This window comes from Takifugu rubripes, chromosome 20 (genome assembly GCF_901000725.2).
Source record: "Takifugu rubripes chromosome 20, fTakRub1.2, whole genome shotgun sequence".
Taxonomy (NCBI): domain Eukaryota; kingdom Metazoa; phylum Chordata; class Actinopteri; order Tetraodontiformes; family Tetraodontidae; genus Takifugu; species Takifugu rubripes.
Genome location: NC_042304.1, coordinates 16,017,379 through 16,161,557, shown reverse-complemented (window position 1 = coordinate 16,161,557; position 144,179 = coordinate 16,017,379). Strand labels below are relative to the sequence as shown.

The 144,179-nt window shown below is 46.9% G+C and overlaps 2 protein-coding genes and 2 long non-coding RNA genes across 4 annotated transcripts in view; 1 reads left to right on the top strand and 3 right to left on the bottom strand.

The window, feature by feature from the left end:
• LOC101075628 (regulator of G-protein signaling 21-like) overlaps nucleotides 1–15,008 on the bottom strand; it is a 151,990-nt gene extending 136,982 nt beyond the window's left edge. Inside the window, exon 1 of the mRNA XM_029828262.1 lies at nucleotides 14,586–15,008. The gene's annotated coding sequence lies outside the window, so the exon portion shown is untranslated. The remainder of the gene's footprint in view (nucleotides 1–14,585) is intronic.
• Nucleotides 15,009–31,925: 16,917 nt separating this feature from the next.
• Nucleotides 31,926–127,906, bottom strand: LOC115247302 (uncharacterized). The gene is made up of 3 exons (XR_003886354.1): nucleotides 127,598–127,906; nucleotides 37,847–38,032; nucleotides 31,926–32,190 (listed from the first exon to the last, which is right to left on the bottom strand). It is a non-coding gene; the product is annotated as an uncharacterized lncRNA (long non-coding RNA).
• LOC101079095 (BMP/retinoic acid-inducible neural-specific protein 3-like) lies at nucleotides 91,457–121,127 on the top strand. Its single transcript, XM_029828586.1, has 8 exons — nucleotides 91,457–92,037; nucleotides 92,241–92,548; nucleotides 103,067–103,257; nucleotides 103,857–104,041; nucleotides 112,252–112,357; nucleotides 112,713–112,949; nucleotides 116,081–116,303; nucleotides 119,331–121,127. Exons 2-8 carry the CDS (start codon nucleotides 92,295–92,297, stop codon nucleotides 120,445–120,447), a joined length of 2,313 nt encoding a protein of 770 aa, XP_029684446.1. The 5' UTR covers nucleotides 91,457–92,037; nucleotides 92,241–92,294; the 3' UTR covers nucleotides 120,448–121,127.
• Nucleotides 127,907–129,670: 1,764 nt separating the features above from the next.
• On the bottom strand, nucleotides 129,671–132,685 carry LOC115247293 (uncharacterized). Its single transcript, XR_003886346.1, has 3 exons — nucleotides 132,558–132,685; nucleotides 129,890–130,064; nucleotides 129,671–129,788 (listed from the first exon to the last, which is right to left on the bottom strand). It is a non-coding gene; the product is annotated as an uncharacterized lncRNA (long non-coding RNA).
• Nucleotides 132,686–144,179: the final 11,494 nt, after the last annotated feature.

Sequence of the window (144,179 nt, the reverse complement as noted above, 5' to 3'; positions counted from 1 at the left end):
TCAAGGGAAGAATTATCGTGTTGGCTGAATATTCACAGAGGTGCTTTTCATCGTGTTCATCCACGTTTCATTTCAGGTCGAACTCAGAATTATCTACAGGAGCATAGAAACAGAGAGAAGCAGGAACGAGGACGGCGTTGACCTCCTGCAGCTGTCATTTGCATCGCGTCTGTGACCAGAGTTGGATTTTTCAAAAGAAAACCAGCGATGAAATAAAACATTTCAGTAAAGTCTAGAAATGACTGTTGTGCCCCTCCCAGGACCGAGACAGCACAGAAGACGACCCACTGGTGTCCCAACCCACTTATAAAAGGTCTTTCCAGCAGGTGGGACGCTAAACTCAGCATTACAGAGGATGGCTTCATTCCCCACGATCACTAATGAGCAATCATAGCAGCAGCAGACGGTTGCTAACGAGCCAGAGGGAGCTGCACCACTCAGCTGCAGGCCCAAATCTACGCATCTGACTGTATACAGCGCGTCTGCTTTAAAGGACACGCGCTAGCTTCATTTCTTCACAGTCCATCAATGGAATTTAGCATGCTAGCCTTCGAAACCGTCGACCTTCACCTCTCCACGTCACTTGGCCCCGCGCGGAAGCAGAAGCTGCTTTTAATATAAGTCGCCTTTCACCTCGTGGTGCCGCTCATTGGAAGATCTTTACCTTTAAAACAGAGCTGAACGTCGATGCTGCAGATGACTGAGTCAAATACAACAACTGGCTGTGGAGGAAATGGAAAGAACCCGAGTGTGTGACGTTTAATGAACAATTCTAGCTGGAGCGAGGTGGATTTTCACTGTTCCTGTGTGTGTGTGTGTGTGTGTGTGTGTGTGTGTGTGTGTGTGTGTGTGTGTGTGTGTGTGTGTGTGTGTGTGTGTGTGTGTGTGTGTGTGTGTGAGCGCACTCGTGTCTGGAGAGAAGCAGGGCCGTGTATCTATTAAGTTACATCCAGTTTCTGTTTCGCCAGATTAAATGAATAAATTGAGGCGATGTAGCCGTTTGACCTTCGACAGCGGAGCTGGAGCAGCGACAGTCCGGCCCATGTTGGGGGACCACGGATACGGAGCCCGCTGAAGGGTAATTACCATCCGCGCTCAGACGGGCTGCGCACCACTAACCACAGAAAGATCTAGAAATGATCCTTTTCGTAAAAAGACGGACTTTTTTTAAGATCTGGAGGATGTGACAGTCCGCTGATGTGACGCACATTTATTCTGTTGTCAAACGAATATTTGATAAAAGGTCAAAGTGGTGTTTTCAATATGCCTCAAGCCACAAACGGCACGCCGTGAATTCATGTCAGAAAGATTTATGAGCTACATTAAAAACAAGAAGAAATGCGAGAGAGATTTCTATATTGGGAAGGGAGATGAAAGAGCTTTATATAAAGAACAAACATGATGAAATAAAAGTGAATCTGATAACGTTTCAACTCGAATGGGAGCAGGTCGCAGCCCTGGAGGACCTGTGGAATGAGTGACGCGAGTTTGAAACCCTGCGTGAGCGTGGCCGCAGCAGATGAGATCACAGACCTTCGCTGCTCTAAAGGTCGCTGAGGAGCGTGACCGGAGTCGGTGATGAACGAATTCTGACATTAACACCAGCACGACAGGGCTCAGATGCCAACACGCCGTCTTTATGCCTTAACGCATAGAAAGCTTTATATCTAGAATATCAAGGCCTCCCCAGATGGGAGGGAGCCTCATTTTTGCTGCCTTCGCACATTTAAAGGACAATCAAGACGTCCAGAAGATCGAAACAGGGTTTTTTTATTGGCGTTGCACAGAAGGGGGCGGCTGTGGTCCAGATGCGTGTTGGCAGAACTGTCAACATGAGTGTGTTAAGAGCTTTTTAAAGTTTAGCTTCCATCACATGCCAACACGCTTCAGAACAGGTTGGAGTCACAAACCGCTCAGTCCAAACGGGGCAGGTTAGCTTTCAACAAGCCATTTCCTGGTTTAGAAGTATCCTCAGACGCACATCAGAAGGATTTAACTACTTTTTAGAGAATGAATGTGAGTTTGAAAGGAAGGTGGCCATGGAACTGGCTGACAGAAGAGGCGCCGTGAGGGGGGGGTGTAGAGAGAGAGAGGGGGGGGGGGATGTAGAGAGAGAGGGAGGAAGGGGGGGAGGGAGATGTAGAAAGAGAGAGAGGGAGGAAGAGAGGGAGGGAGGGAGATGTAGAGAGAGAGAGAGGGAGGAAGGGAGGGAGGGAGAGAGATGTAGAGAGAGAGAGAGAGGGAGGGAGGGAGAGAGATGTGTAGAGAGAGAGAGAGAGAGAGAGAGAGAGAGAGAGAGAGAGAGGGAGGGAGGTGTAGAGAGAGAGAGAGGCGGAGGAAGAGAGGGAGGGAGGGGGAGAGAGAGAGGGAGGGAGATGTAGAGAGAGAGGGAGGAAGAGAGGGAGGAAGGGGGGGAGGGAGATGTAGAGAGAGAGAGGGAGGAAGAGAGGGAGGGAGATGTAGAGAGAGAGGGAGGAAGAGAGGGAGGGAGGCAGGGAGATGTAGAGAGAGAGAGAGAGGGAGGGAGGGAGAGGGAGGGAGGAAGGGAGATCTAGAGAGAGAGAGAGAAAGAGGGAGGGAGGGAGGGAGATGTAGAGAGAGAGAAAGGGAGGGAGGGAGGGAGGGAGGGAGGGAGATGTTGAGAGAGAGAGAGAGAGGGAGAAAGAGAGGGAGGGAGGGAGGGAGATGTAGAGAGAGGGGGAGGAAGAGAGGGAGATGTAGAGAGAGCTGGTGTCGGGTGAAGATCTGACAGGAAGCACAAAAATCAAACACCTCACAGGCAAAACTGAACATTGAATGAAATAATCTCAACTCCAGAATTAGAAACATAAAAATGGTCTAAAATGATAGTTTAGTATTAGTCAGTCGGCTGCAGATGGGTCAGGTTGAAACTATGGCTGGAAGAACTACAGGGGACTGGTTGGTGGACTGGTTAGTGAACTACAGGAGACTGGTTGGTGAACTACAGGGGACTGGTTAGTGAACTACAGGGGACTGGTTGGTGGACTGGTTAGTGAACTACAGGGGACTGGTTTGTGAACTACAGGGGACTGGTTGTTGGACTGGTTGGTGGACTGGTTAGTGAACTACAGGGGACTGGTTGGTGGACTGGTTGGCGGACTGGTTAGTGAACTGGTTGGTGGACTGGTTGGTACCAGCACAGTCCCCAGCAGCCAGGCAGCGAAGCGTCCTGCTCAGCTCGCTCACGTTGGCTATTGCCGTTAGCTTGCAGGCTATCGGACGTGTTTGGAGGGATACCGTGACGATAATGAGGTCAGACAACCGCACAGACTGCTGGACCCAACCTTGTTGGGCGTTTTGCCAACCTGGGTCTGTGTTTGAACATCGAATGGGAGATTCTGCTCACTGGTAGTGTAACCAGGTTACACACTTGGCCCGTTAGCCTCCCAAATCCGCCTGCCTTCACGCGCAGATTTCATTCCGCTCCTTCAGCTCTCCGTGTTTGTGTTCTCCTAAAGGTTGGCTTGCAGACTGAGTAGGGTTTAAATTAGTTTTTGTGCTTTCGCGCTCAAATCCCTGTTGTTCTGAATACATTTCCATGCTGGTTTAAACAAGATTCACAGTTGTGAGTGTTATCAAAGCAAGCGGAGCCTCGGCTGGCCTGTGCTTGCTCAGTTAATTCGGGTTGGGGGACCGTTTTGGTGTACTTGGCGTTCCTTCTCTCTCAGCCGCGATGATTTCTTGTTTGTTGAAGTGTAGAACTGTGCGGTCGCATCCAGACTTCTCATCAGGGAGGTCTGGCCACACTCTCTGACTCGTTTCACTCCCAAAACAGGTGAAACAAGCGGTTTAAAATTCAGCAATTGAACGTTTGCTTCCCAAGAAATCTTGATTTTAAATGATAAGCGAGTTTTTGTGGTATCCCTCCATTAGACGCTTCATTAGAACTCATTTTTTAATGAACGCCAACACCCACAGCGGTCTTAAAATCGACCCTTTGCTAGCGCACTTGCATCCGCTACATTGTGGGGAAAATACAGAATTGGGGCTGGAATCCAAACTGTCCTATTTCTTGTTTTTTCCACTTGAGTACAGTCATCAGCTGTGATTCATGACCTCTTGCAGACGATGCAGAGCTTTAATTTATCAAGTGTGATCAGGCTGCTCCCTGCTGCCCGGAGTGGATGGGACGGAACATTTCTGCTCAGCAAGGCGTGTCCGGCTGAGGAACCGAGCCGATCAGTCAGCATTAACAACCCCGTCGCACATGAACACTGAAGAGATCATCAAATCTCCCAATTACAGATATAACACAAAGGGCGGGAGAGCTCGGTTCTAATTAATTCTGATATGATTTGGAGGATTCCCTTTCCAGCCAGAGAAGGCTACGACAGGGACTGAGCTCTTTCATCTCCTGTGTTCATTAATCCAGATTATCCTCACTCTGAAACAGAAAGTTTTGAACTTTTTTGTTGGTTTTCTTCCTCAGATCGACTCGTCAAGCCTTACCAACAGCTCACTAACGGGATTAAACGCTAAATGCTAACGGATAAGGCTGCAGACATAAATCTCGCCCTCATTTGTGTATCCCGTAGCAACGCTGACAACATGAGCAGCACCAGCATCCACTTTGTGCCGTTATCGTTTGAAACCGGGGTCATTTTTAAAATCGATGTAATTAGCAGGAAAAAAGCCATGCGGCGAATTTGCCACTTCGACATCGGCTCATTTAGAATCCAGCAGTTACATCTGGAAGAGAGCAGCGTTCTTCCTCTCCTGAGGCTGAATCATACCAGAAGTCGGATATAAATGTAACGGGGACCACCGAAGTCATTTTTTGTTCTTTCAAACGTTAATAGAAGCTTTGACTGAGCGGCATTTAAAAGAAATAAGGGTCTAAAGAGGAGCTCTACTATTGGAGACACGCATGGAGAACAGAAAATTGCTGGTCTTATTGGCAACCAGGCTTTTAATAACGAGCAGAGCGGCAGGGACAAAGCCGGGACGTGGCAGACATGTCTCAAGGAAAGCGGGACATCAATGCCGCCAAGTTCCGCTCAAATATGAGTCGCGCTCCATTCCAATGACTGATTTGTGTATTTGCTGCAGCCTCTTTCACAGGGAAAATGGAGATTGCTCCAACCTTCCACAGGTGATCCTCTCCATAAATCACAGGGACGGAGCTCATCTGCATACACTTAGCTGATGACTCGCAGCCATTCGTCAGAATTCTGTCATTATTAGTTGTGGATGTCGGAAACCTCCGCCTGTCACGTCCTCTTCAGAGGAAGTGGGCGTGTCCCACCAGACAGGTGCTGCTCAACCTGGCAGCTGCTCTTTGTTGATGAAACCAAGGTAGAGACATTAAAGAGCTGACTAATAATTACAAGGAGTTCAACTTCATAAACACCTGGCACCGTCTGGAACCCGGAACCCACCCGTCTGCCTTTTTATCGAGCCTCTCCAGCGAAATCACGACATGACCTTGATGACAACGTCCCCTGCCGGCACTGACTGTGACGGGAGACATTCAGGAGTAGCGGCCCGGTTTAGTGTCCGGTACGTGTACGGTCATGGGTCTTTGTCTCGTTCTGAGGTTCAATCTTCAGTCTTTGAGTTTGAAGGGCTTTGATTCACACAGCGGGCTGCAGCAGAGTGATGCAGGAACATGACGAGGAACATGACGAGGAACACGATGAGGGACAAGATGAGGGACACGACGAGGAACACGATGAGGAACATGATGAGGGACACGACGAGGAACACGACGAGGAACACGACGAGGAACACGACGAGGAACACGATGAGGGACACGATGAGGGACACGACGAGGAACACGACGAGGAACACGACGAGGAACACGACGAGGAACACGACGAGGGACACGTCGAGGGACACGCCGAGGGACACGATGAGGGACACCATGAGGGACACCATGAGGAACACGATGAGGAACACGACGAGGAACACAACGAGGGACACGACGAGGAACACGACGAGGAACACGACGAGGGAAACAATGAGGAACACGATGAGGAACACGATGAGGGACAGGATGAGGAACACGATGAGGGACACGAGGAACACGATGAGAAACACGATGAGGGACACGAGGAACACGATGAGAAACACGATGAGGGACACGAGGAACACGATGAGGAACACGATGAGGGACACGAGGAACACGATGAGGGACACGATGAGGGACACGATGAGGGACACAATTAGGAACACGATGAGGAACACGATGAGGAACACGATGAGGAACACGACGAGGGACACGACGAGGGACACGACGAGGAACACGACGAGGGACACGACGAGGGACACGATGAGGGACACGACGAGGAACACGACGAGGGACACGACGAGGGACAGGATGAGGAACACGATGAGGAACACGATGAGGGACACGAGGAACACGATGAGGGACATGATGAGGAACACGATGAGGGACACGATGAGGGACACGATGAGGGACATGATGAGGAACACGATGAGGGACATCACGTCACCTCACACCTCAAACAAACACTGTTAGTTCTACATTAAAGTGACGGCGGTGATATTCTGGGGGGCGGCGCTGCTTTTACAACCACGTCAAGACTCCTGGATAAAACTAAGATTTTAATAGAAACACTAACAACATCATACAATGACCAAAGCTCTCATGAAAGCATGACTTTAAAGATTTATCTTCTAACAGCAAGCAGAGTAATTATGAAGACCATTTGGTGCCGGAGTCACTTTGACATCCAACGTAGCACCTAGCTAGTAGTTAGCCTTACCTTGGTATCTTAAGCCTTGGTGGGGTTTTTAATGGCTCCAGAAATGTTCAAAAAAGCCGGTTGGAGCAGGAATCAGCAGAAGATGCTGAAACCTTTTCGTAATTACTGACTGGATGATGCTGTGATGCTGAGACAACACAGGGAAGAGACGTGCAGATGGTGTAGATTGTTAACAGCAGCTGGACCTCCTCCCCTGAGAGGGTATTAAGATAACAATGACAATAACAGTGTTTTGATTTTCCTTCTATCTAGTTCATGTACCTCTTATACTGGGCCGCGGCCCAGGCGGGAGGGGAACTCTGGTGCTCGTGTCTGGACCGACTACAGACAACTTCCTGAGTGCTCTGAGGAATCGTGACCATCAGACAGATTGTCTAGTTCCTGCCCATCAAGAGGTGGAGGAGACCCACAAAGAGAAAGAGTGACTTTCTCCCTGCTGTGAGCCTCTTCTGGACCGGGAAGGACTGACGTGCTCATGGACACAGTTCCTCATCCTCCCTCTCATGGACACTTTAAAATAAAAAGAGGGAAGGGCTCAATATTTGAAGGTTCCACCTATAAGATCAGACGATTAGAAGCTACGCAAACGCTGAACATCCCATCCAGATGCATCCTTGGTGCTGAAGTCGGAGCACGTAATTAGTTCTGATGGTGGTGAAGTGATAAACAGACCTTTGCCCTGGCAGCAGATATTCAACATTAACGTATGGAACTTGGGTAGAAAATGATGTTTTAAAGTACAGATGGGTTTCTCTGTGGGATCATGTTTGATTTAAATCAGTCTTGACTGGAAAATGTGTGAGTAAATGAGGCTCTCGGGGGCAGAAACGTCTCCGGCTGGCAGCTGACTTCATCCTAAAAGGTCCTTAATTATCCTGCATTCAGTTTTAGTTGCAGATGGTTTACAACCTGGGATGGTGCTCTGTCATCATGCAAATAAGAGTTGTTAAATCGAGTGAACCCAAATCTAATGCTCCGCTTGGTGCTGCACTCAGCTGAGCGTCCTGTTTATACGTTCCATAAACGTATATTTACACGAGACAGAGCTGTGGTAGTGCTGCTCCGCCTGATTTAGCTGTTTGTGCAATGAAATATTAATTAGTTTGTTTTGATATGCAACTGGAACCGTTGTGGTGCTGCTGGGCCGGGTCGGGTGCTGCCTGGGTGACGGGTTGGCTGGGTTGGCCCAGACCTCGGTCTCCACACCTACAATCAAGCTCCTGCTTAAACTCTCAGTTCTGCAGGATCGGCCCAGTTTTATGCTCCGGGTGTCAGTTTCTCCAGTCAAGGTTCCTCGTGAGAACGTTGGGTCCCTCAGCCCCTCCTCCAATCAAGCCCACGGGCTTTAACTGCAGGTCTACAGGCAACTTTCAGGTGTTGGACTGGCTGAGGTTTGGTTCCCCCTGAACATTCACACCTTCTGCAGCCTGCGACCATTCCAGATGTTGCCTGTGAATATGGGATTCACGGCCTCACAGGAAGAACTGGGACAGCATTTAAGGCAGAAGGTTCCGGTTTCTGGAACGACTCAGAGGAACAATGTTCGGTGTGTTTCAAACATGCAGTTTCTTACATACTTCTTGTGTTATAAGCCTGAAATAAGACTTTTCTTGTGTAAATGGCTGCTGACTGACTTAAAGCTCATATTTGCTGTAAGCCCAGCAGGATCAAATGAAATGAATCCCAGCTGGATTCAGAGGAGATTTGCAGCACAGTCAATTTTTCCAGCAGAACTATTTCGGGCCAGAGAATGGAGGGCACGAGACTTGTCGTGATTTATGGCAAAGTAACGGCCTTGTTAGAGTTCTCCCAGATACATTTCCACCCTGCCTGGTCTGGCCCAGCACGCACAAGGCTGCTGGAGACACATGTGGGTCGCAGACGCCTCCGATGACCACGCCGTCGCTCGATGGTTGGAGCAGAAAAGTCTCCTCGGAACCTCATTTCGATTGTCTTTTTCCCTGGAAAATCACCTGATGTCGACATCTGGTTTCTCCTCTTGCCTTCAGTTTTGAAAGAAAGCTGGAAACCTCCAGCCCATCAGCCTTGGCACCTGCCTAAAGACCTGATCCGAACACGAGCAATACTCACCGCTCTCCTGCAGGGTCACTTTGTGCGGTGCTTAAAAAGAGCAAACATTTATCCAAGTCTTCCATGAATGCCTCATCCCTAAAAATGAATAATGATGAGGTTTCTTTGTAACGGCGCCCGCTCCAGAGCACAAACGCAAAGGTTTGCATGTTAAAAGCCGAGGATGGTGAAGCGAGGCACCTGCCACGGTCATCTCCCCACAGCGGTACAGGAAGCAGCCTTGGAACGCCGTCATTATGCACAGCACCTTTACTAAGTATCTCACTTCCTGTGGATGAATAGAAAAGTTCCAACACCCTTGAATGTTCTTTATTGTTTAAAGTAACGGAACCTTGTGAAGGTGAGAGCAGAATCATGTCTGCCCAGTTTTAATGACTGTTTATGATCCGACATCACAACAGTCTAAACTTTTACATCCCTCTCCGTCTTTTTACCATTTTTAACTGCCTTTGACGAGTGAAATACAATAATTAGATGCTAAAATAAAGCTTAATTCCTGAGCAACAGGCATAATGAGGTAGGCTACCAGAAACTTCATATTTATATTATCTTTCTTTGCCTTAATTACTGCAATTAAACACCAGCCAGCGCTCAAGATGATAACAAAGTACAAGGTGGTTCACTTTGGTACCAAAGTCTATTTACCTTGCAGACTCTCTTGGGCAGAGCGGCATCTATCTTACCCAGTGGATGTAGGTATATGGCACATTTGGCAACTTCCATCAGGGGCAGCACTTATCGAGATAAAGAGTTCTGTTCCCTCACACTCAGCGGGAGATGTACATCAAGCAGCTCGACATTTAGAAACCCTTTTTCTAAAAATAGGCTCCTTTGCAGAGATCCGTCGGACATGCCTTAGCCATCGCTCACGTTAAACGCTTGTCTCACGCGGCGGACGACAGCCTTTATTGCTAAGGGCTTATTCCGTGGCTCATCTTTTCAATTCTCGTGCGCTAACCCAGTCCTTGTGCTCTCCTTATAAACATCCCGCTGAATGATGTGACACTCTTTATCAGTTCTAACGGGAGGAGATCAAATGCACTTCCACAGAGGAAACATGACACCCTGCAGTCAGCCAGAGGCTTTGAGGGGAGGAGTTGTGCTGCTCTGAAATCTAGCACACAGATATATGAGGGCAATTCATAAATGTGTGATACGAACGATGCCGCTGTGTGTGAACGACATCGGAACGAAGCGTTGGGACCTTTCAGAAATGCAGGTTTATGCTCGAAACCTTCATTACGTCGTTCCCTCCTCGCGACCCGATTCACCTGGGCCGAACATCACTTTTCCATATTTAATATCCATCTTTGCATATGTCACAGAGCAGACTCATCTGGGCTTCACAGGAAGTCCAACTTAAAGAGGAGGAATGAGAGCATCGGACATGGTGGGTATGTGAAAATGAAACACCTCTCAGAAGGCTCCTCTCTGTAGTAGGTGTTCCACATCGCCTGATGCGGGTGCAAATGCAGTGTTCCCTCACTCGGTGCCTTGATAAGCATGATGATATTAATACTTCAAGTTTGCCTAATGTGTCAAGATGCTGTCAGGGAGATGATGACAGCTGAACAGCCCAACGGGGAGGTGCAAAATGTGCCACCTCAGTCAGCAGCGAGGAGATCTGTCAAATCACAAGTTACTTTCTCAACCCGATGAACCCATTTCCCAATGATACTCGGTAAATAAGAATTAGCTGTTCACTCGTGGCAACTTGGCACGAGAAGAAGACAGCAGCGCATTCACATCCAGCCGATATCACGCTGCAGATGGAGCGAGTCCGTCTCCTGGAGCGACTCGCACGCGGTGGTCGCGGTGGTGAAGCGGCGGACAGTCGGAGACATATTTCATATCATCCTGCATGCGCTGCCTTCAGACTGGAGTCAAACCCAGACCCCAAACGCAGGGCAAATGTTGGCACTGTTGAAATAATGAGCTCTTTTTCAGTAAAGTAACAGAGAACTCGCAGTATTGTTCAGCAGAAATGCCAACGTTCACAATTAGAAACGTCCCGTGAAATCCTGGAGGGGTTGTACACCCCCCCAAATTTGGTGTCAACTGTGGCGTAAATGCCCTTTATCTGGCCTTCTTTCACTTCCTGTCTCGACGGTAGCTGGCAGATCATTTTGGGCTTCTTCTCTGCAGGCAGCTTTCAGGCCTGCCTGCAGCCTTCACATCCATTTGCTGGACGTTCCCCTGTGTGACAGTTACCGTGGCACCGACTGTGCCGCCCGTTACGCTGCCGACGACTCAGAACTCTCTAAATCAATGCTGCTCTTTCTTGTTCGCAACCAAAGAAAGATTCCCCACCTTTCTGCGATGCACAAGGCATTCATGTTGTCATCTGTCACTTGTGGAACTGCAGCCTCTGGGGGGACAGTTTCTCTACCCGCTGAGTCCTACTTGTGATGCTGGATGGGGACAGCAACACCCGTCTGTCCAAAGGCCTCCCGGTGCTGAACAAAGCCCAGAGATGATGTCAGTGGAATTTTCTTTTTAACCTTTTGGCTTTATCATCATTAGGGGTTGAGTAACTTCTTTTAATTATGCTCTCCAGGAACATGTGAGATGCTGTTTATGCACCTCGCAGGTACATTAGCCTGGCAAATTGCAATGAATTTGCTGTGACCAGGATTAATGACTATCTTTATTCTCTATGAACTGAGGCAATTTGTAATTAACATCTGACCCATGCGCTCCTTAGCTCTCTGCATATCATCTAATTTGTGTGAGGTTGTCCCACGTAACCTTATTAGATCACCGAGGTCTGTATTTGTGTGCGTGTAGGATCCGAAGAGCTCGAGGTTTACAGCCAGTCTCCCAGCTTCATACGATAAATGGAGCCAAGGCCACAGCAACTAATGGGATGTCTGGGTCCGTGCTTTGAAGCAGACTGTGGTGAATACTTAATTGAGATCTATGCTCACAGCGCAGATGCAAATGTGCACGTCTTCATATTCCTGCTGTTTGTGGGCTCACCGGCTCGACTTATGTGAAGGACCGCAGACCACCACCACTGTCAGAATCTGGAAGGTTGTAAAGATGGAGACAGATTCTGCAAATAAACCGTGTTACAGAGACAATGAATCTCTTCAATGTGGTGGACTTTTCAGTGGGCCTGTAACTCCTGCGCAGGCTGAGATGAATAAATTAATGTTTAAAAGAACAGTAATAACGATATAATCCGAGAGTGTGCAACGGTTAGCTTGACCTTCTGAAAGCTGTTGGGCAGATGCCCAACATCAGGGGATTATGTTGCCCTTGGCTTTCATTTTAGCCTCGCTCGTCGTGCACTTCACAGTGTTTGACACAGAAACGTCAATAATACTGATCCCTCCTGGTCGATGCTTCTCTTCACGCTGAGCTACTTTGTTCCTTCATCTTGCTGTTCACCATCAAGCTGTTCGTGGGGTCACCAGCAGATGTGAGAGAACAAAAAAGACCCCAAATGAATAAGTGGCAGCAGCGTGTTGCTCGACTCGGCTCTCTCCGAGACGCCTCAGACGACTTCCATCCACAATAAATCACAGGCTTTTTTTCCATCTTCTTGCAAAAATGATGGTGATTTATGTTCAGGTGATTCACAAGGTTGTTGATCAATACCAGTGAGTAAAGAATGACTGAATCTGCTGCTGAGATTTACGGCGTTCCTGCTCACCCTCGTGTGTCCCCATGCTAACAGGGGACCAAAACGTGCCTCACGTATTGACGAGGGTTTCTGCCCCACCAGTGACGTCAGTTAAATGTTTCCTCAAACAGAAACAGTAAAAATATATCACGAGCTGCTTCCTGCTCAAGCGCCATTTTCAGTTAGCTGAATAAATTGGATATTACAGCCATCAAAATGTGCCAAGCGGGCTAAATGAGTGAGTTAGCATTCACGGCCGCTCACGCGCTGATTTTTAAAGGGGGGTTTTCTCCGCACTTTTATTTCCCCTCAAACCCCTGATCCATGCAGACAGTTTCCTGCAGAGCTGCTGAGGGTTAAAGGTGGCGTGTGGCCGCAGCTCCACGTGGATCCTGATCAGCCAGAGGCTGCGCCTCCCCAAGTTCAGGACCAACAGACTGGGGAACTCATTCATCCCCCGAGTCATCAGGCTGTTCAACTCATCACTGGGGGGGAGGAGGGCCAACAGGAGAACCGGAACATTTTTATAGTTTTATATTTATATTGTTATATTCATATTCTATTTTTAATTTATTCTATTTTATTTTATTTCTTATTTTCTTATATTCTATTATCTTTAATAGGTTTGATGGGGGGAATGGTGGTGGGAAATTTTGTAGATGCTGTAGATCTTTGGAGATGCTAATTTCCCTGGTGGACACCCCCTAAAGGGATCAATAAAGTTATCTTGAATCTTGAATCTTGAATCTTGGATCCGCTGAAATAATGTGGCAGCATCGTTTCAAACATGCACCTTGGCTGGACGTGCAATTAAAAGCGTACATGGAAATTCAGCATGTTGCAGCTTTAGACCTTGCAGACCCGACTAAACTCATCCTACTGAGAACACGCACGCGGTGTTTCACACCACCTCCTGTACTTTAATAAGCACGTTCACATATTGAACTTTAATTTCCACAGACTGTTGATAAAGCAGCTTCCCTTAGCTCATCGTGCTTTTCCCCACTCTGGTTTTAATCTAAGTTTCCCATCAACGGCGTTTCCTGATACCGCAATTAAATTTGTGATACTGCACAAACAACAGTGGGAACCAGGCGTCCCCTGGGCAACAAGGATGTCTTTAATAGCATAGCATCATTAGCGATGAGAATGAAACTTTAAGACAGTAACCATCTGGAAAGAATAACAGCACAATTGAAATTGTGGCCTTTTTGTTTTCTGCACCACACGAGTCCAGAACGTTCTGGGTTTCAAAGCTGTCAACGACGTCTTTTGATTCCCGTCAGCGTCTCACTTCAAAATCGCATCTGTTGTTCATCAAAACCAGCATAAATGAAGTTTAAAGCGAAAAAACCTCATCCCCATTCCATCTGATGCTGCTCCCAGCTGCAGCATTCCGTCAGAACGGACCGCACCCCAGCCCGGCCCGGCCCCCCTCCAGCAGATGGAGGACGAGGTCGCTAATGGACTCGGGGACGTTTCTCTCCGACAACACGAAGAGCCACCATGAGTTGAGAGTGGCCGATGTGTAACAAAAACACGCTTGTCTCGCTTCAGCCGGAAGGATGCGGAGCATCGGGAATGTGGGGGCCGCCGGGCCAACGGGAGTGATTCTGTGGACACAACGGCTCCAACTTTATGGACGAGAGTGAGAGTGTGTCACAGACTGCACATCTGTGCTGTCACATCTGGACAGGAAGCAGCGCCACATGGAACGGATGGTAGAAGACACGGAAACCAACACAGAAACCAGGCGATTCTGCATTTGCTACAGCATATTTCAGGTAAAACAGCACATTGACCAACGCACAAATCTGACTATGGTTGGGTTTTTGCGGAGGTTGATATTGTTTCGGATAATTCCAGCAAAATTAGAGATGTGTTACAGGCAAATTCACACCACATAACCATCATAGCACCAATGTGCAATAAAATTATAATAAGAGCAAATGGCAGTAAAAGCATTCACAGCAGCATTCAAATAAAAAATCAAAAATATCAGCAAGATGGAGCAACCAATTATCCAACCCGAGACCAGACTAGTAGAGGCATTAACAATTTAGCATTTTTCCGTTTAATTGAAACCAGCAGCATAAATGGAGGAGACGCCTTCTCACCTGATGGGAGGTTTGAGTGACGTTGATGGATCCGTGGCGTTTAAACCTGCGGTGCGTTCACGGTCTCAGGGAAAGACCAATGACGCTCCAATGGTGAGCAGGTGGGACATCCAATAGTTGACTGTGTCCAAGTTTGGTTCTTAGGTCCCTGGTGGTGCAGGAAGGTGAAGTTGGCCCAAACTGGGAGCCTCGACACTGTCCTAGTCCAGATGAGTCCACATTAAAGCGCACGATGCGCGTGGAAGTCGTGTCGGCCGCTTTTGCTGATAATTGCGTGCTCTTTGAAGGAGGCACGTGAACATCCCGCCAGGTGCAGCGCGCACCTGTGGGCTTGTCTGCGTTTTCAACCCATCATTTAGCAACAGCCGCGTTGCTTCAGCAGAATCTCGTTAGAACAAAAGTCGCAGAGTTTTGGACGACGTGACGTTCAAGTGCAACTTCCAAAAGTAGGACAAATACACTTCCGGTTAGAGGCTAAATCCGGAAGTGCAGAGAGGTGACGTCACCGATGATTCAGGACGATGAAAACTCTGGCATAGTTGTTATTTATTTTATTTTTTTATCGTGTCATAGCGTCAGCACTGGGCCCCGCCCCCCATGGGTAGCCCCTCCCTCCAATTGGCGCGGCGCTCATACATCAAGGCAGACAGTGTTTATATTAGCATTGATTCATTATTCATCACAGTTATCTACCACTCAAAATGAATCACTTCAGTAATATCATTTGAAATTTGGGCTGCGACTCAGCCAACCCACATCTGAGGTATTCCAGCGGAATTCCCGACGAATAACATCATCATATGTGGAGGAATTAGCCGGACGAAGCAAAAGAAAAGCTGTTTATTCTGTCCAGAAATCATCCAGATGATCGTTGTAATAAAAGCAGCCTCATTGGTCGCCCGCTCTCGACCACGTGGACGTTCTGGCGGTGCCTCCCCAGCGTGTCTGTTTGGTGTATTAACTTGTTGGGGTCGCGGCCCCCCCACGGCTGGTGCAGACCGAACCGTAGCGGCCCAGAATCTCGGCCACGTCTTCCTGCTCCCACGTGTTGGGAACTCCGAAGGACTCGAGGAAACCGGCCCCACACAGCAACATCAGCTGACCGTGTCCACGCCATCGCCACCGCGCCCGGCCGCCGTCAGCGTTAGGGGGCGCGGTTTACCTGCAGAACCAGAGGATCTTTGCTCCGGACCGCCTTGTGTCCATCAGAACTCTTGGGTTGGAGCTGTGGTTGGTTAACTGGTTCCCACTTTCTGCTCATTTCCACCAGAACTCTTCGTCTTTTTGGGTTTGTTGTTTGCATGGGTTCAGTTCAACTCCCATCATTAATTGGAGTCGTTAGAAAAACACCTTGTTTTGGATTAAGGCTCCTGTATAATTACATTTAATGAGCAGTAATCAACCAATGTTTTCTTTAATGTTAAAAACCTTCTGATTTGGTCTGTTCATCATACGCAGCATTTATCCCCGATACATTAATGCTTCCTTTAAACCATCAAAGTAAAACTGTAGGTGAGCCAAGATCAAAGAAAAATGGAGCAGCTGTGAAACAACCCCCCCACACACACTCTCTCACACACACACTCTCACACACACACTCACACACACTCACGTTTACACTGTGTCTCTGAGTGTGTAGAGGTTGTCATGGTCCCCAGTTTCGCCTCAGTGGACACGTATGACGACTCACACACTCTTAATAGCTTCTGTTTACAATAACTGACCTTTCTTTGTGCTTTCCTGCTGTTCTATACATCATCTATAATCAATCAATCAATCAATCAATCAATCAATCAATCAATCAATCTTTATCTATATAGCGTCTGTTAAAAGCAACAATCATTTAGCCGTTATCAGAAGTTTTTGAGTTATTTTGTTGATGCACCCCAGCTGTCACATGACCTCCTGGGTGGAGGTAACTAACGAAGGGACTGGGGGGGCTCTGGGGGGGCTCTGGGGGGGCGGGGGGGGTCAGTGTCGTCTCTCCATCTGTGGCCTCTGCTCAGGTCTTTCTATGAGACGGTGGCCTGTGCTGCTCCGTTCATTAGCAGCAGAAGTCCAGAACCAGCTGCTTTACCAGAACCAGGCTGAGCCGCATAAACGGAGGGAGGAGAAAGAAATCCTCCCGATTCCATCTGATGCTGCTGACAGCTGCAGCACAGAGCAGCCCCCCCACCTCCAGCAGGTGGAAGGACGCCGCCGCTAATGGACTCGGGGACGTTTGTCTCCACCGACAAACACAACCATCACCTTTGTCAGCCGAGCGAAGCCAGAGGGGAGCAAAGCTCCAGCCGTGCTCACCAGCAGAACCTTGAATCCTCTCCTCTTATTCAAACCACAACCCAGAGCTGCTTGGTGGCTGTTCACCAAACCTGCCCACAGTCACGTGCACTCTGTGTTTGGACGTGCCGCTGTTGTTCCTGTTCAGGTGTTGTTGATTTCTCCTCCAGGCTCCCTCTCTGCTCGTGCACGCCGCTGCAGTGCACGCTGCTGCAGCGCCCCTCTCTGGTGTAACACGGTACTGACTTCAAGACGACAACACGCTTCATATCTGTTGGCCTCTGTCAACGAGGGAACGCACCAAACCGCCAATATTCTATTCCGAGCCTGTCGGGGCTGCAGGAAGGCTGCAGATGACACCAATTTGAAGCCGGCATCTATTTTTAATGAGTTCTGTTTCCCGTAATTCTCAGGCAACAACGTCCTCTTTGTCCCGCTGCTCCTCTGTGTGACTACATGATGCTAAATCAGGTTTTCCTCATTTGTTATTTATTTCCTGGGTGCTCGTCGGAGAAACATCTGGCCACATCGCTGCTTATAATTCATCCGGACGCTTATTAGGCCGCGCGCTAGCTAGCGTCAGCAGGCTAATCGCAGCGAGTGCAAACTGCCTGACAAATTGAAGGTGTGCTCAACAATTAATTAAGAGAATAAACAGGTGTTTGCTGGCAAAAATAGACATGACACCTGTCCACAAGTGCGCACAGGACAGGCTCATTCTGCACGCACAGCACATCCACGTGGCCTCGCGCATGCGCGTGCACGCACAGTCACACACGTTCACAGCGTCACACACCTCCGCAATTAAAAAGACATTTTAGCGAGGCGCTAACGCTAGCACTACTCCTACGAGTCACGGTTGCCTTGTTGTGATCACGCCAGGATGAAAACTAACAACCAGACCGACGGATCAGCAAACTCCAACTCGAATTCCTGCAGCTGCGGCTCCTCTGAAACGGTTGTTAGCATTTTTCGACTGTTGCAACCGTCAGAAGGCGCTAAAACAAAGTGATGCGGTGAAAAAACGGGAGCGGCTGAGCCTTGACTGAGGGTCTCCATTCATCTAACGTGGACTCCATGTTGATCCGCCCTTGAACAGAAGGTGTAATAACCACCATGGTTATTATTATCTTTGATATGCAATGTAATTAATGGACGAGTGCAGCGTGACCTTGGAGGGCTACACGGGGTCCAAGATGTGAAGGTTTTACCGGGAGATTAAACCCATTCTGATGTCGCGGCTGCTAATGAGGGCAGCTCTGACTGGCTGGCCCCAGCCCTTTCATGGGGGGCCAGCGGACGATCTGTTCTTCCCCCTAAAATAACCATTGATCTCCTGAGATCCTCCGTTCATCGCAAATCAATTTACACACGTGGACTTTCCAAAAGGCACATTAGTGCCTTCATTTGTGACTGTGTGGATCAGACCAGCCAAAGATGAGCTCCACACACACACACACACACACACACACACACACACACACACACACACACACACACACACATACACACATACACACCTTTACATGGGTTCCATGGAGAGTGTGAAGTTATATTTGAGAGTGTGATTGAGTGAAGCTGACATTATGGAGTGATGAGGGTGTGTGTGTGTGTAATGAAAACAGACAACAAAGAGCAGAAACACGAGTCTTCTCACCCTCACCCCCAAACATCTGCACCAAACATCTGCACCAAATCTCAATGCTTTTACACACTTCTAAAACGCAGCCAACTGTTACTTATACTGTCAATTCTAATCCTTTATTGTTTTTATTCTTCAGGATGAGACACGCAATAAATTGATGCAGCGCTCTGTGTGTTATTTCCACCTGGCCTGATGGTGGCGCTGTTGGTTCATTATATTCGGCGCTGGAAACCAGGCGCTGCATCGGTGAGAGACGTCAGTGACGTGGCCCATTTCTAAGGTGCTAATTCTCTCAATGTTATAATATCTAACGCCGGCGGTACCGGGTCAGAATTCGGCGCTTTCTCCGTCTTAAATCGATTCCATCAGCGGGATGTGGAGGCAGAGAGAGTGAATGCTGAAGCACTGCAGCAGGCTCGCAGCAGGGGGCAAAGCAGTGCTGTTCCCCGGGTCCATATGGGCAAGCAGAGCTCCGGGGCCGCGCACATACATACACATACATTGAAGAGTGACTGGGGACGATATGGGGCATTAAAAGCTGCCCCACTATCAACCAATCAGCATTAACATGCTGGTTATGGTCAATATTTGATAGTCAGACCCCACGGAGGCTTCAGACATAACAGCTGCCCCACAATCCCACATTTCACCCCCCCCTTATGGGAGACTTTTGGAACTATTTTTCTCTCTGGCAGTTAAGATTTCTTTTAAAAGACCGAATTAATTAAAAAGATATCATCTCCCTCCGTGTCGCACCAGGAACGGGAGCGATTCCAAAACCTTTGAGTGACGAGCTGCAGCTCTCACAACAAAAACGTGAAGGTGGGGACTGACGGGAAGGAGCTGAGCTGCATCGGTCCCCCGATTCCATCCCAGAAGGTTTCCATCTGCTTATTCATTCGTTTATTTCCCGCAGAAGCTGCAACGTTTGACAGACGATTCCAAAGGGCTTGAACAGAGCACCTGTAATGAGTCCAAAGTTGGTGGATGAACAATGTTTTCCCTCTTTATCTCCTCCGGTCGCTCCTGCTAATCACCCCTCAGCTCGGAGGCGCTGCTCAGCTCTCCTCCCTGTCAACTCCCAGGGCTCCCAGCTTCTCCCGTTCCCTCTTTGATGTGTTCTGTAGAAACCTGCAGCTACCTTGGGAACAGGAGCGCGGTGACAGACTTCCCTGCTCCTTTTTTTCCCTTTTCGCCGTCTCCTCTGTGATAAATCCACGGGTCCAAAACAGCAACTTCCTCTGACACTAATTTCCTGTGAAACATGACATCTCAGTCGTTGGCAGGGCAGGGAAGTCAAAGGATGCCTGAATGCTGAATCCTTTCCTGTAATAAATCATTTGCCATTAGAGACCTGTGACTTAAACAAATGAGCGTGTCTGCTTAAATAAGACCCTCCATTACCTGAACGGCTTCTTTTTAAGGGCAGGAGCACTATAAGAAGCCCAGCAGAGAGGGATCAACCCCCACAATCTCCAAATAATATCCAGGGTTCCAGAAGGTTACAGCCATGTTCCGCCAGCTTTCACATCACCCGGGTTCCCGTTGTTGTTGCTGGTTGGGGGCAAACGCCACCAGAAACATGTGCTCCACCCACACGCCACCTAAACCTTCTTAGTTTGATTAACAAACGTTCCTAATTTGTTCTAAAAACCAGATCAGTTAAGACGTAGATGTCAGCAAACACTAGCCTGCTAAGCTAAGCTAACCGTTGTTGACCATTGAAATAACATCTACGGCGTCTCTTGGCTTCCATTTGTGAAAAATATAGATAAATGAATCATAAATACTAAATAGAATCTGAATACTCTCTTGGAGCGATTTCTGTCTGCTTGCTTTTAGTTTGGAATTCACGGAGGTTGCGGGTGTGTAGTAAAGAGCAGAGCTGCTTCCACGGTGGGGGGAGATCACGCGCTGCAGCGTAATGGAATGAAATATTTAAGAATATCTGTTGCTACAATAAGGATGCACCACAAAATAAGGAGTGGGATAAACTACCTCACACTATTCCTCCAAATTTAATGAGCTGCTGCTTTTACTGCAGCAGATAACTAAACCTTGAGGAATTATCCACCCCGTGGGAGCGATAACGTCTGCCACATTTTTACAAATAAGCAAGCATATATTCATGCTAGCATTGTGGGAACTCATTAAAGCAACTGTACTCTGGCACTCAGGCTGCCAAATCACGCACTAAGTGATAATTAAGGGACTTGACACTCAGAACCTTTTGTTTAAAATAAAAAATAAATACGCTGAGGGTGGATGGAGGCAGAATGTTGTGGAACTAAACATCCAAATATGAAGAGCGTGGCCTCCATGGTTCCTCCTGCAGAGTCTCTGCACTGGAACTGGTTGTAGAACGACAGGAAGACGAGCACGTGTGCGGAACGGCTGCTCGCGGAGCCACGGATGTCAGAATCCCGCCGTGAGAGGCGATGGACACATGACAGCAGGGCTGCTGATGATGCGGCAAAAACCGGTTCGGCTTTTTCTTCCTCCAAACCTGCTTGAGGGCAAAACATGAGCCAAGCATGAAGATACCGGAGATGGTGTGACAAGATGCTAAATGCCCTGTAGCAAGGAATCCATCATCGGCAGAGGGAAACACTTCATTTACCAGAAGGACATGGGTTCTGTCCCTGTTGCTGTGGAGAGTCGTCCCCTCCATGTAAAGCCCATAATAGTTCCACTGAGTCTCAGATAACTCACATCCTCTGCAGCTGTTTGGCTCCAGTGTGTCTTAATCTGGTGGAACCACAAACGTGCAGGACTGATCACTATCAGACATAATTAAAGAGATAATCATGATTACACCAAACATCAGGGGCTCTAATTATAAGATAAAAACACTGGACCGTCGTACAGTCGCCTTCATTGAAATATGAGCCCCCCCCCATCCCCCTTGTTTTGGATGTTAGTGAGAAATAAAATGTAAATGAAAGCTGCTGCTAATTTGAAGATTCTTTGCATGAAAAGTAAGAAAAAAGAATCTAATCGGGCTCGACAGCCAAACATTTGGCTCTTCGTAACGACTTTATGCTACGAATGCTGCAAATGTAGCACAGGTTAGATTCATTATTTGATATGAAATATGATGATTAATTCATTTCTAGGGAAAAAAAAAAGCAAAGTCGTCTCACAAACGGGCCCTCGTGTACGATCCCGACTCACACTTAGCTCGTTATTCCCTCCAGCCCGGCCTGAACTCGCCATTCAAAACTGATGAGAGAGAGCTTTAATTGTGTGTTTTGTGTTACCCTGTAACAAATCCAGGGGATTTATGACCTTTCTGTCGCTGAGGTGATCAGATTAGATTTCCAGTTTAGCCGTTAGCTCGTTAGCTTGGTCCAAATGTGGCCGAGCCCCTTAAACAGTTCTCAAGTGTTCTCTTCTGATCGCTGGGTCAACGTCCCCTCCTGTCGCTAATGTCTCTCAGCACATTTAAAATATTTGTTGTGTGTCTGCAAAACTTGTCAGCCACATCCAAACTAGACTGAAGGCGGCAACTTTTGATGAAAGCGAGAATAAAAAAAGGGAAAGGAGACAGTTCCTTCCTCCAAGCATGAAGGTTCTCTTCAGTATAAACCACCGTGAGGAGGAAAACTCTCTCATAAATGAAAATCTGTCAAAGAAGCCCCTCAAACCAGCTCTTGCTGGGGAAATACCAGCTCTGACATGATGTATGGCACTGTGAGGGGGGGGGGAGTGAGAGGTGAGAATCAAACAGGTACACATAGGCAGACAGTTGGATGGGAAATAAAGCCTCAGTGCTGCTGCACAAAGCTGGCAGCAGCAACGGAGAGCAGCCGGAGCGACAGCCGTAATTGACTGCAAACACACAGAGAGAGCCGTAACCTTCGTTATGCTCGGAAAGAAACTCCAAAATAACTTTTTGAAGCCGAGTGTGCAATCGGCACAAGACAAATCGTCAAGGTTACAAAAAAAAAAACAAACCCCAACCAAGCGAGGATCAGGCTCTCTGTCTCGACCTGGATGAGGAGATGAAACCTGGACTGCATTTAAAATTCAAATGGGCTCCAAACCCGACAGACCTGGCTTAACACCAGATTCCTGAAATATGTCAGCAGAGCTGATGCAGCCAAACAATCGCCCGGAGGCCCTGGAATGACCTCTCTCCTTCTCCCTTTTCCACTCCAGCGCTAACACGTCTGAGCAGAGATTGGGAGACGTGTGGCTGTTCCTGAGAGAATGAGTCCTTTGACCCTGGAGGAAGGGTGAACGCTCAGCCTCAATTCATCCGCAACACTTTTCAGGCTTATTACACTGGAATCTCCACAACTCTCTCCCTGCTGGGAACGGCCACGCGGGCGCCCCGGCAGAGGAGAAGAGGACGTTAGACGCTGTGATTTCCGACTCCGCTGCCCGACACCCGAACGCATCTCAGCTCGGCTATTGTGTTGCTTTCCCTGTGTTGTGTCCACTTTGTGGGGCTTCATTTGGGCTGGTAATCTTTACCCATTTGAAGTCACAGCAGCCGTTTGTGCACGTGTGAGAGCGCGTGTTGGTACAAGGGAGGGAGAGCGAGAGCGTGTACTCAACATGGCTGCCTTCCAAATGCGGAACGCACAGCAGGACAATTGTTTTCTGTCAAAGGGACAAACAGGGAAAAATGTGTCTTGAATATCTGATTCTCTCCATCACAGCGGTGCGAGAAAAGGAAAAGAAAGAACTCTCTCATGAATGTTAATTTGACACCGTTTCATGGTGGCACACCTTCACAAATGGAGCAGTTCAAAATGGTGTGTTGATGGTAAATTAGCAGGGATGTGGGATGGTGGCAGGTGCCACCGCTGTCACGGTGTTTATCTGTCAGCAGCTGAACTCCCGATGATTAAGGAGCATTTATTTAGCGCTGTGCTGCAGAAATCCTCTGGGATTCAGAAATACCTTTCCACTATTCCCCCACTATTATTCTGTCGCTGCTCTTTGAAATGAAGAGTTACTCTCTTATCATTTGCTTTTTCTTCCTTCCTCCTACTTGACTTTGGTGTTTACGTAGCTTTGGTTAATTTGTTCCGTCTTCATTTAAAGCAGACAAGGACTAACGACAGATGGAAGATCGGGCGTGTTCTGCTTAGCGCTCGCTCCTAGCAAGGTTTCTTTTAGGAGCGAGGTGTCGTTGCGTGTGCTGTTAGCTCAGCAAACACTTCCTAATGGAAACGAAGCTGACTGGCTGTAAGTAGAAAGAATGAACGCTGCCCCCGTTTGCTTGTTTGGATCTAAAAACGGAGGCAGGTCCGCCAAAAATGTGGCGCCCTCGACCATTTAGGAGGGAAGTTGCCTCACGAACCAGGTGACAGTCTGCTGGAGCATAAATGATGAAGTCCATCTGCGCCGCGGCCGCGTTCAGAGCGGCTGCGCAGCACCATCGCGGGTCCTTGAGGATGTAGCTGAGGCTTCATTGTACTCGTCACTGGAACAACATTATCGCAGACATGAGTGGAATTATTCATCCATCCACACCGACAGTTTGCATATTTCAGTGGGTGTGCACGAGCTAATACATCATGTACAATATGTGACTTCTGCAACATAGCATCAGATTGTAGCGCCACGGATGCTAAGCAACCGACCGCCTATTCAGACGTCTTCACCAAAGAGGAGAAACAACAGCTGGAGCCGAAAACTGTCTGCAGGCAGCCAAATCTTCCCATTCGGATGAGGTACCTGATACCAAAGGTGGGCAGAGGAAGTTTTCATGTTAGCCAATATAAAAGTTTTGAAGCAGCAATGCAAAGAAAAACAGCATCTTTTGATAAGATCCCGCAGGCTGCGAGAGATAGCTGACAACCACGGATGAGAGCGCATCATTAAATCACATCAAAACAAGACGGAGGAAAGTGCACTTCCAGTCAGGAAGAGTCGGGACAAAGCAGCCAGACAGATCTGTCTCTGTCTGAAGCTTCCCTCCTGAAACCAGCACAGCGGATGCATCACAGGCGGATCGTGACGAATCCGTCGGAGCTTCGGCTGCGGGGACACGGGAGCCATCAGAGAGCCGGCCGGCCGTGAGCCACCTGATGAAACTTCTGACCGTGATGAACAGTGGAGACTCCAGTGACGGAGGACTGAGGATCTCTGCAACCCACACCAGAAGGTTGTGTGATTGTGTGACATCATCTCCTTTAGGGGAGCTGGACGGGAACAGGGTGGCGGTGGTGGTCACACACTCCGCTTTCAATTCCTAATGCCGACGTGTTTAAAGTTAAACGTTAAACCTGCCGCCAAAGGGAAGGAATGAAAGAAGGAAAACGCGGAGCTTCCTGTTTGGTCGCCACGCTAAAGGCGCCTCCTCTCCCAGGTTAGCGCCGCGTCCTGCTCCACTGTCTGCCACGGGGGGCGATGACTGTTTATGAAGCTCCCACAGCAGGATTTCAGCGGCGCGCGGAGCCGTTCCCTCACGTTTTGACTCTGTTCCCAGACACCGTGTACTGCTGGAGCATGCATGGCTGATAAAGACCCTTTAGCAGCTAAATGGATTATTGCACCAAGGACATTGTAACCTCAGCGAAGGAGCAGGAGGAAACTGTCACTGTTTTCTGTGTTAATTCAGGATTACTGCACCAACCAGCACTGGTACGTTGGTGTCGGCCTTTCTTGAGATCCTTGATCCGGAGCGTTTAATCCTAACGCTAACTTTAACCCCCTCAGGAGGACTGCAGTCACGAACATTGTATCTTTGTTTAATCTCGCCATCGTGCTAAAATATCCCTTTTGTGACCCGCTGGCCCTCCTGCCGTGAGCCAAGCCTTCAGAGAACCACGTCGGGCCACAGTGAAAAAGGCGTGTTATTATGCAGCGAAACGCCGTTTGCTTGCTAATGTTGTCTGTCGGGCCTAATTACAGTGATTAAACAATAAGCTGCCATAATCGTGCGTGCAGTGGACGATGTCCGTCAGCAACAAGTCGCTGCACTCGGGGTTATTTAGAGAGCGACACATTAATGAAACGCGACGAGATTTGTCTGTTATTTTGGGAGGGGCACACAGCACGTCCCCAAACCATTGCCGCTTACCTTCACGCCACGATACATATCCCTTGTGTCACATGCATGGCTCCAGGTATGGCGGCGAATTCATCGGGGCCTATTACCGTCGCCCACCACTGACAATGCCGTGTCGTATGCATGCTATTCACAAGGGTCACCTTTCCGGGCCCTTGGAGTTATTGCCTGGGGTCATATAGCACGCACGGCTGCCTTAAAGCATGTCAACCAAGAGGGCAAATTATTAAATTTATGTGCTGGGGTTAGGAAAATGCTTTTAAAAAAACATGGTTTTGCTTTTAGTGTAATGTCTGGGGCCAGGAAGTGTGGAGCCAGAATCCCGGGAACAAATCAGAGAGAAGGAGTGGAGTCCTCCGCCACATGGCGTTAGCTCTAACGCTTAAAAATGCCGTCTGAGAGGGAACCGCTTCATCCCATCAGGACTCAGGGACACGAAGGTGTCTTTCAGTGAGGAAAGAAATTAAATGTGGAAATCACTTTTCCTAATTCCTCCCACTCGCTGAAAAGAAATGACTTCAACCTGCCGCTCCGAAGGAAGTCTCAGCTGTAATTACAAACCGGTCCGCCAGAGACGGAGCTTCAGATGAGATTTGTCCGGGACGGACGGACGACCGAGGACGGCGGTGCTAAGACGATGACGCAACATCCCAGATGCTCCCAACCCTCCCTCCCTCCCCGCGAACAACGCGCATTTATATGATCCATTATCTATAATTAGGCGTTCAAAGGGATGTAAAACAATCACAGCTCAGTTCCAGAGCCGTCGCGACAGTTACGACACCTTCAAGTGGAGCCGGCGCTCCTCATTCCGCCGCACTGGCGCAGATAAAGGATCAACTCTGCATCGACTCCCGGCTCTTCCTCCTCTCCAAACGTTGGGCATCACGCTGCGGGTGAGGCGCGTTCTGCCGGATTACTCATGTCCCTCCATTAGCACGCAGGCAATTTGTAAGTGAGTGCAATACAGCAGAGTAGCACTGGGCAGAATGAGCAGATTATGGCACCAAACATCAGTCAGCTCCCACATTCCCTAATTCCTCTTGGTTACATGGAAACTGAGCACGAAGGAGTCCCGGGTCGAGTGTCATCAACAACACAAAGCCGTCCATTAAGAGTAGAGGGATCCATAACAGAAACCAGTAGGCCTCTCTATCTTTATGAAGGCTCTTCAATCAGCATATAAAATAAAACAACTACAGTTTTGACTTGTGGTTGTTTGTTTTGTTTTCAAGTTATTTTGGGGATAAAATCCTTCCGGGATTAGAAGATGAAACTGCTTGGAAAAACACAAGTAAACAACTGTGTGTGTGTTTCTATTATGAATAATCACCATTGTTCATATTTACCCTGTGAACTTGACAAGACATTTGTTCCATAAAGCTGGGTTTATCTCTGCGCGTCAGCCGCGTGCACGTAGCACGAGCCTCAGGAGGAACGCTCCCTCGCCGGCCTCCTTTCAGAACATCGGGAGCACATTGTTTCCTGGAAAAGAGCTAACATCATGTTTGTGGTTGTTGCTTCCCCCTCACATCAGAGATAAAGTGTATCAGGCAGTGTTTTGACATTAACCGGGGGCGGCGCGTCATTATCGGGTCCTTCTCACAATTCCCAGGCGGAATTTCATCAGAAATCCATACTTCGATTTTCCTCCATGAGACTGTTGCATCTAAATTGGGATCTCCTTCCAGAACCTGTGCAGCTCGCGCTCTGGAGGACCTTTTGCTCGCCGGTAACAGATAATAGTCTTTGAGGCTTTGAAGGTGACTCGTTTAACTCCTAGTCGGAGCTAATCTGCCTGGATTTTGTTAGACCTGCGAACAGCCTGTATCCCAAGATAAGGTCTAGTCAGAGCAGGAAGTGACTCCGGCACGCTGCTTTCAGAGGATTTGGGGATGAGCCGCTGTGGTTCAGAGACGAGTTTCACACACAGCGACCAGGCGAAATACAGTCCAAATCACAGCTCCATCTGGTGCCTCCCAATACCGGCGCAGAGCTGGAAATGCAGCTTTTTTCGGGCTTTTTTTAAGGGCTTCCATTGTGCTCTTGTCTTCTGGAGGACCACTGACTTTTATTCCGCTGTAATTGCACTTTCGAGTTTCAAGTTGTGTCTTTTAGGCGGGAGAACTCGTGTTCTGCTGTTATCAGAAAATTAGAAGCCAAGAAGCGTGTGGGAGTCACAGATAAATCCACAAAGCAATGCTTTTGCCCAGCATAATGCTAATGCTAGATGAATGCAAAACCACCCTGCATCAACAGATTAGAGTTCCTAAAGTTGATATAAACTAGAAGGAAAGAATTCAATTCAATCGCCAGGGGACATAACAGAAGCTTCTCAAATATGGAGGAGCTATTCCGTCCAGACAGGAGTTCTGGTTCTGCTGGTTCTGGTACGTGTGTGTAACGAGGAACGCTGTAATGCTGTCCTCGGCCCTTCACAACCAGTTCTCGTTACGTTTGTCTAGCAGAAGATGGTTTGTTCATCTCCCATCTGAATATGTTCTCTAGTTCCACAAAGTAATTGTGGAGTTCCCCCCCCCCCCCCCCGCCGGAGTCACATGACGTGTGTCTGCTGTAATTGCCCACATTAGGGTCACACCTTAACGCTGGTCCATCTTAATCCTTTACTGTCGTGTGAAGAACCTGTTGAGGGAGCTCATCGGTGCTCCTCCTCCATCGCTACCATGTTCAGATGTAAAAATGCCCCAGGAGGGCGGATCAGGTTTACCATGCAGAGCTTTTCCCCGAATGCACCAGCCTCTGCAGACAGAGGCAACCCCCCCCCCCCCCCCCCCTCCTACTTTCAATTGAGTGTGTAATGAAAAAAGTGGAAATTGGGGGGGGGGGATAAAGAGGGTAAAACCAGAATGTGCTAATGCGCGCTGCCACGATGTCACTATGCATCATCAATTTGACATCAAAAATAAAAGTGAAGGCTGAAAGGTTGGAAGGGAGGCCAAAGTGCACTAAAAGAGACTTTTAACACCATAAATTGAGATTTACACTCCATGTTTTATTGAAGCTGAGCAATCAAAAGGCCTCCAGGGGTTCACGGGGGCCGGTGGGTTTTCTTATGTGTCGTGTTTTCAACATTGAATTATTTAACTTTGACAGCAATCTTTCTGGAATCTTAATGATTCCCTCTCTCCTGACAAACACACCGTTGAAATATTAAAGAGAAGAAAGTGTGCACGGAATTCATAACCCCCCCCCGATAAATCTAATTCAGATTCCTGAAAACTCTCAGATTCCAAATATGACCAGGAGACTGTTTATGTGTATGTGTTCACCTTTTATAAGGAACGATCAGCTAAATGTGATCATGACACCTTCAGGTGGAATCAAACGTCACCTGAATCCAGATGTGAGATGAGGAATTTCAGTTCTTTTGGTTTCTTCAGTTGTGGCTTGAAAAGAGGGAAACAGAAGCGTGATGGTCTGGCTTCACCCCTCATTAATACAGCCCATAATAAATCATAAATCAGCATAAATCCCTCCATCATCTTTAGGATCAGTTCCGGGTCTTTAAGCCCTCCCCGGGATGTCCGCGCACACCTAACGGCTGCTGCGTGGTTGGGTCATCATGCTGCTCGACAGAAAGAGACGCGTTTTAAATCTAAAGCGACGTCGTTCTGTCACTGACGGATTGAAACGTGCACACGTTGCCGCCGCTGACGCCGAGCTTCAGGCCCGGTTATCTCTGCTGCGGCGGCCCACTTTCCCTCAGACACAAGGGAGCTTCGCTTTGTTCCCGACTTGAAGAGGGAAGGGGGAGACTGGAGGAACTCTAATGACTCCCTACCTGCTGCGGATGCATCCGCCTCCCCTCGCCGCATAGTTCCAGACAGATAAGGTGTTTGACAAAAAGGGAGGGAGACATGTTTCCATTTGTCTTGGTCAAGTTGGTCCCGCGCGAGCGGTAAGTGTTGCTGCCGTCTGCTGACAGCCGCCCTTTAATCACCGCCGCTCGTGCCAGACAGACGCCGCCACGGCTGCATGGCGTGAAGAGGAAGCCGAGACTGTTGTTGCTCCCCGGTGGACAGTGTCGCGAGGGCTTCTGTTAAAGTTGGAGTTAAGATGGCAACCGCTGATTTAAGGGAAGCAAATGTAAGAAAAGCATTTAAAGTAATCATAAAAGAGGTAATCGTGTTAATTAAGGAACCTTTAGAATAATCGTCAGTCGATTTCAAGTATCAACCCGTAAATAATTGATGTTGGCATGTCCGTAGCCCCGCCCCCCATCGATCTAGCCAATCACCAAGTCAGGGCCATTTTGGCGTCCATGTTGCCACTCAACCCGGAGCTGCAGCTACGAACGTTTGCGATCACAAATGTCCGACGTCAATAAACGTAAAAGGTCTCGTTATGATTCCAAAGATCAGCGTGAAGTCAGGAACAAAACGAGGATCCGAGCAGAGGATTACTGATTTTCGCTGATATTAATTCTACTGAACGTAGGCATTGAGTTAAGTATCACGAGATGATTAAATACTAAATAGCATTCGTCCTTCACTCACTGGGCTCCAGTCTTAAAGGCAAACCACTTATTAACTTATTAACTCTTGCGTCAGCTTTACTGGTTTCGAGTCGAAGGATCCACCGTGACGAACGTCAGAGACTGCGAGAGAAAGAAAAATCACCTTCAAGTTTGAAATATGCAGCAGGAAACAGAGAGAAAAGTGCCGCCCTTTGTTTTCCGGGAGTCATTACCCCTGTAGAATAGACCTAAAGCTTTGATAATTCAAATATCAAAGCATTTATGCTTCTCCTCTCCCACAATGGCGAAGGCCGCGGGCGCAGCTTGTTTTTAGAAAGTCAAATAGTGATTGAAGATTCAACAGTCTCCCCTGAGATCATGATATAGCTTCAGGAAAAAGCACTCCAATGATTTGTATTTTATTAAAACCAGAACAGATGATGAAATATGTTTTATTTAGTGTTCACACACACACACACACACACACACCCATGCAGGGTTCTTAGATAGCCCATAACATAGATTTTGCACTGACTTTCAGCTTACGAGCATCATATACCAGATAAATAAATGTCTTCACAGCTAATCGAGCATTCACCCGTCAGCTCACGTAAATTAATCAATATATGAAAAAGAAACGTATTAACTCTTCTGCCACAATTGGAAACAGTACCAAGACGGCTGAGATTCTTATCATTTAATTCATCCTGCACGGTGCGAAATATTCCATGAGGATTCTGTAATTATACACAAGCTGCAGTTGAGAGTGTTGAGATGAGAGATTATTCCAGCAGGGCCTGATAGCAGCACTCTTCAAGTCAAGTTTAGCAAAAACGCCAGTTAAATCACGCGCACGTTCTGACAGCTTGACCACAGATTAAAGAAATAAAACCAACTGAAAACATGCAAATCTGACTTCACTTGTAATTGGTTTGCTATTGCCTGGGTTCATAACTAATACATTCGGGCTTTATTGTCTGTATCGGGCAATTTCTCAGGCTGAGTTTTTAATTCATAGTGAATTTAATTGGAAGAGAAGGAGACCGACCCATCTAATGGTCTTGGCAGAGGGTGATGATTTGCACCGACTCGTGAGTCAGATTCCAGAGTCACTGGCTTTGGTTTGAACGGAAGACCCAGCAGAGCACTTTTAACCAAATATTTCACTTTGAAATACTGCAGTTAATAGCATCAACCCCTGGGCTGAACTACCTCCAAGAGCATGTTCCCACCCACTGAATCTCTAATACCTCGGTGATTTCTTTTAATGTATTAATAAGACGATGTGGCTTTTAAACTTCAAGATTTCAGGGGGATTATCCCTCTGTGTTTGAAAAGCCGTTAGCGGGATTCACCATTTATTCAGGTTCGAAAGGGAGTCAGTTGCATCACAGGAGGAAATCTGCCTCCATCTGCCTCAACAACAGGTCTGGAAGCAGGAAACTGAATGTGACAATGTGGTTTTTTGAGTGGCCGAGTAAAAAGGGACAACACGCCCATTAAGCTGCGATGACTTTTCAAGTGAAAACGTTCCAACACACAACTGACAGACATGGCACAGGCGCCCTAGAGCCCACAGAACAGCCGAGCGAGTGCAGCCGCATCGCAGCCATGCAGAAAAGATGATCAAGAGCAGCAGCAGCGGCTGCCTCTGGCTGGCCCATCTCATTCCCGGCCTTCCCGGGAGACATAATGTCAGGATTTTGATACTCTGCCACCAGACACAATGCAACAGTTGAATAAAAGACATCGGAATCATTATTAGATAATGAGGAGGGGGGGAAAAACAGAAATACCCAAGAGGGTAAAGTTCACCACAGCAGAGACCAGAACCACCTCTAATTAGGGCTGGGATGGGCTTGATCTGCTGGAGAACGCAAAAACTGGGTCACAAATCTTAATAAGGAGCCATCTTTTTAATGCTTTTATCACTAGAACAACAGATACAGCACTTCCTGCAGCCCCCAGTGGCGGCTCGTTGCCATGGTTGCCAGGTGAGAACGTTGCAGCAACCTGGGAAGGGAAAGAGGTGAGGAGCAGTAGAAGGAGGGGACTGGGAGGAGAGACAGGGAGTCCATGGCGGCACTGACGGGAATGGACCCCACAACCATCACGAGTCGCACCCATGAACACCCGATGAAGTCATCCTTTCGTCCTTCCGAGGCCTGAAGATCAGCTGGCGGAAAAAGGGACAAAAGGAAGAGTTAATGGCGCAGATAAATGGAGGTGCATTCAAGTGCTGCTGGTTCTTTGACCACATGTGCATTGATTTTGTCCACTGATAGTTGGCAGGAGACAGCTGATAGATAGTGAAGGATATGCTTCATTAGCACTGAGTGCCTCCACAAGGACCACCTCCTACATCTTTGGGGGAGGCCCTGTCGATATCTTCACCCTCACAATAGAACCATGTTCACTTTGAATTCTTTCTCATCACTTTATCCCACAATGAAGAGATAATCCTTCATATTGGGGGGGGGGGGGGGGGGGGGGGGGGATGAGAGAGCTGGAGCAACGGCGGGCTCCAGTTTAAACCATACAGAAGCTGATCCTCCAAACCAGTGAAGCCTTCAGAAATGTTAATTAATCCCTTTCACCAGAATAAAATGTCAGCTCTGTAAATGAGCGCGAATGACTGATGAGCTGCTTTTCTGGGTTTGTAATCTGAACCGCCTTAAAAGGTTCCCTGTGCGTCACAGACGAGACGGTTTGTGGTTCACGACCACAACAAATTGGATCGTTTGTGTGACTTAATCGACATTTTCTGAGCAATTTGAACGAAGCCGATGACATGCGCTGTGTTTTATCAGCACTTTTTTTCCCCCCAGTTTCACATTGTGGCAGCAGTCCGTCCGTCCGTCCGTCCGTCCGTCCGTCCGTCCGTCCGTCCGTCCGTCCGTCCGTCCGTCCGTCCGTCCGTCCGTCCGTCCGTCCGTCCGTCCGTCCGTCCGTCATCCACTTCTGGATTTTCCCAGTTTTGTAAATGAGGCGTGACTGGTAATACGTGGATGAATCCTGGGTCTGTGCCCAAAAACCTACTCATGAGGACGAGCACATGTACCCAGAGAGGGTTCATGCTTCTCCTGAGCGCTGAGATGGATTCCAGCTCCTCGGATGGACGGTAGCTCAAACACTTGGTCAACCTGTCCAGCGGCACATATGTGGACATGTTGAGTCATAACGTTTCAGAAGACTCTACGTAAATGTAGAACTTGTAATTTCTAATAGATAACAACACGCATTCATTGTTCACCTTGATATTGCTGACCTCACATCCTCACCGAGAGCTCTTTCCTTACATTTGCCAACCAAGTGAGGAAGTTTTAGGTTCCCTCTAGTTTTCAGGGACATTTCAGTGGAGCTGCTGAGACTAAAAGACACAGTCCTCATTTTTGCCCACATGTCATTCACCCCCTCCAGACACTCCAGAGCTTTCAGCTGTTGTTGGAAACACCCTGACGAGCACAGAAAGCACGCATGTCCCAAGCACGTCGACACAACCAGGCAACCTACGAAATTTCCATATGGAAATTAACAAACGTGCCCCCTGGCATCAAACAGACAACAGGAAAATAGTTCCAGCTGTTCATTTTCCCATCTTCCTACTCAAGCCCAGGAGAGCATCTGCCAGTAATGGAGCACAGCAAAGGTTAGACTCACCAGTGAGAACAGGAGACCCGCATGCTGTGACCCCTGACTCACCTCCAAGAGCTACCGCAGCTCCTCTCCTGGTTCCCTCACATGATTCCACTGAGAGGTTAAACGTCAGCCTGGAGCCTCTGATGGGGCTTCAGAAATTCTAAATGGGGTCACACTATTATATACACGTTGCTATCAAACATTACAATGAGGAGTTTTATACTTTTTTAATGTCTAAATGCGATCTAACGTCCCGGAGTGGTGTTCAGTCCCTTTGTTATAGACCGTGTGAGGAACCTCTCCTGCTGAATCTTCTGAACTGAAGTTGGAGCTCCAATCAAGCAGCAATTCATGCCACGTTTCTTTCCCGTCAGTCAACAGAGTGCACGTCAGCCAGGGTTTGTTCTCATTTTTCTGAGATGGATTTCCCCGTTTATGCTCTGTTAATCTGACTTATGAGGTAAATTGCTTGTTTTTTGATGCCAGTTAGATTGGGAGAGCTTCTCAGGACGCGGTTCACTATTGCCAGTCGGAAAGTATAATGGGTCACTCGCATTTATTTACTAATTTAAGTCAATTAATTGCATTTGGAGCCAATTTACAATTAAAGTTAGAACTTCAGTTACAACCAAAGTCATCATTTCACCAAAGATTTGAACGAATAACCTAATAAAACGCGTGATGCCTTCATGAATTCTGGATCCAGCTGCTACAGGTTCAGGTCCCGGACCAGGTTCGGGACAGGAGTTTAACATTAGCATTAGCATGAGCACAAATGTTGCAGGAACTTTTGCAGCTTTTAACACCGACAGTTGCGTAAACGATCATCAAGCATGATACACGTGGGCTTGTGCACGTGCACGATAGCACACTCGCGCCTCAGCTTTAATCTCGTGGCTCTTTAATCATCATCTTCTTCTTGTTGTTCTTCTTCTTTGGTGTTCAATAGCAGTTTTCATGTTGCAGAACTGCCTCCAGCGCCTCCTCCATTAATGTCAGTGCTGCAAGAGTGACGGCCCAAATATGCTGTCAGTTCAGGTGCCAGATGGTTCGGCTTTGAAAGGGAAATGCACAAATTACATTTTTCCTTCGACCTCCTGTCTCGGGGTCCTCAGACTTCACACAGTTGATTTGTTTTCTTACAAACTGCCAAAATCTGTGTGGAGTTAATGTCACGATGCACAGAGAGGAACGACTTCATAGAAAAGCATGTAAAGGTAATTAATGAAGGACTGGGAACACCTCTGCACACTGGAATATTCTGGACGATTTAGACTGGACCTGCACTCCATTTAGGGATGTAGTGAACACCTTATTAGCCACTCTTCTCTCCTTTTCTGATAGCACAGGTGCTGATAGATGTCCAGGACACGTTGCCTCCAGGTAGTTCAGCCCTTTTGCTGGTGATATATTAGCCGTGTTTGAGACCACCTTGACTGTATTCATCTTGATCAAATGACCCCTGACTGTCTGGAGATGACCACACTGGGGGTTAAGGCCTACATGGAAACTTTGTGGTGTCAATCGTGCCTGAAGCTAACAGGCAATTGCCACAGTCCCAGCTGCTGCCATTTGCTCAGGCCTGCTCATGTATGGAGCCGTGTGGACGCTTGCCTGAGCTGCTCTACTACACACGACCTTCTTCATTGTGCACAGAAAGGTCATCGTCTTCCAGGGTTCCGGTGTATCCTGATCTGTTTGGCTGTTTAAAGAGCTTCAGGTGTCACCACCTCGCTCCCTGTTAGCCTCCTTTTACATATGTGGTGTTAGCTTACAGGGCTGATGCTCAACAACATTCTACCTACGCTGATACATTATCAACCTGTGGACCTCAGTGATGGTCACAATGGGACCATTAGTAGTGCTGCATTGACTTCTTCCTGCAGACTTTCAGAGGGTACTTTGGCACTTAACCTTGGTAATGATCCATGTAGGCCCCAGGTATTCAGTTTATGAGCTCATACGAACTACACCTGAATTTTTGTCTCAGGTCAGCCGTCCTGCTAATGTCTTATGGGCTTGCTGTGATTATCGCTCAGCTCTCAATATCAGCGTGGAGGCAACGATGAAAGCTCTGTTACCCAGACTCCCCCATATCGCACCATCTTCTGGTACCTCGTCAGTCTCTATAGGGGTGCTGTGTAACAATGTATGGACAAGTGTTGGGAGCAGCCTCTGGGGCCATTGTGTGCTGATAAGTTGATTTAATCAGGTTCCTTTGAGCCCTCTGGTGGGTTTCCTTTTGTGGCTGATTACTGTCTCCTCATCACTGCAGAAACATGAAACCTTTGGTTGCCAAATGATCGACACTCATCCGCAATGTCCTTTTTATTTGGTTTTACTGTTGAAAATGGAGTAAGCTGCTTTGGCTGAGTCGGTCTTCAGAATGAAATGAGAGCAGATTTTGCCACTGGTTACTGCGGTTTGAGTGCACATCATATGAAGATCAGCCACGCTTCGTCTTTCTACGCTCTCCATCCTTCATATGTGGAAAAGTGGGATTGTCTTAGTGTGAATGCTTTGCTTTGTACGGTTTGTCTGTCTCCACTGTGGCTTCTTCTTCTTTTTATTTAAGGAACGACAGCATTTGTTAGTCTTTCTTGCCATGTTTGTTCTAACACTTTATTCCCCTGCCATATGCGGTTGGGAAGACTCAGCGGTGCCCAGACTGGCTCCAACACATTTACGTAAGGCCGGAAATGATTGTAGACGAGTCTTGGCCGGATAAACTACATAAGAATCCCTGCTGGGACTCATTTTTCCCCTTGATTTATGATTGATAGATGCAGAAAAGCGGCACAGCCCAGATAGGGAAGTGCGGGAGCGACTGAATTTAATGGCAATGACAGAATAGTGATGAATTGAATCTATTCCATAATTCATCCTTTAATTAGACGGGTCCATGTCTATCCATCATAGCTCTGGAGAGATGGATGGGATGGCTGTGGTTTATTGATGAGGAGGTAGTTCTTTTTGATTGCTCTCATATTTGACTCAAATACAGTGGGCGCAGCAGTCCGCCCTTATATTAATGGGCTGCTTCAAAGTCATTTTCAAAGTCCATTTGGATCTAAGGTTGAGACGTGCTGCCATTTACCATTAAAACCTCTGAAATATATAGATCTTCACCCATTTATGGTCACTGTCCAGCTTGTTCATTTACTGCCCTTTGTTTTCAACTAAAGGAGCATCTCACCTAAATTACCTTCGACTCCATCCTGAAACAAGGATCCTCTCTTTGAAAAACCCATTTCTACTCCAAGACTTCTGCTGGTGCCTGAAAGAAGCCGCCCGTTTCCAGTGTTGCGCTCCGGTTTCAGAGGAACAGTGCTGAGGGCCGGCGGTTCATTCCGAGGCTCGAGAGCCGCACTAGAAAAGGCTGAGAGAGCGACTCCGATTCTCATCAGCGCTGAGAAGATGCACGCCGCCTCCTCGCCTTCCTGAATAATCCGCCACAATAGGCACCACATACGTCTTTTCTCAGGGTCGGGCCTCATAAAGCTGCTCGCACCTTTGGTGTGACATTTTCACGATTCATGACTGCTGCTTTGTGTCACCTTCTGGTGAAGCTGAAAAGATTGAAGGGGAAAAGAAAACGAGGCAAATCAAAATAACGTTTGCGAGAGCGGCGCCTCGCGTCAACATTGGTCGAGTTTCTAAAGACCCAGAGCATTCTCTGATTGTGAATAGAGAATTGGCTCGCTCCAGAATCCATTAGCACGAAGACAAAAAATGATGAGCTTGACAGAAAACAGAGGGGAGGCTTAATGGAGCAGAAAACACACGCGAGGAATTCTGCACGCCGAGAGGCATCTGAGGGTAAATGAACGCCGCTCCTCTTCCTTAAAAGTGGATCCAGCTGATCCACTTCCTTCTCCCTTGTTTGCTTCTTCTCAGCGGTCACGAGTGTGACAACGCTGGTGCAGCGAGCAGGTTCTGAAATATGGAGCGCAGCTCTGCCTGGCTGCATCGCGCATTCACTCACAAACAGGCAGTAATGGGGGCAGCGACGGGCAGGCGGCACAGTGCACGCAACGTGCACACACAAATGACTTTTCTCTCCGCCTGCAGGCACAACACAGCCACTGTAAATGGGATTAATATTTAGAGGAACGCTCGGACCTCATATTGATTTAAATAACACAATTAAACCAAAGAGATTTGTTTGTTGTTATGGATGAAAGTACATTTACCACCAATTACAAATTGCTCCACGAGGTCCTTTTACACCAGCTCGATCCAGCTGTCCGTCACCTTCAAAACAGGCGTCTTTCTGATGCAGCCACAATCTGGAAGAGCAGCACCACAGGCAGGCTGGCTCGGGCTGGAACCTCCTCCACGACGGACCTTTCAGATCCAGAACGATGACGACGCAGCACCTGCAAACACCCACCGGTGGTGGGTTTCAGCAACGTTTGTGAGAAAACTCGCGGTTAGCACGGGCAACCTGTTGATTAATTGAATTTGACCAAATCTAAAAAAAAAGTGTTTCTCCAGAGTTCTACATGTTCTAATATTGTTCTACTACTTTTTCTTCCTTCGGTGTTCGGTGTCTGACTCGTTGACGTGCTGGACGCCTTCGCTATCTGCTCTGAGTAAAGACGGATCATTTACACATGATAATGTACGTGCACAACGCACAAAGCTTTTCCATCACTGAACGTTAACAAAAAAAAGCCTTGCTTCATTCCATTAATAAGCACGCGGTGGCTCGTTACTAAGGAAACATTAATAGTAGAAAAGCCTGGAAGCCTTCCTGATGGGCAGCTTCTGGGAAGCTTCCTAACATAATACAAAAATGATACGCTTTAAAAACTTGTATTTCTCATCATCCTTATGAAAACCATTCAAGGCTGCCATGTTTGAACATGCTTAATTCTTAACGAGGATAAAGGATATTTTCATAATAGACCTGAGAAACACGGCTGTGCACGAACGTGATGTTTTCCACAGAAGCCTAGAGCCTGCACGCCTCTGGAGGACAGAGGACAGGAGGGCAGAGGACAGGAGGACAGAGGACAGAGGACAGGAGGACAGAGGACAGGAGAGCTGTGAGCCGTGTTCATTTGACCATGTGTGATTAAAGAACAATGAAATACTCAATAAACATCAAGACTGAAGTCATTGGTGGGAAGGCAGCGACGCGTGCTGCCCCTACCTTATGGATCGGAGGCTTGAACCTCCCGTAGATGCGACTGTGGACTGTTGTGTTTGTTGGACTGGCAAATTGTTGGAGGTGTTCCTGCCTCCTGGCTGGTAACTGCTGGGAGACTCGGATCGAACATAAGCAGCAGAGCAGATACAGTTTTTTTTGTCTTTTGGCAGAAGTGATGACAAAATCTCCAAACTCTATTTGCCTTTTTGACACGTAACAGTGTAATATTGTAGTCACGCCCAATTTAACAGGTCTATATAATAATATAAGTGTTGTTGTGTAGCTGTGGCCAGATCTCCACTCTGGGGTACAAAAAAGAATCCTCACACCAGGAGAAGCCATACAGCAGAAAAACCCAAGGGGTGATGTTTGCTGGAGAAAAGCAACCGTGTAATTCACTAGCAACCACCATTACCGTGAACATGTAGCATCTTTACATTTGAGGTCTACGTTCTTCCTTTCATACACTGATATCACAGGATAAATCAGCGGGTCAAGGTCGCGTGGATGACCTTCATCCCTGAAGCAGCCGCTGCCCCACCAGCTGGTCTGTGAGGAAACGTGGAATAAACTGAGTATCTGTTAAAGAACAATTGTAACCTGAAACAATAGGAAGACCTGCTGTTGTTGTGATAGCCTTTTATTGCTTACACTCGCGTTCTCCTGGCTTTTCTCGTGAAATCACAAAAAAAGGGATGAGTCAGACATTCACGTAACGTCTCTCACTGTGTTTGTGACAGTTTGGACAAGTCTGCCGGAGGGAAAATGTTCAGAACTTCCTTTGACCAGGAAGCAATTTTGTCAGCAACAAACTCGGCGCGACCAGAAAAGCTGCTGACGCTGCACCCTGCTGACACCAGACCCAGGAGATGGCTCTGGCGGAGGCGGCTCTGTCGGAGGCGGCTCTGGCGGAGGCGGCTCTGGCGGAGGCGGCTCTGGCGGAGGCGGCTCTGTTGGAGGCGGCTCTGGCGGAGGCGGCTCTGGCGGAGGCGGCTCTGGCGGAGGCGGCTCTGTCGGAGGCGGCTCTGGCGGAGGCGGCTCTGGCGGAGGCGGCTCTGGCGGAGGCGGCTCTGTTGGAGGCGGCTCTGGCGGAGGCGGCTCTGTTGGATCTGTTGGAGGCGGCTCTGTCGGAGGCGGCTCTGGCGGAGGCGGCTCTGGCGGAGGCGGCTCTGTTGGAGGCGGCTCTGGCGGAGGCGGCTCTGGCGGAGGCGGCTCTGGCGGAGGCGGCTCTGGCGGAGGCGGCTCTGTTGGGGGCGGCTCTGGGGGAGGCGGCTCTGGCGGAGGCGGCTCTGGCGGAGGCGGCTCTGGCGGAGGCGGCTCTGTTGGAGGCGGCTCTGTTGGAGGCGGCTCTGGCGGAGGCGGCTCTGTTGGAGGCGGCTCTGTTGAAGGCGGCTCTGTTGGAGGCGGCTCTGGCGGAGGCGGCCAGAGACCTGGACAGGTCAACGTCCAGGTGGCCTCTTAAAGGATGAATCCTCAGGCTGGGTGACTTCACACCCTCTTAAGCTCTGCTCTCGCCGGGCTCATTGTGCTGGCGCTGCAGTTCAGAGGTCCTATCGGAACCAGGAAGTGACTTTTTTTAAATGGGAAAAGTGGCATCCTAATTTTTCATATCATGCCTGTTAAGAGTCCCAGACATTTCAACCATCTGTGGTGTCAACATCGCTGGCACCCTGCAGGAAGTGTAACCGAAGCACATTTGCAACTCCTATGATCAGCGCCGTCGGCCAGAGATGCATTAAAATCAATTTAAAACGACAAAACACATCCAGCCCCAGAGTGTCCCACAAAAAAAAACGTAAATTAAAATAAGTACACAGAGAAATGGAAACAGTCGGCAGCGATGGGAGTTATACACGAGTTTAACTTTCCTTTAACCTGAACAGACTGAGTGCCCAAAATCACACTGCACGATCTCATCACGTTGGGATTCTTTTTAGGAACTGTCTGTAGTTCCTGTCTCAGAAGGAAGGAGGTGCTGGAGATCCTGCAAGTATTCCCAGAGGACCTGGAGGATCGACTGGTGGTCAAAGCCAGCGTGATTGTGCAGAGTGTGAGATAAGTGTGAGTCTTGACCCGAGGTCACCACGGGGCCACAGAATCATTTGATAAAACAGAAAGCAGACGAACGAGAGACGAAAGCGATTCCAGATGAAACCTGACGGTGGAAGTTGGACAGAACGTCCAAACGACCCTCTGATAGAAAACAGTGGGGCCTTGCGGAGGACCTGACGCATGGAGTTGGTCTCTATACCTACAAATGCTTCCACTAATTACACTTATGGAAATTAAAGCTGTTTAAGAGGACCTGGTCAAATATAGAAGAGTTCAACCAGCCTCTCTGGACTTTAGATGGTCTTCAGGGGGTCCTGTCTGGATCGTTTGCAGGACTGTGGACCCTGCTCCCGGGGCCACATGCAGCTTGTGGTTATCACTTTCACCCACTCGGGATCAATGTGCTCCAGTCATCACAGCCTTTCAGTGGTTTAAGCGATGAGGCACCAGATAAGCACTACAGCCAATCAATGCACTTTCAATCACGGTAACAGCTTGTCCTCCGCTTTAACAAGACAAGAGTCAATGCACGCTTTTATTCCAGCCCAGCTCTGCGAAACAGGGCTAATAATTACAAAACACTGTGATGATGACACAATCACACGTGGCTGGCGCTCCCAAAGGTTTCAATCCTTTAATCAGATTAATCACACGGTTGTTGCGGATTCGTTTTGATGAATCACCATTAAATATCATTCATTTTTAATCTATGTTGATCCCATTTTCAGTTTCCATGAGCACCTGAAGTGCTAACGGCTAACGAAGGTTAATTCTGAGAGTCACGAGACATTTAAAACACTTTCAGTTCTGCATCTAAAGAGCAAATCTAAATGGCTCGTTGTTTTAGGATCACCTAGCCGGTGTTCTAGACGGCACACACAAACCTTTGTGATATTATCACAGCTCAGTTCTACAGTTTGATCGGTAGACGACAGCCTGGCGTTCGATGATTTCTATAATCTCTACGATGTTCTGCATGTAACGCTGACAAATGGCGTCATTAAGACCCGCGATAGGAGTTTGATGAAAGTGCCCTCCGATGCATGATTCCATCTGCTAGCAGCACCGGGACGGGAGGACATCGATCACCTCGTTAGTCAGCCAACTGATCAGTTAAATAGTTGGGAGGTTTGGTGAGCGCGGTCAAAGGCTTAGAAAGGATTAGAAAGGACAGAGAGCTTCAGCCAGGCTACGTTCACTAACCGTGCTGATGACCAGAAAAGGTCACTCAGGACCGGGTTCATGGATGGGCCTTCAGGACTGAAAATCTCTGCTGTGATGATATTGATGATATTGATGACGACATTCTTATCAAACGACGTGACTACGCTGCAGCACAGCAGAAGAAGCCCAATATCCCGTTCAATGTATCAGGAACGCCTTTTCAAAGGATGCAATGGAGCCTTTGGCCCAAGAACAAATGCCCCTTCTCTAACTCAGCCCTTTTAATAAGACAACTGAATTACAATTCATTCAGTTTAAATGGCTCAGTGACGACTGGAGTCCATCTTCAGACTCCCTCTCTAAACTCTGCGTTTCCTCCAACGCCATCTCAATCTGCTCCCATTCCCAACCGACCTGAGGGACTTATCTATGGGATTCATAACCAAGTCATATCTTTCAAAGAGCAGACCCGCAGCAATATTGCAGTTTGCTCTGCATTCAGCAGATCTTCAGAATCTTTATCAGATCTTTAAATGGGGGGGGGGAATAAAAGAAAGGGAAGAAGCAGAGGTGCAGCACACGTCACAACACAGCCGCTGGGCCCATTTCCAGGTGGACCAGACTTCCTCTGATGAGTGAAAGGGAGGCAAAAATCATTATGCCAGCTCTAAGATAACATTTTACAAGTTTACTTTCTTCTCCAGCACAGATGTGACCCCCCTCCTCTGCGCCTTTCATCTTTATTGCCATTTTCCTCCACATGGCACTTGTCAGAACAGCGGATTGTTGCGGCGTTCATTCCACTCGTGATTCCGATTGTTAGCGTCTGCTGGAGGTTTGCTTCCACAGCTCATTACCCCGCTGAGGGGAGACGCTCTGTGCACTTTATTACACACTGCCAATCGTTTCAAAGTTGCTAGTTTAGAGCTTTTCAGTGGTGAACATTGATTTGCATTGGTGCTGGGTGAACAGTGGATGTGGAGGCAGATATAAGACGTGTGCGTCATACGTAACGCCACATGGATGTAAACATCTCAGCTTCCCTCACAATTAAGAATTTTCAGTTAAAACGTAAAATGGAGAAATAATTGTATTTTCTTTCTTCCAGTGTGGGAAGTCTGATGTCACTGGTGCTCAGAGTCAGAGTAAGTAGACGTGTGTTCCACCTGGGACAGCTTCAAACCTCTTCTATTTACGTTGGCCTGCTCACAAAGGCAAAGCAGTCGAGAGCTCAATGGCTGGATTTATGCTGATCCTAAGTCCATTAATGTCCCCTTTTTATGTGTCCATTTGGCATGGTGGCCACTCTGTTCACCTCGTTTTGAGTGGATGCTTTTAGGAGGGCCGAAGAGTCCTCTGCTGATTCAGACAGAGAGATTCTATTGAATCCGTATATGAAAATAACTATGCTGAAATGTTGGTTTTGACTAAACAACCTGGAAAAGTGCACGTTTTACTGCCGTGTATGCTAATAGTGTCTGAAGCTTGCACAGGTCACAGAGGGACATTTCCCCTAAAACATGAACCCTGTTCGCCCTGTTTGGTCATTTATCTCTTTATTTATTTATCTGTTTGTTTGTTTGTGGAGCTGGTATGTTGAAAAACAACAGGTTTCATGACCGTTGAAACGGTTGGTCGCTCTGCATAGCCATATATTTTGATTAAAACAAAGTCAATTTCACACATGGCAGCAAGGAGATTTCAATTCAGGGGCCCTAAATGGGCAGAAACACAACTGGCTCGTTTCAATTACAACAACGCTGCTTCTCAAAGAGCAACCGCACATTTTCATTCTTAATACAATAGAACAGTAAAATGCTTCCTCCTATAATATTTAGGGGAATGTATTTCTTCTTTAGTGTAGGATTTTCTGATTTTCCTTCTTACCCACCACAGACTTGGGATGGTTTTCTTCCTATTTCCCTGCTTCCCCCAACCTGATTATAAATTAAAAGGTCTTTTATGTGCCTGGAAACTGACCGAGAACCGGCTCTTCAAATGTTCAAACACACCAAGCGTCGTCCTAAATGCACCTTTTCAGGTGTAACTGTCCATCTTCTGCTGTTTCTCCCTTAATGGGGGTCACGAGGGGGTCAGAGGGGGGGAGGGGCTCTTAAAGTCGCCATAGCCTTTAGCGTCCTGTCGTGATGAATCTCTAGCGACAATTATGAGGAAAACAGATTTTGTCTTCCATCCCGCCCGGCCGGTACCGCTGCATGGACAGGAGGTGAAGCTGAACCTTTGGGTGGAAGCAGGAGCAGCTCCAGCGGAACAGGTGAGACTCTCATCTCCAGCCAGTGCGACATAAAGGGAGCTGGCACCAGGGCCCGGACGGGACGTATGCCCATAGCTTAACTGCCCCTCTGAGGGGCAGCTGGCAGCCGTCGCTTTAGTAGAGGAGGTAGAAGTGCAATAATGATGAAACACCGGGAAGAAGATAAGAACAGAATCATTTTGCACAGAGCGCAAAAAGGATCCAGCATTTAAAAATCAATAAGTGAGGAACAATTCTCGCACGCCACTCGCTGTCAGCTCGCCAAGTGGGCGGAGCATTGCTTCCTGACCATTTGAATGCAACCCACATCAGAGATGCACCGTCTACGAAAGTGAGTTCTTGGTCGTGTTAGAGTATCTCAATCATGCATCCGGACCCATTTTCACGGTCCAAAAATACTAAAGAGGAAGCTCTGTGGCATCATTTCCTGTTTCCTTCTGGGATTTCTGAGTGTACATCACCAGTCCTGACTGGACTGGGTGGGTCCCGTATCCAGATGGCCGAGGTGATTCTCCGTCGTGGGGCGCCGGCTATGTGAGCAAACACCACCTTTGAAGATATTTGAGAAGTAAAGGAAGTGACATCATCACTTCCTTCTACTCAGCGACAGACATGGGCAGATCGGGGCTTTCTTAGATGCCTATTTTCAGAGATTTTAATCGAGGAAGGCATTAATCAACAGTGAATTAGGGGCTGGCAACATTTCAGTCCTGCTTGATATGATTCTGGTGTCATTTAATTAATTTAAATAGTTAATTAGAGGATAAAATTAGAGGCGATTGCCAGCCTCTTAATTGTTGGCTGGCCTATATTAATTTTTTAAGATAATATCCTGACTGGCGTGCGGTCCTCATGCACAGCCGGTGTGTGTGTGTGTGTGTGTGTGTGTGTGTGTGTGTGTGTGTGTGTGTGTGTGTGATAAACATGACAAAACAACCGCCACCCCTTAAAAAAGTGCAGAAATCTGCCAGCAACTGGCTGAAAGTCCTGCGCGGTTGAAGAGCGGCCTGTGTGAATCCTTCAGTGCGCAGCAGCACTGCAGCATTGTGGGTGAGGAGCAGCAAAGATGTTCCCTAATTCACAGTTTGCTCTAATTGTGTAACGTATAATTTGCGACGCGCGGCTCAAGCTGGTGTCCCCCCCCTGTGACTCCATGCTTTTGTCTCATTGTCCGCAGTCTTCGCTCCCTGACACTCATTTATGTCTGCACACACTGAGGATACACACCGTTCCTCTGGTGAACTCCTAAACGCACCAAGAGTGTCAGTGCAAGATAGCGGCACCACTAACCGGGCCTGACAGAAATCCCCCTGTGGCCAGTTCAGTCAGTGGGCACGAAGCCTGAAGCACCTGCTGGCAGACAAAATCCTGACAGTCTCCTCCACATTTACATGTCCTGTGCTGCACTGCTGAGAGTCCCCCTCCTTTTATTGGCAACACTGTCCATTTACCGTTGTAAATCAGATCCGCATTAGCATCTGGGCTGTCTGTCAGCAGGTTTCCAAGAGACAATAAACTGCTCCCCCCCGTAGAGATTCCGCTTCGGCGTCGGGTAGCAGGCGCAAAAGTGTTGTAAGAACAGAAAATGAGCCGTCCCCAGGTGATGCTAAGCAAATATAGGCTGAATCTGTGTGTGCTGTTAGCTTAACATTGCCTTTCTTGGAGAGAAGTTGAGGCTTAATTTACAATCTAAGGTAGCAAAGACCACAAAGGAAGGAAGCTAAGCTCAGCTACCTTGGCCTCAAGATAAAAATCCTAAAATAGAACACAACAACTAAACTAAATTACTCTTGGAACCCTCAAAACTGTCTATCTCTTCCATCATTGCCTGAGCAAACAGGTGAAAACCCTCCTCCTACGTGTCTCATCTTTCTGTGCAACCCTGGCAAACCCTCCAGGCTCCCTCCAAAGTCTGATACACATCAGGACTGAGAGGACGTTCGCCGTCTCTTTGTCCCACCAAAGGGAGTCTGTCCCAAAGCCAAACACTCAGAAGAACATCGTTAAGATCACCGACCAAATCCCTCCGACATACCAACGGATCAAAGCTGCGACAGGGATGTTTGGGTCGACAAACCTCCCAAACCTTTCAGTGACGGCAGCTCTCACACCCGTTCTCCAGTTGGTCTTTGTCGCTTTGCTCTGGACATGCAAGACAAAGAGGACAGAGTAGAAATACCAAGCTGGACCAGTGAAGGAGGGGAAATGACACACTTGGCTGCACGCACACACGCAGGTTCTGACAGTAATCATGTCGTGTCTGTCTTGCCTGCAGGACCGGACATTGCCCCCCCCCTCCTGGCACCTGGGTGACCCTCCACACCTGCTCTCAGTCAGCTCCATCTGCAGCAACCTCTGCTGTCCCCTTCACTCTCTACAGAGATTAAGCACCACACAGCAGCGGTGCTTCCCTCCCCCCCCCCCCCCCCCCACCACATCCAATAACCAAACATCAGGGAACCTGGAAAATTGGGGAATTTTCTGGGAAGGATTGGATTCAAACTGAAATCCTTTAACATACACACAAAGACACCTAGACGGCCTCTGAAAGCATTTAAAGGGGGGTTATTTTAAAAGGCACTCGAGGTGTGATCCAGGAACAGGTGCACCACTTTCATCCCAGCTTTGGGAACACATCCGGCACCTGAAGCTCCCCTAAACTTCCCTTTAGCACCACACACTCTGTTCAAAGGCTAACCCGCAATTGACGCACATTTATGTTCCACACTGTCAGACAAAGACGTCACTTCCTTTTGTGAATGCTGGCTGCAGACCAAACAAGCGGGGCTTTTATTTGGACCATTACACGGGTCGTTAGTGAAATCACCAGTTGTTGAGCAGTGAACAAAAACGGTGGCTTCAGCGGCCGCACACAAAGGCAGAAATATGGAGGCAAGTGGATAAAGAAGGTTTTAGTCAAAGGGCTGCAACGCTAACAAAAGGGATGAAATGAGTCCAATTTAGTACGACACGTGTTTGGCTGCTCCTCTCTGCGCGCGTGAGGAGCACTGGTGGTCGACACAGCGGTGGTTACACATCCAGCATCAGGAATTCATCATCAAGCATGAAAATTGTTTGCTAAAATTACTTTGCAGTGAAATGTGGCCGATATCCACCGAGTGAAGATGTAATAGCTGTGGAATATGCAGACCCATGAACCGTTTCTCAAGGCCTGGTGATGCACCAGGCTCCCATAAAGCTTCTTTCTTTGAAAATAAAAGAAAACAGCCATGTTTTTGAGATAGAAATTTCCTTTGGCATCATCTTTTTGCTGTCCTGCTTCATCTGGAATTTAGAATAAACCTTTGTCACACATTAAACTGAAGTGTTAGCGTCGTCACCTACTTAAGTTCTTATTGCTGCTGAAGAAGATATTTAATAATGTGTTTCGTCTGGAAATGGACACTTGTAAAACTCAGAAAAGTTGATAAAATGCGGAAATTTTCATGCTAATGTGTGCATTTTAATATGCTAATGGCTCGACAAGTGCCTCGTGATTAATCTCTTGAAAAGAATCCTCTCAATATAAACTGCAATTGCTTTTTTTTGTCATAAAGATTAACAGCCCGAGCGCGCGTTCCTCGCTGACTGAGACAGATTGGAGAGGGGCAGAGGGAGGAACGATACCCAAACCTCATCACGCGGAGCCACCATGGAGTGCTCTAAAAGTGAAATGAGGAATGAAAGCACTCCCGGCGCCCTGTCACGCGTCACCTCCCCGCAGCAGGAGGTCACACCGGCCCGACCGCTGCCGACGGAGCGTCTCCAAGAGCGACGCGGAGGCTCCTCCGCACCGTTTACATCAAGAGCCGCATCACTCCACTGTCATCCATGTGTCCAAGACAGAGCGCAGCCACCAGGGCCTGACGATCGAGCCAGGGTGTTGGGAGTGATCACGTAAGCTCACTGGAGGTCGTTAAGCCTCCATTGTGGATTCCGTGCACAGCTCAGCGAGGAAAAGTAGGATGCTTTTCCCAACAGAGAGTGAATGAAATCACAAACACAAACAAACAACACAAACAACCATCATTCGGTAAGAAAAGGAATTCGTAATCAACATTAATGTCATTCAGTCTTTCTGCTGATGCTCTAGAAGAGTCGACTGTGTTCACCAAAGGCCTACGCAGTGGGATCGATATTTCATTCTAAAAATGGAGCTTACATTTGTTCACAAAAACAACTATTGGGAACAGCAGCACTGTCAAACAGGACATAAGAGTTTTAATGGACATCATCCTTGAGCCACATTAGTGCTTCTAACCAGCAGAAAGATCTTCCAACAATAACCTTTGGTTTTAATACCATTCATTTTCATTATTTTCAATAAAAACACATTCTTTGGGATGTTCTTGTCCCCATCTGGGGAGGTTCCAAGAAACCTGGATCATAATCTACACAATCATTGACTTGTTTATGTGCTGCTCTTTAATGAGGGCAGGGCAGAGCTAAGCTAAATGAGCGAAATAAAGCAGGAATCTGCCTCCTCTCGGCGCGTTCCAGACGGCTTTTCATCATCGCCTGAAACAGCAAACGGAGGCTCGAGCTGCAGAAGTCCAACAGAGGTGCAGCGCCACGGAACCGGCAGGTCAGGGCCCGATCCTGGAGGAGGGTAGGATGTTTGCTTCCCCAGCTTAAGAAAAAGAGCTTCTCTAACCCTGCAGTTGTGAGAACACTAAGAGGCATCATTTTCATACGCCAACACATGGGAGCGTTCCAGAGTTTCACTGATGGACGCTGGTTAAATCCCAGTCTGACGCCACTGAGAAGCACCCAAACATATTAATTCAATCACAGAATTTGATATCGGCTCATGCAGCTAATATCTGAGCGGAGGCTCTGGGTTATTTATAGCTCATCTTTACTGACAGAGCTGGAAGATTCCACAGATGAGTCTCTCGATAACCGACCGCATCCACAGACGTGCTCCTAACTGTAATAATAAGAGTAATAATCATAATAATCATAATGATGATGATGCTAATAATAACAATAATAAAAGGGTTCATCATAGTAAAGCTGGAGGATCTATTTGTAAAATCCTGAGATTACAGAAGACTAAATCCATTCAAATGTGATCAAATCTTCAGGATATTACATGAGTAGAGAAACTGAGTCGATAAGAAAGAACAGCTTACAGGTTTATTTTTAAATTTAAGTGACTTTGAAAGGTGATAATAGACGAGCGACGGCTGCCAGATGATGTCCCCAATTTTAAAGTCTGCTTTGATTATCAGGCCTTTCTGTCAGATCATAAAATGATCAAATGAGTGAGTTCTCTGGGGCCGTCCTGCCTCATTCACTAAGCCTTCGTCATTGAGTTTGATGTGCTCGGTTTCAAATGGAAAGTATTTGGGAATGCTTCCGCTTGTGTGGAGCAGAGAGACCCTTTTAGAGACCACCCAGCACAGGCAGGCAGGGAGGCAGGGAGGCAGGCAGGGAGGCAGGCAGGGAGGGAGGCAGGCAGGCAGGGAGGCAGGCAGGCAGGCAGGCAGGCAGGCAGGGAGGGAGGCAGGCAGGCAGGGAGGCAGGGAGGCAGGCAGCTGAATCGTGCTCTTGCTCCCCCAATGTTGTGTCATCACACCAGCTCCTGCAGATGCTGCAAAGATTTTGAATTTCTTATTTTCACATTCCGTCCCAATTTTCCTGTGGAAACGTGACTGTCGAGGATGAAGATGCGGACGTGCTGCTGTGATAATGGCTGTGTGTTGTATGCCCCCCCCCGCCCCCCATTCTGACAGCAGCCATTTTTTCATATGTAAATGTCACCGTGTTGCCTCGTGGACCCCACAGCATCCATCTCCTTGAAGAAATGCCACAGCATCAGAACCACGCTGCATCGATCCTTTGCTGATGCTGCAGAAAAAATGGAGGGGGGCGGGGGTGGGCACCTCAATCCATTTTGGGAGAGGTTCCTTATGCCTGCATATAATGTGTGAGGGGGGTGAACATGCAAGCCTATGAAACTGACACTAGCTCAGCCCGGTGGGCAGAGGTTGGCGTGCTAATACGGACGAATGCAGGGAGAAAAAGAAATGCGGCGTCTTTTTTTACAGCCTCTGTACACACGGAGGAAGCCTGTCGCCAGGCGTGATAAGGGGGGGGGGGTCCTGGTTGAGATTAATGACCTGTTTAGTGTGCAGCACAGAATCAGTGGAGATGTTGGGCACAGGAAAGATGACTTTGCTGACAAGCGGTGTCCTTTGTGTCAAGAGGAGAGACTCCCGGGCCAACGCCCCCACCACGGCGTATCACTCTGATGAAAACCTCACACCTCTGAATTTAATCAAGGGATTTCTTGTAGAAAGCAGCTGTGGGTTGCGTCTCCAGTCTGTTCCCACAGAGCAGTAGGAAGTCCTTCCATCAGTTAGCTCACAGGGATTTCTTGACATTATGAGGAATTGTCTCCTTACTTGTTAGCATTAGCATCTGTCATAGATCTATCTGTAGAAAGTGTGTGTGTGTGTGTGTGGAACTTTAATCATTCCAAATGACAGGACTTTTCTGGGTCAAAGCCATACGCAGCTCTTTTGGTGAAGGACAAACCTTATTTCCATGTATAAGCGCCAGCTGAGTGGAACCAACGTGATTGAAAATTCATTTCTATCTAAATACATGTGAACGTGCACATCTTTAACTGAAGTGTTTAATATTTAATTTCACGTCACATCTGAGCTCCCTCACAACTCCGGGTCGACGTTTGGAGCTGGCGAAGAAGAACCGGCGCCCGTTTCCTTCACAAGTGTGACCGAGATCGTGACTTTGACTGCAGCATCTGAGCTCGTTTTTGGCCACTGAGAGCGAAAATCAATGAAACGACTTCCTGTGAGCAACGACTTCAGCTTTATGCGACACGGAGGAGAAAATTCAACATGAAACAGGTTGTTAAAGACAGAAAACAAGAAGTGACTTCAGCGTCTGTGAGCCCTGCCGACAGTCCCTGAAAATCCCAAACATTGAAATGGAAACCCTGTAGCCCGCTGGAGAGTAACATAGTGTTATAATTCACACTGAAGATGAACATGTCCAGCGAGACAAGGTCAATGAGAGTCCATCGGGAATATTGATGTTGATATTTCTGTCCTCGTTGAACTATAAAAACTCTGTCATCCCGTTCTAACGGCTGTTGGCTTTACTGATAGTCAGAGACGCATTAGCAAGACTATAAAAAACCTTTAGCGTCTCACATACTGATTAAAGTTATTGTTTTGAATGTCTGCGTCAAAGAGAGGTCCAACTGGACCCCCCCCCCCCCCACCCCCCCCGAGCTTGGGAGACATGTTATCATACTTTAATGTTTATTTGATGATTCTGTGACAGTGCTGTGTCACACATCACATTACACACCTCACAGCTTCCCTGCGTGCCCTTGAGCAGGGCTGTCAGTGTGGCATCACCTCAGGATGTTGCTGACTGCAAAGTCAAGGAGAGAGAGGAGCAAATGTCCTCGTGGGTATGAGGAAGTAACGTACGGCCTGAGCTGAGGGAGGAAGTAACGTACGGCCTGAGCCGAGGGAGGAAGTAACGTACGGCCTGAGCTGTGGGAGGAAGTAACGTACGGCCTGAGCCGAGGGAGGAAGTAACGTACGGCCTGAGCCGAGGGAGGAAGTAACGTACGGCCTGAGCCGAGGGAGGAAGTAACGTACGGCCTGAGCCGAGGGAGGAAGTAACGTACGGCCTGAGCCGAGGGAGGAAGTAACGTACGGCCTGAGCTGAGGGAGGAAGTAACGTACGGCCTGAGCTGTGGGAGGAAGTAACGTACGGCCTGAGCTGAGGGAGGAAGTAACGTACGGCCTGAGCTGAGGGAGGAAGTAACGTACGGCCTGAGCTGAGGGAGGAAGTAACGTACGGCCTGAGCCGAGGGAGGAAGTAACGTACGGCCTGAGCCGAGGGAGGAAGTAACGTACGGCCTGAGCTGAGGGAGGAAGTAACGTACGGCCTGAGCCGAGGGAGGAAGTAACGTACGGCCTGAGCTGAGGGAGGAAGTAACGTACGGCCTGAGCTGTGGGAGGAAGTAACGTACGGCCTGAGCTGAGGGAGGAAGTAACGTACAGCCTGAGCTGCGGAAGTGTTTTGCACTGGTCCTTTTTATCCCTTTAAATAGGAGGATGGGGTTTTGGAGCACACACATTTACCAGCTGACCTGTCGCAGTAGAGCAGGCTAATTGACCATCACAGCAGGGAGCCTGGCTGGGATGGACGGAGCTCAAGCAGCGGTTGGGTCGGGGTTGAAAAGGGTCAAAAGGTCACTCAAACTAATGGTGCAAAGCAACATTAAAATTATTCCATTCTAGTGAATTTAAATAAATCTGTTAGCTGTGTGTGTGTTTGTGTGTGTGTGTGTGTGTGTGTGTGTGTGTGTGTATTTCAGACATAAGCAAAGCCCCTGGAAAAGCTCCAGGAGTTTCTTTACAGTCCAGGTTTGAATGCCAATGAAACATTCCAACCATCAAGGCCTCAAATCTAAATTCATGAGCGAAAGGGGATAAATAAATTGACATCTCATAAATAAAATGTCCTAGAACACACGTGAGATACAAATGTTGGAACTGCTGCACACGCAAAAACAACCTGGTTCAAGGGGAAGTGGGCTTAAATACCTGGGGGAGGAGGTACACAGGTGGAAAGCAGGAAGGTAAATAGGTCAGACAAATTGAGGTGAAGAATGGGAGGACGAGCACACTGGGGACACTCAGAGACAAAGACAAGTGAGACAGAAAACAATGTAAACACGGATAAAACACACAGCTCGAGAGTGTGTGTGTGTGTGTGTGTGTGTGTGTGTGTGTGTGCTTCCTATAAAGGCTCGTCCGTGCTACATGTGCATCATAATCATCTCTTGTCTCCATCTATCTGCGCATATTTGAGATTATTATTTAATTAAAACATCTATCAGAGGCAGACTTTGGCACACACACACACACACACACACACACACACACACACACACACACACACACGGCTCACGCCTCCCGACCGCTGTGCTGAGCTTCTCCTGCTTGCACTGCTGCTCTGAAACGTATGGAAATATTGTTTGCGCAGAGCTTTTGTGAAATCTCTCAAACCGCCAACATTCCCAAATGATCAGGAACCGTTACTGTCGCGTCTCTGAAGAGGGCGTGGTGGGAAATCTATACAAAGCTAATTGGCTTATGCATCAAGTGTGTGAATTGCATCTGGCACTGGTGCAGTTCCGGTGCTGGGTTTGATTAAATAGCCGGACCTCCTGTTAGACACAGTTGGGTTGGCACCGCGTGTCCCGGCTCTCCTGGGCAGCTTCTCTCCCTCCCATCTGGCATCACCATCACTGCCAGTAATCTTTTAGCACCATTTCACTTGGATGCTGCGGGTTGTCTTGAACTGGCCGATTGGCGCTAAGATTCCGACCAACGCCCACACACGCCGTGGCCCCTACACACAATGTGACCACAGGATGTTGCTGTGATGTTCCAGCCCTTCGGGAACGTCGCTACACGCTGAGCCTGCTGCTCTTCATGAGCGAAGCCTCGTTGTTCTGGAGAGAAATAATGCGTAATGACAGAAATGACGGCGATTTCTGAGGCAGACAAACAAGGGCTGAGCCCAACCGTCTGCTGTGCGGGCGAGAAACAACAGCCTGGATTCCAGGCGTTCGGCTGGCTTGTTTTGTTTTAAATTTCCTCTCCTTGTAAATTCAGATAAAGGACAACATTGTTGGCAGCCGCGTTATTATTCCCTCTGCCATAAAGGCTTTTGTTTTGACAGAAGACACTGAGCTACGGTAGTTTCCATACCAGCGCCGCGTAATGAGCCAACACTCAACCGACTAAAGACATGTTTTGAATATTGTCAGATTATTTTAAAACTTTTGATGATCATCATCAATGGGAGGGTGTTGGCCGGTGGCAAATAGGCAGCAATTAGCAGGAACAGATCAGAGACCTAATCCATTAAAGTTTGGGAAGCAGTGAGGTTTGCTGCTGGATACGGCTTAATAGAAGCTTTCCTTTTCCTCTCTCGCTGAGGCTGTGCAATTACCAGGGCTGCAAGGACAAATGAGGTTTCTCCACAGCTACAGTGGCAGGAAGTGGAAGCAATGACCTTCCTTTTCTTAAAGTGTCCCTCCGGATGGATGGATGGATGGATGGATGGATGGAAACAGAAGCAGCTTGATTACCCCCCCGCTGAGTTTGGAAACAACGTCCTCGGTCAGAAGCGACAAACGTCAAACGTGAGCACTCTGATCGTGGAGACTAAACACGGCAGCATCAGATTTATGCCACATGACGACATTATGGAGGACATTCAACCTCTTCTCTTGTGCTCATCTCCTCCTTTTTGGACCTCTTTCAAAACTTTGGCTTCTCATTACACAAACCTCCCAGCACCGATCGAGCGACGGCGCCTCCGATGAGTCCAATTAGAAGTTGTGTTTGCTCCGCATTTGTTGGAGGAAAAAGGTGAAACCTCCGGATGTGGAAGCACTGCGGTGTTTTCCATCGGGGCTCAGAAAACCTGCATTTAGCAGGTGAGGAGGCAGAGTCTGCTGCCACACCTTCATCGCCCCGGCTGTCAGCAGAACCTCGGTAGCATTAAAAAAAAAAATGTAAGAAGTGGCTCCAAGTTAAATCTGCACACAGCACAACAATCAGAACTGGAGATGAGTGTCAGTCATGTCAGCTTTCACTTGCGCAAGAGAGATTCCAAATAAAAAAAAAGTCCTCCGAACCATCCGGGGGGAGAGGCTGACAGGCAGTTATAATCTTCCCCACGTCTGAGCGCTGTGCTGCGGATCAGGGATAAGGGGAAATTGGGGGGTGTGGTAGATGGACAGAATAACAGATGGACATCGGGGACGGATGACAAAGGGAAGGGCTCGAGCATCGGACTGGATTCCAGTGCTCTGATGTGAGATAACTGCTGGCGGTATTAGCACAGGCGAGGACAAACACACACACCGAAGCCCAACACACACTCGCGCAGTTGTCAGATAAGACAGCTTTGCATCAGGGATCACTGCTCACAAGCCTGAGACCGACAAAATCCTGTTCAGAAGTCCTGCTGCTGTCGATGCCAGCGGGGAGCCCTGTGAGGAGCGTCCGTAGGGGTAGAAGAAGCGAGAACTGCCACGGTCGATAAGGACGAGCACTTTATCTCTGGATCAAGCCTCATCCCGATGAAAAGCAGCCGTCTACGATGGGGTGATGACATTTGATAGACAGCAGCGACTGTTTGTTGTAGGAGGCATGTCTGCTCACAGCTGCAGCCTTTGGTCTTGACGCTGATGCCACCAAATGATCTCTGGAAGTTTGATAAACACGTTTCCTTCTTTCCAAATGAGCTTTTGTCCGACGCAGCTTCTTGCTCATTAGAGTCTCTCTGCTCATATGTTACCGCAGCCGTTAGCATTTGTCCAGCGGGACGCCAGCTATTCTCAGTCTGGTCACAGCGAAGCAGCAGGCAGACGTGGCCATGGAGCCCGGCATCGGCTCTCCTCACAGATTCCGCCGGATCATTCATCACTTCGCTCTTCAGGGCCGGCGACACCTGACCGAGTCACAAATCTCCCAGATCCCTTTTTAAGTTGGGGGCTGCTTTGTATGCGGCTCCAGTGGAAACGTGGGCGCCAATGGTGACATTTTTATGCAAATTGTGGCTGTTGCGTTTGTGTACTTGCACTAACCCAGCTGCACCTGAGCGTCTCCCAATTAGAGCAGACTTGGGTGCTCGTGGAGTTGGAATCCTGATCCGGAAGCGACTGGTTACAACAGAGCGTCTCCAGACTGTTGGGTTGATTTTGGATGCTGAACTGGAAGGAATTCCACTGAGCTGCTGAACACTGAGAACTCTTCCTCCCTGTGATCCCTGTGCTGCATTCTCACACACACTCACACACACACACACACACACACACACACACACATATATATATATATTTGCCAGATTGCACAGCAGGTATGTGCTTCCTTCCCCAGAGAGGGCTCCAGACTCATGGGTCACTCCGTCCCTCCCGCGGATCAGCCGACAGTAGCTTCTGATCCCCGTTGCCGCATCGCCTTTAACATTCGCCGACTCCAGCCTACCGGCCCAGTTATGGTTTTTTTTTAAGCGTTTATTCTTGTGTCTGTTGGTGATGGAGAGAAATAGTATAGCATCAATAAGAAAAAGTCATTTAGGAAGGAATTAAAGATGCAAATTAAGCACAGCTCTCCAGACTGTTATTCCAGTTTAATCATCCTGTTTTTAGGGCTGCAGATAAATACCCACGCGTTCCCTTTAATGACTAAATTAGCTCACATTAAATACTCACACCTGAAAAAGTGAGATGGGAATAAAAGAAGTCAGGTGACCTGAGAGGAACGTTCTCAACCGGTGGCCTTCATTCCCTTGATGTATCGCCACGCACAGCTGTGGCAGCCAGTAGAGTTTAAAAATGTAATTTCTGTAAATAATGAACCAATTAAAGCTGAATACAGCCCATAAACACAGACTAATCTTCTCCTTATTTGCATTCTGTAATTCGTCGTTTCAAAGGGTTCATCTTCGCGTGACGGATTGCGTCTTTTGCTGCATGTTGTAGGACAGCACGGTGGCGTTCTGTCTACGGTCCATCTGCTCCCTCCTCCACATTCACAACCACAGAACCTTCACATGTGCGACGTGACCCTCGTTCCGCTCAGAGGGAGCAAAGTCGTTTCACTCAGAAATAAAGCATCGGTACACCGTCGGATGCGCTGTTGTCCTTCATCCTGGGGAAATCTGGGCTCGTTGTTGAATATGTCGGGCACTAATTAGACCATTAATCAACTGCCTAGAAGACCACGTTTATGGTGAAGAGCTGACATCCACAAACCCAAGGCTGTCCCGTGATGCAGCCACACGTCTGAAACCAGAGCGACTGATTTCATTAAAAATGTTGATTTTTACCTCGTCAAACGAACAGTTAATAGTTCAGGGAACATTTGACTTCTTAACCAGGAGGGAATAAAAATAAAAATAGAGCCTTTGAGGTCTTGACCTTTCACCCCTGATTTCTTAGTGGGGGAAAAAAAAAACCTCCATTCAACTCTAACTGGGTGGAGTTTCTTTAAAGGCATCCCAGCGGAGATTCACACACAGAGCCATAATTCCACATCTGACTTCATCGATCCACTTAAATATCAATTTAGCTAAGGTTCCTCTCTTCTGGAGAGAGGCTGAGCTCAGGATTAAAGATGGCAGGTGGCAGAGCTGGAACATCCAGAGGTAGAGCTACCAAGGCAGCGGATCCCCCTCCATAGGAGGTCTGGTGTGTTCATCAGAAGAGAACCTGTCTCAGGTGTCCTCCCTCTGTCCCTGTTGACCCTCTCGTTCAAACCCTGCATTTCCCCTGAGTTCATTAAGCAGAAAGAGAAGAAACACCGGTTCTGGACCAAATTCCAATAAACCAAATGCCGCTTTGAGTGACCGGCGCCCTTTTCCCGTCCTCCGGTCACCTCAATATCATCGTCAATATGACTTGAGGCACTCATTAGATGCTGTTAACTGAGGTAATTAATCAAATGAGGAGTAATTTCCTCAGTAGATTAAAAATGTTCTGATTTCCTTTTCAACCCAGCCAGTCTGAGCTCTGCTAGCATGTAGCAGGTGGGGCTGGTTGCGTCTGACATGTGGAGTCTGAGCACGTGTGGCTCCTGGGACAAAACAATCTCTAAAAAACAGCCTGAGGAAGGAGCGGACCGGGCGCCACGACACCATTACCGTCCACGGTCAGGTGATGATGTGGCGTAATCACGTCAATGGGAGAGTGACGGGACACGGGGGGCGTTCTCATCTACGCTTCTGCTGGTGCCAACAGTCAAATGAAGTCAATCATTCGGAGTCGTAAACGACACAAGTGGCTTCAGGTTTGCACGATTCGACTGTCCTGGACGGCGAGAAAAAGGAAACCCGAGCAAAGATTTTAGCGATGGGACGAGGCGGGGAGGCCTGGATTAAAGGTAGAACCTCGTGGTCCGATCTGGCTCCATTCTGAGCATATACCCCCCCACTTACCCCCCACCCCCCCTCCCCGGTGACGCCTGACAGCCTCACACAGCACTGAAATTATTACTGTGGCTTTTTTATAGGCTGTTGGGTCCGTGTGGTCCCTTCATACCAGAAGAGCTCACACACATCCCCAGCTCATCGGTCAGCACCTTCTCATGACCTTGTCCGGCCAAAAGAAATGATGAATGGATCCATAACTGAACTTTAGGGACTCATCAAGCACCGATCAGCTCAGACGAGTGAACAAGTGTGTGTCTGTAAACAGAGAGGTGTGGTCGCTCTAAAGTAGCGGGAATTTTATAGGTTTATTATTTCATATAGAGAGGAGGGGAAGGGAGAGAGAGGATGGAGAGAGGGGGGAGAGAGAGGATGGAGAGAGGAGGGAAGGGAGAGAGAGGATGGAGAGAGAGGAGGGGAAGGGAGAGAGAGAGAGGATGGAGAGAGAGGAGGGGAAGGGAGAGAGAGGATGGAGAGAGGAGGGGAAGGGAGAGAGAGGATGGAGAGAGTTGGGGCAGGGAGAGAGAGAGAGGATGGAGAGAGAGGAGGGGAAGGGAGAGAGAGGATGGAGAGACAGGGGGCAGGGAGAGAGAGAGAGGATGGAGAGAGAGGGGGCAGGGAGAGAGGATGGAGAGAGAGGGGGGAGAGAGAGGATGGAGAGAGGGGGGAGAGAGGATGGAGAGAGAGGGGGCAGGGAGAGAGAGAGAGAGGATGGAGAGAGAGGGGGGGAAGGGAAAGAGAGGATGGGGAGAGGGGGGAGAGAGAGGATGGAGAGAGAGGGGGCAGGGAGAGAGAGAGAGGATGGAGAGAGAGGGGGGGCGAGAGAGGATGGAGAGAGAGGGGGAAGGGAGAGAGAGGATGGAGAGAGAGGGGGCAGGGAGAGAGAGAGGATGGAGAGGGGGGTCATGGAGAGAGGGGGAGAGAGAGAGGAGGGGAAGGGAGAGAGAGAGAGGATGGAGAGAGGGGGGGGGGGAGAGGATGGAGAGAGAGGGGGCAGGGAGAGAGAGAGGATGGAGAGGGGGGTCATGGAGAGAGGGGGAGAGAGAGAGGAGGGGAAGGGAGAGAGAGAGAGGATGGAGAGAGAGGAGGGAGACAGCGAGAGGATGGAGGGGGGGAGGCAGAGAGGGGGAGAGAGAGGGGGCAGGGAGAGAGAGAGAGAGAGAGGATGGAGAGAGGGGGGGCAGGGAGAGAGGGGGGGGGGGGGGTCACTGTGTGAAACTGCATGAATCTAGAAGCACTCCTGTTCATGCATATGCAAGAAGCTCCTGCACAGACAATGAGCCCACGATGAGAACCCGGGGCAGGTGTGCTTTAGAAGCACAGTTGTGGCCACTGGGGGGCTGTTTCACGCCTCTGGCCTTGTCTGTCTGAAGGAGGCGGCTCTCTTCTGTGCCAGGTTTATGGGCAAACCTTCTGATCGCTGTGTCGAGAGCCCACAGCTGAGCCACTGAAACACGCCGAAGCTAAACTTTATTCATTTATTCATCCAAACAAAGTATTAATCAATTTGCATTCCTGACATCACCATTTCCTGCCTATTAATGCAAGATTAGTTTCATTCGTGCAGTAGAATTTGAGGTAATATTTTCCTTTCTGACAGCGTTTTTCCTCTGGAGACCAGCTCTTGTCCCATGAAATGAAACCTCCTCACCATCCTTCTTCCTTCGGACACAAGCTGCGGTTTCACTGAGGAGAGTGACATTTGTTATTTTGAGTTATCGTCCTGATGGGATTCACAGCGCCTCAACCTATTTTCCTCATTTCACCAATGAAACGGTGCTGTTGCCAAAGGTCAGAGGCCTGTAGCTCCACTTCCTGATGCATGAGCTCTCCCTCAGCATCATTTTTGGGGGGTTTTCAGCTGATTTCTTCTCATTGATCATCATCCACCATCCATCAATATCTGGATGAAGGTGTGAAGTGTGTGAAGGCTTGTGGAGGAGGGCGGGGCTCAGCCCCGAGGAACCACGACGGGCTCCAGTAACGATGCCAAAGGTCGACTTCCTCTCATCATGTGACTCTTGGGCAGCCTCACATCCACGCTTCAGGTGTTTCTGTTGTGTTCCAACACATTTTAAAAATGTTTTATGTATCTTTTTGAACTGTTCTTTCTTCCCTTCCGCCATCGTATAGCGTCTGTTGTCATTTTCAGCGTCTCAGAACCACCGAGGACAAACGAGGAGGACCATAACTGCAGATTAGCTTTGCCTGTCTGATTAGCAACCGCCTCGTTAGTTCAGCTCAGCGTTGTCAGTCACTAGTTTGACACCAGAAGCTCCTCAGAGGAACCTGCAGGCCACTGATCTTTCCTGCATCCTGGCATGCTCCTGACCGTGCTCCTCCTGACTCGCTGCGTCTGCTGTGCACCTCCGTGTTTCTTGGCTGATGGGATGGAATCCCTGCTGCGATAACGCAGCACAGAAATGAGCCGGCGGGCTGCGTCTGCTCACGCGGTGCTAATGATGTCCCCACCACGGTCCTGTAAACACATGTGTAAGAGAAATGATACATGGAAAAAGGAACGGGTCCTGCTTTGTTTCAGCGGCAGCGGAAACGTGACACACCTAAACTGTCCTCCTCCTTTTGGTGAAGATATGAGAACCTGTTACGTTTTCTGTAATCGCATTAAAAACTGATGGACGTACGTTAAGCCAAGCTAGGCTCTGACGCCATAACGCCGCTGTTTCCCTATTTATGGGTCGTCGCCGCTACTTTTATGAAGCTCAGATGGAAGCTGTGAGCACTGTGTTGGTGTTTAAACAGGCGGTGCTGAAGAACATCAGCCGGTGCTTGACCTTCATCTGACCTTCATTTTTGGTGACACGAAAGCAAATCCTGGAAACAGGCAGACCTGCGACCTTTTCTCTGAAATCAACAGCACCAACGTTGACCTCATGCATTTGGAAACGTCCAGGGAAACTAAGTGCTCCCAGCGTCTTTACAGCCATTAAGTGAAGATGGGCTGGAGAAATTGCACAGGCTAATTCATCATTTGTCCTCGTCAACTTGTGAGTCACAGACTAATAACCTTTACCGGCAGAAGGTCATGAAATGTTTATACGAGATAGAGCTGGAAAGTCTGAAAACGTGGTTATTGTGACTCAAAGGAACGTTCTGATCCTGAGTCACGCAGCGCACCCCTTTGTGTCTCAGGCCATGTTGTTCACCTGAGACACATGAGACGAGAACCAGTGTCTTAGCTATGGATGCTAAAGGAGCTCTTGTTTGTCACAGAAGGTTTAATCAGCTGTGACTTTGATGCTCTGTGACGACCTGGAATGAAATCAGCTTGTGTGTTGGGCTGTCATGGATATATGAGGAAGACAGATGGATGCTGGGTAGCATGATGGGTTTTGCTCCCTCCTAGCCTGTAGCGTCACATATGACCTTTAGGTGGACTTCTTGGCTGATGACTTTGACCTCCTCTTGATCAATACGGCGACCTCTTTCATTCTGCTCCTCGGGCAGCTGAGGCTGTCTGTATTTCATGTCCATGTAGTCACATTTCTGTCGTCCTCGCTGGCGGCGGGGCTCTCTGACGCCTCCGCCTGCGATGTGATGTACGCCCGCGCTCGTGTTAGCTTACAGAAGTCAAACACATCAAAACACTCCCAGAACTTGATTCATTTGCCATCTTCCAAAACATTTTAATTTGCTGTCCACAGATTTGGACACACGTGTTCTGGTTGGCTGTTTCACATCTTAAACACCCCAAGACTCAAGAGCAGTTTGACCACACTGGAGAATGTGTCACGTCTGATTAGCATTTGACCAGCCTACATCTACAGCACAGACGCTTCACCTGTGCCAAAGTTCCTGGAGGGCAGGAGTCAAACAGACTTCACCACGTTTGTGTCGGCCTCCTGTGTGGTTTGTTTTTAACGCCCCTTCTCCACAGCCTTCGTATGCCACTCGAGGGAAGAGGCTTTACCACAGGGTAGGGATCAATGAACTGCCGTTGTTCGCAGCCAGCGTACGATCTTATTTAGAAGCCCCCAGGTGGGTATGATCGGTGGCACACAGACCAGAGGCGAGCAGAGCAGCATCCATAATTTAGTCCCTCATTTAACACCAGCAGTGGGTTCCTCACCTCACCTACTTTTATTTGCTCAAAGACTGGTGGCGTGTGGGGTTAATTCTCTAAAGGAGTTAATATTGGGAACATAATTGGATTCCTGCACCAAGACGGGGGGCAGGACAACCCAACAGGGGGTAGCAAAGATAAGGAATGTGTTGTAAACACACAGAGCCTTGTCACTGACTGGAGATCTATTGGTGCTCCTCCATCTTTGCTGAGCAGCCTGGTGCAGCCCATTGATCTGCTGTGGCTGCTTCAATTAGACCGACGAAGAGATGTTGCTCACCGATAGAACATCGGTTCAGGTTGTTCTCATCCATCCATCCATCCATCCATCCATCCATCTATCCATCCACCCACCCATCCATCCACCCACCCATCCATCCATCCACCCATCCATCCATCCATCCACCCATCCTCCATCCATCCAGCCATCCACCACCCATCCATCATCCATCCATCCATCCACCCTCCATCCATCCATCCACCCACCCCACCCATCCATCCATCCATCCATCCATCCATCCATCCACCCATCCACCCATCCTCCATCCATCCAGCCATCCACCACCCATCCATCATCCATCCATCCATCCATCCATCCACCCTCCATCCATCCATCCACCCACCCACCCATCCATCCATCCATCCATCCATCCATCCATCCATCCATCCATCCACCCATCCTCCATCCATCCAGCCATCCACCACCCATCCATCATCCATCCATCCAATCCATCCACCCTCCATCCATCCATCCACCCACCCACCCATCCATCCATCCATCCATCCATCCATCCATCCATCCATCCATCCATCCATCCATCCATCCATCCACCCTACCAGGTTCCACCTGCTGACTTTTTCTCCCAAGAGGAATGAGAGTAACGGAGGTCAGAGCAGGGGTATTCAGCAGACCTGTTCTCCACAGCAGAAATCACTGTTACTCCTTTTTTTAGATCTTAAGTTTGCACCTCAAAGATAAAGTTGATTTTGTTGAGCAGCTTAACAAACAATAATAACAATAAAGGTTCCAGAGATATCGGGCACTTTTAGAGTATGAGACCTCCTGAGAATCTAAAGAAAACAACAGCAGAACACGTTGGACAATAAACCCACATCCTGAAGGTGGGTGTTGAGGAGCACGTCGAAGCTACAATCTTTGGTGTATTGTGCTCCAAGAAGCCCTCGTGCAGTATTTATCCAGTTTAGATCGTTACCATGACCGAAAGCAGCTGAATAATTATTTCATAACCCAAATATCAGCTTTTCTAAAATTGGGAATTTCTTTAAACGCGGAAGCTAATGCAGCAAAGAGGACGAGGACTCGTCAACTCCCTTAACTGGGATTTCTGGGGGGAAAAAAAGTTAAATGATTTGTTATTAAAATACTTTGCTGGTGATAATCACCTCCGTTGCCCTTAAAGCGAGAGCGGTTAGCATTAAACTTTTAAGCTCTAATTAAAAAATAAAAGAAGAAGAAGAAGCAAAAGGAAGAAGAAGAAATGTGTGGAGCAGAGGTACCCCCAGGGATGAGATCCGTCTTCTATTCCGTTGTAAATTACACACACCTAGCAGCTCACTGTGGAATAATCAGGAATTAGGGGATAAATGCAGCAACTGTGGAGAGTAATACCAGCCTGCATTGCTCCCCGACTCCCAGTTTATAAAGCGCTCGCTCCACTCTGAGCTGTTGGGTGTGCGTCGATGTGTGAATGAGGGATTTAAAAGTCCCTGGAGAAGCACAGTGGGTGAGTAAGAAGCGTTTTATGTCACACAATAAGCTTCCACTCAAGATAGTTTTGGCTTTTTTTTAGACATCCTTCCTCCCTCACCCCTGAATCCGTGTTTATTGTGCTTTAAAATAACTGAGTCAGTACGAAGTCGCTCCGGCTGCATAAAGGAGACGCTCATGGTGCCGCACGCTTTGGCAGGTAATTAAATGCAGCAGTGTCACAGCGGGGCTTTAATAAAGCCGGACAAACTCACGCAGCTCTTTTCAAAGGAGAAAACAGCTTCAGCCACTGCTGCTTGTTTCTCTCTGCATCATAATAAAGAGTGGAAACGATAAAGCTAGCATAGCATATCCAGGGTCAAGTGTGGCTACAGGAGACAGAACTATTTACAGCCTCTCTCCTCCACTCTCCCATGATCAGCGGTGGGTTCTGCTGCGAAGCTGAAGGACGTTTGCAAGAGAGGCCACGGACGGCCCGTCACCTCGGTGCGTCCTTCAGCGGGACGCAACCCCGCGGTGTTGACAACAGTCATCAGCTCCGGATGGCCTTGCTGCAAATTTAGTGTCAGGTACTTATTGAGGAGGCTTAAGCAGAGGACCAGGAATTGTGTGGGATTTTCCTTTAATCCTCTCAATTCTCTCACCGTCACCACCATGTAAACATGACCACAGGCTGTGAGGTCACTTTATATGCAGTTATTTATATTCATGATTTCCCCAAAGCTGCAAATAAGGCCCAACATGCTGGGTAGTTAACCCTCCATTATGCTGGGCTGGGGGGGGGGGGGGTCAGGATTTCCTCAGTATAGAAATGAAACAAACAAAAACCCATGAAAATTCATGGGACCGAACAGATGAATGATGCTGGAGCGTGGACAATGATGTTGTCCCCCCCCCCCTTCTTCCCCTTTAATGATCGTTGTCTTTTTTCCAGCTGTTAAGTGGAAGGTTGGCAAGCTTTAATGTTTTTCCTTGCTCTGAAACAGTGTGATGAAAAAACCTGTGTTGTTTGCTGGTATCAGACTTAGAAAGGGGGGGGGGGGGGGGGTATTTTCATTATTGACAGTTCGTTTTTGTTTTGAAAAAATTGAACGCCATTCGACAGTTCAGGATTCCCAGGTAAAGGCTCCCTACGTGCTCCTTTGATGATACACGATGTGGCTCCTGAAACACTGACAAAATCAGGAAATCCTGTAAATCTTCTCTGTCAGAAGCCCCTCAGCGACACCCGCTCTGATTTGCTCTCGTGGGACGGCTGCACGATCGCTCAGCGGGGCCCTTATGAGCGACGGCCGGCTGACTAGCTGGATTTGTTTTTGCACCGCCGACGTCGAGCCGAGCTACTCGGGCGCTCCTTCGGCGCTGCGTTCACTCGACGTCCCACGCTGCACATTAAGCAGGACGGCGGCTGTAATGCAGAGTGGGTGCGGTGGACATTCGGATATTAATTTCTCAGAGGGCAGGGCTTGCTGCTGGGCATCAGATAAAATGTAATTAGGCCCACATTTCATCTGAGATCTCTACTACAAACACGGGCCCGGGGTAAATCCAGGTTCCTCTTTCATCAGTAATGATGGATCAATCACAGCAAAGGCTGCTTAGCTGCAATTCTTATTCCTTAGCTGGAGCTTAGAAATAGTGAGGAGAGACTGTTTTTTACACACAGCATTGGAACTGTAATAACAAAGCTGTTTAGTGCAGAGATTTAGTGGCCCTCGAAGCCTCTGCTGGAATACAGCGAAGCCAGGTCCCCTTTCCTCGCTCGTGCTGCGCATGCAGAGACAAAACTACAGTCGTGGAGGAAGCTCTGCTGCGGCTGAAGACCTGAAACCAAAATGGAGCCACTGACAAACGCATGGCATTAAAATAACAAGCAACGATCGATGACCTTCTGTCTTGCTGGGTGTCTGAATCAAACGTGGAAAGGTAACAGAACTCCGTACGCAGACGCCTCAGCTGAGATGAGGGTGACCACAGACCAGCTACAGCGGCCATTAAGGGGAGAAGTGATTGAATTTGGCTGAGGACGATCTGTCCGAAACACGGTCCCACACGGTCAGACCAGGTGGTGCAGGGACGTGTCTGGCAGCCTGTCCAAGCTTTGGATGTTCTTCCAGAGCACCTTCAAAGGGTTTCCTCTGCATCCCTAAATATACAGGACAGGATGGTAAACACCATCATGGGTGGAGCAATTATCTGAGCTAAACATCTACAGCGATTTGCATGGATTTAAACGATCTTTAAAACTAAGATTTTGCCCTGAGTAGATTACTGGGACAGTTTATTGTCCTTCCAAATGTCATATATATACCGGCATGTGTGTGTGTGTGTGTGTGTGTGTGTGTTTACTCTCAGTGGAAGGAAACTCCAACAGTCTTTATATGTGCTGAACTTTGAGCCAGGAAACTTTTCCAGACAAATGTCATCAATAGGAGGAGGAATAAAAATGTAGCGATGGGAACTGATATGAATTCAATATTTCCCTGTCATCACGCAGCAGAACGCACCTCTCCGCCACACGCTACAAATCAGGTGACTCTTTCCTGGTCTTTTAGTGCATGTTTTCTTTCTCTTTCTTTTGCCCACATGACATGTTTATGAAATCTCCGGTATCCTCTGCTTGGTTGGAGCCATTAGTGCTTCCATTGCACAGGGTCATCGCATTCATCACGACCAGCCGCGCGAGTCTGAAGGAGTGTGAAAGACCTCACTAATCGACTTCCTCAATATCTAACTGCAACAAACATTTCCGCCATCCGACAAAATAGGTGAATTACTGCATAATCCCAAAGTCATACATACAGTATGTAAAGTAATACATCTTACACTTGCATTATCGCTTACATTGCACTTGAAAATTCAAATTCCTTTCTTATAGCGGGGAGGCGCATTAATCTAAATGCCACGACCAACCTCCCCCATTCTCCCTCTACACACAAAACAATCTACAATCTGTTTCTCTCTTGGTGGCTCCCTTCGACTTATGCAGAAGTCAGAGTGTGCTGGAGTAATTTATTACTTCCTGTCAGCGAGTCTCCATTCCATAGTATAAAGAGGCGGCAGCGGGCCTGGAATGCTCACACATCATTATGCAGCACAGAGATAACGTGGCTGACAAGCCCCAAATATCAGCTTTATAGAGTTTTATGTTTGTAGTTATGAGCCGGTTCTCTAGAAATCTTACCAGTGTTCCGACTGCGTGAGGATTGCTGCTGTGACCCTCGTCTGGGCCACTAAACGGACGCCGAGGTTCCTAAAGTCTGGAATGTCCTCTCAGAGGGACATCAAGGAATGGTGAGCTGTTGCCCGGAACATTAATGCCCAGGCAGAGGCAACTAGTAGATAGGAGTTAATGTCTGTGGTCCTCATGGAAACCGATTATGAGAATGTTTGACATAAAGCATGTCGTCCAAAGGGTTCACCCCCGACATCGACAGGACAGGTGCCTCTGATCAGTGATCGTGCGATGGTTGGTTTCCCCGTCCTTATTCTCACGGTGTCATGTAGGCTCTGGGTTAAAAGCATCCTACAGCAGGTGGCGCCGTCGTCACGCTGGAGCAAATTTGGGGCTACGCAACAATCACCTGGTTGCCATCACCTGTGGTGCGTCCTCGTTTATGTGGATGTTACTTTGAGAGGAACATGCTGAGAGGCCCATCAGAGCGTTCCTATAGTCGCAACACTGGGGATGGCGTTGCGTTCGCTAACAAAGCTCCATCCAGATCGCCACTCGCTCGCTCTCACACGTTCATGTGATTGCACATTGGGTGTTAACCTCGCGGCGTGGCTGAGCTACATAAGAACATGGTGGTTTTCAGCTCAATATTTTTCAATCATGAGAAATTCCGCTCATAAAAAACAACTTTTTATCATGACATTTTTGAAGGTTTAAAAGGTCTTTCAATGATTTTTGATACGACATATATAAAATATAAAAATGGATGCAAGGATGGAACCTTTTAAAACCTGTTTAGACGTTTTCTTTTATTGAGTGGCCCCGGCACAAGAGGGTGGGATGAGGAGGCCTTGGAGCTGAAAACAAAAGCTTCACCTAGAACCTTCAATCCAGAAATGTTGCCCAATGAGATGAGGATGGTCTCTCATGTGAAAGGAAACAAAAAGGTCTAAAACATTCCTGATTGAGGTTAGATTTCTTTGTTATTCGGGGTTCTTAAATGACGGTAGTCCAGTAGACATGAACAGATTAGCATTAGATTTCTTTGTTATTCGGGGTTCTTAAACGACGGTAGTCCAGTAGACATGAACAGATTAGCATTAGCTATTTTGTTCAGTCTTCATTAATCATTAGCTAACTCCAGCCTCGAAGGCTTCCGCTGACACCCTGCTCATGTTGCCTTCGTCCCAAAGAAAGACCAATATCCAATTCTGACTGTTGTCTTTCTGAATGTTTATCAGTCTAAACTCCAACACCAAAAAAGGCCGAGGATGTCCGCTGAGTCTGAATCACAAGTAATTCTGAACACCTCATCCATCAAAGTTGTTGTCAGCGATGTATAATATATGCGCCATTTATTTCAGAGGGATAAAACGTAAAACCTCCTGACCTTTTCGAGGTAAACCTTCTCCAGTTGTGTGTGTTGAGACTATTGAGCTGGCTGTGTATAAATGGTTCTTATTGTCATCCGGAACTCCCAATGTATGGATAAAGTCATGTCCGGATGGTCGGGGATTTGTAGAAATGATTATCGGGAACAGAAGGATTGATTAGAGCTATTGGTTTCTCTTTAGTTCCTTCATTGCAGTTGTGTTTTTATTTTATTTTTCACACAACAAGCAGTTTCTGCCCCAAGTCAATAAAAGCTGATGGAAAATGGTTTACTTCCATAGCATGTAAATCATTTTAAAATTGGTTTGGAATCCCTGAGAGCATGCAGAGTGGATGTGGATGTAGGCGATTACAGCGAGGACCACTGTAACCTTGCTGGACTTTATTAGAAATGCAGTAGATTGTGTGATTAGCTCTTTTATCCCTCGAGGACACAAGATAATGACCGAGTGCAAATTAAATTTGTAGGGATTTTTTTCCTCCCGTTTTGCTCCTGGTTATATATAAAATGTTGTAGCTGGAAGGAACGAGTGCATTTGTTATTTTTTGCTTTTTTTATTTAAAAAAAGAAGGCTAAGGTTTAAAGTCAATGGGGAGGAGAAAATGAACCAGCTCCTTTCCTGCTGTATATTATCATGGCAAACACATGCTATTTTCCATGGGCTACATGCATCTCACACCTCATTTCCTATATGTTTTTTTTACTGCCATTAAATTAACTTCTTTTGCAGAGTATCGATACCAGATCTGACTAAATTGATAACACCATTTATCTTTTGCTATTTAAACCCAAATAATGACCGCTCCCTGTTGTTTTCATGTCTTTATCGCACATAACTGGACAGACATCTGTCTACTCTATTGAGACAGTCATTTTCTTTATTTTTAACCAAACTGGTGACAGGTTATTACCAGAATTACTGCTTGGTACAAAGCCCACCGTCAGAGGTCAGAGTGGAACGGTCACATGTTGCTTCCTGCCAACAGACATCAGTGACATTTCCTCCAACATGTACAACCCACACACCAATAACCAATAAAAGCTACCTTATATTTGTATAAGTGATTCAAAGATGTTGACTGGAGGTCATCCTTTGTAAAGATTCCCTTTGTCACAACACTATTGAAACTATTGAATTTAATTTGATTTAGTCTTTATTCAACCAGGTCGGGCCAGTTGAAACACTATTACTTCTTTTAAATGGGAAGCCTGGCACAACAGCAGCTTAAAGGACAAGAAGTTCCAACAATTTAAGGAAAGACAGCAAAGCAACATACAATAATCAAAATAGGCTGACAGAGTTCAGAGCGAGCTTTGGGAACCTGTAGTTGGCAGATGTCATTGAATAATATGCACTCTGGGATCTAAAACTAATCACACACGTATTGAGGCAGCAGGCCTACAAGGACTTTATAAATAAATATCCGCCTTTGTTTGAGATACCACGTGCATCCAAAGAAAGCCACTTCACTATCATATAAGGTGCAGTGATGAATGAGGGCTTTACATCCTGTCAGGAACCTCAGGTCACCATGATTTACAGAGTCCAGGAACATTTGTTCCAAGGGCATTAACATAAATACTGAATAAAATTGGGCCTAAAACTGAGCTCTGGGGCACACCAGATGAAGTGTTTAGCATCGCGGACGACCTTCCATCAACATAAATACATTACTTCCTGTCATACGCAATCACACTTCATCACCTCACTTGCTGAGTGATCAGCGGTGCGGAGGGATATTTTTCACTCCAAACCCTGGTACATTAAGACGGGCAACTGTGTTAATGAAACCCAAAATAAATATTTTAGCCTGTCAGCCCACAGAGATTTAGAGCTGCTGTTGGAAGACCTGGACGATGGCTTCTGTTTAACCTGTTAACGCTGCTGTGACATGCATTAATTACCATGACAACCTACAAAGCTGATTGCCCGTCCACTCATGCCAATCTTTTTTCAGGCACAACCGAGCCAGAGAGGTACAGGATAGTCCCCACGTGATGTGCACCTCTAGACAAAATCAAATTTGTGTGGGCAGGAGAATGGATCATCATGGTGCATCAGCAGAATGGATCATCACACAGAGGGATACACACTTAATAAACCCCACAACCCAATCTTCAGTTTATGACTTAATTTTCAAGTGTGGACCCACGTGGATGAGAAATTGAAATATCTATTATAGCTTATCATTGCTGTGATGAATCAGGCACAAGTGTTTGCCAGAATTATTGGTTCAAAGCTGCAGGGACGTCTAAAAATAAGCAGGCTCTGGAAGTTAATTTCATCATCAAGCCAGAATTACAGGTGCTATGGTCCATTTTAGTGTGTGCTGCCTCTGTTGTGGTGCGACTCTTGATTTAACGCCTTTTAAAATATACACAGGCTTTAGAAAGGAGTTGCACCAATATTGTTGCTGCAATGTAAAACTCTTTTTACATCTGCAGTCCACCAAGGTTTGAAATAAAAAGGAAATTGGCAAATAAGAATGAGAGAAGGAAGAATAAGAGAAATCAGTTAATTTCTTTGTAAAAAAACAAAACATAAAAAAACACCAACAAAGGAAGTGAAAGGACATAGAAAAAGGAAGTGAACGATTTGACTGAAGGAATTGGAAGGAAGCGAAGGAAGGAAGTGACAGGATATTTAAGGTAAGAGGAATCACATGAAGGAAAAGGTCAGGCATTAAGGGACTAAGGACTGTAGAGTAAGAAACAACGATATGGGGGCAGCTGGGTGGTGTACGAAAAAAAATACCTCGGAGGGAACAATCGTACCCCTTAATTGAGGCATTTGCGTTGAAAATGTGTCTGTTTTAACAGAGAACGTTGAAATTGTCGCCTAAATGAACTGGATACATAACACGAGTAGGAGAGAGAAAAGTGTTCAGGCTCACAGCCCACTACACCTCTCAGCTCCCCTAAAGTCACATTTTAAGGATCTGAGTTCTTTTTAAACATCATTAGACCCAATACAGGTGACTGTTTTTCAGTCGGGTATGTGGCCGTAATATGCAGAGATGTTTCTGCCAGGTCGGCCACTCGGAGCACCTTATTGTTTTTAACGCAAGATGCTTTTACAGCATTGTGACCCGTAATCAAAGGCTGAGAGCCAGGCCGTAGCCTTACCTGTAGCCTTTCACTGTCATTTGAGTTACCAGTTCTCACCTTGTGGTTTAACAGAGCGATTTCAAAGAGGTTTGGAGGTTCAATGTCAGAGATCTGGGACAATGAAGCAATATAATTGCACAGGGAAATTTTGGGGAAGATTTGCTTTTAATTTTCTGTCCATGAAAGTTTTGCTAGCCGAGATGAGGAGGCTCAGGTTGGAGGATGGCCTGTTCTATCACAAGCAGAGCACTGTGATCTGCACGTTGTTCTTCTTACCACAGCAGAGATCTTCTGTTCTTTGTCCGTGTCATTAGCAGCCTCTATTAGCCATGTATTGGCTGTTGCTCAAAATGACTGAAAAGAACGCAAAGAGTGAAGCTAGGCAAGTTGAAAACTGAAATATTTTAGGGAAATAAGACCAAACCTGAGGTAAACCGAGTAAAACATTTTTCGATGTAATACTGAAAGCAGCATAACACCTCTCACAACGGTGAAATTACTTATACTTTTTTAAAAAAACAAATCCTGTTCAGATTCCCTTCATCACTGCTAATCCCTTACATTTTCGTAAACCCTATCAGTGGCAACACATCACCTTTACCTTGAAAGGAAAAACCCTGCTCAAAGATCTTTAGACAAGCTTCTGAAGAAGGAAATGTTGATCTTGCTCTCCCCAAAACCAATGTGATGTAACTGACTAAAGTTGTAGAGAATCAGACTTATAGAGAAATGAAACAGCTGGAGTACAAGACCAACAAGGAGAAAGCACCTACCCTCATTTACCTCCTGAAGGTATGTTACCACTGCCAAATACTGTGGTCGAGTGTTCGAGATGCTCAATCCAAGAATCACAACAAACGAGCAAACCACCCAGATAAACCTCACAAAAGGACAACCCAGAAAGGACTATGATACAGCCATCGGTCTTTGGATGGTGGCTGGAACATTCAGCTACTTTATACCCTGGGGTATACATTGGCCTAGAACAAACTACACGCAGGACCGATCTGAGCTGGAGTTAATTTGGCCTGTTGTCCTGTACCCTGAGTTACCAGGCAATGAGACTTTGCATCCAGAAATCAGCCAGGTCTCCCAACACTTCAGGTGTGTTTTAGCACAGGACTTTAAACTATAGTTTCACTCAGTTTATTTCCTACCAAAGCCGGTTTCATCTTCATTTGATATGATCAAAATGGTCTCAAGACGCTTGACAGCAACCCAAAGACCTAACAAGCAAGAGCGGCGAGGAAAAACCCAATTTTGACAGGAAGAAGCCTTGAGCAAGACCGGACTCACAGGGCGGACCTCTGATGGCCCAGAGGAGGAGGAGAAAGGGGACAGACTGTAAGTAGGCCCCTCAACATCTAAACATCGAACAAATACAAATCAAAGAGCTGTAGTACAACCCAAGGAAAGCCATCAAATCCCTTACTGCCATCAAAACTGAAAATAGTCCTATAGACATACAAATAAACAAACAGTAGAGCACCCACACAATCTAGGCCCAGCAGAAGGAGCGCTCAACTCAGGGTCATTACAGATGCTGCTGCTTTCAGCTCACTGGTGCAGCCAAGCACTACTGGTTTCCATGCAGGCTAGCTATAATGGTTGAAGCAGCAAGATTACGGAGAGGAGATGAGACGGTGGGCAGGTCACAAGCATTACCCCTCAAGCTTTTGTGTCAGGCTGCCTCACTGAAGAACACGAGTACCTTCTTGGGATAGAAAAGCTCTATCTGTCCGTAAATGAGCTCACAGAGAGGAGGAAATGGACAGAGGTGGGACGCAGAAGCCGCTAAAAGATTCAAAGGCCTCCCCAGCAGAAGCACCGTGTGCAGCTGCCTGGCACACACAGTCCCCGAAATACCCAACTAATGAAGTCAACAAAGACAACCGGCTCCACACTTCCGACACTGATACTTCACATTTTCTTCCATTTCTGTTACGCTGGATGATGTGATGAACCCTGTGGGGGGAAAAAGTGTCAACATTGGGCTCTTTTCTGAGGACCTTTGATGACCACTGTGTCAAAGACTGTATTAGATTAGATTTTCTGCAGATGTGTCAGAGCAGAACTCTGTCCTATCGTTAATTCAAACAAGGGCAGATGGGTATTTTGTCTTTGATTTTTCCTAAAGACCTCTAACTGACCTGGAGATGCACGAGCCATCAGGTATAGGTTATAATGTCGCAGCAGCTACTCAAAATAAAACAACTGAGAAGAAAGTACTTCTGTGGCCGAGCAATTCTTTTTCCCTTTTCTATACAAAGGTAGAAAGTTTATAAAGTAATGACTGTTCCAAAAGACATTTTTATTTCATTTTACAACAGCACAGGAGCGCAGTAGTGGTGGACAAATAAAATATACTGGGAGTAATGTAATAACAAACACCGCCTTGCTTCATCCAACAGCATATAATTTCATTGATGAACGGTGGGTTTACACATCCGGGCCACACACAAGAAGTCTGTAGCACCCGTTGTTTTAAGAAAACAGGAAGTCAAAGATTTTGAGTTAAGTGTTGAGTTTTGGCCTTGCCGGGGTTATTTCGACACCCAGCTTTTGGACAAACTCCTAGAGATTGAGTCTAAATGCCTTCATATTAGGGGAAATTCATCTTTTCATCTTGGTGATGAGAATCTAGGTTGGCATGTTGACTCCTCGCCATAGTAGGAAGAGGAAGATTAAAATCACTTAATATAAGGAATGTGTCACAATGCACAAAAAGTGTAGGCACCTCTAGCAGATAAACAGATGCACCTAGACACAATGGGGTGCTGGAAATTTAATACAAAGACAACATATCAGACACAGAATCCTCTTCATCAAAGCTAAGAAGACTCCACTGAGGCTGCTCCCTGTGCCAGTAGGCCTTCATTTAGAAAGACAACTTTTTTCTCACGTCGATATTTCTCTTGCTTTCTACCTCATTTATAAGTTGATGTTGATAATAACGTGTTCCCAGGAAGTAGAACGTCATAATGGGACACAACCTAAATATATCATTGCTTCCCTTCTTATTAGGTGGTTAGAACTGTTCTCCACTAAATCTTTTTGTCATCAGTCACCTGCGGCCTTTGCACCCTTCTCAGTATCGACATGGCGTGATATGAGTCCGAATATGCTGGAAAAGTCAAAACATTTGAGATTGAGAGAGCAAAAAGTCAACAAAGTTTGCTAAATATTTTCAAATACGCTGACCAGATGGTCCCAAAGAAGCAAAAATCCTTTCCACCAATCATCAATGCAGAGACCACAGTGAACAGAGCAGCAGGACACCTATCATTAGCCCAATGCTGCTATTGCACCTGTTGTTAGCATTCCGATCACACTGTCAGCCAGACCTTATCCAGACTGGCCGTGAATGGGTTGGAATCCAATAAAATTCCATATGGTCATATATTACAATGCTTCTGAAAATGTTCCATTAAAAATGGATAAACCACTGGCAGCCTGAGAATTCTCAGGTAATTCCCTTTGTGCGGGGATCAAAACTTCATTATTTGCCAGAAAAGAAGCCCCCTTTCACTCAGAAATCTAATGACAGCAACTACACACCTTAATACATCCAGTGCTGACCTTCTGATTGATTTGGAACCTCAGGAGAAGCATCCACAGTGCCTGGATGTTTAGTTCCACGAGTAAGTAAAAGAATGCCTTTTCCATGCTCACCACTCATGTCATGCTCCGTTATTCTCTCCAGATGTTTTCAGTTACCGCCTGATGCTGAAAGGATGCAACCCCTTTGTTCCAAATTTCCTCCCGGAAGCCCTCTGTAATTGATCTCCATAGCTCAGGAGGTTCAGGGATGATGACACCTGCCACCACCAAGGAGCCTGAGCTGGTGTAGATCTTACCTTTTCTCTCCCTGCCTCTCTCTTTCTCCACCCCTCTCTCTCTGTTCTTTTCATCATTGACATCATATCCTGTTAGCTGAGGCTCAGTGCAGCTGTGAGAGGGTGATGCCTTCAAGATCACGTTGGATTGTGGGATATCACCTTCCGCTTCATTCCCAGGCTTTTCTTTTAATGCTTATTAGCAGGATGTTTCCTTAAATGTTGGCAGGGTCGTGGAACATCTCCAGAAGCACAAACAAATCTCTGGCATCCGCGGTCCTAAACAAAGAGGAAGTTGGCCATTTTAATTTAAGTGGCTAATTTCATTCATTTGAAATTTGGCCCAACTGTTCGTAATAGCTTGATAAATATCGGTTATCCAAATGGTGCGAGAGCGGCAATGCAGCAACAATAAATGTTTTATGGACCAAAGAACCAGACGCCGCTGATCTCTTGGCTGTTTTCCCAAATAAAAATTGATTTGCTTTAATGTGGTTCGTCTGAGGGGTATAAAAATAGTTTTTCTCATTAGATTGAAAAATCCAGTGATGTTTTGATACGAGGGTGCAGTCACATGTTACAGCAGCGCCTCCTGGAATCTTCTCCCATCTGTGAGAACCTGAAACCTCATCTATTGGAACATCCCACTCAACTCCTCACAGGGTGGCTGCAAACGTGCCGGGGCCCAAAGGCATCGTTGCCCCGGAGTCAAGAGTAAAGGGGAACGGGGGTGGGGTGGGTGGGGTGCTGGAGGGCGAGGGCCAGTTCAGGGCCAGTTCAGTTTCCCTCCACTTTCACTTTCTTCATCTTTTCTAAAAACAAATTTAATCAAAGATTTGCCATCTAAGTATCACTTGGGAGTGAGTTTGGAATGAAACTATGTCGTCCGAGCATATATAGGCCTCTCTAAATGTACTTGTAAAACTTTAAATCTTGTTTTTTCCCATTTGGCATCAGCCTTCCATAATTTGGGGCGGGTGCAGAATCCTGAAGGCCAATTCCAGCCGCTCCTACTTCTTTTGCTAACGGAGCAATTTATTGTTGCCAATTCTTTCTTTCTTTCCTGCTCCTGTGTGTCCAGATCCAACCTCATCCCTCTGCTTTTGATACAGCCTCGTGTTGTTCTGCCTCCCAGGATTTATTGGCTTTTGCTGACTGACCACATGTGTACTGGAGCCAAACCCTGTTGAGCTGTTGAAGCTTTAATTGAACTCTCTCCGTTACCAGAATCAGGACCCGAACCGGTCCACACGAGAGCTCTCCCTTCAGGGAAATATATTAACCTTGTTGATATCTCATAGCCTCTGACAACTGATGAACCAGAAAAGGAAATGTTATAAATTCAAATTCTCTGAGTTCATTAAACAGTAAAGCATTTTATGAATTCACTCTGTTCCTAAATAAATTGGGAAAAGGGATAAAGTACATCCCAGCCCATAGAACAGCCAGTAAATAAAGCCACTTATAGATTTGTTTCCTTAGGTTGACGTATGTTGGTAGTCTTAGCAGTTAATGCGACATCGGCAAGCGTGAAAGATTCCGCACCGCTGTGACAGCACGAGCCGAGAGGCAGGCACGGGTCAAACTGGCGAAGCAGATTATTGCCCTCCCCTCCCCTGGTCGTACGCCTCACAAAGGAGTGTGCAAAGAAGGGTCGGGTGTCGGATCCTTAAGTATGAGCGAGGTCATCGAAAATGTGATCTAAGCGGAAACTTGGCGTGTGCTGCCAGGAGGCTGCGTCCTTCAAACGGTTCCACTGTACGTTGTTGTGGTGCTAAAGTGCGTGTCTTTGACCAGAAACATTATCCCCACACGCTAATCTGCGGCCCATTAACTCACTGTCATTCAGCATTTGGAGAATGTTTCACCACACCCCCATTTAGCAAATATCTAATCCTCTTAAAATGTCCTCTTTCTGCTTTACTTTAAGAGTATGACACTGGGGAACTCTCTCCAGATGAGGTTTGTGCATCAAGACTTCACCTTAAGGGGGAATTCTGGGAATATTTACATTTCCATAAATACGAGCTGCTCTGTTTGGTGTTTTATCGAGATTTTTGGTGAAACCAACTTCTCTAAAACTAGAAGAATTTTATTTTATTTTTTATTTTATTAATAAAGCCGACTCTTATACTTGTGAAATCTGACTTTCCTCTTTTGTGGAGTATTCTCATTGCAACCAACCCTGCAGTATTTCAACCTCAGGTGCTTCAGGTCTTCATCTGCACCTCCATGTTAGAAGATCCGATGTGCTCAGGAATCAGGTGAATGGCGTTTTGCATCACTATTGTCAAAAAGATCTCCACCTGTCTTATTCAGGCCTGCATCAGGGGCAGCTCAGGAGGTCTGAAGAATGTGACTGACGTGCAGCCATGAACATCCAAAGCACGTGAACAAACCAAGTAAATCATTCATACCAGCCTGATCAGAAAAACATGTTGAAACATGCCATTGCAAGAGCTCGGTGATAAAGCCTTTTACTATATATAGACGTTTTCTATGGTTACGTGCTAAAAGCAGCCCAGACACAGGTGAACGATGGGACTGAGAAGCCGAGTTATTGGTGTTTCCATCAGTGATGGCATTGCTGCGTTGAGGTGCTGATTGGCTGGCGGGTGGAGGCGGAGTCTCTGGTGACCTGTCCTTAATGTTCCAGGCCCGGCTGGTGGAAGCTGCGGCTCCACGGAAAAGCAGCAGCGACGGAGGTGAAACTGAACACAGAGTTGTGGTCTTGGAGTCGCTTCCACCTGATTAATGCTACCGGTCTGTTGGTCAAGAAGTCTCATTTGTTAATGCTGATCCTGGAGCTGCTCATATGCATAAACAAACGATGATGTGGACTTTGGGTTCCAGATTAGAAGGTTTGTGCACACGGCAGACTGTCCAAACGCTACTGCGCTCTGGCGCTAATGAGATAACCGTTTCCCGACACTGATGACGGTAAATACCTCAGGCAGCAGGTCAACACAGGTGTGATTAGAATCCTGAGGCACTCGTGTGTGGCGCAAAGACGTCTGCGTCCTTTGGGATGACCTGTTGTTTACTTGAGCAGAATGATCCTATATTCTGGCCCAAACATCTGCTCTGTCAACAAGCTGCGAGCTCCCACCGAACCTCTTGTACTCACGCTCCCTCCGCTCTTTGTTGCCATAAAAATTGAATGAGCGTAAAGTAAAGAGGTGGGGGGGGGGGGGGGGGGGGGGGCGACTATGCCTGCAGGGGTGGAGTGGAGTGCTGTCCTGCTCTGTTGCACACAACAAAAGCTCATAATATGACTCACTCATTTATTAAAATAGCGTCTACCGCTGCTGCTAACAGCGGGGTATTAGAGCAGCGCCCTGCTGCTGAGGTGCAACCCAAGTAATTCAATTACCTCCGAAAAGGTGATTCTTTTTTATTGTTGTTTTTCTTGGGCCAGGTTGGAAATTCCATACATCTTCGAATTGCTTAAAGAAGCAATTTGAAGAAAAATGGGTGGAGAAAAATTGAGCTAATACGTGGGTAAATATATATTTTTTAAAAAAGGACCTGTATGTGCTTTTAACTTGTTTTGGACCAAATTATACTGTCGCTAACCCATTTGTAATAGAGTTGGGCAGAGAATAATAAATAACCAAAATTGCTTTATAAAAAACCAACGAGTCGTTTTCTTCGAGGGCTTTGCAGAGTTTTGATTATTTATAGGAGCAGGGAGCCAAAAGGAGCCGCGGCGGAGGACATTAGGTAGGCGCTTAAATCGGTAAGACAAAGAGCTCATTAACACGCCTCCATCTGCAGCTGCAATATGTCAAAACTATTGGTAAAAAAATACCTGTGAAAAATGCTGTTGGTGGCGGCGGCGGAAGCCTATTTGTTGTCACAGGTCGTTATGTCCTTTCCTGCCCCCGGTGCATCGTTTTTCTGCTCTAAATTTAACCAGCCTGAGACTTTGGTATGAAGCTAAAGTGGCAGATCACTCCCAGCTAAAGTCATAGATCATCAGCAAACACATTCGTGAGTTAACCCAGCGGTTGTTTTTTAAATCTATAAATGTGGATTAAAATTCATAAAGAAAGCCTGGAATTACTAATAACGGACTCGGATAAAGCGGGAAAAATCCGGGGAGTTCGGTAACGAGTTGTCAGCGAGCATCCTCGTGCTTTTTCCCATTTCACCTGAATGCAGCATCATGAGGAAGAATAGATGATGCAGCTAAAAAGATTCAGCGTTCTAAACAGGAGGAAGATGACATTTCTATTTTAATAACGCAGGAGTTCATGGATGTGGTGCGACCAACGCGCGCTCTGCCTGGTAGCCAGGCCCTGAGCCATAGAGGACTGATGTTTTTTTTAGCCTTGTGTGGCCTTCAAATGTTTTTTTTCCCAGAATAATGGCGGAAAAAAACAAAAAGGAAACAGGGCAATGCGTGTCCCGGTGGTCTTATTTTAGCAGGCCAGCACACGTCAGGGCAGATTGTAGCTCTGTGCATGTCTACAAGACATCCTATAGAACGAAGCAGCACAGCAGCTCTTCCCTCGCTCCACAGTGGCTTTCAAACGCCACACAAGTGCTGGCACATACAGGAAGTGGGCCGGGCAGGGAGGCATGTTTTGATGAGAATGGTGATGGAAACCTGATGGCGCTCTTGGCTGTGGGCTTGCTGTGCTCTGCTGGGCAGCCGTTCGCTCATCAATTTGACATGCATGGCATTTTGTTATCGAGCAAGGACGCCCGGTCCTGGGGAGACTGGATTATTCACTAAATGTCAAGGAGGGATAGCTTCTCTGCACCCTAAAGAAACCCAAGAAACACGCTGCTTTTATTTATCTGCAAAATCTGGCGAGGATGGCGATGTTACCGCGGGAGACCCACGTCTTTGTGCAGGCACTGTTGGGGTAAAACCACACACCCCGACTGGGAGATTTATGCCCACATAAAAGCACGACGGTGTCTTCCGACGACATCAACAGCACACAGAGACACAGCTGACATTATCGTGCTAAAGAAAGAGGCCTGGAGAACACAACAGAGCAAAGAAACCAAAATCTTCCGCCAACTTCTTATGAAAACCCAGAAAAACAGGTGATTTCGATTTAGTCCCCTTGTCTGGCGTAAAGCATCCCGTTTGTGTGGACGTCTGTTGTAATCTGGGTGACAGATTTCAGCAGACGAGCGCAGCAGATGTGCTGACAAATGCTTTGCTCAATTAGGGAAAAGCGACAATATGCTCCCACCTCTCGTCCAACTGATTCTGAGCAAGTCCTTATCAGCTTGCTGCATTCGGTGGCTTTTTAAGCCGCATGTGGCGCGCCGTAGTTGATCTAATCGATGACACAGTCTGATTGATCCTTGAATCTGTCAACTCCAGTGTGGGGCGTCATCGTCCCAGCAGCTTATTCGGGTTAGAGGGGGCTCCAGTCTGCAGCTGCAAGCCAAATAACAGCACGACTCTTTTTGCCTGATTGACAGTTGGAAATTGATTTGGAAGTGTGCACAAAAGCTGGCTTCCTGTCCTGATTCTGTTGGGTGGGCCCCCCTCATTGGTCCTTACTCGCAGGTGGGCATTAGGCCGAGTTGTGTGTGTTGGAAATGAAAACTCTGGAAGAGATCCAGGGAGGCAGTAAAGCTTTTAAGAGGTGTTGAGCTGTGGTGGCTTAACAAATGCTCTTCTAATGGCACAAGTCAGCGTTCAGACGTTGAGCATTAAAGGCAGCGACGTTTCTGGGACTTGGGAACACAGACAACGGCTTCGGCAAGGTTCCTCTGCCACATTATAAATATCAAAGAGATTTTAAACTTTGGTCATAAATAAAATATACAGAGTGGGGAAGTACAGAGATGTTGGGAAGGAAGGTGTTCTGCAGTAATGTCGAACATTGTAGCGTTGCAATAACAAATAGGCTGCAGCCACTCCGTAAATGATCAGTTTCTATGGTTTTTCTTTTGACAACATATTTAGCAGGTTCTGGAGAATCATCTGTTCTGACTCTACCCGGTGTTGGAACAGATGTGTGAAGCTATTAGCATTCAGGTCATTACTGAGCAGCAACATCTCAAAGGGATGTTCTAATATCAGATGGAGTTTGGGGGATTTATGAATTGAGTGGGTTCGATGGGAAGCGGACCGGGATTAGAGGACTGAGACCAAAGATAGCGGCTCAGGACTGTGTGAGCGTGTGCCAGAAGAGTCCAGACGATTCCTGGTCTCCAGGCTGGCCAGCGGCCACCGAGGCTGCTAACTTTGCAGTCTGCTCACACACACCGAGCCCTCCTCTGGACAAACACAGCAGTCTCCTCTGTGATGGATGTGGACTCTAACTGCCACCACTGTTTTTAGCCCTCTAAATATTTCTGCTCCTGCACAAACACTTCAATGTGTTTGACACCGGCCTCTGTTTGGCTTCTTTGTGTGTAATATTTGCACCTGTTCCATCCATCTATCTGACCACAGCGCAGGCAAGGAAAACATACGGCGGTTCATGGAAAAAACCATTCCAAGTCACATTCATGCTCGGGCGACCGTAGCTTACATGACTTAGCTTTAAATGGCAGCTGTGATGCTGCATACTATCAGCCCTAAAAGGATTTACGCTCTGATTCTTTAGATGACCCCATATAACAGTTTGCAAGAGTAAGCACAGACTTTACAAACACGTTTCAACATCCCATCCACAGAGATCCTCAGGAATCAGGAAGCAGCCGAGCCTCCGCCCTTTCTGTGCTGGTATCACAGCGGATCAATGCAGTTTTTAATTGACAAAGCCAGACAGAAAAACCCACTGTGCCGTGGCTTTTGCTGGTAATTAGCAGCAACCTCATCAGTGCCTTCAATGAGATCATTGTATCGACTCGGTAAATGGACTGCATTTATACAGCACTTTTGTAGTCAGCATGACTGCGCCAAGTGCTTTCCATTACACCAGCATACATTCATATGCTGGTGACTGTGCTGGAGTCTTCTATCAATGACCACTGACACACACACGCGCACGCACGCACACACATGCACATCCAGATAAGGCAGCAACTGGATTTGGGCTTCGGTATCCTGCTCAAGGACATTCTGACATAGACACTGTAGGAGCTGGGGATTGAACTCTGATTCTTCCTGCAGTCAGTTCAGCCTGGCCGGATCCGTGCTTTCAAATATAGATAAAAATGTTTCTTTTTTTTTTTTTGCTACAGCGGCGCCGGCCAAACAGGCCTTAATCTGATATTAACATCCAAACAAAAATGTGGGAGGATGGTCCACAGAGGGTGGGAGGGAGCTTTTGGAATTGTTCATGGTGGAGAAAATGGGATTTTTTTTCTTCCAACAGGGTAGAAAGTGATGCTGGATTAAGCAAGAAAAACCAACTATGGCTGAAAGAGTCGCTCAAATCCTCGTTGGGAAATGATTAGAAAACGTATAATTAAAGTACCGTAAATAATCAAGAACTCAAAAATAAAGGAAATGAAATCCACGGTTCCAGGGTAGCGTGCTATTAGTCATGCTAATACTGGGAGCCCTTATTGTGAAATTCAAGCGGGCAGAGATTAAAATTCAAACGGAACCGTATTTCCCTTCTGTCCCCTTCTGAACTGGGACATCCATAAGGAAAATTCGAACGTTTATAGTTTTGCAGAACCCAGAAAGATCCGACACTGAGCTGCTTCCAGCCTTTTTGAGAAGGTGAGGCTAACGCTGCGCGACAGCCCAGATTAGTCTGAAATGCACTGAAGGGTGTCTGTATAATACTAAATTGAATTAAAGTGTAATTAGGAAAACGATTGCCTGGCCTGGCACTTGTGCACGTCCGTGAGTGGACGAGTTCCCCAGAGAGAGAAAAGAAATATTATTTAACACATTAATTCTTAGCTAATTCCTAATTGAATAGGGAGAAATACACCTATTAGGTGTCAAAGATCAAAGATAATGATTTAACAAAAGAAAAGGGATCAAGAGTGAGAAGAAAACCCCGAATCACCTCACCCCCCGCGGAGCGCACGGTCACCTTCGGACTCTCACGTAACCATTTTCACCGTTGTTTAAAATAAGGCAACAAGCACAACGTGGAAACAAAAGCCAATCACCATGTCTACGCCGCCATTTCCGGCCCAATTTCCAGAACGTTCCAGAGGAAGAGCCAGATGTCACATCCTGTCCGGGACCCAAAGGATCCATCTGAAATATTCCCAAAGCACTTTGTGTGTCTCAGAGGAAACGGAATGGAAGCACGCGGAGACCCGGAGCCGCCGCCGCCGCTCGTGCTGATTCCACACAGATCTTTTTCCTGCAAAACAAGGCGAGTTACACTCCGGTTACACGACCTCATTTAGCTGCAGGCGCTCCCTCCGGGGGAAGATTTATGAGCACGCCATTGTGTGCACATTTGTATGTGTTTTATAACGCAAAGGTAAATCATTTGACACCATTTCATAATTAAGTAAGTAAATCATCCGTGTTGGGTGGAAAACTTTGGAATGGCGTGGAACGAGCTGGAAAGGTCTCCGCATATCTGCTGCTGAGGTGGGATCTTTTCAGCTCAACATCAGCGTTCTATTTACCTACGGACTGGGAGGTGATTAGCCCCAAAAAGACAGCGTTAGCTTTGGGACCCTCCAGCGAACGGCACAGGTAAATAAACGGCAGCGGCGGGACGGTGAGTGCGCACGTGTCGTGTTTAAAATGCTAATGCTCTTGCCCATTTTTAAACAGAGCTAATCATCCAGTGAAGGTACGGCGGGCCTCTGCTGGCTAATGATGCAGCAGGAATAACAAAGGTGAGCACGAGCTGACCTTCAGACCGGGAATATAATGAGGTAAACAGCCACCACTAAAAAATAAAACACTGGCTCTGCAGTTGCTGTTGTGTTCCTCTTTAGATGTTCATCAACAAGATTAGCACTGCTGGCCGTGCATGGGGTCGGAATCACTTATTCCAGCTCATAATCCCAGCTGTACTGATGGGTGGTTGCTACTGGGGGGCTTATTCTGGTCATCTGGAATATTAGCAGGATGGTGGGTTGTCGGCCCAGTGGGGAGGAGGTATGTTGGAAGACGATCGCTGTGAAGAGCAGTGTTTTGTCTTCGTTCATTCTCCTCTCCATATTGTTTTTTGCTATGTATTCCTGGCATGCTCCGGTCTCCGGTCCACCCCCGTGTCAGTCATTTTCCAGCAACACCCTCACATCACAACGTTCCATTTATTTGCTGAGTGTTTGTGATCACATGTAATTTGATTTTCTCTCCACTGTCCCAGTGTTGATGGCAGCTGATGAGGTCTTAGAGAGCCAAGCCTTTTATTCTCAGGGGAGCATGTCCCAAAACAGCATCTGGCCCTGCCTCAGAGCCAAACACGGTGGCTGGCTGGCACACACACACACACACACACACTAATACTATATTTAGTCCAGTCTGTCCTGCTGTTTTAGCTCCAACATTTGTCCATCCTGCTAAATCTGACTGCAGTCTGTTGTCTGCTGATTAAAATCTCAACGCTGTTTCATTTTGTTTATTGCAGGACATATGGCGTCTAATAAAAGGGCATTATGCCTTCCCATGTGACAGAATCGACCTCTTCACACTGCAAGAGGTCCAAAAAGGCACATTTTGCTGCTAAAGTGTGTTCCAAGAAAGGTTAAAAAGTAATCTGAAGTTATTTTCCACCGTCCTTATCTCTGAGATGCGGTCTGAAAATAAGCCGTCCAGGAAGTGCACGTTCCCATCTATCAATAATCTGATACATTTCAAATTCAAAGGCAGCCTCGAATGAGTGCTGGGTGCCAACGTTTTAAGGTGAAAAGCTCAGATCTTTTTTTTTTTTTTTAAATTATTCTTTCACTGAGCTAAGAAATTGGTGTGAAGAAGGCGAAACCTCGATGCCATCAGAGATGGTTATTATCCCGCCAAAACAGGGTAAATCTTCCCCAGACTGATGTTTACAGCAAAGAGGAGGCCGCTGGTGCAACAGCCGTGACCCTCAGAAAGGTCATTTCAGACGCAAAGGGGGGGAAACCCACAAAATGTATGCAGGCTATCAAAGACCCGATATTTAGCTCATTAGCCGCTTGTTTCCCCTCTCTCTCACGGACGCCCGGCTGGTGTTTGTCGTCATGTCTCCATACAGAAAGAACTCACAACATAAAGGATTCAGACTCGCCGACACAGATCCATGAAGCGTGTGTCTGTGCAACAGCAGCTTTCAGGGAACCCCGCTGTTGTTTGGTGTCACTTTCAGGGAAGCGCTGTTTATTCCGTCCCTCCCCGGCGAGCGCCGCCACACGTGACTCCTTAAATGGAGGATTTTGTTGTCAACAGCTTCATTTAAAAAATGTGCAGGGGAAGATTGAAATGCAGCGGTGGCTGGCGCAGGTGTGCAGCGCTGTGATTTCGCCTGTTTGTGTTCTCTGCGTTCCAATTAGGCCTGCTCGCGGTCCACGTGGAACGGATTTGGAGCGGAGCCGTCGGCCATGTCTGGAGGCTGATTGCTGAGGTCATTTATCAGCAGCCAGCCGCCCCAGGCCGAGGCTGGGCACTGACCTGCGTTCTGGAGGAGCTCACTGTCCCACTAACGCTGCAATATGGGTGTAAAAGCTCTACAGCCGCTGAAATGTTTGCTTTTCCATCTCTAGAGGGAATAAACTGCCCTTGTCCCCTCTTTTAAATGTGGACGAGCCTCAAGGGCGAATAACTCGGAGGAGGCGACAGCAGGAAGAGGAATGAAACACCAAAGGTTGGGTGTTGCCAGCCGAGCAATCTGCTGGGTCAGAGAAGCACCCCCGTGAGCGTCTTTGTCCCGCCTCGTCCGACCCATGTGATCAGGATCTGTTATTTAAATCAGAGTAACGTCGGAAAAGTTTCATCACACGACCGGTGAAGCTGCGTCGCCTCAAAAAAGCACGAGAGACGAGCGGTGTGTGTTGGGACTGAAAACCTGCGTCTGGATCACGAGACCACCGACCGTGGTCCCACTTGTCCCTCTCACGTCCCGGCGTCGCCTGTCTCCGTCCTTCTGTGGGGACGTAACTGTCCGACAACAAACCTTGGTTCTGCAGTAGGAATGTTCTGCTCAACTATTGTTATTATTCACATTCCTGGGTGGCGTCTGAACGGGAGACGTAGGTTTCAGTGGACAGGACGCGTATCCCTTCAGACACCACATCTGGACTCATCAGTCCCCTTTTGTTCTGGGGCTCAGAGCAAGATCCAGATGTTCTAACCTGAAAGTGGAAATGTAGCATTACAGATCTACCTGGAATAGAAGACTTTTGCAAGGATGAAAAAGAAAACGTGCACATCTGTCCTTCAGAGCTGCTACGCTACAGGCGTCCATCTTATCTCTGCACCTCACAAGTGAATCGCTGTTAGTTCATCGGCGCTGGAGAGAACGCGGATCTCTGAATCAAAGACAAGGAGAAACGTGCTCGGATTGTTTCTCCAGGCTCTTAGACATGCAGCCGGTTGCCATCTGCCCGTTTGCCCGGTGCTCTCCCACTCAATGAAAATGAAATTATGTTTACTCTTTATTATGCAACACAGTGTATATTTCAATCTTTGAAGTTAATGGTTTTTCAGCTGGGTTGGAGACGTTCGCAAACAATTTTCCTCTTGTAAATGAACTCGAATCCCTGATGAAAAGTGCAGCGGCCTTAACAGAGGAGAACGATCTGGCGCGGGCTGCTATCATATCAATATCTCCACATTCAGCTCTGCCTGCATGCATGAGCACACACGAGCTGCACTACACCGGCTGTCACCGCCCTGAATGAATATTTGAATGTTGGAGCCATTCAGAGGCATCAACAGGCAGGAACTGAGCGTCTGGGGAGGCTGCGAGCGGAGGAAGCAGCCTTTCCCACCGAGGATCCACTGGCACATTTTATTATTTCTGTCTCGCACACGTTTCACATGCATTCGATGCACGATTGGCTCGCACGATTGTAAACCAAGCATGTGTCAAAACACATCCTAAAACAAATGGCAGCCAGCTATGTGAGGAAAAGACGTGAAACGGGTTCGACGTTGCAGCTTGAGTAGCCGTAATGAGTGTTTTCAGGGATAATAGAAAGGCTAAAATCACTTTTGCTTCCTTTCGGAGACGCAGGGGGGCGACGTGAAGAGTGTGCAGCTCTTACACGAGGCGGTGCTGGAAAACACACGGGAGTCGGGGTTAGGGGTCCGTTTCTGCAACCGCACTGAAAAAGTTTCCACCAGAACTTTCTTGTGGGTTCTATCTGAGCGACACCAGGATGATTCAGCGTAAGGATCAGTGGTCATCCCAGCATCCCGTCCCGACTGCACCTGACGTAGCTTTAATATGGAGCACAACTAGAGAAGAAGAAGATTTAAGGGGGGGGGGATATTTGCTGGGCCACGTATGGCTCTACGCACACAAGCAAAAGACGTCACAACATGTTTAATGGACCACACTTGGAGTGTATGGAAACCCGCTTAAAGAGGCTTATAAATTGCTTCGCACGAGTAATTGGACCTTTTGGAAGAGCCGTGTATAAAACATCAATTACAAAAGCAGACAATTGACGGCTAATTGTCTGGAGGACGTGGCGTTTGTTGGTTCCAGTCATTCTTACCGGAGCCAAACCAATCATCACAAAACACACACCTGACTCAATGAAAGTACACACTGTCATCTTATCAAGACCCTCGCAGATGAATGGAAGAGAGGTGCCAACTGTGGATCCTGCTGTTAGCCTGGCATGTCCACGCAGCAGCAAGCACAACGCTAACCCCCACAGGTGCTATTGGCAGCCCTTCCTACAAAGATGGCCTGATCAGTGCTGCAGGAGGCTGCTGGGAGGGCCTCCACAACCACAACAGTGTGCACAAAAACCCCATAATAAAGCCTTTTGAGTGCAAACAGCCATTTGCTACCATGACCAAAAAGTGTCTCAGATAAAGCTAATTAGCTATGCATCACTGTTGAATAGCAATTCAGTTGCAAACACACGCTGCCACAGAGGAATCCTTAAGAAAATAATGAGGATGAGGTGAAGTTGATCACTTCACGGCACATCAGCCGTTTTTCATTGGGGTCGGGGAGATTTGTCATGATGTCGCGGCCTGTGAGTGGGCGCCGTTTTTGGCCGGCACCGCTGCGAGAAAGCACTGACAAACGCTGACAGGTTTTTAGGCTAATTAAAAGCTCAGCCTCTCTCCGTTCCCCGATCACTCCTCATGGACACCCTTGAGTGGCATCAACTAGCACGCTCAGGCTTAAGTGAATGTTTACCTCCTCTAATGACTATCTGTCTGAGAGCTGAGCAAATGCCTCGGCCCTCTTCCCCACTAAGGTTGTACAGTCACACCTCGGACTTCCTGCACTTCTGAAGACCACTTGTTATGGTTTTCACTGTGCTCCATAGAGAGGGTGGTGACGCAACAGTGCACACGCATGCTAAATATTGAAGGTTTCATCCCTCGTCTGTCTGCCTGGAGCCGCTCTTTTTGCTTCTTGAACCAGGTGAAAAACTTGTTCTCACTTCCTGTCAAATAATGAGCCTCAGTGAGACCTTGCACATCAAACAGTGACACTGCTGGTCCCCCTCTGCCATCGATTTTCCTCCTTAATCATGATTCCGATGGATGGATGGATTTTAAAGGGGGGGGGGGGGGGTTTCCCCTGGACAAGTTGTGTGTGTGTTAATTATTCAAATTACGCCTGGTGTCTTTGTGCTTCATAAACGTTATGTTTCTGTAGCTGAGGTAACATGAGGGCAAATTTTAGGAAGCTAAATGTCAGTGAAGGCAAGGGGGTGACACAAACAGGGGAAAGGGGGGGTTGGAGGGCCACGCGTGCCCCCAAAGTGGAGCTCAACAAGAATATTTGTTGCCTGTTGTTGCATCTCAGTAGTCGGAGGTCGATTCAGCACTTAGGGGTGTTGGACTGACCTTTGCTACAGAAACCGATGACATTTTGTCATAATTTTCTCATGATGGAGCCAATAGCTGTCAGGCTGAAGCCGGCCTGTTGGGCAGGCCGAAGCAGCGGCAGCACTCACGCGCCTGATAAAAGGTGCCTTTTTCCTCTATTGACACACTGAAGCAGAGAAATGTGTTTCTACCGATGTTTCACCAATCGAAGGGCAAAAACCTGTCGAGCTGCTGACCGCCATCGTCTGCGTGTTGCTATTGAACAGTCTGAGCGTCGGTGGCGGCGCTGGGAAAGTGACGCAACGCTCGCTATTCTCCAGAAAGAGAGGAGACGGATTTCAAAGGCTATGCAGGATATTCCACACATTCATTGAGACCTTTCACTGGCCAGAATCCGGAGGAACGCTAATAAAGGACGCGACTGTCAAAGCTGCTCACAAAACGGAGCAGCGGAGCAGCTCAAAGGCCGGCGGCTGTTTTTTTGGGACTCTCCGTCTGCTGTGCCGAAGTGGCTGAAGATCCATTGTGGGGCGGTTATTGTTGGGGCTTCGCATTCACTATTGAGAGGGACCGAACATAAGGAGGCGACTCCGAGAACCAGATGCCCGACTCACAGTGAAGAGGTGCTGCCCACCCTGTCTGCAGAACATGTGGCTGGAGGCGGTTGCTACGGTTCAGCTTCTGCTATGTTGAGTTTCTCCAGCATCAAAGAGCACACGGGTGACTTCCTGTTATAGGTGACTTCCTGTTATAGGTCACTGCCCAGCCGTGCTGCCTGCACCTTTTCCGGGGCTGTAATGAGACATTTCTGTGACATTTCTTGTTGATTATTGTCTCACTGGAGTTTTGCAGGTTACTTCTGATCGTGCAGAAAGACGACCCGCTTTTAATTAACCCCCCAACCCCCCCCACACTGTTGAAAACTCATTGTTTTGGCTCTGGAACCAGCTGAGAATAGTTCTAGCCCTGCTCAAATTGGGCTCAAGTATGTCTTTTCTACAGTGGTCCTTCACCAGTCTTCCTGGCTACACACACACACACACACACAAAGTCAAGACACGATGATGAAACTGTGACAAATCAACTCATTTTTTACCGAATTCCAGTCGTCTTGCCCTGGGATTTAAGCTCCTCTTTGAGTTTGGGAACCAGGGAATCTCGGGACTCAATGGGGTTCATTTCTCTAATCCAATCCCTCTACAAAACCTCCCTTTGAACGTCTGCACAGAAAAGCTGAAAGGCTGCACATCTCGCTCCATCCACCCGCCTGCTTCCTGCCTCTGATCCGCGCGCTCTGCCCGACGCAGCAGCGCACGGATGGAGCGAGCGCGGAGAGAGTCGATCTAATTACGTTTGCTGATGGTGAAAAGCGATGATTATTTCCTAGGAAGGGGGGGCGCAAAGAAGATAACGAGAATAACTGCAGGGGGCTGACTACACCCTCTCTAGATGATCACCGCCATCATCACCATAACCGTCATTAAATTCACAATTCTTCAATTAAACCCCTTTTTCCTCGGCTTCATTTTCATATCGGTGATTTCCATCACGTCAAAACAGATAAATGGCCTTAATGTGTGCGTGAATCAATTTATTAGCAAATCAGATGTTATCATCTGTTCAGAAACTTTACTCAAATGGTGGTTAACTTTTGGAATGTGACAATGCTTTAACGGGGGAGGGGGGGGGGGGGGGGGGGGGCTTTGGCCTCGTTTTAAATGCTTCAGTATCACCTCAGAATCTAAAAATTCGGGTTTCTCAGAACATTTAGATTTTTCTCCTTCCCCGCCCTCCTAACTGCCTTTACGCGGTATTTTCTAAAAGAATGCTTTTAAATCAGCACATAAGCATCCTGTGACCATGCCCCGTTGAACCGACCGCCCCCACAGACACCTCCCGCTCCCCCCAGATACGTTTCAGCCAACTGGGGTTTCAGCTGGATTAAATGAAATTGCGGTGTGTGGTTGAGGGGAGGGAGTGAGTGAGTGAGTGAGTGTGTGTGTGTGTGACGGAGGGAGAGGGGATAGAGTGAGGAGGAGAGAGTCTCGGATAACGTCCACACTGTCCCTGTGCGGGGAGTCCGGGTACCGTCAGCGGCCGCAGCTCCGCCGTGCGCTCTGCATGCGCCGCGAACGCGCGTCAGCAACACGCAGCCGAGACGAGCAGAGATCATCTGCAGAGACACTTCTCGCTTGTCGGTGGCACAAGTGAATCCGTTAAATCCCCCCTGTTGATGATACCGGGACGTTTTACATTCTTGGAACAGCAGCTCGAAAACACTTCGTCGGACTGGACCCAGAAGACCCGGCGCGCGCCGACTCTGCTGGAATATATACGGCGCTTTGAAGAAAGCCCAAGCCAGAGAGAAGAAAATACAAGAAAGAGGCAGCTCCAGGTGTCCGAGCTTCTCCTCCTTGGCTGAAGGTGCGCTGCCCGTAATTGCGCGTCCCCCGTTCCGATGCCGCTCCGGCGCGTCGCGGTCGCAACTTCTCGGTCCCGTCAGTGGATTCTGCGGAGGATCATTTCGACCAGTGACGATCCCGACTACTTACACATCCAGGTAACACAAACGCAAACACACGGCCGCTCAAGTTGTCTTTCAAATTAGCTACGCATATACATATATAATCAGAATTATATAAAATTTATGATGATCAGAATTCCTGGCTCTTATTTTTGACTCGTGGAAAAATTCCCTTTCTGCCGCTCAGTTCCAGAACCAAAATTCCAAGTCAAACCCAAAATGTCCTGTCTTCCCCGCAGGACTCGTCCAGAGTGCAGAGAGAATGAAGAGTCACCGAGACCGGGGGAAGCAGCATGAGTGGCCTGTGCATCTCCATTAGACTGACGGGCCTCATGTTTCTATGGAAGTGCCTAACACTAAGCCTGCTCCAGAGCTGGGTGTCAGTGGGGACGTGGGCGGTGGACCCTGCCGGGCCAGGCTTCAGCAGCTCCGCTGGGCCCCTGGGCTGGCTCCTGTCAGACAAGGGTCCTTTCCACCATTCGCAGGAGTTTGTGGATTTCTCAGAGCGCTATCAGCAAGGATTCACCACCAAATATAAGATATACAGGTGAGCAAATGAGCGCGTGCAGTCTGCAGCATGCTGGAGAGGACGAATTATTCTTTAGATTAAACGCAGAACTGAACTGAAGGCTGAGGAGTGAGAAAATGACTCACTGGAGTTTTGCATTGGAGGCTCTGCATGTATTATGCATAGAAAGTTCTTTAGTTCTGCAAATTACCTTTTTGTGGCTCTACTGTGATAGAAACTACTGTAATTCAGCGTATCAGTGGGGAGTGGAAGCGAAGCGACCGGCAGAGGGATTTGAGCAAAGCAGTGGGATGTAACGGATATCTGAGGGAGCCAGTTGATGTGTGACAGTGGGCAGACAGGATGGCTTCAGATGTGTGTGGGTCAAAGTGCCCCTGGCGTGTGCGTCGGATCAGCAGCGTGCTCTCTTGACTTTGCTGCAGGTCATTTTTCTCTGCTTGCGGGGGGAAAAAAAGCGGCTCAAGAGTAGAATAAAGCCCCCAAAGTTACACACAGACAGCCGCTTCCACACACACAGCAGTGCGCCGGAATCAGTCAGATACGACATGTCAAACCTGAGCTTTTGTATCCGTTCTGTCCTTCCATCGCGACCTGAGCTCAGAGAAACACTCCGAGGCGGCGCTGCTGTCGATTTATAGCGGCCCGACCCTCGGAGCCAACGGCTGCTGGGGGGTAAAGTCTCGTACGTGCACGTGAGGTTCTGGTGAAACCTCTTCAGAAGGCTGATTCTTCTGTCTTTAGGTTAAGGTGCTATTTAATAGAAACAGCATTAAAGCTGTTCAAGCCATGTATGTGTGTGTGTGTGTGTGTGTGTGTGTGTGTGTGTGTGTGTGTGTTGACAATGGTGCCATTGAAGGCTCCACAGTCCTGCTCTGAAGGCTGTGATGCCAAACGAACACGGTTTGACCAACACTGGCATTTAGCAGCTGACCGCGATGACCGTACCAGGCAAACACCGGGAATCCTTCCCTACTTCGCTGCCGTTCCGGCTCCCACGGGCATGTCTGTCCTTTACCTTTCCCTGCTTCTTTCTTGCCCTTCCACACATGCTGTGATTTCTTTGAAATGATTTCGAACATACAGGGTGATTGACAGGGACCATCAGCAAATAACCAGACCCCCAAACGTGATAAATCCTCCTTTCCCGGAGCTGGAGTGTCCTTTTCAGTTTCTCTGAAGGGTATGCACAAATTAAAGGATGGGTCCAACAGAGACTCTTGATTTCCACCGTGTTTAACAGTGCAACAATGTCTGCGTATTGACATTTCCATTCTTTGTGTGGGGAAACAAGTCCATTGCAGTCTTTAAGTATGATGCACCCAGCCATCCATCACTGAGCATTCCAGGATGTCGGCTAGCTGGGAAGAGAGATCAGAAGCACTTTCAACATGGATCACGCTCTGCAGTGGCTTTGTTACCAAGCAGCTCATGAATTTTGAAAGGCAGGGATGATAATCGGAGTCATTTGTATCGATCAACGACTGTTCTGCTTCTTGATGCCACATTTGCAGGCCAGCACAGAGAGAAAGTGAAACCGGGACAGAAGAGCGGCCTGCCTTTGATCGGCATGATTATTTATCACGTCTGCGAGGCCTGGACGCCCCGGTCCTGTGGACTTTAGCTATTTAAGGAACGTTTTAGTCAAATCTGTGACGTCCACTTATGGATGCAGCTGCACGCTGAGGCGTCCAGGAGTAGCAGCGAGCAATCACATTTAATTAACCACCAGCTCATGTCAATGAAACGACTTACATCCACTATCTCAGCATGAATTTCACATTTTCTCCTCGTTCCACCCACCCCCACCTCAATCTCCCCCTTCCTTGTCGACTGATCTCAAACCAATTTCCCTCCCCGGCTCATAAATATTCTCCAGAGCGCAGTTGGCCTTTCTTGTCGGGGGGCAGGCAGTTAGGGATGAGGAGAAGACTCGGAGGGAGAGACGAGCTGCACATTTATCCCCCCTGTCGGCTGGTCACCGCACCAGAAGAGCTCTTTCATACATAAACACTGACAATGGCGAAAATTAAATGAATGTAGGTTTATTCAGTGGGAAAGTTGAAAAGTCTCGGCAGCGGACCGGATTGGGATCAGATTTGAAATTGCAACGTTTTCCTCAACTGAAGGGGAGAATTAACGGATCCGCTGGGCTGAAATCCCACCTCACAATAAGACTCCCAGTGGCTGCAGAGAACCGCAAAGAGCCGCTTCCTGGAACCAAACGTCCGTCTCCTCTTTGAATCCGAGCTTTTGCCGCAGCAGGTTACTAATCTGTCAACAGCTTCTGTGACTCTTTCACACCGAGGGCAGCTCGTCATGCTCGTGCGTTTATTTATTGTCCAATAAATAGTCGGATGTTTTGCAGGGGAGACAAATGAATTCAGAGCGTTTTCATACCCGGCTCATCCCCCGTTCTAAATCGGCACATCTGGTTGCAAAGTCGGTGGCGTTATAATCACATCATGGGTGGAAACGGATGCACAGTGAAGAAAAGCTGGTTTCATTTAATGCTTTGGAGGCTTATCGGTGTGAAAGTGAACGCGAGAGGCTCCCACCAGTGATTTTTTTTGTGTTTAGTTGAGCCCCCGTCCACAGACAGTAGCATATTAGTCAAAATGTCAGCTCCACCCTTCTTCTTCTTCATGGGCCATAACTTTTCCATTACGCCTCATCTCCTGCGCCTTCCCCTGTCTCTGCTCCTGTCAGCCTGCGGGATTCTACATCGACTTCATTTGATGTAAGGACTCGCAATTATGGAGTGATTAGTGTTGCAATTACAGGTAGTGTTTGCACTGAGAGCGCGACAGAGACATGACGCTAGCATACCCGCCGCCCCGGGAATCATTTGGATTTAGAGGTGCAGGCGCTGTGTTTATGGTGCATCACCACCGAGTAAACCACACAGAAGAAGAAATAAGGACCAACGTTTGACGTCCACCAGCAGTGGACGTTAGAAGAGGAGACTCTCAGCCTCTGGGGAGAGCTTCTTTCTCCAAGAACCTTATCATTGAGTAATGATTGATGATCGCTGTACCGTATCCACGGTAGTCATCCTGGATTCAAGTGGTAATCATCTCTAGAAAATGCCTTCGTCATACATGACAGTAATTGTATAGATGACCATAATCGAAGTGTGTTTGTGGCCTCAATTACACTGAAAATGAGCCCTTTTCTTCTATTCACCGATAACAGAGAAGACTTGGTTTGGGTAGACCGGGGGTCAGCAGCAGTTCATCCTCCCTGCTGTTCTCCAACACTGGTCTGACCCACCTGCTTTTCCTGGTTCCTCTGTTGTTCCACTCCAACGCTTCCTGGAGAACACGCCTCTGATTTAAAGTCAGGAACCAGCCGCAGGCCCAAACAGAGCTGGCTTAAGCGTATGAACATTTAAGGTCATTTCTAGTGAACTTTAATTAGAAACCACTGGACACTGCTGTGATTTTACTGTAGTATACAGGTATAGGTGCAGGTATATATTAGTTTGAGCTCTAAGGGGCCTCTTCATAACAAGACGTCAGTGCTCATTTAGTTTGTGACAACTGTAAGATGTTAAACCCTTTCAGATGTTTCTGTTATCATTGATCTCTCATGGTCAGACTGAGCATAATCTCAGGAGTGATGCGATTTAGTTCATTGGTGCACCGTCAGGCCCTTCGTGCTCGTATGGGCAGCAGCATTAGCAGCATAGCGACAGGACTTTCACCGAGACGAGAAGCGGAGACGCAGAGGAGGTCGTTTACTCGAGCGTGTGTGGCTGTTCACAGCAGGGAACCTGCTCAGCTGCAGCTTCCATCGCTCAGCTGACATTGACATTATTCCTCTGAAAGTGATTCATGGCACATATCAAAATCCCACTTGAGCCTTTAAGCTGGAGTCACACTTCAGAACACTTCCAGAGTTTCCTTTTTGTCCGCACTAAAATCAGAGTTAAAGCTGCAAATTGCTTGAAATTCGGTTTTCAATCAAATGAAAGCGCTAAAGCTCACAGGGTTTTAATGGAGATGCTAATCGTTACTGTCAAATGAGACCATCTGATTGTTCCAGCTCTGCTGGGTGGAACCATCTAAGTGTGTGAGTATGCTGAAGCACTTTGTATTTCCCACAACCTAGCGTGCACTGTTGTGCATCCCTGCTGGATTCTGGTCATTTCTGCTCCCACAGTCATGCACGTGGGTGCACATAAGGACGTCTGACTGCTTCTATGACTGACGCTGGTGGGTAACGACTATCCAGTCCAGCCTGGTTTCGACACCATTATGTATAACTGTTTTCATCATTAATATTAAGGTGCAAGTGTCTCCAAGCTCTTCTGCGAGAATCACCGTGGAGACGAGTGTGCAGCCCACCCCCCAATCAGAGGGTGAATGTATCCCCGGGGGAAAGAAAAGCAGATCGGCGTCTCCTCTTGATCACCAGCAGCGATGGCGGTGACGAGGGCTTCAGCCAGCGCCCAGCTTATGGCTTCTGACAAGTGTGTGATGGGGAGTTATCAGGGTTGCCAGAGGTTCCCGGCAGCAGCTCTGCACGACTGGGCGAGAACGTGTTTGACTGCGTGTTGGACGCTCCCTTATAATCACTGCATAACCGCAGTCGGGGTTTGGTTCAGTCATTTAACCGTAAACACGCGCTGCAAGTTAAGAAAGTCCTCCCTCACATAAATTCTCATGTACAAGCATACATTTCTCCAATTAGCCCCCACAACCCGAATAAACAGATACATACACGCACAAACAGGAGCGCCGGTCATAAGTGTAGCTCATACGCACAGTTGATTAGGATCATTAATTATGGCAAAGGCCTCGTCGCCCACCCCTACCTCGGCAATTAATGTTCTCCCAGGCGCGCGAGGCCTTTAACCAACATCTCTGTCGTCCACCTGACCGAGGACGAGTTCATTTAAATCAGCTCAACCGTGGGCGAAGGAGACGCACAAAAAATGGCTTTAAATCCACATAAACCTGTGTTTGGGGCTTTCTGTGCGTGCGCCAGCTGAAATATTCTATTTGCAGCCAATTTACAGCAGGATAAACATGCCGCCGACGGGTGAATACCTTTATTTTGCAAGTTATTATTGGGTACTGGGAGCACATTTCATGGGGACGTTCAGAGTCCCCACAGCGATAGTAACTCTGGGCCATTGCACTGTGTTTGCAGCAGGGGAGATGAAAAAGAGAGCCTGAGATTATTGCATGCACGGGAATAAGTGAGAATCAATGAATATGTTCCCCCCCTCCTGGTGGCCTCCCTGTTGGACAGCACTGCTGGGGGAGCTTCCATTACCCCCCCATCATCTTAACATTCATTCTGCTTCTGTTTAGAATCCAAATAAAAATCGAGTGTATGTAATGGCGCTCCGACGGGCGAAGGTCCTGAGGACGCCGCTCTGAGCCGAGCTCTTTCTCTTTTGGTTTACTCCAACACGGGAAGCAGCAGCCGCCGGTCAGGCCGTGACGAACCCCCGGCGACCGTCCGCTTATTTCCTCGCCACTTTATAAAAGCAAGTAATGGCTCATCTCCTGTAAAGGTAGCAGGACTCATGGCACCTTCCACACCCCCCCCCCCCCCCCCACCTCAGTATTTTAGTGTAATCCTGCTGGCAAACACACGGCTTCCCCGGTGGAGATAATTCCGAGAAGCCCGTGCTGGGATGGAGAAGAAGCCGGTTGGAGCTTCGCAGGCCGCTCCTTTGTTTCTTTTGTTTGTTTGTGAGGGTGAGCGCGCTCAGCGTGTGTTAGCGGAACGTGCGGGCCTCATTACATGCTCAGCACGCCGGCGTTCGAACAAATTGCAGAACAAAAGCAATCACCAGTCATGTCAACATACTCCCCTGAATCATCCTCTTGCTTATCTGCCCTCGCCATCTCTAATCAGGGGTGAAGTGAGATTCGTGGGAGCTTAAATCAATAGTGTATTTGTCTTATTAAAGCTCATCTGCCCACGACGCAGCTGTTTCTTCACACCAGGAAGTAGTTGAAGCTGGTTGGATTTGGCCCAGTGGGCTGAGATGGGGAGCGTGCGTGACGTCATTCGTGGCGTCAGGTTGTAATGGCCGTTGTTGTACAGTGACGTTTCACAGGTATTTCATCTCCATGGTAACGCACTGCTCTGAATGAGGGCGCTCATGATTTCTCCTAACAGAAGTGTGTTTTTTTTGTCCCCCCCCCCCCCCCACATCGATGTTTTCATTCTAATGGTGAGGTTTTAGGGAAGCGGCGCCGTTCCTCAGAAGCCTCCCGCGCTGGAACAGCCTGAGAAAACCGGAGTTTTCATCTCCGTTTGCCACATGCAGGTGATTCGTCACACAGGGTTCACACCCATCCAGACGTGCGAGGCACCTTCTGCTGCTTTGATACGATAAGCCTTTTCTTTAATGTTTCAGCCCCTTTAAGTTACATCTGAAAGTACACTAAAGAGCCACCAGCTATCAAAGCAGAGCGGCGGCGTCTCCTGTGTCACGAAAGGTTCAAACGGGCGCCCGCGGACAGGCCGCCGTCTCTAGGGCTGCTTCCTGCTTCCTGCCGCCTGCGCACACACAGCCGAGGCTGTTATCTGTTGTTTGAGGCTAAGGAATCTGCGTGATGCTCATTGAGAAAAGGAGCCACATGATCCGTGTCTGTGAGATCCAGCTGTTTGGGAAAACAACCTCCGGATATCGAATAAATGTATGTGAAGACAGCGAATCTGTGCTGATATTCAGAAATGCCGAGTCACTGAGGGATGAACTGGAGGAAGGCGGTTCCCAATCTGACAATGGAAGAGTCGGAGCGCATTTTGAGGAGCCGGGAAATCTGGTTTTCAGTATCTTCTCATTTCATCAGACATTTTGCTGTTCCTGATCATTCGTGCACATTGGAAAGGATCCGAGTCGGATAAACGCACGCGCAGAGCAAAATAAGCAGGGGAAATAGTGTTGAAAGAACAGGGCTGTTTTCTTTTTTGAAGCAAGGTCTTTTAAATACTTTCAATTTGGTTTATTTTGCAGAGTGAAGCATGAAGGACTTTTCTCCCACTTTGCAGAATTCTCTTTAGGGAGGTCCTTGAAATAACTTTGAATTCTACATCAAACAACGGTTTTGCACAGCGGGTTATTTCGGTATCTGGGGTAACCCAGCTGCAGAACAACAGCGTTCTCCTGCTTAAGCCTTTTTTTTATTTTTTTTAATATTTGGCATAAAGCAAAATCCCAGTTCACAAAAGAACCTTTTCCTTTTGTTCAGACTTCATTTTGAGGAGACATAAGCAAAACATCCCCCAAATTAAAGGTTTGGTGCTTGTTGAAAATAAGGATTTGCAAACCTGTAATTTCATTTACACTCTTGATTTTTGGATATTTGAAGAGACAAAACGGCTTCAGATATGGAGCAGCACATGTTGAGGCAGCCTCGCAGATTTCAAGGCTTTTTTATTCCATTCTGGTTTAATGTCATTGTATTAACTTCAGCATTTAGCTATTAGAGCTTTTAGGTGATTGAACGCCGCCGGCAGCGTTGGAGCTGATGGAAGCCCTCACGCCGCACGCTTATTTAAATGGAATTAAACAAGGTGGTCGGGGCCAACCTGTAACTTACATATGGAATGATGTGAAGCCAGTCTCAACCACATTAGTGATGAGAAGAACAACAACACCCTCAGATTTATTAGCATAATTGCAGACCTTGGTTATTACGCACTTGTGTTATTCCAAAGCTACGGCCGGCGCTGGTCTCTCATTACACCGAAACAGAAGAAAAAAGGTGGGCAGCATGTTGTGAAAGAGCTGTCAGGGATTTGATATGCAGGCCAACGAGCCGCATGTGGACACCCGCACGCAGGAGCTGCAGCGCCAGTCCGAGGGTGGGGAACGCTTCCGCTCGGCTCCGTCGGTAGTCCGGCATCTTTGCCTTCTAAAACGGTGACGTCAGCACGGCTGCGGATCCAAAGCTTCCGCAGAACTCTTCTCCCAGATGAGTGTTCCAGCCCGCGGCCCCTCGCAGGAAGAGTCATTTAAGAGGAACCAGCATCAGGTCGCGTCTTTATGAACCGGTGACGAACAGTTTCACCTGCAGCGGCTTTTATTTAGAGGCTCTCGAGGGATCTTTTTCAGAGAGAATAATGGTGCCGAAGCGGACCTAAACACAATAGTGTATCTGGGCCAGCGGCGCTGTAATTGCTCATGTGAGACAACATCACATGTAACCCTGCAAAAACAAAAAAAACCAAAAAAAAATGTGCAGATTCTTTTAGCAAAGCGACCCAACAGAAGTGGAGGGACGGCGGTTTCCTAAAGGCACCTTTTAAAGCGTAAAACACTTCTCCCCCCCCCCCCCCACAAAGGTGTCAGCCACAGAACAAACAATCTGAAGCGCTCCTTTCTGCTGCATGATCCAAGCACATCAGCCGCTTATTTGCTGGGTGAATTTGCTGATTTGTTGTGTTTGGCAGCCGGCGGCCCCCTCAGGCTGCTGCACGCTGCGCTACATCTGAGCTATCTGCGCTTGACGGACAGGTAGCTGGGTGCGATCCCCCCCCTGACCCATTTTGAATGCGCTCCCCATGCAGCCTGCGCGTCTCACCCCCGGTGCACGGCGGCCCGGCGCCTTCGCGCTCGGGGGAGGATGTGACAGAAACGCGCAGGTGGGCGCCCACCCGCCACTCGCTGCTTTCGTGTTGGAGGCTCACCCGACAACACGCTTGATCTGACACGCGGAGGGAAAGAGCAGGTACACTCAGGGCGCGCCCCCCTCCTTTGTTCTCAGCCATTTGACGGGTTAACGCGTTTAAAAAAGGTGGCGTTGGGGACGTCAAAGATGACTGGCGCGCACCTGGCGCGTCTAACTTCCTGCCGAAGTCAGACCTCTTTTACTCGTTTGGGTTCTTTTCCGTGAACCTACGAGTGGCGCCGACGCCGATTTGAAGGGTTTGGCCACAAGTCTGTTTGTCAGCCTGTCTAAATGTGCGCGAGCGTGTTCGGCGGGGAGGCGCGGCGTCGATCTCCGTCGAGCTTTTCCTCTCCAGCCTTCTGTGTCCGACGTGCGCTGCTTTAGCCAGCCCCAGCGGACTGAAAGAGTCACTAATGGCCGCTCGTTATAGAGAAACACTGACATGAAACAGGTCCTAATGAGCCATTTTCTGTTTAGTTTCCTCGCTCCGTCTCTCCGACTGTCTGCAGGTCGTTATTATTGGTGGGGAATTGATTGGCAGCAGCGGCGGGCCCCCACCCGCGCGGGCTCCGAGATATTCTGGGTGATTGCTAAGTCGCTGCAGCAAGGGCAGCTTTGTTAGGATGTTTGCAGCTGTGGGGTGTGTGAATGCTCCGCATTAGGGACTCGGGCTGGTCCACAGGGGGTTTGTGGGCTCTGCGTGTTACAGAAAGACATAGCAGAACATCCCAAGGTTTCAGTTTCCTCCTAACCAACTATTATTTCCCCTCAGCAGATTTCACAGAAAGCCTTTTTTACATTTGTGGAAATTTGGGAGAAACCAAAGCAGGAAGCTATTTAATCTGGCATTTTCATGCTGTGTTGAAGCTCTAGAGAATCTCATCACGGAGATCATCTGTGCCGTCATATTAAAGGACATTTTTATTAAAAACATGATTCTGCCAGAGCTGTGCTGATGGAGATTAAATGGTGGTGTGATTGAACCAGAGGAATTAGCTTAAATCCTATTTCCCATTCGATTCACAACCAGAAAGGAGAAAGAACCAACACAAAAAGGCCAAATACATATTTCCTTTTCACTCGGTACTTTAGGTCCCCCACAATCCAAAGGCTCTGTACACTGAGGAGCATCTCAGGAACCTTTGCTGAATTGACCCAGCAGCAACCAGACGTATTGTCTGGTGGTGAGTGGTGACCTGTGCACGGTGCATTTGTGAACAGAAAGGCAGCTTTGTTTGCCGTTTTTCTATCTTATTATGATGTGCAGCTCCAGTCAGTTTGACCTTCCCAGACGAAGATGGCTGGCAGACACACGCGAGCCGCGGCTGAATATGAAACGACTTTATAGCTCCCACCAACAAGGGGCCACTTTGACTGCCCCGCGGGCGGCGAGACCCTGTCCATGATTACAGAAATCCCGATTCCAGATGAGAAAGGATTGCAGTATTATTTAAAATCAATGGATGGACAATGTTTTCCACCGTGGTGCGAACGTGTTCTGTGAGCTGGAGGTGAAAACAGCACGAGTCCATCCATCTTCTGAAGAAGCAGCAGCATGAGCAGCATGGATTCACTGAAGTCGCGCACACGTTGTGTTTTATGCCCATTGTGAAATTGGGCGTCCTCATGAGAGCCAGTCAGTCTTCCCTCCAATGACCAGGCTGCATTTTCCCTCCCGTCAAAAGCACACGCTCGTGTTTGGTTCCTGTTTGAGCTCTAATGAAAAGGTCTCCACACAGCTGCAGATTTGCTTTCAGTTCTGTGGAAATGATTGAAAGCATCTCCCAGTAGGATTTGTAGCCGGTTCCCGTACTCGCGGCTATTTTGAACATGCAGCCGTCATGGGTTATGCTAGCTTTCTGAATTCCTTGTGGGCGTGTGTTTGTGTGCATTGCAGGGAGTTTGGCCGCTGGAAGGTGAACAGCTTGGCCCTGGAGAGACAGGAGAACAATGGCTTTTCCTTGCCGCTGGACCCAGAGTTCCTACAAACCATTAGGCAACTGGGCAGGAGGCCCAGTCTCGGCGCCATCACTGACAACATTATCAGGAAATACGGGACCCATTTCCTGCTCTCTGCCACACTGGGAGGTAAATAATGTCGACAGGCTGCGCTTTCAGGTGATGCGGTTGGTGAGGATTTACCTGGACACACACAGAAATCTTTCAGGAAAATATTTGTCATCACACTCAGCAGCGAAGCCAAAGAAACACATTTAAATCCCAAGTGTTTGTTATGTTTTCTGCTCAGCAGAATCACAGCTAACACGGGTTAGCAGTAGCAGTCAAAACCAGCCAGTTCCAAGCTTTGGGAATGTTTAAGAGCAGCGATTAAACGGATGGGAAGACACATGGGAAGACATCCTGTCCCAAAGAACTGGACTAAATGTGCAGCCTGATGTCACCTACTGCTGGAGAAGTTGGATGTTTTAGCAATTATCATTTAAAACTCAACCATGTGCTTTATATTAGGATCCTAAACTTAAGCAGTTTTAATGTTTTTTGAATTTTGTTTTTTCCCAACATCCTGGGATAACTGGAAGAAAGGATTTTCTCCGATGTTTCCATCATTTGTCACTGCTGTGTCCTATTAATGATCCTCTGTGTTGGTCATAATAGGTTCCTGTTTACCTCTGGAACTACCCAATGAGCATTGGGGTCATTTCATTTTTCACTGTGGGTATTTACAGGGGAAGAGTCCTTAATGATCTTCGTGGACAAGAGGAAGCTGGGTCGTCCGTCCGAGGCGAGCGAATCCAACGGCACCGCCGTGACTCTGGAGGCTCTGCACCAGCTGGCTGCTTCCTACTTTATTGACAGGGAGAGCACGCTGCACAAGCTGCACCACATCCAGATCGCCTCCACCGCCATCAAGGTAAATGTTTGCTGCCCTCCAGGCTTCAGCAAACACAGAAGCAACGCGGCCCAGAGAATTCCTTCAACTGCTGGGAGTTTGGATGCTACAGAGGAGTAGAGGATTGTGTTGCATCGACAAAACACAAATCATATTGACCACATGGCTTCATATCCAGCAGTAATTGTATGGAAGGCCTCTGTAGCGCACGAGTAAGGCCCTTCTGCATCAGCACAAAGTGGCTGGGGGGCATTTTCAGCCATTCAAGCAGGTTTTCTGGGCACCGAGGAAAGTTTCAGCACTGGAGAAATGATTTGTACTGTAATACGGAATGAGGAGAAACTCCGAAGTGACATGAGGAAATTTTCATAGAGCAATATACAAACTAGAAATATGAATCCTCCCACGTGTGTAGCTAGTGTGTTTTATTCCGTCTATATTGGTTTGATTAACATTTAAATTCAAATAAACACACATCCCAAGCTTGATAAAAGAAAAGATGAAGAGAAAGATACTGTTTACTTCCCTCTTTTGTGCTTTCATGTGCACATTCGCAGGCGCTCGCATGAACTGCATGCTCTGCATATCAAGATATGCTTATGATGTAAACATCACCTTGCATCCTTTACTTGGGAAAGCCTCCGGGGGCGTCCATTCATCACCCTGTCACTTCCTATCGGGAACGGTGGATTGAACGGACCGACTTTGTCCTTCACATTAGGACTGAATCATCGTTGCGTTCGGCGGGATCTATTTCCCCATGTGACCTTCATGCGTTCACACACACCTACAGTGTAAAAACCATATACACACACACAGACACACATTCAGGTCACACAAAGGAGGCGCGACCCGGATCCTGGCTCGGTCAGGTGGATATGTGTTGACTTTGTTCTCCTGCTCCTTTGACTGGTCGTTGTGACGCAACTCTCCACCGTCCATCAGAGAGGAGACGAATGTTCGCTAAAGTGAATTGGCAAGTGGATGTTGAGCCGATTTGGCAGCCACCACTGAGCCAGAGTGCTGCTAAAACCCCCTCTGATTGAGATAAGTAGAGAAGGGACCTCTGGGGTCCGTTTGTTTGCGAGTCATTTTTAGGTGACTGATGTAAAATATTCACAGCGTCGGCAGCCTTTTATTCCGAACATGGATTTTTACCTCAACGGAGCCGGAGCAAACCTCGACTGGAGGAGAGCGCCGGTCCCCTGGTTTTAAGAGATAACAGGAAGAGAGAGAAAAGGCTTGGTGGAAGGTTTGAGGCGCTGAGCCCAGCAGCACTAGAAAATTAAACAAGAAAAAAAAAAAAAAAGCCAAGATAGGGCTGCGGGGAAAGACATGTCCCGCTGTGACAGTATAATGGATCAGTCCATCCAGTCCCATCGTTTGTTTTGGGGGGGCTGTCGTTTGTCAACCTTCACGTGGAAGTTCGAGTGGAGGTGTCACATGTGGGTGAGCAGCAGGAAACAGGAGCAGCCGGAGCTTTGACTTAGCCTCCATATTGAAGAGCCATTAAACCGAATTTTGGGGGGGGAAGGAGTGATAGGAACATTTGACCCAGTTTGTGGCGAGAGCCAGTGAAGCGCAGTTATTTGTCAAACCGGTATGATTCAAGCCTCAGAAATAAGATTCTGGCTGCTGGAAAAACATGATAGAAAAGACATTCGCCCGAGTTTGGAGCGAGAATAAACAAAACAAAATCCAACCATTAAAAAGATTTAAAAAAGGACCGCGTAGTCACTTAGCTGGTTCAATTATTCACCAGGCCGATCTTTATGCTCAGAAAGGAAGATGAATTTCCTCTGTCATGTCATCATAGTTGGATTCTTTCTGAATGAGGACGTCGGCGTACAAAAGCCTTAGATTCGGATTTTGGCTCGGATGTGCAGCAGAACCTCAGGCGCCCTCCTGAACGCCCTCTCTGACCTTCCCGGGATGAGGTCTCAGAAGGACAGACAGACTTCAACACATCCCCCCCAGTTTTGTTCTTTTTAAACAAGAATTTGGTCACTTTAACATCGATGCCGTTTATTAATTGGGGGGCTATTTCATTGCTCGAAGCAGGAAGCACAGCTTGTCCTGCAGCATCTATATTGTCTTCTGTTGGTGGACGCGAGACGTGATGATGTGTGTCCATGTTGTGTGTCTCCTTCCCCCCCCGAACACCGTCTGATCTCTCTTCCCTCCGAGTCTTTGGCTCCGATTGGCTGCAGATGTCACGATTCATCTTTCGTTGCCAGGCCCGTTAAGTCTCCAGCACTCATTTTTTTATGATGTGGAACTGGGTTCTGCCTTTTTAAGGATGTGCAGAAATGTCAGGAATTAAACAGGAACCCTGAGATGATGTAATAACCGAGTTAGAAAAGGCGTCGTGCTGAACATTCAAAGATAAAGATAAAAAGGTGAGACATTTCATTTGGTCCATTCCTCGTAGGAAAGTTTGATCTATTTTCAGCCTTTTAATGGTTAACCTGAGATGAGTTGGGAATCAGGTTTCTGAGTGTTCTTTAAAGTAACAATCCTTCCCTTAAAGCTTTGGACGTCCATTACCGAGGGTGCACAATCACATTCAGATGCTATTTTCCTCCCGTTTCTTGCTAATGCTCATGAGCTCCGGGTCCCTTGCCGCTTACATACTAAGCCTGTGCAACAAAGTGAAGAGCTGCGAAAGCTTCAAAGACTGAATAAACAGGCATAAATGCATCTCGCATGCAAATGTGGACTTTCACATCGTCTACGTCGTCGTGATTAAGCGAGCGACAATTCTTGAAAATGCAGAGCATGGGGCAATTTTGAAATGAGAGATGATATCCATGAAACATTAATGCTATCATAGTTTTTTTATATTCAGGAGCCACAAAGTGCAGCCATTTAAAGCCCATTGTTGCTCAATCTGACAACTCAAGCTCACTAAGTGACATTTTATGCTCTTTTGTAGAATTATTCATATGTGGGAACTACAGTGGTGATGAATCTTCATCAGAATGCTCTCACCTAACTTCTCCTGTAATGACATTAAAGCATCGCCTGCTTAAATAATAGATGTGCCTCAGAGCCATCTCTATCAGCGGACCATGCTAACAGGCTAAGTGCTGCCTTGCCCTGCCGGGGCCCCGCACCAATAACACAGCAGCTATCATCCATTTGGGCCCGGTGTGAGACGAGCACTAATCCGATTTGCTATTTTAATAGCAGACTTGTAGCATCAATTACTTTTATCATGTTGAGTTAATTCGATTTATGATCTGTAATTCTTCTCTTTCATCTTGAATACAGATGTAGTGTTTATTTTTCCTCCAGTCATTACATACAAGAGGTGGTTTTTTCACTTTCATGATTAATGAGTACATTTTTGCATTCATTTTTCCCAGACTTCTTTTCTTTTTAAACTTTGTCGCACATGAAGTGAACTAATGTGATGAGCCGTGTTGCCTGGGTGCAGACCCCCCACCCCCCGCTTGAGAAGACCGGCCTGCAACATGCTCCGCTCCACCGTATAAACCAGACCAAATTAATCGCTGAGCTGAAGTTACAACACTTATGACAGTCCCAAAAAAAACAACAAATTCAGGCTTCTGAGAGTCGAGACAACACCCCCTAAATCCAGGTCCCAGCTGAGCCGCTGAGAGCAGCAACGTAGCGAGCAGCAGCGCAGCAACAGCAGCGTAGCAGCAGAAGCAGTGCAGCAGCAGCAGTGCAGCAGCAGCAACAGCAGAGTAGCAGCGCAGCAGCAGCAGAGCAGCAGCAGAGCAGCAGCAGCAGTGCAGCAGCAGCAGTGCAGCAGCAGCAGAGCAGCAGCAGAGCAGCAGCAGCAGTGCAGCAGCAGCAGAGCAGCAGCAGCAGAGTAGCAACGCAGCAGCAGCAGAGCAGCAGCGTCTCCCTGTAGTAGACGTCTGGCATCAAGCAGAGCAGCAGCAGCAGCAGCAGAGTAGCAGCGCAGCAGCAGCAGGAGCGCAGCAGCATCTCCCCTGTAGTAGACGTCTGGCATCAGGCAGAGCAGCATATTCACCGAGTGGAACGCGCAGTTAAAAAAGATGCCTTCCAGCGCTCACTTGGGAATGTTTGCTTGCCTCTTTAATATATCGTCTAGTGACAATTAAAGGTAAAACACAAAATGGATGAAAAGCGAAACATCACAACGGCGGCGGCGCCACATGCTCGCTGTGCAGTTTGATGACGTGACGTGAATCTGGGATGCGATCGTGTTCAGACTAACCCGGGTGAGCACCCAGGAGAGACGGCGATACCTGCGCTCGACGAGCCTCCAACCCTCAAAACACAATCAGAAACAACTTCAGGGACAATTTACCCCCGACAGCTGATGATGTTTCTAGAGACGAGCCCACAGACGAGCGGCGTCTCCGCAGGAGTTACAGAACAGAGGAAAATCAGATACAGTTGAAGCTTTCATTAGCTTTCCTCTATATGCAATGCTAAGCTAGCGATGGTTGGCTGATGACAACCACTGTGCTGCTTCTACCACTGCAGAGAGCATCAGCATCATCTCCCATTCTCATTTATCAAGTGATGAGAAACATGTTCCATCATTAAGAGAATAGTCATTTCCATATCACTCATCGCTAAAAGCCCGAACAGCTCGGAGATAGAAGGAAAGCGACACGTTGAGAATTAATACATTCTGAAATGAGTATTTGCGTAGCAGGAGAGCAGAAAATGTAATCTGGAACTAATAAGACAAACATTTCAATGACGTTTCGTCACAAATTGCTTATTGTAGGAGAGATTTCGGTGTGCCATTAAGTACAGCTGCTCCAACAATTCCTTCCTCCTAAATCACGGTTCATTAATACCTGCCCCCCCCCACCACACAGACACACACACGCACGCACGCACGCTCTGTACATCGTGTTGCCAGACCAAAAATGTTTTTTCTCGCCTAATTGGGGATCAATTGGAAAGGAGGAGCCGTTGGGAGCACGCCCAATTTGCTCCCAGTTCTTTTTGCAGATGGTCTGTCGTAGCAACAAAAAAAAAAATTAAAAAAATATAAATAAATAAATATATATATAGTGAGATTTGCGTCAAAGTTTGACTTCTGTCTGTGTGGGAAATTAATCTGCAGATCCCAGCAGAGTCTGCTTGGATTTTAATTAACCATGTTAATGAGTCAAGAAAAGAACCAAAGTTGGTGGCGTGAACTTGGCTAAACCATATATATTTGACAATATTAATTAAAACTTTATGCAGTTTTAAATTGACAAAGTGACGTTGTGCGAAAGCATTTAGGGCCGATTTATTTAAGTGACCCCAAGATGCCTCGTTGGGCTTCTGATCCATCGACACACAAACCCAGAACAAAACTGTTGCTTTCTCATCCTAATTTTGAAAGGAGAGGATTTTATTTTCATCTGTGCCGCTGCAGTATTATTAAAGAGCAGACGTTGCCACGGCGTTTGGCCATAATTCAGCGGCGACAGCAAAGGAGATGGATTTTTCCTTCAGGTTGACAGTTTGTCTTCGCTGCCCATGGAGTGTGGACGCAGCCGCCGTCTAAATCAGGCTGTTGTCAAGGATGATGGAGCTAAAACTGTGAACCCGCGAGCTCAAAGGAGCGGCGGCGTCTTTGTGCTCTTCTTTAAGACGCGTGGTTAAAGTTCTAAAAGATTGTTTGCGTGACAGCGCCAAGACGTTCTATTTTAACTTGTTTTCACCAAAGCCTCAAACTGTCGTTGCCTCCGTATATTCTCGCCGATTCCTGTGTTTTCAGTTCGAGACCTTCTGAATTCCAAATGTTTCTGCATATCCAGGCGATCCTCGCGTGCCCTCACTCAGGAAACTGAGATGACTGACGGATGTGCCACAGATTAAGACACAGGACAGAAAAATGCACTTCGTCCTATATGTCCATGTCGGCGTCCTCGTCCCGACGTTGCTCTGGATTACAGCACTTGACATGTTGAATCGCATCAATTTATCACATTTAAACACTGAATTTGTTTTGGAACCGAGCCAGAGGATGGAGGGAGAATTAATACCTCCAACTGGCAATAGAAAACACATTTCAGCTCAAATGGAGTTGGGAATAGTTCATATCAGCCACAGCGGCTTCCAAAGCTCCATTTCAGAATATTTTTCACTCTCTTATCAAACAAACAAACAAAAAAAAAAACATGATGCATTTTAAAATGTAGATAGAAAGAGGAACACGTGGGAACATTTGTCACACAATGTTTAAATTCCACTCGGCTGCTAAAAATGAGGACCCAAACCACAAGAAAAAGTGCCTGTTTAAATTAATTCATCTACCAAAGTGCAAATATTTCCCCCAAGACACACACACACACACACGCACACACACACAAACATGCACACCCACACACACACCCACACACACACACACACACACACACACACACACACCCAGCTACCGGGATTTATTTTAGGGGAGCTGCTCCTGGAGCCCGGCCGCAGCTCCTGGAGCCCGGCCGCAGCTCCTGGAGCCCGGCCCCAGCTCCTGGAGCCCGGCCCCAGCTCCTGGTGCCCGGCCCCAGCTCCTGGAGCCCGGCCCCAGCTCCTGGAGCCCGGCCCCAGCTCCTGGTGCCCGGCCCCAGCTCCTGGAGCCCGGCCGCAGCTCCTGGAGCCCGGCCCCAGGCTCAGGTCAGAAGACAGTACAAGAGATAAGACTTCCAAAGACTAAGACCAGAAAGACTAAAGTCTGACCCTGGACTGACTAGAAGACAGCCTACGACTTGATACCACCCCCGTGTGTTTGGTGCTCTCAGATCAATGGGTCACTCAGAGCCTCCTTTAAGAACTGAGTGGGACTGACTTCTTAAACCCAGCTCAAGGCCAAGCCGCCTTGTCACCTTTGATCCTGCAACGATTCAGATATCAGCAGCGAGGTAGAGCATCTGTCAGCTGCCTCCTGCACGTGGGCGTCATCCTGCGAGATGCCAACAGTGAGTAAAGGACGCTGGGAGGTCACTGGGTCGAGACAAATGCAATCTGATCATTTCAAAGAGATAAAGTATTAACAAGGGATATTCAAGACAAATATCTCAGAATTCCAGAGTTAAACGGCCAAAACCCTTGAGGAGCTTCTGAAGAGTCAGAACAAGATTAGAGCCATCAAACGCCTACATGCTGCCAGTGATGAGGTCGAATAACCCGCCCAAGGGTGGCGGTAGAAGTCACAGATGTAAAGACATGAAAGCTCCCCGACATATGGGGGCGTCCACTCCAGGTCCGGGAGCCCAGGGAGGAGGCAGCGGCCCGGTGAGTGCCGGAGCCACTATCCAGGACCAATCACGGAGATTTGAGTCCATCAGGAAGACAGCCACCGATGAGCTGCTGAGGGGACCCCTGAGACGGCCGAGGTGTGAGGAGCATTGAATTAAAGAAATCAACTTCAAGGAAAAACAACTTTCAAGCAACTGCCTGATCCACTGGGATCCGACCTGTACGCTCTCATGATTGATCTTTTGGGCCTTGTTTGTTTTTCCGTGTTGGTAAGGTCCTAATAAGGCGCTGGAATGTATCTCAGAAATGAACTAATCTCAAGCGAAGTGAGAGGAAAAACCATTGATTTAAAACCAGCGAGCTAAAAATGGCTGCAAAATGAAAAATGAAGTAATAACCTGCCAGGGGTCTCGATTTAAAACTAGATTTGATTCGAACGGAGTTTTCAAGCTTCATCATTCCTCTCAAATTCCCTCACAACAATCAAGTGTCATTCAGGTAAGATGCCGAAGGGTAAAAATAGCACGACATAACGGGAAAAAATGATTTATCAATCTGAGAAATGATCCATTTTGCAGCAGAAACGTGATCACGCACAGACCTCCAAACATCAAATCATCACCAACTCCTCACGTTTGATCATCAAATCTGCCTTAAATTCCTCAAATCACAGGAAATATCACCTCTTAAACACACACCCACACCCACACCCACACAGAATGTGACACCGTGTGATAAATAACTGCAACTGGTTAATATAATGGATCCCTTTGACAGACGACACCAGCGTTTACTTTAAGATCTGCTTCACTTTCTCACATTTCCCGAAATATAATTCCCACAATGGAGCGCTTTAAATAAAGGATGTACGTTACGGTTCCTCGCAGAGGCTGAAGGGAAAATATTGATTTAAACCCTATCTGCAGCATTTTCCTCCACCCCTCTCTTCACCCTCTTTCTCCGTATTTACTGTAAAGTGCTGCTTTCTTTCCCAGTATGAACTGTTATTATGTGCCTGTTTTTCCTCCCTTTAGGTGACCGAAACAAGAACAGGCCCTCTCGGATGCAGTAACTATGACAACCTTGATTCTGTCAGCTCCGTTTTGGTTCAGAGCCCCGAGAACAAGATTCATTTGCAAGGTTGGGCATCCATAATTGAACTCCCCCAATTTCTGATGGAATTGTCACAGTGTCTGTTCTCTGGCGAGCTTATAACTGCAGCATCGGAGTGTCACAATGAATTTAGCTTCAATCACTCTGTGACTTTCTTCCACGGGTGCCTGCGGAGTGCTGAAGTGAATCCCAGTAATGATTCACAACAGGAGTGGTGGAACAGCGCCGTATAAATAAAACCATAAGCGAATCCTAGCATATCGAGGATGACGCTAAACATATGTTGCGTTCTCAAAAGGGGCGAAATAACCTCCACTCCTCCAGTGGTTCCACCATATTTCACACGAGCGTTCATTAGTGCCGTTTCCCGTCCCTGTCGCAGGTCTCCAGGCCGTTCTGCCGGAATATCTGAAGGCTCGTTTTGTGCAGGCTGCTCTCAGCTACGTCGGCTGTAATGAGGAAGGCCAGTTCGTGTGCCGGGACAACGACTGCTGGTGCCAGTGCGCTGCAGACTACCCACGATGCAACTGTCCGGAGGTGGATCTGAAGGCCATGGAATCCAGCTTGCTGAAGATCAGAGACTCTTGGACCTCGGCCAATCAAGACTTTGAGGAGTCAGGTCGGTGGCGACGTGCTCGTTGAAAGTGAATCTGCCACTTGTAGAAAATGGGATGCTGCTATCAGAGGGGCTGATGGGTAATTCCATCCAAAGCATATAGAGGAAATGCATCAGCACACTCAGACAGGATGACATGAAATGAGCCAGTTTAGTGGGCGATTTCCCATTTTCAGTGTTGCGACTGCATTGTTACCGTGGTTCCTGAGGAAGTATTCTCTTTTATTTACTTGTTTTTAAACATCAGGTCAGTAGCCTATTGGACAGGAGTCGGTCCATGATTATCATATTAGCAATGTTTATGGACATGCTGTCATAATTAAGGGTAAAATTACAAGTGGAGTAAATTGTGTCTATTAGAAAACTTGCTGCAGATCTTAGGTGAGAGGAAATCATGAAGGCATCACATGTGGCCGCCGTGTTTCTCCGTGGCGCCTTCAAGGAAGACTGGAAACAAAGCCGAGTCAGGAGGAGAAGCTTTGGGAAAAGAGTCGTTATTGAAAAACCCGTTCACGTCAGAGCGCCATCAAAAACGCACCAAACCTCCCGTTCCATCGTGTCAGGCCCCTGTTGCCATTTGACCGTGTGTGTACGAAGAAATCACAGTGTCAATCTAAATGTGCAGGAAACAGAAGCGTAGAATTCAAGGTCAAGTGTAGGTCACCAAAGACTCACTTTAAGGTTTATTCTTCTAGGGATGCAGCAGCGGTGAAACTCTGGGCCGATATCGAATTTTAAAATAAGAAATTGGCCGACACCTGATTCCTACAGGCGCTGGCTTTTTTTGATTGTTTTTTTTTTTTTCTTTTTAAATCATTGTATTATGTTTTGTTGTTATTTCTTCCACAGGGGAACAGAGAAATCAATGTTAAAATAACTTAATTGTTCGAAAGTTATCCGTCCGGCCGCTAATTGGCCATTTTCTCTCACTCTGAAAACACACAGCAGCTTTGAGACAGTAAAGAGTCCAAAACACCGGGACTGAATGTCCCAGGTGCATGCTGACCTTTTAAAAACCAACTGAAGTTGGTTAAATTTTGACCTCCAAGAGGTTGGACAGACACTTGTCCAGGTGTGTTATTCCTGATCTGGCTGCAACTACAGGAGGCTAGCGGATAAAATACACGAGACCTAAGCAACATAACAGAGCAAGGAAGGATGTTTAGATGCCTGAACAAAAGGAGGAGACAATGATTCACATGTGGAAGACCTGAGGAGACAGACACGTGGACACAGGAGTCCCTGTCACCGAGTAGACGTTAGCCATTAGCCATTAGCCCGTTCTTGTGCACCTTTATCATTAATAACGTTAATGCCACAATCATTTTATTTAGAGGCCCCTTTCAGAAGACCCAAGGACACCATCCAGAGTAAAGGACGGTTACAAAAGGGAACCAAGAAACCATGAAAAGCAAAGAAGACAAGAACTGAAGGCAGCAAGAAATATAAGACTGAAAAAAAAATAGAGGCAGCTGTGGGTTCATCTGAAAATAGAGAGTTCCAACTTCAGGACCTGGATGGTTGTTGCTGGCTACAAACTTCTGTGTCAGAAAACACCTGATCCCAGCATGTATCCCGGAATCATTTCATAGGTTTGGCTCGGGAAAAAAAAGGAACCGTATGAGAACAGCTGAAGATGCACTTGGAAATCTGATCCAACTGAGGAGAGCAGCAGAGCAGAGGTGCTGATAATCATGGCTGATTGCTACAATCGGTCTGTTTGTGGGGTCAATGAACCCAAACTCCAACCTAAACTCAACTCCAACGTCAACCTTAAAACCAGGTCTTCTCCCATAAACAGTCCTTTGAAGTTGAGGTCCAGCCAAATTGTCATTACTCAACAACAAAAAAAAAAAAATAACACCAACTGTAGGTACCAGGGGTTCAATAGATTGAAATTAAATGGATTAAATAGTGCGGAACAACTCCCTCGCAGCTGAATCCATCCATTACATTTGTTCTGAGATTAGATGCTAACAGTAACTGGCACAGTTGTTGGCTACAAGAAACTAGTAGAATATTAATAAAAAGTTACTGTTTTAATATCGAGTTAGGCAGATGTGTATCACGCAAGGCTAAACAAATGTACCAGATAAATATATATCCAAGGTATTGATCAAACCCAGGATATGGGAAAAATATCCTCGTGCACTATAACAAATGGAAAACATGCTGTATAGCAACAGGCTAGCATATCAGATACTGAAAGGCAGTTACAAATGAAAGTTAGCTTCAAATCAAACAATACATGGACTTAGCATGCGATGCAAGAGCATTCTTGTCCTGTTATACCGTTGTTCTGTGCATGTCGTCACTAGCCCACCGACAAATGTGAATATTTCTCAAATCATATTAAAACTCCTGTCTCGTTCCGATATTTTCGATCTTTGACTGCAGCGATACGATTTTATTCTGAATATCTTTTACCGAAAATGCTGAGAAATCCCGAAAGCTTGCTAGACCTAGCAACTTTAACCATGGGGGCCAAACTTAGTGAATGGTCAACGGTGTTGCAGCCGAGCAGCAGTTTGTTGGAGTAGTGGGAAGATTAGAGTCGCTCCTGCTGGGAATCAGGGGTCAAGACCAGGATGGGCAGGGGAAGCCCATTTTGGCTGGTCCGCAGACCTTCTAAAGCCCATTTGAGGGTTAAGACATAGTCTTAAGGTTTAGGTTAGGGGTTATCTGGAAGGTTATGGGAAGGAACTCAATGCTTTATGCCTATGAAAGTCCTCACAAAGACAGAAGTACAAGGATGGGTGCGAGTGTGTCAACATCCCCTCCATGTCCCCACATCCATTTGTTGAAAAATGCGAGTCATCATTTACACCCTGCACATGGCAGCTTTTATCACAAGCTATTAAATCAACTTAATTTCATTTCATGAACGTGTTAACGACCTTGTGGAATCACTGGGGAAGCCGTTCACCCCTAATTGGTGTTTCAATCAGAATTGTTTTATCATCCCTGTTGCTGCTGCTTTGATTTGCAGTGTAGTTGCTCATGATGAGGAGAGATGCTGAAGACGGCTAAGATGGCGGCAGCTCGCAACATCAGATCCTCCGTTCTGTTTTTTAACAAACCTGCTGGAGTACAAAGTATCCTGCTCCAATCCAGCATGTCTCCATGCCTCTCAGATGAGTTCCAGAACTTCGTCCGAAGGCTCCCCACCTTCTACGCGCTGAACATGTCCGCCATACAGTACTTCTGGAAGATGGAGCCCAGCATCCTGCAGCGCTACAAACAGCTGGAGATCAGCACCCAGCAGCTGGCGAGCAAGGCGCATCGGATCATCAACAAGATCTTCACCCTCAGCAAGAGGTGCCGAAGCCAGCCCAAGATTATTATGCTGAGGGAGAGGTGAGGAGCTGAGGCACAATTCCTGCTGACCTTTCTGTTGTACTTGGTTGTGTGTGAAGGAAGCAAAACTTTTGCCGCCCAAAGCCACGTCAAGTTCCTTCAAACAGGCTTTGAACAGCAGCACTCATTTAATTTCTCCAGCGAACACCATGTGCAGCGTTTTGTTATCCCTCCAACGAGGCATTATGCTAATAATACCTACAATACATAAGCTCTTTGATATTCAGCCGAGGTTCCGCTGAAGTGAGCTACAGCTTCACACGTGATGACTTGGCTTCACGGCTCAGATCTCCTTTACATCCAAGAAATCAAAGTTACCGTGCTGTGAAATTAAACTTTGTAGTGTTTTAAAAGAATATGCTAAGATATCTTTTCTTTCAGGTGGCAAAGCCAATGCAAAAATCATAGAGCAAAAGGGTTTCCATCATCCTCCATCTTAAAAAAAATAAAAAAATAAAATAAAACAAAACCAACACCTCCGCTTTGATTGGAGAATGCAAAAACCGTCTCTCCTAGAATCATTCTTCTAATCTTACAAAGCCACCGATGCCTTTGTGGAGCCGAAGTTGGAGTTTTTAAACATTTGTGTTTCCAATGTCACATCATCACATAAGATGGCCTCCATAATGTAGTGTTGTACAGCCTAGCTAACCTGATTGGCGGTGCCCAGCTAACCTGATTGGCGCAGCCTAGCTAACCTGATTGGCGCAGCCTAGCTAACCTGATTGGTAACGCAGTAGCGTCCCATCTTGCAACCAGGTCTGTACACAAGCACATTGTTGTTTAGCTGCCTTCAGCTTTTCTTTAAAGAGGAGAATTCTCAACCGGAGAAAGTCAGTTCGCATCATTGACCAGCTGAGAGCTTGTGTTCAGTGCATGTTCAGGAATTCCAAACTTTAGTGGAGCCGAGATGAACAGAACAGATGAGGCGAAAGGCATTTTCATTTAAAACGTTACGAACTCGTCAGGCAGCAGACGGGAAATGGAGATCCCTTCAGAAAGGTCACAGGAGACACGTTGAGACGTTTGAGGACAAAGTCAAATCGGGCCGGCTCCAAACTGAGCAACGGGGGCAGTTTTAGCACAGCTTAAACTACTCTATCATTTCATATGCAGCAGAAATCTGAAAAGGAAGCAAAGTTTGGCAGCTGAACATTGTCAGCCGGCTGTGTGGCTGGATTGATAATGCTGCCTCCAAGGCAGAGAGGGAAGGAAAGGGGCGCCTGTAAACCCTGTCTGTAATCCAGATTAATGAGACAATCCAGTGATGCAACAATTACACACTTGATGGCAATTTGAGAGCTCTTAAAGCAGAAACGTGGACATTTCCAAAAAATTACAGAACTGCAAAAAAAAGAAATAAATTAGATGATGAAACAACTGATGACAAGAAGGCTGCCGGTTCTTTGGAAATGGACCCGTGCAGAGACGTCCTGCCCTGAAGCCACGCTTCACTCGTCGGCGGCGTCCGCGCAAACAGACGGGAACATTCGGAGCCAACAAAGAAATCCCGATCGCGTTGAAGGAAGCGAGTTCTTAAACCGAACAGTTTGGATCCTGCTGCGTTCCAACCTGCTGCCCCCGACAGATCTGAGAGTCTCTGTCGGTTCAGATTAAAAGGGCTTGAAAGCCAAGCATCTCCAATAAATCACCTAATTAACACATTACTCCTTCCCCCTCTTCACACACACAAACACACACAACCACACACACACAAACCTTAAAATGCCGTTTTAATTGCTTTTTAATGACTTGAAGCTGAGGCTTTGGCTCTCCATTGTATGTTGTGGCAAAAGGTTTGAGTTCAGATCAATCAGAGTGAAATGAGGCGAAAGCCACCAGATTGCACGTCCAACGCCGCCTCGCTGCGTCTCCATGACAGTTTACGCGTCCCGCTGGCTCAACGCGCTCCGCGATGGTGACGCAGCTTCCACCGTCCTGCTGTGCGCAGCAGAGACTCTTTAAGATGAGCAAAAGTGAGTTCAAAAGAAGCTGCTGAGCCTTTCAAGCATATTATAAACATTGTGGTTTGAGGATGTGGCGCCGCGTTCTACAGATAATTGGTCTCAATATTTACCATTTGATATTCTGCGTCTCCTTTTGTTGGAGCATTGTTTGATGGCTGGTTCTTCTTAAGAACACGGGGGAAAACAACAGGCGGAGGTTTGGTTCTTCTTGGCTGATGGTTTCAGGCCGTTAACGATGACTCCGACCTGCTCACGCTGGCCGCAAACAACGTCTGCGGTAGCAAATGGTGGGTCGAGGCTCTTAGATTTGTGTTGCAGCATAAAGAGCAGAAATATGATCCAGAGAAGATATTAAATGAATGGTGATTTAAAGCGCTTTTCTGTAGGTCAAACAAGTGTTTGCAAAGTTTCTCAAAGGCTGCACTGAATAAATAACGTTTGCTTCATGTTCTCCAAACTTTATTAATCCGTTTCCTCCTGGCGACAGCGTATGGTTGTGTATTCAGCATCTACTGTATCATGATGTCTCCTGGTGCCTTTAAATGCAAGAACACATTTTCCGCAAGTACAAAAGACCCCCTAGAATGTAATTATGTTGAAATGCTCAAATCTGTTTGTGCGAATTTGTCTTAAACCTGGTTAGTGGAAAAGTTTTGATTTAATATTCATTTTTAAATTCCCAGCTTGAGGTGGACAAATGTTTGGACAAAGGTTCTTCGTCCCTTTGAACAGGAATATGCATTAAAACAGAACTCGGTACGTGTGCGGTGTTGTGGAGCAGCTGCTCCAGAGCAACACAAAGGTGATCGGTAACGTCAGACCGATGTCGTCATCAAGTCCTTCACCTCTTTAAATATAAAGCATCATTTAAATGTAGTTGAGATTGGAGGCCTTGAACAAATTCAAAAGAGTCTCACGTAGCTCCTCTACTCCATCAAATAGGAAGCAAAGATGTGAGACTTTGACCAGCATGATTTTATGTTCTTGTTTCACGTCCCTTGAGATTCTCTGTATTTGTCTTTCTATGACTTTTGGACACCTGCTTGTCTTTTCCTTTCAGGCCTTTCAGCTACTGGCTGAACTACATCCTCTCAATCATCTACTGCAGCGAGAACAATCACATTGGCTCCTACATCGAGGAGACCAGGAGCTGCTCCTGCCCCTACGAGCACCCCCCCTGCCAAGGTGTGATCCCCTGCACGGTGGGGGAGGGCACCTCCTGTGCGTCCTGCTCCTACGAGAACCGCTCGCGCTGCGCCACCTGCAACCAGGGCTACATGCTGAGCCAGGGCCTTTGTCGCCACGAGGTGCCAGACTCCACCGACCACTACATTGGCTTCGAGACGGACCTTCAGGACGTGGAGCTGCGCTTCCTCCTGCAGAAGCGCGACAACCGCATCGGCATCCACGGGATCTTTGTCAGCAACGACGTGAGGCTGAACAACTGGTTCGACCCGTCGTGGAGGAAGAGGATGCTGCTGACGCTGAAGAGCAACAAATACAAGTCGAATCACGTCCACATGCTGTTGGGGATGTCTCTACAGATCTGCCTTACCAAGAACAGCACCCTGGACCCCCTGCTCTCCGTCTACATCAATCCGTTTGGGGGGAGTCATTCAGAGAGTTGGATCATGCCAACGGACCAGAGTAGCTACCCAGAATGGGAGAGGACGAAACTAGACGTTCCCCACGACTGTTACAACTGGACCTTGACTTTGGGAAACAAGTGGAAAACCTTTTTCGAGACGGTCCACTTTTACCTACGCAGCCGAATCAAAGGGCCCTCAAGTAATGGGAACGGAACCGTATATTATGAACCATTGGAGTACCTGGAACCGGGACGGAACCTGGGTTACATGAAGATCAACAGCATCCAGGTTTACGGCTACAGTATGCACTTTGACCCGGATGCAATCCAGGACCTGATCCTGCAGCTGGACTACCCGTACACTCAGGGATCGCAGGACTCTGCTCTGCTGCAGCTGCTGGAGATCCGGGACCGGGTGAACAGGCTTTCGCCACCTGGAGCTCAGCCGCTGGACCTCTTCTCCTGCCTGCTGCGCCACCGACTCAAACTGTCCACCACGGACGTTGCCAGGATCCAAACGGCGCTGCAGGCGTTCAGCGCCAAGCAGCCCAGATCGATGGAGTACGAAACAACCAAATTATGTAGCTAAAACCAGAGGAGGGCTGAAGTGTTGGACGATGGTTTAGAGCAGTCGCGGAGCAGCGGTGGTGGGTTCGGGGGGGGTATTTCGGCGAGGTTCTCGTTGTTGTCATGGATCCCAGTCGAGAGCCTCATATCTTTTTGGAAAAATTTGTAAACATTGTAGATTTAAGGAGGACTTCACCACGTTTGCCTCATTGCTACTTGTTTTTTCCTTTCCTGGTGAAATTAACTTGATAGATGAGAACAAACTGATGTTTTTAGGCTGCACAGATTTTATCCACTCGCATACTTAAAGAGATTATCGGAGAAGAGAAGAATTGTAATGTCACAAGCGTTCTAATTTGAGCATGTGTTTGTTTTCCATTTGTTCGATGGTTGCTGAAATATTTGCTTCATTTTCTCAAGTGAATTTGTTCCGGAATGGTCACATCCGTTGTTTTCTGCACACCAACCGGTTTTTAAGCGGTCATTTTTTTTTTTTGTAAGAATATATCTATAAATTGAACAAACATATTCCGCAGAGCTCCAGAAAACAAAAATCACACTCCCAATCTGTTACCTGTCCTTTTATTTTTATAATGCTGTCGTTTGTGAAAGAAAGTTGCAAAAACACATAAATATGAAATGTATAAAATGTAAAATGCAATTTGTTAATACTCTAAATAAAATAAATTTTTATGTGTGGTCTACAGGGGGTGCACCTTTTGTTCATCACCTTTAAAGATAGTTGCGCAAGAGCGACTTCATCCTTTAACCAGCTTATCGATAACGCCTGAGCTGTTCTGCTCCACGCTCCTGCTCTCTTTATTGCCACAGTGGCTTTGATGACAAATAACCATTTGATATTTTACACTTTTAAAATTTCATTTCTGACTGCCACACTACATAGTTTTGGCTAACGCTGAAGGCGTGACTGTATACCCATACGGTATGACGGGACAAGCCGAGTTCTTTATTGTGCGTTGCCGTCGCCCATTTGTCACGCTGGAGTCACCTTCTCATGCGGGACACTGGACACCAACATTGTTCAGCAATGAGCAGCTTAAAAGGAGATATTTAATGCCAATAAATGCTGCCGTTGGAAACTTTAAACAGTAAAGAGTTTGTGTTACGGTGTTGTGGCCCACAGAAAGACGGGTTTCTCATGAACGCCACATTAGTCGGGACATAAACGGCCATCCTTACAGCAAAATGAGGATGGGCAATTTCTGAAATGTCAAATGCATTAATTTCTAAATCACTTTATTAGCCGACATATATCAAGAATATGTAAAAGGCAGCTAAGCCAGCCTGGGCTAGGTCCCCATACATCAGGTAATAAGTAGCTTCTGTGCAATGTTAGATTTATGACAGTTCTGGTTTGAATTGTGAAAGAAACCAGTGGTTAATGCCTTGTTACAGCATCCAATAATCTGCCAGAAGAAGAGAAGCGGAGCGAGTTCCAGGCATCAGATGTCTTTTTGATTTGTGCTGATGGAGTACTGCTGAAGGGAGCGAGGAAGACACCGCATCAAAGCTCCCGTCTCAGATGGTTCTTCTCCCAGGTTTGCAGTCTGTTGCAATTTGGTGGGGTTTATATCTCACTCCAAGCTGTGAAATAAAAGCAGCACCCCCCCAAAGTCCTTTGTGCAGTATGGGTGTGTGCTCTGCCGCCTGCCTTGTCCACAGGCAGTCTTGCACTCCTGTGATGTTTAACCGTTCCACCTGATGAAAGCAGACAATCAGCAAATGCAAGTCTGGAAGTCGACATTTTGCTTCCTTTCCGCCAGGATCGTTACAGAAACCCCACCCACTTTGACGAGAGCCTCATCAAATCTAAATGAAGAGCTTGACTTCAATGAGCTCTTATTTAGAATTCCAACCTCGTATGAACGACAGCAAGTCGACAATTGTCTTTGACTTTTGACTCAGCAGACATAAACCTGGTGTCTAAAAGTAAAATATGAGAAAGGTTGAAATGATGGGGGCCTGGAGCATGTCCACGTGCAGCTCCTTCTGTATGGATTCACACCAGAAAAGAACTCTTCATAATCAGTTGTGTCAAAGAGGATTAGATCCGAGGCCATTTGTGCCAAACCAAATTCAAAATTTGGTTGTTTACTGTGTTGAGTCCTTCCATGCAGATCATCAATCACTCGGACAGAAAAATCAATCGTTTGCAGCTCTTTGGTTTTTGGGACGTGATTAAACGATGCGAGATTTCTGTTGGTGCAGAGAGGAATGAGACCCTGGCGTTGAGACAAAAATGGAAGCCCCAGCATTACTGGGACCAGAGCGGGAGGACAGCAGCTTTCTTTGGTGCTAAAACAAGCAGGGGTGGAAAATATTGCTGGTGAATTCCAGCTGCCAGCAGTGATGTCTCCATCTGCTCCTTCCCCTTCCGGTGCTTGATTTTCAGGGTAACCTTCCCAGAGACATCCTGGTTTTCCCACCATTTGGGACAGACTACAGGAGAAACCAAATCCTTTGGTTTTTTCCGCTGTGCAGCAGAAGACATCTGTCCTCTTTCTTTCAGCAACAATATATAAACGTGAGTTGTTTTTCTCTCTGGTACTTCGCAGTCGTTAAGTTGTCTGATCTTTGTTTCTCCAATATATATAAAACTCAATTGTGGGATGTTTTATAAGCATCCTTTCAGCTACATCTGCATACTTTGTTAGCTTCTAAACTTGCACAATTTAAAGAAATACGTTTGAACTCGACAGATTCCCAAGAAGAGCAAAAAGAGGTAAAAGTGTAAGTTATGGATTCACAAAATCCCCAAAGGTAGATTTTCTCAGGTTGTCAAAACATATCCTCAATCAGTATGCGCCGCTTTGCTTTTACCGTTCAGCGGTGTCTTGCTTCTTCTCAGACTACTCGTAACAGCTTTTCCCCACAGAGCGATCTGTACGGCATTCTGAAAACGTACTTCATAGTTCAGCGCACGAGCTACAATCAGACAATTCCCATTGTGACCTGGAGAGTCGCAACCCTTCCTGCAGGAGTGCGAACACTCATAATGCTTTAATGGGGTTCTAAAACATAATGTTCGAGAATAAGAAAGCCATCTGCACAGGAGGTGCTCAGTGAAGGTGACAATTTTACCATCAGTTGGTCCTTAGAGGAAACATTTCCCTAAAAAAACCATCACAACCACACCGAGACCTGAACCAGAGAGATGGAGGCACCTTGTGACTAAAATAAGGGGAGGGGGACAAATGGAACAATTGCTTGAAACACAACCAAGTCATGAAGGTCATTTTCATTCAGGTGGCCCACCTACCAAGTGCTCGAAAAAATGTTTTGGTGGAGCTTATTTTTATGCACATAATCTTTCTCCCTGCCAGAGGCATAAGTGAATCCAACTCTGCAGCAATAAAACTAAATTAATGGACTGGACTCATTGGAATACATAGAGGGCTAATTTCTTCTGAAGGTAACATTAACACAGAATGTGTAATTGCTGCAGAGGCCTATAAAAATTGTGATTTGGTCTGCCAAATGCAAATGTGTTCCTCCATCAGCTCTGCCAACTTCGGCTAAATCAGGACCTCCAAACTGGATAAGAGGCTGTTTATTTTCCTTAAATCTCGACGCCTTTAGGCTACATCTGAAGACCCTACATGTGATAGAGAAACGGAAAAGAAATAAACCCTTGAAAATATCCTTAAGAAGTTCCTACCAGCTTTTAATGGCTTTTAGTAACAAGCGAGTGCCGCTCTCACTAAGATAATCAGCACATATAAAACACCCAATTAAAAAAACAGTGTGGGCGGTGAAAAAGCACAGTCAGAAACTGATCCAAAATGTCCCCACATCAGTGCCAAATCCTCACTTATAACCTAATTACTAATGTTTATGTCCGGAGAAGCTGCTCAAATTCAGAAGTCAGCGTTCGCGCACATTCTGCCCACGCATAGGTGAAGGGGCGCCGCAGCAGCTTAAAGTTCTACTTTGTTTTGATGGAACCAAGCAGTTACATTACATTTCCATCTCAGAAACCTTCATAAAACTCATCAGCCAACAGTTTGGCTTTTAGTGCAGCACGCATCGGTCAAAAAACCGTCTCAGTCAGTTGAAAGGATTCATTAGAAATGAAGCCAGGCACCATTACATGTCAGTTAAATGCAAGTTTGAGGATAAAAACCCACCAGAGCCGTAGACTGTTGGACCTCTGATTCTCAAAGCTCTTAAGTGGCAGCAGGAGTCACCACTCAGTCAAAACAGGGACATCTTTTTATTTTAAAGGGGAATGCATTGTGTGAGAGCCTGCTGATAGGACATCATTCCTTCAGAATACGAACCATGTCTTTACCGTAGCAGCCGTCTGGAGCACATCCCAGTTTGCCCTTTTGCCCAACCTACTTATGCAAGCCAAAGATAGGGAGGAAAGTATTTTGTGTCTGTTTCCATCCCAATTGCTTATGATAGCAGGAGCACCAGGGTCTCCATTGGGACCAAGAAATGCTCATTTGAAAAATCACCCAGATGTTCACGGAGGTTGCCAACCTCAATTTTTGATGCAGTAGCTCATTTTGTGGGTCTTCCTCAGGAGGCGCAGCCCAACCTCACCGGCAGCCTACGCACAGTAGCCAGCCAATTATCCACCCCTCTTCCTGCACCTGCCCACTGCTGCCCTGCGTGTGGGTCTGCCATCCTACTCCGAGCCAGGGAGCAATCAAAGCTGATAACCTTATACAGCTCATCTTGGAGAAAAGTTTTAGGCTCTTCTCTTCATGAAGAGTTTTAGGCTTTAGTACATACTGAAGTGGACAGAACACCAGCCTCCATGTTGTTCAGAAACAGGGCAGATCAGCCAAATTGATGTCACACACACACACACACACACACACACACACACGCACACACACACACACACACAATTTCAAGACTAATAGGTTGTCTGTATTCATTATCTTGTATTTTTACATATTTTTGAACACATTCAATAACACATTTTAAAACTTTGATTTTTTTTGTAGACTTGAGTGACATCAAGTTTGTGCTTCTCTTGATAATACCATTTTTCCCTCTCTGCATTTACGTTTGTTAAAACTGAAGCGGTGCTTCAGAAAGCACATTGACTGGTCCCGAATTTTAAAAAGCAAAGACTGATCAGTGATTCGGCCCAATACAACCCCCACCCCCCCTCCACCATTTCAGCCTTCCATTGCTACAAATCTCTATTTTGTTCAGACCTCTGGAATAAAATAATCTGCACTGCTTTCTCCCCGACTGCTGCTAATGGACTGTGTAATGCGGTGGATGCCGCCTGGCTTGCAGTTCCATTACGGGGCATCTGCTCATGAGATGGCGAAATCTTGAAGCAAAGCAGATCAGAGGTGTTGAAAACAAAACTCAGCCTCCACATTTCTTTTCCAAGCCACAATAATCCAGTGCTTAATGGCGACTGCTGCCATGGAGCCCCATCCGCACGACACGGAGACGGAGAGGTAAGAGGAGGAACTGTGAGGAGTGTTCAGGGATAAAGTGACAGCGGACAGATGACGTGAAAATGGCCCCTACGTGATATAAACACGGAAGATAACATTTAACATTCTGATAACGGATGAATACAAGGACCAGAAATCTGCAACCAGTCTCCATCTTTTTGCGTCAGCCTCCGCTGCGACATCCCAGAAACACTCTGTGGTGAATGTCAGCGGTAAGCAGAGCAGACCAGAGAATAAGTGTAAGCTGCCAGAGTTCACGGTCGTATTCTGCATCAGTACACAGGATGAGGGGATATACAGCAGCTTACAGCAGGGGATTATATTTACATATCTCAGAAATCTTCACACAACTCATCAGCCAACAGTTTTCATTAGAAATGGAGCCAGACACTTTCAAGTTTCTGTTGAATGCAAGTTTGAGGATTAAAAAAGCTTTAGACTACTGCGAAATCTGGACCTCAGAATTTCAAAGCTCTTAAGTGGAAGCGGGAGTCACCACACAGTCTAAACAGTCCTGACTAAAAAAAAATATATATATCAAAGTTTGTGACTGCAATATAAAAGGGAAATGCAGGATATAAGAGGAGACAACAGTAATCACATAATTCCTCAGATCATGATTTGTGTATTGTAGCAGCAGTCTCGTGCACAGTGCCACAGCTATGGAGAAACACGTTTAGCGTCCAATTGCTTCTGATAGCAGCAGGTTCTGTTCCGATACAATATTTTGGCTCGTGATAAACACAAAACAACAAATCCGCAACCAGCCGCCATCTTTGTACCTCAGCGTCGTGGCCGGCCCGCGCTGGGTTCTCGTGCCAGCTCCATAGTGAGTTCTGCCAGTTTTCCATTAAAACACAGCTCAGACGACCATTGAAAATACCAGGAAATGAGACCAAATCATGAAGCAGACAAGGCTCCGCCCCTCTGACAGTAAACTCAAGCAGCAACACAAGACGCATCAGCCTATTCTGGCAGTTCACTTCACCAACAGGCACAAACGTGCACAGCATGCTTATTAATACCACTGAGGCTGTGAGCGCATTAGTGGACTCCCATTCAAACAGTTATTGTTTAATTCATCTGGATAATAATCCACCCAAAACATGGCTGCAGTCACTAATATTAGTGTGTATCAAGCAGGTGTTCTCTGCTCACTGTGACGCCTCAAATTACATTAATCACCTGACAATAAGCTGTAACAGCAGTTTTAATGAGAAGAAGAAGAGCTGATCTAATTGGCCATGACTGATCAGCTGTGAAACACCTTCTAATTATTTATTCCTCCTACTTCATCACCATGCCTGCATGAATTCCCCACCCTCATCAGTATTAAATAAAGCACACAGGGAGTTCACCCTTTCTGCTCCCATCAAACATATATGGCAGCCTTTTTTTGTTTGTTTGGGTGGTTGAAGGGTTTTTCTGTATTATCTTTTTTTCTTTTTTTTTTCTTTTTTTTTTAAGAAAATACTCCTAAATTCTGGTTCAATTCCTTCCAAAAATAAGCGGTGACAGATCGTGATCCAACACGAATAAACAAATTTCATCTCACTCCAACTTTATATCGCGATCAAGAGCGTTTTCAACAGAAAACCCGGAGCAAGCAAGAGCAGCAAAGAAAGCCCCCTTTCAGCAGGAGGGGGGGCGTGGATGCGCACCGTGCGTAACGCGCACCGTGCGTAACGCAGCCTCCACAGCGGACAGGAGACGAGCACTCACCTGACACCCGCGGTCACCTGGACGCCCCGCTCTCACGTGCACCTCCTTCGTTCCTTCTCTCCTCTCTCATTAAGGCAGCAGTCCCACGGGCGCACGCTTCCTTGTGCGCGTCCACGTGTTGCGACGTGAATCCACACGGGCTGAACTCGCCCCGCTTGTATCTCCAAATTGAAAGTCCAACACACCTGGAACACTCAGTCAAACCGGAAACACCTGAGCTGTGGCCTTGAAATAGCGAGTTCGGGCGCGTTTTCGCTGTCACGTGTTCAATTATAATTGTATTTCCGATATATATTTTGATGGTGGAATGACTGCAAATACCCACTTTTTCAAATCAACAAATGTTTGCATAAAGTTAGCAACAAGGAAAATACGCTGTAAAACTTGGGATTCAAGGATAAACAGAAGCAATTTTCAATAACAAAGCTAATCCAGGATTTAAGAACAAGTGCCAAATAAATCTAGCCGAGACACCTGAGCCGTTAAAAACCGTTGAGGAGAAACAGAACTGGCAGCAGATCAGGGTGGGATCTTCCTAGGAAATCATTCTTTTTATTCAATAAAACATGAATTAATTTAATATTAGAGAAATAAATCATTCAACCATCGCGCCGTGCCACAACAGAACTGGAGACGAACTAATTAATGTGCGATTCTGGTGGGTCAGACTGAGATGTGACACCATGGAATCTTGTCACACCCAGCAAACTCGTTACACAGAACAATCTCAAGTCACAGATGGATGCTGGTCATTCCGGGTCCATATTTATCAAATGATGATGAATCTGCCATTTTATCTTGACAGTAAAAATGCATAATGACTAGCAATGTATTGCTGAGCTCCAACATAATTCATCAACTGCCAAAACTCTCAGACACGGGCGAATCACTTGCAAGAAATACTGTTTATTAAAATGCGGACTTCTGCCAGTGAAATGGTCCTTAAAAGACAGATCTGTCCACATCTAAATTGCAAATACACTTTTAAGGGGAAAGTAATGGTCACCTGTTCTGATTCCGGGCTGTTTCACAGCCAGTTTGTCATCCAGTGTCTTGACAGGACAAGGATACCACCTCAGGAAGAGCCGGGCAAAAGTGAACGCAGTTTTACCTGCCTGCTGATTTAGATGCATTTTAGACTGAAAAAGAAGTCCTTGGAAGTCTATTCAGAACCTGCATAATGTGACAGTTTTGTACAAACCATTTTCCCTCCATGACAGTAGACGGTTACAGATTCTTTTTTGTAATATAAGACACATGGGTTGTACATTCTTATTAGTTTTCTGGCACAGTGAAGAGCTTGTCACCATCTCCAAACAGTATGAATAGATGCGGTTTGTCATCTAAGCCGGAGCCGTTTCTCAGGGGGATTTTCCCATTTATAAAAAAAAAAGAATCATTCCGTGTGTTCGTCTCTCCTCCGTTCACGCCTGTTCTCTGCCCTGCTCTTTCTTTTCCTCTAAGAACCCGCGTGTCATGACATACGGGCACTCCCTCATTATTCCTATCTTGATATCTGCCATTGTTAATGAGTGGAGGGAATTGAGCTGCAGAGTTTGAGCATTTGGATTAATGTGGGCGCAGCAGTGGCCAAGTTTGGGAATAGTCCTCGCTCTCTCAGTTCATTACTGTGGATATATGACATTTTAAGGCTGCGAGACGCTGGGCTAATGATGCACTCTGGTAAACACTGGAGACTGCCAGCCTGCACCTGAGAATGTTCCTCTAATAGCAAGGATATCAACACGGTGACAGGTCTGCTTCCTCTGCACCAATGCTGCTGCTGCGTTCTTCTTCTATGTTTTCCTTCATCCAGCTCATGTCCTTCAGTCAGACGATCGATCAGTGATTCCAGAGGCAGGAACAGCGGCGCTGTATAAAAATACAAGAGGATTAGGACATTCCTTTGAATGACATCTCACTTGGACTGGGACAGAAATGAGTGGCCCACTCCTGACGTCCAATGTCAGTTTTTTCTGCTCCACCTCACCGATAGTCACTAATATAACATGAAATACTAACAATAGCAATACTCCTAAATGACCAAAACACAGAAAAGTATCTGGTTGGACTTGGGGATTATTTTATTGATGCAAAGAGCCGACACATCAGACCGTAGATGTGATGGTACCGTAGATGCATATGGCAGGAACAGGCAAGATCGACCCTCTCATGTGGAAGACTCGCGTGGCTGTGGCATCGGGAAAGTAAAACATGCAAAACACGTGAATTATAAGTAACAAAAAGTCTGTTTGTTGTTTTGACATTGACATTACAGTCTTTTTCATTTACCTCTTGTAGGATTAATGGCCTGAGTCCCACTGCCTTCAGGGTGCCTTAAAATGGGCAACGTGAGATTTGTCCAACAGCAATGATCGCCACAAAAGGCCTGACAGCAACTTTTCTTTCGCTGCCTTTTTTGCCAGAGTGCAAATGATGGTCATATTTCAGCTTTATGGAGTCCAGCCTGAATGGTGTGACAGCAACACAGAATCAGCATAAAACACCTTTGGGTAGCAACCCCAACAGCTCTTTGGGGGATAATATATGCCATCCGAGCAGGAGTAGTATTTATCAAGGCTGAAATCGACCATGTCAACAGCCCAGCCCAGCATAGCCGACACCACAGCCCACTTCATTTCCAGCTGACCTATTTCCAGCCCGTCTTTACTTGAGCAGGAGACAAATTATCTTTTGATTTGAAATGGACCATTTCCTTAAATACCTGTATTCCTAATGAGTCCAGCCTGCCCTGCCCCTCCCTCATTTTTGCTCTTTGCTTGTCTTGCTATTAGTGTCCAGGGAGCTAGCAGCAAACTGCCTGGCTGCCTGAGTGATTAACTAAAGCTTGGAGCTGACAAGCTACCCCCCCCTCAGAAGAAGGAGGGGAATAATGTGGTTCCGTGTTTAGCAAGGTGGAGAGGATGTCAGAAAATACTGGATGAGTAAGAAATGGAGCAAAGGATGGGGGGAGGGGGCAGAAATGATAGAGAGGGGAACAAATAGAGTGAATGTCGAATAAGAGGAGAAAGCAAGTGAGAAAAAGTGGAAAGTTGGGGAGAAGTAAGGATGAAAGTATGGGACACACGGCTGAGGATGTGGAGACTGAACGGGGTAAAAAAGCTTCCTCACAAAGATGGGATGGGTGATGAAAGGCTCCAGCTGTGAAGTAATGGATGATGGGGGATCATTTAGGAAGAGAAAATATGAAAGCAGGGAAGGCATGGGGAGAGAAGCGCTGCACAAGACGGCTGAGGAAGGTCCCCCGTGAGAGAACAGTTAGGTCTATGCTGTGTTGGGGGCTCAAGCAAAACTAATGATTTCACCAGCGGAGAATAGACCTTCTGAGACTGGTTTATCTCTAATGGATGGTGCATCGGGGCGTGCAGGTGTTTCAGATCACCTTTAGAGGAGTTCTCCCCCAAGTGTCGCTATGTATAGCACTCCCGTTAGCATCAGATCCCTCGGAATCACAACATTATTCTCATTAGCTTTGTTTGTCTTAGCAACTTCAAGGCTGTTAAGGATCAGACTGACAGCTCCTTGTTGAGGTCCGTGAAGCTCTGACGAGCGTTTGCAGCCTTTCTTTGGATGTGCAGTTCAGAGCATAAACATCAGGTTCATTAGCATTAGCAACACAACGAGACAGGTGATTCTCTCCACCGGGCCAAAGCAGCGGAGTCCCCCAGGACTTCTTAACTGACATCGGCAATCAAGAGGCAGCAATTAAAATTTTTATTCAGAACGTGCTTGAGCTTGGCAGGCTTTGCCATTTTGTCTTTGTAACATTGATGACATGCTTCACGTTCCGCCAAACTGACTCGTTGCACGTTATTTATTAGCGGCTCACTTTTCTCTACAGCTGAGCCTGTTTTCAATCATTTATATGGAATAAATGAATAAAGGAAGTGACTGGTCAAGGAGGCTGAATGCTACTGTGCCAGCATTTTCTCCTTCAATTACTATGCATTAGCTGCAAACGGGGCATATATCACACGTTTTTCCCCGTCTGTATATGAAGCATGGAGAAATCCTCCAGTTTGGATGGCAGTCACTATTAGAAAATCCAGACGGAACAGATAAGGTTCAAAATTGGAGAAGAGTGGCACATTATTTTTCTATTCCATGTGAAATTACTGTGGCAGCATTTTCCCTGTAGAAACTGCTTGGCTCTGTATTTTGTCACCTTATTAGTGTCTTCCTGTCTCACTGCTGCTGCAGGTACTTTCCATATACTCTATATGACAATCTGACAAGCGGTGGAAAGCCACCGGGCATTTTTAGGTGAGCCTGTCATTGAGAAGCAATGGGACCTCTGTTGAAAAATAATAAAGTCTCCGGTCAATGCAGCCTTCAGGCCGTTAGCTTCATTCTGGTGTTAACTTGCCTGGTTATTCTAATTTGCTGTTAAGGAACTCCAGATGTATAAAACAACTCCACCAAATGTTCTTTGAGTTCTTCTTGGGGAAATAAGTCAGATTTCTCTTTCTACCCTCCATGAAAAAAGTGGTCTAATCACCAAAAAACAGTAGCAAGTGCTGTCGTGCTGCAGCCTGAGTTGACCATTAAGGAAATTCTAGTATGTTCAGTCCTAAAATAATCAGATTTGCTATGTCACAAAACCCCCGTGTAAATGATCGGCACCTCCATGTGTCTTTGCTCACCCCAGGTGAGGTGAAGATCTATGGATGACATTTAGCTTGAGAGGAATCCAGCTGAGGGAGCTTTCACATCAGGAAGAACTCACAGTGGCTTCCAAGAGTTCGTCGTTAGCAAATAATTAAGAGAAGTTGCTGGAATTGCAACCGGAGAGGTGAAAGCAGATGAGCGATGTTAAGAAAAGTTCATTTTTCCTGCTGGACCACTGCAAAAATATGCCAAAGTAACATTTCGGAACATGACCCGCATCAAAAGGTCTTAAAAGGAAATTGACAGACAGCAGCATGGAAATGTACGTTACCACTCATTAAGGAATATCAGATGTTCTGTACATGCCAACATCTCCACCGAGCTGGGGCAGGAAGGAGCACACTTCATCAATTCAGGACCATGATCACATCTACACATCCGCTGCTACGCCAAGCTAGAATGACGTGCATGCCCCCGCACAGCACAGCCAATTATTTCCCTATCCAAGCCGGCTGCTGTACTGAGTCACACAGTGACACATTCAGCAACAGCGTTTGAAGAATATTTTCCTTTGACACACACACACACACACACACACACACACACACACACACACAAAAAGGCTTTAGAATGGTCGCGCTTCAATCACATGTGCACTGATTTTTATTTTTCCAGAATGAGTATTTGTCCTAACTTCCTGGTTGTTTCTGGGTTCACACATAAAAATCCAACCTGAACATCTGAATCACCGTTTCTCTTCATATGCAAAACAGTGACTCGCAGAAATCCTGGGGAAATATCTCAGCACCTCCAGAGGATCTTCACCGCTTTCCATGGTAAACAATTTAAACGGCTGCCTGAGGGGATGAAGCAGACAGGAAGCTGTCACCGCGGCGCTGCGCTTGTTCCCCGGCACATTCAAAGACCTGCTAAATGTGCCTGACGTGATGAGAAGGATAACAACTTCCCAAAAAGTGATGATCATATTGTGTAGAACCTCTTTTCCCACTTTTGCTTGAGGGCAATACAGGAAGATCTGTTTTTCTGTCCTCTTCTGCCTCTCGAGTCTTTACAAATACCAACAAAGACAGAGAACATTTGATTGAAATTTAATCAAGTGGGGTTGAATCAGGATACCTTTGAAGTGAATTCTTTCTCTTTTTTGCTGGTGTGAGACCTCTGGCGCGTATCATGCATGAAAAGAAACGCGTCCTCACTCTTCAGTCTGAAAGTTCGCCTCAGCTGGATCTGGGATTTTAACCCGAGTTTGGGAAAGAGCTCTGAATAACAGCCGGCGTTGCACCAAATCCTTCAGGGTCCTGCTGAAAAAATCCTAACGAGAAATTTCATCATTCAGGATGACAACGACCTGAAGCACACCTCTGCAACAACAAAGTCATGGCTTCATAAAAACAAGATCAAGAAGATGGAAAGGAACTTTCTCTAGCTGACCTGAAGAGGTTTGTGTGGGAGAAACACTGGTGAAGAAGTAAAGAACTTTCCCCAAAAGATGATTGAAACAAATGAAAACTCAAAGGTGCTGCAATAAAGCTTTAGTTACTCATTTCATAATGACATGCTTAGCATCTGTTGCCAGTGATGGTTGTAGCCTTGATGGAAGAGCACCAACACAAACATTAATCGATCATATTGGTTGATATGTCGAAGGTGTAGAAATGTTTGTGTCTGACAGGACCAGAATTGAAATAGGTCTCTTTAAAGTGAAATCCTCCCCACAGCGATGGATTTTTAGAAGCTCCACTAGTGTGTGAGGACACATTAGGTGCTTTCAGTGGGATTGTTAATGTGTGCCTCCTGGGCCGAGCATTGTCATCAGTGAGAGCCGGCTCAGACACATTCATTTGCATACTGTCACGAGACTTCATCGGGAAGTGTGCCGCAGATCTGCCGTGAGCTTTCACCGCCGTATTAGCATAACTGCAATTTTCCCGAACCGCCACTTATTCTTTGGCCGAATGGTAATCCCAGTTGAACAAACCAAAATAATCTGTCCACGCTGAGATGAGCTCGGACCTGGAGAAAAGACTTCATGAGGAAATCAACTAAATCTGGTCAAATTCTGTGCGATTTACAGACCAATATGTTAGCTCGTGCTGCTGGTGCCGCCGCTGCTTTTGTGGAGCAGGATATAGGGGAATACAAATCCACCGGCGGCTTTAGCGCCTACTTACTGCTGCATCCATATTTCCGGATGCTTCCGCCAGTCTTTCTTGCAGGCTGTTGCTAATTGCTTTGAGCTGTGTTTAGTTGGTTCCATTAGACTTAGGCTTTTATAAGATGCAATTTTTAAATCAATCATTATTACAAAACAAATTTCAGAGTGCTGCCTTCCAGGAATATCATGTAATGAAGTTTTGGTCACACAGACCAAAAAAGTCCAATATTAGCTTGAGTTGGGAGTTGCCCCTATGGGGCACCCTTGTATGGGGGGCACTACAGTGAACTCAGTCCAGCTGGGGTGAGAACATTCCGGCAACAGTGGTGTCATCATACTGGGCTCTGTGACACTTTATATGGCTGTAGGGACAAACAAGGACTCCATTTCTACTGAATCGGAGGGTGATAACAACCGAAACAGTGTTCTTGTCCAACAGATAATTGCGATCATTTGATCAGGACACCTGTAGATTAAACCTGACACCAGAGATTTTCAGTCCCCATCTCAATTAGTCTTTCAACAATTATTACAAGTCATATAAGTTTTCATTTGAAATCCATGATGCTTTTGAAGAGATTTCTTTATTCCGCCCGTTATTGTGGCTCTGTAGCTACAATGTGCTTGAAAAGCTTATGCTGAGTTATTATCATTAACAGAATTTAAAGATTTATGTGACCTTTGCTTTAAATGCTTTGCTTTAAATGTTGTCTGTTCCTGCGATCACCCTGTGGTGAATATAAAAAACCTTTCAGAAGTAGTGCAGAACCTCAATAACTAAAGCCCTTAGAGCTGAGACTTTTGAGGGCTTTGTTCAAGGGTGAAACAGCAAGGTCGCTCTGGAGAGCAGGCTCACAAAGGTGAACATGTTATTCATCGTGATGATGGCAACTGGGAACGCGACTTCACAGTCAAACTTTGAAGTTTCTATGCAAACAATGGCCTCAAAATACCTGATAATTTTTTAAGCCTTTTTTTTATAAGATGAAGCGATGGTTCTTCTTCTGTGGATCCACAGGTACACGTTTATCATCAGTCAAAAACTATTTCAATTAATTCACGGGCAACACAAAAGGATTTTCACTGAGGAAAAAAACCAACAAAGAATTCTCCTTCTTTTGCTTTTGTGGGAGGGAGGGAGAATGTGGCTACTGTGAAGCAAATTTATTTTAGAAAACCTTGGTTAGATTCATGTGTGATCATGTTTTGACTGCTCTTTCAGTCGCTCTCCGCGTCCCAGAACCACCAGCAGATGCTAATGTGGACGAGGAAGATCAGTTAATCCGTAGCTCTGTCGTTCAAAGTGGGTCCAAATCCTTGGCCCCAGCGCTGCGGGAAGGATAGTGCAAAGAAAAATAAATTAAAATCAAATCTTTTTCTGGATCAGAGCTGCTGAGGTGGTCGGGGTTGAATGTCTGTTTATACTCCGATGAAGCGGTTCTCTTTTTTTCACTTGGACTTTGCTATTGTTATAATAATCTTGGATGTTTTTCTTAACCTTGCTTGTTTAAAAGGTGTTTTGTATGCGTTTTTTTATCTGAGGTTTTTAGAGCTTACTGCTACATTGAGCGAACACTTTTTCTGCTTTTTTCACCAGAAAAATAAAATTACCCAGTAATAATTATTTTTTCAGACAGAAATTATGATAAGAATGAGATTCTGCTGCATGTTAGGATTATCGGGATGATCATCAAGCTTAAGGGTCTGAATTTATATTGTCTACAGGATCTACTTTTCCTTGAGGGCGACACAAAGGAAATGCTGGCGTATGAATAAAACATGCTCACAGTTTCAAAGCACATTCATGCGGAGCCAAATTCCAGAACAGCGCTCCGGTCCCCCCATCTCAGGAATATAAACTATGATACCATCTGAATGTGTGTCTTATCAAAATCTATTTCAAATACATATCGTAGATCCTCAATCTCATTTCGTTCTGTTATGTTTCACCACATCTGCAATAGATCCAATAACCAGGTGCGATATGAAAGGTGTCACTCTTGGCAAAGAACAGGCAGAGGCTTATCAGGTCCCTATGAAAAGTCCTGCGTTCCGTTTGTGCTTTCCGTCTATGATTTGAGTAGCACGCTTCAGATAGTACACAGAGCTGCTGGGGTTGACACGCTCTACTGGAATTCCAAACAGAATGTGACCAGCAGCTTTAAAAAGTCAGACCTGTGGTTACTAGTGTAAACATCCTATTTTATAACTTAGATGTCATCATTATCACTATGACTATTTTGATGTGCAAGTTAAACTGTTCATTGAGCACAATTAATGATTGAGTTGAATTGATGAGCAAAATAACTTGTTACTGACTAAGTCCTTCGATTGATCACTTTACCCCTTTTGAGGTCACAGGTCGGGTGATGCAGCCTATGCTAGCTGCATATGTGTGAAGCCAGGGTCGCCCTCAGTCGCTGGCTTATTGCAACCCAGGTCCCTACAGTTATCCCAGTCCCCTATAGTCAGCCCAGGTCCCTACAGTTATCCCAGTCCCCTATAGTCAGCCCAGGTCCCTACAGTTATCCCAGTCCCCTATAGTCAGCCCAGGTCCCTACTAGGGACAAGACAGAGCATTTAATGACAACCAATTTGTTTCCTTTTTAAGAAAATGTAACATTTATTTATAGACATGGCATGCAAATTAATAGCTTTTAGATGTTATGGTACGCTAGCTCCACCTTGCAATGTACACACACCACGATGTTTTAGTTAAGTTTTAATTTAAAATGCTCCCAAACCATCGACATCTTGTGTCTCTTCCTATTACCATGTTCTCTTTGCTCATATTGGTTCCCGGAATATGCCATGCTGTACAGCAACACTTCTACATGCGTTATTAACGGCACACTTTTGTCTTCTTCCGCTTTGCATGGTATGTGTGTCACACTAAAAAGAATCCTCGATCATTTCTTCGAGTTACATAAATTACTCGAGGAATCGTTGCAGCCCTAGTCTCTACAGTAATGCCAGGTCCCTCTCACTTATCCCAGGTCCCTACAGTTACCCCACTCCCCTACAGTCAGCCCAGGTCCCTACAGTAGGCCTGGTCCCCTACAGTCAGCCCAGGTCCCTACAGTAAGCCTGGTCCCCTACAGTCAGCCCAGGTCCCTACAGTAGGCCTGGTCCCCTACAGTCAACCCAGGTCCCTCCAGTAAGCCTGGTCCCCTAAAGTCAGCCCAGTCACCTACAGTCAACCAGGTCTCTAAAATTATTCCAGGTCCCTTAATTACCCCAGTCCCCTCCAGTCAGCCTAGGTTCCTAACAGTTATTGCAGGTCCCTCAATCAGCCCAGTCACCTGCAGTCAGTCCAGGTCACTACAATTACCCCAGTCACCCGAGGTCCCTACAGTCACCCGAGGTCCCTACAATCTGCCCAGTCCCTTAAAGTCAGCCCAGGTCCCTTCAGCTCCTGTTTATTTAGTAACTACTAAGCAGCAACAATCTTGTACCACCAATAATCATTATTAGTCTTCAGCTGACAGACAAAAAGAAAGTTCAGGATTTGTTTGGGAGGGGTGGATCATATAAACTCGTCCACAGACCATTTACAGCCAAGATATTGCAGTCTCCCTCGACACGTATCACACACCAAGCGTGTAAAGCACATATAAAACATCACTGCTATAATTCACCCGGAGAAAAGATGAAGACACCCCGTTATTAACTGTTTTGTCACACGGTCTCATTAGAACGTTCTGTTCTGAATTGTTCTAAATGTCTGTGTAGCATCAAGTTTATTCATAACGTTTTGCCCACATTTATAATAATTTAGTGAACTTTATGAACCCAACAACACCTCTGAAAGAAGTATTCAGTGGGTGCTCTTCAAGTACTCGAGTCCATCTACCTAAAACAGTCAGTACCGATTCTTAATGGCGTAAGTGTAACAGACATATGGGAGTGTCAGGAGAACATCCACATAGACAACAGGAGAACGTGCACTATTGTGCCCATTAAGCCTAGAACCTTCTGCTCTTAGTCACCAGACTTAGTCACCAGATGTAACCTCCCCACCTGGGTCACAGTCAACTGTTACGTTGACCTGAAAATGGCTCACAATGTCCTTTAAATGCAAGAGATTAAACAATTATGATGCCCAAGTTTCATCAAAATATTTCAAAGCAAATATGCAACAGCACTTGAGATAATGAATTTAGTAACCCCACAGTGAAGGCACCATCTTTATACTTCAGCACAGCTGCACACGGCCAAAATCTAAGTGGTTTTGACATGTAATTCTCAGCTTTGCCATCATTTTGGTATTGCACTTCATTTTCTCATATCACAACTAATTAGATAAAGCAAACAGGGCTCCCGGAGACAACATTTTCCAGTTGGAATGACCAAAAAAAGTCATTTATCACCTCTTGAGCTCCCTGAGGGGATCAGAGTGACAAGACAATAAAAAAATTGACAGGGTGTCTTTTTGTGGATCCTGGGCCTCAGAATGAGGAGGTTTTTTTAAGGGACTTCATTTTGCTCTTGGATTTGATGAAGCCACTTTATTAGGGTCATCTATATTACCGCTGAAGAATTGGATCCAAAGGCAATAAAAATGTGCCTCAAGACATGCCATTCAAACACAAATTCATGTAGTATATAACTGGTATTAGTAGTTTTATGGTGATATTGGCCAGAGAGGAATGTAAGAGAGGGAGGATAAAATCAACAGATACATTTAGGAAGGAAAGTAATGACCCCCGTAATGGTTTTAATTATATCCATATTACTCAAAAAATAAGAAAAATCTCCCTGTCTTAATGTTTTCTGGCAGGATGGATTTTAAAGATAGCAGCAATATGTACAGCAGGCTTCATCTGACTTATTGCTGCACACCAGTCTTGTTTGAACTGGTCAGCTCTTCATAATTACTATAACAATCAGTAATCAGAGAGGAAGCTGTGAAAGATCAAGCAGGAAACTATGTGCGGGAGTGCTGTTATGCGTCCTAACCCTCTAACTACACACTTTACTGGCAATAAATTAGAGGAGATTCTTTAATCGATAATCCCACATTCCAAGGAAAGCAGGAGTGACGAACGCTGCTGTCTTTGTCTTTTTATGAAACATCTCTCAGAGGTCAAACCCTCAAACCACTTATGAATATCTCATTGTCATTTTATATTTATGAAAATGGGATTAAGGTTTGCTCCTTCGCTTTCATTTAAGAATGCTAATCTCAGTGTAGCTAATTAGCTTATCTGACCCTAAATGGACTCAATCCGTTCGGAATGACACAATAATGTTTGTTTCTTTCTCCCATCAAGGTCTGTCATCGCAAACTGACATCGGCATCACTGTCAATTCCTGTAAATGTTTTTTTTTTTTTTCTATATTTAAAAATAAAACCACATGTCAAAATCATTTGTGTCCAATTGAGTCTCCCTGTGGGGCTGACTCCTTCTCTTGTAACATCTTAAAGACATCTGTCTCCAGAGGACACGCATGCAGATACCTGTCAGCATGCGAGTGGGACCACATGAAAGCACCTTCCTTCTTTGTTGTTTTGGTTTTAATGCAGTGAAAATGCTGACTGAGAGCTGCAACGCGTTTGCTGCAGCCTTGTGCGGTGAAGGCAGGAGAGCGTGGAAGTGAGCGAGTCAAACGTATACTCTTATCTCTGTTCAGGAGTTTGAGGGAACTAATCTTCAGGCCCGCTGGTCATGTTCGTGATGGAGGCTGATGCACGAAACTAATATGCATCATGTTTCCTCTTGTGTTGAAGCACTCTTGATGCAAATCAGCACTAATGATGCACAGTGGGCTCTCTCAGAGCCATTATCTGGGCTGTGGGCTCTCTCAGAGCCCTTATCTGAGCTGAGTGTTTTTTTCCTCTGAAGTATCACTCACAAGCATTTTATGTTAAAACTGGCTTGAATTTGCTAATTGTAGTTTGTGTGTGTGTGTCTGTGTGTGTGTGCGCGCCTTTGTCTTCTGTGTACCACCCTCCGTCCTTCTAATGGGGTTGTGGAGGGTGCTGGAGTCTGTCCCCGGGTGAACAGTGGGAATACGTGTGATGAAGACAAAACCGATCTCAATCTCGTACATCCCATACGTACTGATAGTTGTGCTATCATAATGTAGCATTCAGATAGCACATCCACCAACAAAGAGCATGATGGTGTTGTGATATTGAGGAGGACTTGGTATCTGGAAAAAGGTTTTTCTATGCAGAGACGCCCAAAAGATGCTGTTGGTTCACTTTAAAACTGTCGCAGCTGCCCAACCACCTCTCCGCCGATCAAGCAGGCGTCAGCACCAGAATCAACAAGGGCAGCTAGGTCCTAGGAAGCTAGGAGGGGAAGCAGAAATAGGACTCACCAGTATTTCCCCAGTTACTGGTGAGTCTGGGCTTTTATAACAGGTCGCCACAAAATGACCTTGTCCACCGCAGTAGCGGCAGAGGTTGAACTGACGCCGCCGCCTGCGCTCGTCCCCTGTGAGCGAGGTACGGCCAAGCTGCATGGGTTCCTCCTCTCTGGAAGACGCTGCAGGCTGAGGAGGAACTCCCGTCGAGAGGTCGCCTGCCTCCGCGAAGTGTCGCCGCGGAGCCCTCTCCCGCCGACGAGCCTGAACCCTCAATCCGTTCCAGTCGGTCCGGCGGGGAGGGGTTGTGCGCTGGGTTCATTATTGGCCAGATCGTACTGTCACGGACCAGATGAGAACCCAAATGTGACACCAGAGTTTGGCTGAACACTGCTTTATTGTCAGACACAGACAACAGACAGGATTCACCGGGGAACGAGCAGAACAGAATAGTCGGGGATGGGCAAGGTCGAGATCGGGCAGAAGGCAGACAGAGTTTACCGGGGAGCAGGCTAAACAGAATGGTCAGGAACAGGCAAGGTCGGAACCGGAGGCAGGCAGGCAAACAGGAAAACCCTGGAAAGTCATCGGAACACGAATAACGATCTGGCAGGGAGCAGGTGTGCCTCCGGGGACTAAAAAGGGGGCTAATTAGTGTCCTGATGCACAACAGGTGCGCGGGGCGAAGCGACTCACGGGCACGGTTGCCCGCAACTGTGACATAAAACAGTGTTTTCAGGGTGCTCTAACAGGCATCCTGTGGTCTACATGTTGACAGGTTCTTGGGCGAGAACCCCAGATCGCATTCAAATTTACATCTTTGGCGTCTGCTTGATGTGGAAACTTTTCCTGAAGAGCAAAAGAAGATGGGAAAGACGATGCTACCTTCCTCTCAGTCCAGTGTTTCACTCATTATTCCCATTTCATATCAGGTGTCACAGATTCCGACCCTTTCGATAAGTGTGAAAGGGCCTCCCTTTTCATTTGATACGGCGACATGGCAACTGCACTTAATGCAGCAGACGTGAAATCGTGTGTGTTCAATTTATCATGTCACACTGCTGGATTAGCGCTATTTCTGTGGAAAAGGTCAGAGCAGTCCTGGGCTACAGGGAATGGTCGCAATTAAGATTTCATTTACATTTAAGACAGCATCTCTGTAAAAAAATTTCAAATAGGATGACTTCATTATGGGCTCCACAGTGTTTGTCTTTGGGGAGGAGTTTTAGTTTTACTCTAACCTGAGCGAAGAAACATGTGAAAAGCATAATGCAGCAGAAGAGAATAACACGTGCACTCAAATTTCTCCAGACCTGTCAAAAAAGGTGATAAATTGCAAGAGAGCAAGTAAACATGAAAACATCATCATGCTGGCTGTGGAGCTATATAAGTCTATAATTAGGTCCGTTGAATGCACTCAAAATGGCTTCCATCACCGAGCTTCTACTTCATCATGTCACCGATACATAAGGCTCGGAGACACGTCCATGTGAAAAATGATGACAACACGTACACGTCCAGCAATTACCACAGCTCGACTTTACGCAATAGGTGTAGATGTTTGCAGCAGAAGTGATTTACCCGACAGAGTGCATCATTTTTTAATGTATGGAAAGTTGGCGCATCTTTTAATGGCAAAATATCTCACCTAACTTATCCTTTAAGTGGCTGTTCATCAAATCTTATCAGCTTTTTTCCCTTTGTAAATATCAACATGAGAGAAGTAAACATAACGTCCCCGACAAATCATGGACTCCATTTGTGCCGACGTTTCTCACTGCAATGACCACGTATTTAATTTGGAAATGCCAAAAGCACCTTTCTACTCTGGGATTTATGTACATGGATTTTAGTGCTAATGTACAAGGGAGCAGAAAAACGATCCTCGAAGAAGAACTACCTTTAACGAAGGTAGACTTCTGATTTAGTTTGACATTAATGTTACTATTTACAAAGTGAGCTTGAGCAAATTAGATATTACTTAGGATCATTTCTCCTTTTTCCTCTTTCAGCTTTTAATGTTTGATTAGTTTGAATCCTGAAGGTGTACCAATGGGGAAAATACTGCAGAGTTCAGCAAACAAAGGGCTTCTTTTGAGAAGAACCAGTCTTCACATTTGCGTTGGTGTGATGCATTTAGACGTGTCGGAGTGTTACAGGTTTAGATAGATAGATTGTCTGACCCTTCACCTAGGACCAAACTGCCTTGGGAGACCCTACCAGGGGCAAACTGCCCTGGACACCATAGCTCCCCGGCTTATTAGGGTACGCAAACTCCTCCACCACGATAAGGTGATGGTTAAGATGGTTAAGGTTGAACCTTCCCAAACACCCTAACCTCACCGACGCGACATCATCTCCTCTTTGATCGCCAGTCTGAAACTTTGTTAGCATGTGTGATCGTAGCGAGAAAGCATGCTTCTGCATGCCTCCGTGTCTTTTTTTCCTGGGCTGCATTTCCCAGCATGAATATCGTAAAGCCCCCTCTGGCTGTGCTGGTGAATGTTTGCGCCTTCGTCGGGCCTGGTGTAGACATTCACTGATCCCCTCTTGAACTCCATTTCTTGTATTTTCCCTTCCATTGTGTGTATACAATGGCACCTTTGGGTAGTCATCAAGTACAACAGCCACAACAGACCACACATGACAGTTTCATTATATTTTGCCTACAGCTCCAGAAAACAGCCCAACACTCTTGTATTAGAACATTACTGAGACTGTTTCTGTTTACTTCCATTTATGCCTGCAGGTGTCCGGTCTAATCATAATGTAAACAACTGTAAACAATTCTATCTGCCTGCCTGCCTGCCTGCCTGCCTATCTATCTATCTATCTATCTATCTATCTATCTATCTATCTATCTATCTATCTATCTATCTATCTATCTATCTATCTATCTATCCATCTATCCATCTATCCATCCATCCATCCATCCATCCATCCAGCCATCCATCCAGCCATCCATCCATTATGGATTAATCCATTTGTCTTTTTTAAGGATGATGTTCAATGTTTCCCTGTTTAGATAAAGTTGAACTGGTTGGAGCTGAAGTGTGTGTTGTTCCCTTCGTGCCACTGTGGAGTCTTTTCACTGAAAACTGTGAAAATGCAAATGGCAGAAACTCAGGTGAGCCGTGCTGGGGGGTGAAAGTGGCACCGCAGAGCTACAATTGAGTTACAAGCAGTACTCCGGCTACAGTTCTCTGATGTAATTACCAAAGATGGGAAAAAAAAATCTGAAATTGCATCAAGTCAACCTTAATTTGCCTGGCAGATGTCAGACAAGAAGCGGGTGATAATGCAAGTCAAGCGGAGCTGTAACAAGTTTATTGTATTGATTCACGTTAGATGCGCTTCACCATCACGTAAGCTCAACATTTCGGTTTTTGCATGGTCACATTTTACACGGCTGGATTTCCCGCTTTTTGACTTTTCCAGACTAGCCACACACACCTATTTGCTTCT

Excerpts from the sequence above, each read along its gene's own strand:
- LOC101079095 (XM_029828586.1), top strand. The coding sequence starts at position 92,295 with ATGAGTGGCCTGTGCATCTCCATTAGACTGACGGGCCTCATGTTTCTA. Across the intron at positions 104,042-112,251 it reads TCGCCTCCACCGCCATCAAG|GTGACCGAAACAAGAACAGG; the intron begins GTAAATGTTTGC and ends TCCTCCCTTTAG. Across the intron at positions 112,358-112,712 it reads GAACAAGATTCATTTGCAAG|GTCTCCAGGCCGTTCTGCCG; the intron begins GTTGGGCATCCA and ends TCCCTGTCGCAG.